Here is a 121,896-nt window from a genome sequence, read left to right as displayed (position 1 = left end):
CTTCTTGCGATCTAAGGAATTTCAATAAAAAACAAACAAAAAATACCTAAAAAGTATAAAACCAACGAAAAATAAAAAAAAAATAAACAAAATATAATTAACAAATTGCATTTATTTAATATTATAAATTTGCACGTGCGACAAACTCTGCGCTGGCCATTGGCCATTTACCGTTTACCGTTTGGTTACGCTGTTTGCGGTGTGCTTCCTCCTTTCCAATTGGAGTTTGTTTTTTTTTTTAGTCCAAACATCTGCTGATTATGACAGACACAACAAACGGCATCGGCCTATGATCCAACTGCAGCAGCTGCATCTTCAACTCCAGCTGGGACGACTCACTTTCGCCTGTTTCTACCAAGTCGGGTTTCACTCTCCGCTCCAACATTTAATTTGCTTGTTTATTGTATAATGTTCCGTATCATTCGAGACGGTCTTTGCACTAAGTGGCTCGAACCCGGCTGTGTTGTTAAATATAAATGTAAAATATGACAAATCCTTGGCAAGATTTATGCATTTCGATTAAATTGTTGCTTAAATCAACTGGCCAGTTGTGCCTTTTAGTATACAACTTATATAACGCTGATCGAAAAGTTATTTTGGCATAAATATTGCAAACAGTTTTCAAGCAAATTCAAATTTGCGCGCCACACAGCCAGAGCTTTGCCAGCTGCAACCAGACGAAGGCAAGCAGCTTGTGTCATGCAGCACTTGCGTTTTGGTATTTATTTTAGGCATTATTTTAAGCAACGCAACGGTCACCCTGTTTGCTCAATTTTTAGCGCTAAATGCGTCTAGCTCCAAGAAGTCTAAGCCCGAGCTTTTAGTGTCGAACGTGAATTCGTGACGAGCGTTGGGCAGAGATAACGAGTTTACGCCAGTTAATTTGCAACACACACACACACACACAAAACACTAAAAGACACACACATAAACACCAACAAAAAAAAAAGAGTGCACAGAGTGAAGTTAAGGCAATAAAGCAACAAAAAGTGCGAAACAAACAAAAGCAACTAGGCATCAAGTGCTGGGAAGTGCGTAAATTGTGAAACGAGTTGTATCCATTGAGAAAAGTGCGTAAAAATTAAGCTAAAGCATTCAAGTTTTCATTTGAACACACACATGCATACATATACACACTCGTAGAGTTACCTGACACACATACACACACACACACACCGCGCCTAACACTGACTGCCGCATTTTCATTTTACTCATACCACCCCGCTCCCACCCCCCTCGCTCACTACCACCCGCACACACGCGTACGTGTGTGCCTGTGTGTAAATTTTTGATGGAGCTGGCTTTTCTTTTCGGTGTTTTCATTTTGTAAAAGTCACCAAAGCCGTTTATGTGCGTGCAGTTTTGAAGGCAAGTTCCGTTTTCTATAGATCTTTACTAATATAACAGTTGCTTGTGCCTGCATTTTAGTTATACAATAGAAGTTTTGTTGGGCTCGATAGGCACAGAGCCAAAGCTGAAGCCGAAGCCACAGTAACGCACACACATACATAAACAAGAATTACTGCAAAACACACGTACACACGTACACACACACACACACACCCACGCGCACACACATGCATCTGTGTCGGTAACGTATCAAAACGTAACCTTCAAGGCTTGTGCAACGGTTTTGCTGTCCAATTCTGCTGCAGCAGCCGCCACCGCCGCTGCCGTCGCCGACGCAGCTGAAGCAGCATTGGAAAGAGAGAGCAAAACAACAAACTAACTGTAAGTGGACGCCGTTAAAGAACGCGGCTTAAGAATGGGATGGGAGAAATGTGCAGTTATTTTATGCTTAGCATTCGAATCTTTTCTGTTTTACGTGCAGCACAATGCAATAAAACGATAAAATTCTTTTAATATAGATAAGTGTGTGTACATACATATATGCATGTATGTGTGTGTGGGTGTGCTGAATTCGGAGCCAAGGCCTAGCTTCATATTCTAGTAGTCCAGGTGGTGTTTGACAGCCGCAAACATGCCCCACACTCTCCAAATATACCCCGCATGACCCACATATACCACCATAACTGATTAATTGTCAGCGTTGGAGAAGTCCCTGTCCTTAGCTCCCCCTGCCCATACCCTGTTATTTACCGTTTGCTCAATGCCATAAGCGAACACTAGACTCTGTGCACATGTACTTTGCACTTTGTTTATTCAATAACATATGCACCCTGTGCACCCCGTGCACCCTGTTGCTATTCCCCGGTTGAATGCGCTTTTGCAGTTCAATTAACAAATGCTTTTAAGGTGTCCACATGCAAGTGCTAGACCTGTCGGGCATATTGATTTCTATGTTTTATATCATTTTCTTGACTTGACCAACTTTTCTTCTCAGTAAAAACTTGCAACTGCTCTTTTGAGTACACTTTAAACAGTCGGTATACCCATTAGCTTTGTTTACAGGATATGCGAATAGTCCAATAAGCGCTCGGATATCAAAAAGCTGCTCATAACTTTATTACATTTATTATTTGTTAACATTAGGTATTGGCACAGTGGGCAAAAAATGCAATTTTCGTGTAATTTTCCTAACAAATAAATATTACTTTATTCAAGCAAAGTTCGCAATTCGTCTTCAAAAACAGCCTAGCTTCTGAATTGACTTATATATTTTTTTGCCGCACATTTGTCAAGTCTGGCCCACTGTGCGCGTTCAATACAAACGATTGTCATAACGATTATAATAATTATTAGTAAGCAGCTTAGCTAGGAAATACGAGAAATTGACGAGAAATACACGGAACCAACTCATTTTGATATCAATAATCGGATATGGCAAATGGGACCAGTTCGAGCCACACACGAATGCGTTTATGGCCTGGTCAAAATGTGAATATATTATTAAATAAATGCAGTCGTAAGTGCAACAAATTGCGCCAATTTAAAAGTGACATCATGATGATGATGATGATGATGAGGATTGATCTAGACCTTCAAAAAGAACTATACTTAGCTCTCAGATTGTTTTTCGACCGGACTGTGTTTAATGATTGAAAAGAGTCGAAAACCGAAACTGAAACGGAGACCAAGACCGAGCCTACAAAGCGCGACGAATGACGCATTCAAAACAAATATAAACAACGAAACAACGAAACAACAACAACAACAACTACAATAGTAGTAATAAGAGTGGCAAAAACAATAGCAACCACGTTTGACGTTAACGTTAAGCGTCGAAATTCGAAGATAAACAAATCGAACGCTCGCTGACTGGTACAAAAAGTTGGCATTGTCATTTGGTATGCCCATTCCCAAGCCCAAGCCCAAGCCCAATCCCAATCCCTGCCCATGCCCATTTCCATTTCCATTCCCCCCCCCAACTCGTAATATGGCGTTGCTTACGTTTCCTTTTGGGTTCTCTTTATGGACTTATTTTCGGCCAGAGATCAAAAAAGGCAGCAAAGGACACTGCCAACAGGCCGTATACGTAATATTTTGTTTCGTGCCAAGCGCAGTTACCGCATGCACACACAACACACATATATACCATATATACAATATATATATATATATATATATGGGCCTCGGGCAACCGGGCCAAGACCTGTTAGTAAAAGTCCTTGGCAGTCCTTGAGCATGTGGGCGACAAATTTCGCATTGATTATGCAACAGTTTGGCGGATTGAGCGTGTAGCGTAAACAAACTGCTGCAACGCGACCAAAATACAGCACAAAATGCGACAAAAATCATACGAAATATCAACTGGGGAACAGCTTCAACGAGCTGGAAGTATCTTGGGAGTCAACGGCACACTTAAGAGTTGGCTGAACTTGTAGGAAATGCAGACTGTGATCGACAGAACAGATGTTCTTCCTTTGCTTGTAAAAATTTAACATGCATGTTAATTTACTTTAAAGAAAAGCAAATTTTTGGCATTGTTTCACATTTAATTGTAGAAAAGGAAGACTATGATCCACAGAACAGATGCTCTGCCTCCAAATTGTAAATGAATATGCAAAGATTCGATTTGAACCTAACATGCATGTTAATTTACTCTAAAGAAAAGTAAATTTCTTGCATTATTTCATGTTTACTTGTTGAAAAAGAAGACTGTGATCGACAGAATAGATGCTCTGCCTCCAAATTGTAAATGAATATGCAAGTGCTCGATTTGAGCCTTAAAAAGTTAACATGCATGTTAATTTACTTTAAAGAAGAAGCAAATTTTTGGCATTGTTTCATATTTACCTCTACTTAACTAGACTCTTGTCAACTTGTGCCTTATTCAGCCTAAGAATAGTTTGCTTTATTTAAGCAAAAACTGTCTGAATCCAAAAAAAGGCTAACATTCATGTTAAATAATTTAACAGCGAAGCGCAAGTTCTACACGAGCTCGTATTTGCTTCTATAATGCAACCACTTATACAACAATTACCAATTACTGTCTGTTATTTATTAGATGTACTGCGCCGCGTCATGTGCATTTTCCAGTTTGTTTCCCGTTTCCCCCGTTTCCACTCGTAATTGCAGTGGAGCAAATACATTTCAAGTTGGGAACAGTTTGACATATAACCGACAAGAACAAGAAACAAACTGAAAAACATGGTACTGCGTTTCAGAATAATATAATCGACTGTAGCACGTCAACGTCAACAAGCCAAGGAGTAGACGCAACAACAACAACAACAACTAAAACAACAACAACGAAAACAACAACAACTTGAACAACAATCCCACATAGTCTTCCCATTAATTTTCGTCAAAAAGCAGTCGCTGGCTTATTGCTCGACTGAAACTGAGCCCAAAAGTGGGCGGTCCAAATGGTGGGCGTGCCATTCGGTTCATATTTAATGCCTTTTGCATTTTGACATTTGTCAGCGCTGCACGCGGCGTATACGTAATGTGCCTCAACTGGCCATTGGCTGCAGTTGGGCGGGCGACTGTCCAACTAAATCTCTGCAAACCCAGCAAAAAATGTAAATTATAAACTATTTGACGATGATGTGATCGTCTGGCGTACACACACACACACACACCTGCACACACACACACAGAGGCAGCGCGTTATGACCAACTTTTTCGTTGACGGCATTTATTTGCCTTACGTTTTAGACAGTCGAGCGCGGCGCTTATCAAGCATAGCCAAGCTGAGACGTAATTCATTCAAAAGTCAACACCCACACACACACACAAACACACACACCTGTGAGGGGGGGGCTGCAGGCCTGTTTGGTTCGGATATCCATTAGAATGGACTTGAACAACAGTTAAAACTAAAAGCGACAACACCTGCACATACAGCTGCCAGTATCCCTCTCTCTCTCACTCTCTCCCCCTCTCCCTCTCTAGCATGTAAATATTTGTCAATTTTGATTTGCCGCCCAGACCCGCTTGACTTGTATACAGGGTGTGTGCCATGGCATAGCTAAAACGTAAACAAATAAATCACATCATCAGCACATAATTAAGTCTTAAAATAGCCCGATAAATGGGCATACTATATGTGTATATAGTATAGCGTATTATGTGACTAGTAGCTGCATTCATATAGTATATTTAACAAATGGGCATATAGTATTATAGTATTATGTGACTAGTGCCTGCATATATTAAGTATATTTAACAAATGCATTGCTTTGCATTCCTCTCGTCTAGTTGATTTAGCTGTTTTATTAGCTTTTAGTCAGCTTTTTCACAAGAGCTGACTGTTAAGTTATCTTTCAGTTAATAAACATACAAATACATATATTATCTATATATATATATAATCTCTACCTAACAACAAAGCTTGATTTGCGCTTTAACTAGTTGCGAATTGTAAGCGAACTTTTGTTTATTTGCTGCCTCTCTGCCCTCTGCACAAGGCGCACAAATACCTTCTTAATAAAATAATCATCTAGCTATTATCAAAAAAAAAAATAGCTGACATTTGTGTATTCACGTCCGAGTCTGACGCAAATCTCCGGCTTCCGCGACTGTCAGCCCAGTTTGCAAGTGCAAATATTCTGGAACTCCGAATTGTGTTTGCCAAGTCATCCGAGTTAATAGTTCAGGCTAGACAAGCAAATCCGCTTAGACCTGGGAAAGTAGTTACTTTTATATTAATATTATTAATAAATCTCCAATTCACAAACTTCGGCAAAGAAAAAACTCGAAAAACCCCTCGCTTAATAAATATATTTAAATACAAAGCAATTTGCATCAACTTGGGTAATTCACAATGAATTACATAAAAGCTTCAATTTATAATTTGTATGCAACAGCGCTCAAAGCATTTTGGTCATAATTGGTTTATAACTTGAAACAATACAAATTCATTAATTGCGGACGCATTTGGACGTTTGCTAATGTTAGTTTAGGATAAACAATTCGAGGCACACATGTACTCCCTTTGCACAAGCTCTTCGAAAGGGGGTATTATAGGGTATTACTTTGGAATAATCTTGCAAACAGATGCTAGCTCCGTGTAAAGCCAAACATATAAAGTATTACTTTAGACTTTACTTTAGCTGCATAAAGTAAAGTCATTATTATGAAGAGCCAAGGCAAACAGATTCCTATTTTATGTAAAACCCACCATAACTAGTCTATCCAACAGCCTTTGGGATCTCAGCATTTGTTAGAGCTAGTTTGCTGAAACTTGGCATGTAAATTCTTCGATTTTAGTTATATTCCATTTAAAGTCTTGTGCTGTCTGTACAAAATATTCACATTAAGTTCTCAAAAACTCAAAGTTTTATAACAATAAAATGCGCACGAGGTATTTAAAGGCAAGCTTTGGATGCATATTTCTTGGTATTTCCCCGAAATGAGAACGCGATTTCTTCGCATTGCAACGCATCAGTTTGTCATTGCATATTAATTTGTTGTTGGTACAGTGATGACTCGCAAAAAGGGAATGCATGTGATTGCCTGGCATTCGAGAGAAAGCGTTCATTATTTTCATGTTGAAATTTGCAAGGTATTCACCCAGTCGTGTAGTCTCGCTCTCTCCCTCCTAATTGTGAATTGAAATGCAAACATTTACAGATGAATTTATCAATGTGCATATATAAAATAAAGCTATATAGTTTAGCTCTTATATAATGCTGGGGCTCGGGTGGAGGCAAGGGGAAGGGCTTTTGATGTGCTTTTGTTATCAGCCGCACTCGAAAATGGCACCTTGAGCCAGATTACCAAAACCGATTTAGGCCAGACTGCCAGAGCTATATATATGTATACACCAGATGCCATATACTATATACTATATATCATTTATGTATATACGATATAAACGCCTGCAGCTTTGCATAGCTGCTGTGCAAAAGTGCAAAGTTCAGCCGAGCCAGAAAGAGACAGACAGAGAGAGAGAGAGAGAGAGAGAGAGAGAGAGAGAGAGAGGGAGGGAGGGAGGGAGCTGTCAATGTTACCCACTGTGGCTGTGGCAATTAGAAAAGCCAGCGCGTTGCAGGCGCAGTTGTTGCACGTTGCACGTGGCAGGTGGCAAGCGGCAGGTGGCAGGTGGCAGGCTGCAAAAGGGCTTTGGGCGTTGCGCCTTTGTTTTAGCAAAATGTCATTCACAATGCGTCTGACGCACATGCCATAAATAGAGCTCGTTCCAGTGCGTGGGGCGAGGGGCAGGGCCGGGGCCCAGGTGCTGATGCTTTCCAGGCGCGAGATAGCTGAGACATACGCCCGAAAAAAATGCTTTGCCATTCTTTGTTGTATTCACGAAATGAAACGATTTGATTTTTCATTTGTTTCGCTTGTTGTTCAGCTTGTTTGTTTCTTCTAATGTTGTTTCTTTCTGTTAGTGGCAGTTAGAATGTCAACTAGTTAAACATTTGGCTAGAACAACACGAGTTCATTGACGCTCGACATGCTCCGATGCTGACTCACAGCGTCTGGTCTGGTTAAATTTAGATAAGCCGAGTGTATTCATAGAGTTTGAACCAGTTTGAACCGGCAACAGCTGACAGCCAACAGGCCGTTGGCTTGGCCCACAGTTTATCGAAGTCTTTGACATATTAATTGACAACTTCTGAACTCCGGTTCATTAACACAAAAGAAAGGCAGCTCACTTTGTATACCCTGTTGCCCGTTGGGCATATACAAAAAGGGAACAAATAGAAGGCTGTGTTAACGTACGTAACAGACAGGGGCAAGCCAGGCAATCAGAGTAGAGGTATTCCCATATTATTATGTCCCCATTGATCATAGATCTTTACCCTACATTCCTTCAAGATTTCTACAGATTTCGAACCTCTCAAATAGCTTGCGCCTTCTTTTTGACTCCTATATAACATTATAGACTATGAGATTGTCAATCTTTCTCGCTCTCTCTCTCTCTCTCTCTCTCTCTGAAATTTTCTCTTCTCTCTGTCTCTGTAAGTCTCTCCTTCCTCCCTCTCTTTCACTCCTTTGCCTTTTATACTTACACCCACTTAACATACACATTCACACACTAATTTTCCACGACTCTAATCGTCAAATAAACAACCTCCCTAATAATTCCCAACTCGTTATAGCGCAATGCGTCTCGACACTAACTCAAATGTGGACTTCAAAGCGTTCGACTCCAGTTCCAGTTCCAGCACCAGCCCATGTGTAAGTCTTCAAATAAGCCTCTATTATAGCAGAAATAATTATAAAGAAGAAAAACATATTCAATTAGCTCGTCAAATTGGATAACCTGGCCACCTGGGGTGGCTCACAGAAGACGGATACACGGCTGCCCCTAACGGACTATTCGACGCTCGGCGGACCGCGGCACAATTGCAGTCCCTTTCCCCTATCCAAAGATGTCAACAATCGCCTGGTGATTTGGTAAGTGCTTTAGCTCTCAACCTACTCGTAAACTAATCCCCTTTGCCTTTTCAGGGATGGCGACATGACCACACTGGAGGTGGATGCCATCACGAATAGCAGCGACGAAACCCTGACTGAAAGCAATAGCATATCGGAGCGCATTATCGCCGTTGCCGGCAATCAGCTCAAAGAGGAACTGAGCACAACTGTAAAGGGTAAGCCAGGAACTACATATACAGTCCTATACAGATCCTTTAACCTGATGACATTGTCTTCCTCTCTCTCTCTGTAGAGTGCCGTATTGGTGATGTACGCGTAACGCGTGGATACAATCTGCCAGCCAAGTATGTTCTGCACACTGTTGCACCCGCCTACAAGGAGAAGCTCAAGACGGCCGCCGAGAATGCGCTGCACTGTTGCTACAGGTGAGTCTCCCTATAGCGGACATTTCATATAAACTTTGCCAATGCATCTCTCTCTCTCTCTCTCGTTTGATCTGGCACAGAAACGTTCTCTGCAAGGCCAAGGAGCTGAATCTGCGCACCATCGCCGTGTGCAATGTGAGTGGCAATCAGAAGACCTTTCCAGCCGATGTCGCCGCGCACATTGCCCTGCGTGAGTAATGCCAGAAGTCTAGCGTCTAAACTGATCTGATCTGATTTGTTATGATTTGGCGTATAAATGACGTCTTCATTTGATATTTGTATAATCTTTGCCTATCTCTCGGTTAGTCATCTAGTCTTACGTTTGTCTAATCGCATGTGCTCCATTTGTACAATCTTCTAGCCACATGTATTCTATTAATTCTAATTTTAGAGATATTACTCAAGCATTATGAATGTCTAATTTATTTATTTTTCTCAAATTAGGAGCCCCTTCAAGCAGTTTCAGTTATAGAGGAACTTAAGCTAGAGTTTTTAGATGGGATATCAATTCATTTCTATTTTCTCAGCATATTTTGAAGCGAATTTTTTCACTGTGAACTAGCTAGCTATCCAATATCTAAATCAGTTTTGGATTGCAGTTTTCTAACCTTTCTTCTTAAGAATTCAAGCTTTAACTCAATCATTGGGCAAATACAATTATGCTATGCTATAATTCCCAATCAGTTTAGGCCATAAGTTACCCAACACTGCTTCTTAGTAGCCTGCCTCCTTTGTACTCTGTACCTAAATCAATCAAATCAGTATTGTTTATGTACTCAATATCAACATTTAACAATCACATTTAATCATGCCTTTCTATCTTCACAGGCACCATTCGACGCTTTCTGGACAAGTTTACACAGCAGGTTGTGATACTGTGCGTCAATAGCAGCGAGCGTGGCACCTATGAGGTGCTGGCGCCGCTCTACTTTCCACGCGATCAGCTGGAGGAGCGCAGTGCGCTGTGGCAGCTGCCCAAGGATACGGGCGGCGAGCTGGGCGAGCCACAGCATCCAGATCCGGATCGACAGATTCGCATCATACGCAATCCGCAGCACAGTCACAGTGTGCACATGCGTCATCGACATGGTAAGTATTAAAACGATGACGGGCTTGTCGGTTATCAGTTATCGTTAATCAGCTATCGGTTATCAGCTGTGCAGACTACACTGCATGTGTGTGTGTGTGTGTGTGCGTGAGTGTGTTCTTGATATCATTCACTGTAGAGCACCAGCCTTGGGCTCTTGCCTTTGTTTAGCCCCTCGACAGCTGCCGATAATGTCGATGTCGATAAGATTAGACTACACACACACACACATGTACACTCACACACACACACGTACACATGATATATGCTTGTGCGTTTGCCGAGTTCCATTCCCATTCCCAATCCGAATCCGAGTTCGTTCAAATTGCCTCCACACACATTGCTAAGGCTTCAGTTACGTTCCAAAGACACCTTCGCGTGGTCAGCCAAACGGCAAACGGCATTAATTGAACGCAATTTTCCAACAGGGTTCTTTGCTTTATTTTCCACAACTGATTAAACAAGTGCGTTTCGGCGGAAACGCGCAAAACAAAACAGTTCGCATTTGTAAGTGATCTAATTGACACGATAATCTTGAAAACTGTGACTAAAACTGGATATATGTACGATTTATAGATCTAGATGCATAAAGTGATGTGCCAAAAGCATTTAATAGCCTTTTATAAAATGCGCTAATCTGAAAGACACTTTAAAAGACAATTTTGAGCAATTCAAGCGAATGACGTCAGCAGCGCAGCTGCTCTGCAAGACATAAAAAAGTGTTGCATACTTTGGGGCGGAAGCAAAAAATTGAGACAAAATATCACAATTTATTCGAATAAATTTCATTTAAATGCAGTTTTAAACTGCACAACAGGCTAAGAGGGAAACTAGTTTTTATATTAATCGTGATGCCCATAATTGATAAAAAAAATATACATCTATATATATATCTATATATAAATATACATATATTCCTAAATCAAAGCTTCCTCGATGGATAGTGCGAACTTATGATTTTCTTAGTGAAGTTTTAGGTTTTGTCAGGTTTGGCTTTTTGGTTCGTGGTTTGGCTTCTAAATCAATTCAGCATCTAAATCTGGCAAGATTATTCTTGGGCGAAATTCATGAAAATATGGTACTCTCAAATATCGCATATAGACATAGGTCGAAATTTTCTAACCCCATAGCTCGGTCAAAACTCAAACGATTTTCATAAGGTTTTGCTTTTTATTCATGGTTTTACCTCTAGATCAATTGTGCATCTAAATCTGACAACATCATTTTTAATCCAAATTCATGTAAATATGGTACTCTCAAATATCGCATATAGACATAGGTCGAAATTTCCTAACCCCATAGCTCGGTCAAAACTCAAACGATTTTCATAAGGTTTTGCTTTTTATTCATGGTTTTACCTGTAGATCAATTGTGCATCTAAATCTGACAACATAATTTTTGGTCCAAATTCATGTAAATATGGTACTCTCAAATATCGCATATAGACATAGGTGGAAATTTCCCACCGCCATAACTCGGCCAAAACTCAACCGATTTTCATAAGGTTTTGCTTTTTATTCATGGTTTTACCTCTAGATCAATTGTGCATCTAAATCTGACAACATCATTTTTAATCCAAATTCATGTAAATATGGTACTCTCAAATATCGCATATAGACATAGGTCGAAATTTCCTAACCCCATAGCTCGGTCAAAACTCAAACGATTTTCATAAGGTTTTGCTTTTTATTCATGGTTTTACCTGTAGATCAATTGTGCATCTAAATCTGACAACATAATTTTTGGTCCAAATTCATGTAAATATGGTACTCTCAAATATCGCATATAGACATAGGTGGAAATTTCCCACCGCCATAACTCGGCCAAAACTCAACCGATTTTCATAAGGTTTTGCTTTTTATTCATGGTTTTACCTCTAGATCAATTGTGCATCTAAATCTGACAACATCATTTTTAATCCAAATTCATGTAAATATGGTACTCTCAAATATCGCATATAGACATAGGTCGAAATTTCCTAACCCCATAGCTCGGTCAAAACTCAAACGATTTTCATAAGGTTTTGCTTTTTATTCATGGTTTTACCTGTAGATCAATTGTGCATCTAAATCTGACAACATAATTTTTGGTCCAAATTCATGTAAAAATGGTACCCTCAAATATCGCATATAGACATAGGTCGAAATTTCCCACCGCCATAACTCGGCCAAAACTCAACCGATTTTCATAAGGTTTTGCTTTTTATTCATGGTTTTACCTGTAGATCAATTGTGCATCTAAATCTGACAACATAATTTTTGGTCCAAATTCATGTAAAAATGGTACCCTCAAATATCGCATATAGACATAGGTCGAAATTTCCCACCGCCATAACTCGGCCAAAACTCAACCGATTTTCATAAGGTTTTGCTTTTTATTCATGGTTTTACCTGTAGATCAATTGTGCATCTAAATCTGACAACATATTTTTTGGTCCAAATTCATGTAAAAATAGGACCCTCAAATATCGCATATAGACATAGGTCGAAATTTCCTAACCCCATAACTCGGTCAAAACTCAACCGATTTTCATAAGGTTTATGTTTTTGTTCATGGTTTGGCTTCTAGATCAATTGTGCATCTAAATCTGACAACATAATTTTTGGTCCAAATTCATGTAAAAATAGGACCCTCAAATATCGCATATAGACATAGGTCGAAATTTCCTAACCCCATAACTCGGTGAAAACTCAACCGATTTTCATAAGGTTTGTGTTTTTGTTCATGGTTTTACCTGTAGATCAATTGTGCATCTAAATCTGACAACATAATTTTTGGTCCAAATTCATGTAAAAATGGTACTCTTAAATATCGCATATAGACATAGGTGGAAATTTCCCACCGCCATAACTCGGCCAAAACTCAACCGATTTTCATAAGGATTTGCTTTTTATTCATGATTTTACCTCAAAATCAATTGTGCATCCAAATCTGACAACATCATTTTTGGTCCAAATTCATGTAAATATGGTACTCTCAAATATTGCATATAGACATAGGTCGAAATTTCCTAACCCCATAACTCGGTCAAAACTCAACCGATTTTCATAAGGTTTTGCTTTTTATTCATGGTTTTACCTCAAAATCAATTGTGCATCCAAATCTGACAACATCATTTTTGGTCCAAATTCATGTAAATATGGTACTCTCAAATATCGCATATAGACATAGGTCGAAATTTCCTAACCCCATAGCTCGGTCAAAACTCAACCGATTTTCATAATGTTTTGCTTTTTATTCATGGTTTTACCTCAAAATCAATTGTGCATCCAAATCTGACAACATCATTTTTGGTCCAAATTCATGTAAATATGGTACTCTCAAATATCGCATATAGACATAGGTCGAAATTTCCTAACCCCATAATTCGGTCAAAACTCAACCGATTTTCATAAGGTTTGTGTTTTTGTTCATGGTTTTACCTGTAGATCAATTGTGCATCTAAATCTGACAACATAATTTTGGTCCAAATTCATGTAAAAATGGTACCCTCAAATATGGTACCCTCAAATATCGCATATAGACATGGGTCGAAATTTCCTAACCCCATAACTCGGTCAAAACTCAACCGATTTTCATAAGGTTTGTGTTTTTGTTCATGGTTTTACCTGTAGATCAATTGTGCATCTAAATCTGACAACATCATTTTTGGTCCAAATTCATGTAAATATGCTACTCTCAAATATCGCATATAGACATAGGTCGAAATTTCGTAACCCCATAACTCGGTCAAAACTCAACCGATTTTCATAAGGTTTGTGTTTTTGTTCATGGTTTTACCTGTAGATCAATTGTGCATTTAAATCTGACAACATCATTTTTGGTCCAAATTCATGTAAATATGCTACTCTCAAATATCGCATATAGACATAGGTCGAAATTTCCTAACCCCATAACTCGGTCAAAACTCAACCGATTTTCATAAGGTTTATGTTTTTGTTCATGGTTTGGCTTCTAGATCAATTGTGCATCTAAATCTGACAACATAATTTTTGGTCCAAATTCATGTAAATATGCTACTCTCAAATATCGCATATAGACATAGGTCGAAATTTCCTAACCCCATAACTCGGTCAAAACTCAACCGATTTTCATAAGGTTTGTGTTTTTGTTCATGGTTTGGCCTCTATATCAATTGTGCATCTAAATCTGACAACATAATTTTTGGTCCAAATTCATGTAAAAATGGTACCCTCAAATATCGCATATAGACATAGGTCGAAATTTCCTAACCCCATAACTCGGTGAAAACTCAACCGATTTTCATAAGGTTTGTGTTTTTGTTCATGGTTTTACCTGTATATCAATTGTGCATCTAAATCTGACAACATAATTTTTGGTCCAAATTCATGTAAAAATGGTACCCTCAAATATCGCATATAGACATAGGTCGAAATTTCCTAACCCCATAACTCGGTGAAAACTCAACCGATTTTCATAAGGTTTGTGTTTTTGTTCATGGTTTTACCTGTAGATCAATTGTGCATCTAAATCTGACAACATAATTTTTGGTCCAAATTCATGTAAAAATGGTACTCTTAAATATCGCATATAGACATAGGTGGAAATTTCCCACCGCCATAACTCGGCCAAAACTCAACCGATTTTCATAAGGTTTTGCTTTTTATTCATGGTTTTACCTCAAAATCAATTGTGCATCCAAATCTGACAACATCATTTTTGGTCCAAATTCATGTAAATATGGTACTCTCAAATATCGCATATAGACATAGGTCGAAATTTCCTAACCCCATAATTCGGTCAAAACTCAACCGATTTTCATAAGGTTTGTGTTTTTGTTCATGGTTTGGCCTCTAGATCAATTGTGCATCTAAATCTGACAACATAATTTTTGGTCCAAATTCATGTAAAAATGGTACCCTCAAATATGGTACCCTCAAATATCGCATATAGACATGGGTCGAAATTTCCTAACCCCATAACTCGGTCAAAACTCAACCGATTTTCATAAGGTTTGTGTTTTTGTTCATGGTTTTACCTGTAGATCAATTGTGCATCTAAATCTGACAACATAATTTTTGGTCCAAATTCATGTAAAAATGGTACCCTCAAATATGGTACCCTCAAATATCGCATATAGACATGGGTCGAAATTTCCTAACCCCATAACTCGGTCAAAACTCAACCGATTTTCATAAGGTTTGTGTTTTTGTTCATGGTTTTACCTGTAGATCAATTGTGCATCTAAATCTGACAACATCATTTTTGGTCCAAATTCATGTAAATATGCTACTCTCAAATATCGCATATAGACATAGGTCGAACTTTCGTAACCCCATAACTCGGTCAAAACTCAACCGATTTTCATAAGGTTTGTGTTTTTGTTCATGGTTTTACCTGTAGATCAATTGTGCATTTTAATCTGACAACATAATTTTTGGTCCAAATTCATGTAAATATGCTACTCTCAAATATCGCATATAGACATAGGTCGAAATTTCCTAACCCCAAAACTCGGTCAAAACTCAACCGATTTTCATAAGGTTTGTGTTTTTGTTCATGGTCTGGCCTCTAGATCAATTGTGCATCTAAATCTGACAACATATTTTTTGGTCCAAATTCATGTAAAAATAGGACCCTCAAATATCGCATATAGACATAGGTCGAAATTTCCTAACCCCATAACTCGGTCAAAACTCAACCGATTTTCATAAGGTTTATGTTTTTGTTCATGGTTTGGCTTCTAGATCAATTGTGCATCTAAATCTGACAACATAATTTTTGGTCCAAATTCATGTAAATATGGTACTCTCAAATATCGCATATAGACATAGGTCGAAATTTCCTAACCCCATAACTCGGTCAAAACTCAACCGATTTTCATAAGGTTTGTGTTTTTGTTCATGGTTTGGCCTCTATATCAATTGTGCATCTAAATCTGACAACATAATTTTTGGTCCAAATTCATGTAAAAATGGTACCCTCAAATATCGCATATAGACATAGGTCGAAATTTCCTAACCCCATAACTCGGTGAAAACTCAACCGATTTTCATAAGGTTTGTGTTTTTGTTCATGGTTTTACCTGTAGATCAATTGTGCATCTAAATCTGACAACATAATTTTTGGTCCAAATGCATGTAAAAATGGTACTCTTAAATATCGCATATAGACATAGGTGGAAATTTCCCACCGCCATAACTCGGCCAAAACTCAACCGATTTTCATAAGGTTTTGCTTTTTATTCATGGTTTTACCTCAAAATCAATTGTGCATCCAAATCTGACAACATCATTTTTGGTCCAAATTCATGTAAATATGGTACTCTCAAATATTGCATATAGACATAGGTCGAAATTTCCTAACCCCATAACTCGGTCAAAACTCAACCGATTTTCATAAGGTTTTGCTTTTTATTCATGGTTTTACCTCAAAATCAATTGTGCATCCAAATCTGACAACATCATTTTTGGTCCAAATTCATGTAAATATGGTACTCTCAAATATTGCATATAGACATAGGTCGAAATTTCCTAACCCCATAATTCGGTCAAAACTCAACCGATTTTCATAAGGTTTGTGTTTTTGTTCATGGTTTGGCCTCTATATCAATTGTGCATCTAAATCTGACAACATAATTTTTGGTCCAAATTCATGTAAAAATGGTACCCTCAAATATGGTACCCTCAAATATCGCATATAGACATGGGTCGAAATTTCCTAACCCCATAACTCGGTCAAAACTCAACCGATTTTCATAAGGTTTGTGTTTTTGTTCATGGTTTGGCCTCTAGATCAATTGTGCATCTAAATCTGACAACATAATTTTTGGTCCAAATTCATGTAAAAATGGTACCCTCAAATATCGCATATAGACATGGGTCGAAATTTCCTAACCCCATAACTCGGTCAAAACTCAACCGATTTTCATAAGGTTTGTGTTTTTGTTCATGGTTTTACCTGTAGATCAATTGTGCATTTTAATCTGACAACATAATTTTTGGTCCAAATTCATGTAAAAATAGGACCCTCAAATATCGCATATAGACATAGGTCGAAATTTCCTAACCCCATAACTCGGTCAAAACTCAACCGATTTTCATAAGGTTTGTGTTTTTGTTCATGGTCTGGCCTCTAGATCAATTGTGCATCTAAATCTGACAACATATTTTTTGGTCCAAATTCATGTAAAAATAGGACCCTCAAATATCGCATATAGACTTAGGTCGAAATTTCCTAACCCCATAACTCGGTCAAAACTCAACCGATTTTCATAAGGTTTGTGTTTTTGTTCATGGTCTGGCCTCTAGATCAATTGTGCATCTAAATCTGACAACATAATTTTTGGTCCAAATTCATGTAAATATGCTACTCTCAAAGCGATTTTTATAGGGTTTGGCTTTTTGTTCCTGATCTGACCTCTTATTTAATTCAGCATCTAAATCTAGCAAGATTATTTTTAGTCAAAATTCCTGTGAAATTGATACTCTAAAGTATCCTTTGGATACTATATCCCATATCCTTAGATAAAGCTTGGTAGAAATGTCTAGTATTCATTTTAGGAATTTATTTTCGAAAAAAAAGCAAAAAAAACAGCTCAGGCAATACTTTAGGAAAGCATTTTGTTAGTTTGATAACACAAACTGATGACAACTAAATGTGAAGATAATATTTATTCTTAGAATTTTGGCAATCAAAAAAAGCACAGGTGGGAACAGCCAAAACTTTCTTTCTTAAATAAAAACTACATTTTAATTTGAAGGAATCTAGACTATAATCTTTAAACGAAAATCTTCATTTCATGTCAGTCGTTTGAGCTATAAGTTTAGTTATTGCAGAAGTAGAAGTTTTGCCAGATCAAAGGGTTCACGCTGGACTTCTCTCTGGTGTTTTGTCTGAACAGCAGCCACATTTGGCCAAACTGGGCAGGCTCTACTTCGTGCCGCTTGGCAGGCGCACGTAACACGCAAGTTTATCACAAGAATTCATAGTCAAACATTCAAATTAACTGTGCCGCTTATCGCGACAGTTAGTTAAGACGAGTGTCAGCCGTGTTTCTAGCGGATGCTTTTGTTGTAGTTCTTGCCAATTCTATTGTTCTTGTTGTTGTTGTTGTTGATGTGGCTGCTGTCGTCTTCGCAAATTTCGTTTTGGCCCAGTTAAATCATGTCAACGTTTAAAAAAAAACAACGCAACTCGCTTATCGCCAGATTTGACGCCCTCACTCTGCCAGCAGAGGGGGGGTAGGCGTCTCGCTGCCTCCTTTCAGCTGACTGCTCTTACGCTGCTCGCATCGCAGTCGCAGTCGACGTCGACGCCGACGCCGCCAACAAAAGCGGCGTCCCAAAGCTGTCGGCGCCGACGTCGCTTTCAGTTGATATCAAATTACGCAGCGCTGAAGTTGGGGCAGCACAACAAAAGCCGAACCAGGCATTGAGGCTGAGCTTTGATAACTGATAATAGATTCAGCTGATAATAGATCCAACTGATAATAGATCCAGCTGATAATAGATCCAAACAAAAACAAACATGATAAACAGCTCATTTGAGTTCTCATGTAAATGCATTGGCATATCATAATTATCAATATACCTTATACTAAACATCTCTCCCTCTCTCTCTCGCTCTCTCTCGCTCCATTAGCTGACGACGATTCCGACGTTAGTCCACACGATATGGAGGGCAACAGCTCGGATCTGGAGTATGGCGCCCGGGACATGAATGGCCTCAGCCTCAATTCCTATAGCAGCGGGCTGCAGGCACAGCTACAGGTGCGTAACGACTTTTCTCTCTCTCTCTCTCTCTTTCTCTTTTACTCATACTAAACAACTTTTTTCGCTCTTTCACACAAACAGCGCGATCTGGACAGGCAGCATTTGCTGAGCGATCGACCCAGAGCTGGCGTCTATGAGAGTGTCGTTGCTGAGGGCATTGAAGGCATGGAGCATCAAGAGAGGTGAGTGCTTACCAGAGAGAGAAGAGAGAGAGAGGGAGATAGTGAGAGAGAGAGAGAGAGAGCGAGGAAGTGAGGGAGTGAAAGAGAGAGAGTAAGATTGAGACAGAGGGAAAGAGAGAGAGTGAAAGAGAGAGTGAAAAATAGAGTAAAATGAGAGAGGCTAGGGAGAAAGAGAGAGATTGCCGAAGGAGACAGCTTCCAACTCAAGTAAAGCATTCTTATCAAGAGGAGAAAGCTGCTAATACTATCTAATCGACATCCATACACTTGTCAGAAGTTTGACCTAGAATCCTGGTATCCGTATCCTTATTTTCGAATAACTCAAACAGACAAATACAGAAATCTTAGTTAAATCGAAAATTCTCAACAAATATTACAACAAAAATGTCTGCTTTTACACAATTAGATTAACTATAAAATAAGCTCAAACATTTCGCCATAAATGCTCTCTAGACGAACGACTCGAGTATCAAATCTGTATCATATGATATTCCGAGCTAGGAGCCTCAAGAATACATCGTAATATGAGTTTTTACCATGTTGTTTATGTGTAATCCCCATGTTGTTATTATTATTGTTGCCTCTGTGCTCAATGTGTCAAAGGAATCAGGTAAACAGTCGGCTGTTTATATCAAGGCGACATCAGGTGTCCGCTTGCGTCATTAAATACGTTCAAATTAGGCCTTTCTTTCTAACTGGGCCCCGTCTGCAGTTCATTAAAGTGGCCGCCGTTCGGCCCTTAGTTGGCCACATAAACACCATTTCTTGTAATATCATTCGTAATACTCTTAAATAAATAGAGAATTCGCGTGAATTTAGCGTGCGCGTGCCGGAAATAACTTAAACGTCTGACAAATGACTTCTTTGACCGGGCTTTCCTTCGGACTGACTGCCTGCCTTTGGCTGAGCCCAACTCACCCCTCCCCCCTCCGCACTCTCTCCACGCGGCCACTGCCTGGCATTTGTGTGCCTATGCAAATTTTACAGGACATTGGCACGCGAACGAGTATCATAGAATTGTAGTCCATTTCCCCCCAATGCTCCGCCCCAAAAAAAAGAAAACCCCTTGCCGCAGCCGCACTTTCTTGGGCCACGTGACGTCATTGTCCTGCGGCTGTCGACGTCATCGTTTGCATGTCCCAAGCTCAAATACCAAATATCATTTATATTTATGTTCACACCTGCTAAATATAACTGCCCAATAGTTCCGCCTAAAAATAAATGCCAATCCATCCGACTGGGTATTGAAAGCCTTTGAATTCGGCTCAACTCCCAACTATATAGATAGCAAATCGTAATAACATAAATGGGTTTGAACTTTGCTATAAATAGCACAAGTTTCTCTTATCAATATATTATTACATTTTGTTCATCATATTCCAGTAAAAAAAAAGAAAACGTCTCAAACCGCCCTCGTAAAAGTTTGCGTTGACCTTAGCCTTAATCTTTATTGCGCCGCGATTTGCATTTCGCACCACATATTCCGAGCCCAAAACGAATCCAAGACCAATCCGGAGTATGCACAGCGAATATCTACAATGAAAAAAAAAACAAACAAAAAAACAAATGATGCGCATAAAATTAAATAACTTTTGGCATTTCAACTTGAAATTCAGCATTGCGACTTGTCACTGTCAAAATGCGTTCACATATTTTTTACCCCGTCAACTCAATTATGGGCCACCCAACAGAGTCCCTGCCCTCTGTAGAGTCCTACCCCCACTCCCCCTCCACCCCTCCTAATTAGCACTCGAAATGTTGCAGTTCGTTGAATGCAACCGCATTCGATTTGTTCAATTCGTATCGTGTGTCATCGCATTTGTTATCCATTTAAAAATATTTAGATCTTAAATTTTTGTTAATAAATTTATAATATATAAGTAACAGGCATATACATATATATTCATGTAAACAGGCCAGGCATTCGGGCAGAGCCGTCCGGTTCAATGCATTTCGGCGGGTTCACAGTGGTTCTCCTGTTTATACCCTGTAAATTGCAAAAAGGGCATGGGCATATTTAAGTATAGATCTGCTTAGACGCATACTCAGATACACGATGAATATTGCATTCTTGAAGTAGGAAAAATATTTATTTCAAATAATATTTTATTGTCTGATTTTTGACAAACAAAATTTCTCTCAAGTAATAATAATATAAGAGCGCATAAATGCTTTTAAGCTGCCAGCAGGGTATCTGCCAGTCGAGCACTCTCGCCCAAGACATGCTCTCTACTTTATGGCTCGCCTGTTTGTTATTTGCTTTGGTTTAATTGAAAATTGCGCATACGTCACGTTGGCGCTGTCCAAAAAAAAAAGTGGCACACACAGTGGAAAAAATAGAAATTTTGACTGTTTTTCAACTGTTTCAAAGCAGACACGACATTTGCATTATGCTATTGTCGTCTGTCAGGCTATCAGACAGGCAGTCAGTCGGCCAGTCAATCAGTCAGTCAGTCCATGGCGTGTCCTTGGATAGTTGCCTGTGCTCCCGCAACTGTTGTTATTGCTGTTGTTGTTGCTGTTGATGTCATTGTACAGCTGCAAAGGCGCAGTCGCCAGCTGCAGAGAGAGAGAGAGAGAGAGAGAGAGAGAGAGAGAAAGCTTACAACTGAGAGAGCACGTGAGAGTGTGGCAGCGAGAGCGAACGTGTGTGTGCACTTCCTGCTGTGTGCGTCTCTTGGGTGCACACGTCTGCGTACGTTTCGCTCACACTCAGCTGAGAGCTACAGAGAGAGAGAGAGAGAGAGGAGAGAGAGGAGAGAGAGGGAGAGCGCGCGGGCGGGCAGAGCGTGTTTTGGCTTTTGGTAAGCATTGAAGAGCTGTCGCCGTTCGTTCAGTCGAGAAACGCAGCTCGTTTCATATGGTCGTGTGTGCTCTGAATACGGTTCGAATAGTTTGGCCAACTGATTTATATAAACTCAATACAATATATATACACAGAAGCATAATATCCATCTATATATATGTATATATTATAAATTTTTTCGGTTCATAAGTCAAAAACAATTTCACGCGGCTTCCGTACGCAACGCAAAAGTCTGGCAAAAGTAGCTGCCACAATTCGAATAAATAAATATTGAGAATTCTATTAATAAAATAAAAAAAAACTCTGAAACGTAATTGAAAGACTCGAAACGTCTGCGCCATTTGCGTCAATTGATGAGTAAAATAGGCGAAATTCCATAAAGTTTCTTCGTCTTACGTTTCGCTCGATCGATAAACCTGTAAAAGGCGAGCACAACATTGTAATTGAACAACAACCAGCTACTACAGCAAACCAAAGCAGCTGTATAACAACAAATAACAACAACAACAACAACAACACCCAACCCACCCACCTAACCCGACCCGACGCGACCCGACCCACAATGACAATGCTCGAGGGCATGACGTCCATAGACTTGGGCTCCAGTCCCATGCAGGAGACCACTGGGGACATTATCGCAGCCGATGAGCTCATGGAGACGCCGGAGGAGAGGTAAAGAAATCAATTGAAACATTGTCAGTCGTCGATTGAAGCACTCTTCAACCCACGCCCAACCACAGGCCAGCGCAAAACTCTTTGCTCCGATGACGTTTGACATTTCTTTCTTTTCGTTTTTAATTGCGTGACGTCATTTCAACTTGAGCTCGAGCTCGACTCGACTATTTATATGGCGCCAATTAAGCATAACTGTCGATAGGATCCTTTAGACAGCTCATCAGTAGTCATGCATTATTGAAACCACGTTCACCCACGACCCTGGGAATGGGAATGAGAACTCGAATGGGAATGTTACGCCCGGTTCCACTTTACCTACATGCCTGTCAATTCAAACTGAACAATAGCATGCAATTTACGGGCGGGATTGAGGCGGGCTATTGGCCATGGATACAGTAGTAACTGGGCAAAGTGTCTGCAGCATCTGATCAACTATGAAAGTGGAACTAACTTTAAGTTCCCGCTCAGCTAACTTGCCATCATTTAGTTAGTGCTCAATTATGTCCAAGTGCCACTTAGGCAGCCTTCACTGTAGCTACTGCAAGTGCTACCAAATGCCCAGTTGCCTGTTTAAATAACTGAGCCACAAAACTGCATTTTAATTGAACTCATTTTCGAAATTAACTAAAAAGAATAATCACAAAAACAACAACAACAACAAAATGCGAGCAATTTTCACACGCTAATTGTTAGTACATAAATATACAGGGTATACTTAGTATAGTTATCAGAGAGTACAGTATAGTATATATATATATATATATTTGATGTGCATACAGATGTATCTTATTTGCACGCTGCGTCACAATGCGTCACATTCGTTTTATACGGGGGCAGGCTTTTATCTTAATCTGATTTGGGAACGCGTTGCAGATGCTGTCGCTGGGCTTATCAGGTTTACGGCTTATCACTCGCTCAGCTGCTACCGGAGTTGCGTTTACCTGCGTCACTTTGCACCAAGCCAAAACAGACACACACACACACACACACACACCTACAAAAAGTTGGTGAGGCGTGTGCCAGTAACCGATTCGAAACTGGTTAATTAACACCAATTGCCACCTGAATTTATATCGAAGTCAGCGATTTCATAAATGACTCAGTTAGGCGTTCTACACAGAGCTCAAGATCAACATTTTAGCTAAAAAACAATTAAACTGCATGGAAAATTTAAGGAATTTGTGTTTAAAAAACAATGCTTAAATTTCGAGATATATTTAGATCGCAAGTCTCAAACTTTCGCTTGTCTCTGTTAACTGCAGGAGTTTTCTGTAAAAAGTCAACAACAGTCGGCTGTTAACAGTGGTTAAAACTGTTCTCTGTGCACAGTTTGCCTGAACATTTGTTTGCCTGTGCACTGCTGAAGCTGTTCTAAGCTTCACATCACTGTTACTATGCTTAGTTGTTAAATGAGAACAGTTGCCCGCTGATAGTCCTAGCATCTGTTAATAAATAAAGCTGCTGTTAACAGTGCCTATTTAAATGTACATTTGTTGAAATGTTAAACAGTCTGTTTATTTGTTCTCAACAGCTGTAATTTGCCTCTATGCACATAAAGTTCCCTACTCTTTGATTGCACTTTGCCTAACAAAAAAAAAAAAAAAGAAGCAGATTTTTATATACATTCAACTTGACTTTTTAATTACGTTGCTCGCTTTTTATCGCCCAAATATTTGCGTTCATTTTAAAACAATACTAAAGCCAAAGCCCTAACTAACTCATATCCAGGCACATGTTGTGAATATGAATGTGTTGCGAATTTAAAGCGGACGGCAAGGTAAACACAATTACGAGTACTACAGCTACTCGTGCTCATGATTTGATTGCCGTCAGCTACCGAATCACTTGACTAACTGTTTAGTTAACCAAACAATAAACTTTAAAGCTGGCCAACACGTCGTATGCGCATTATTTAGCTTAGCCATAAGCCATTAGCACCTGAGTGGGATCAATAACAAGTTGAAGTGAATTGCAAATGAGAAATTCTATTTACACTTCTATTTACTCTACCCACAATTGAAATACTTTTCCCCTTTACGCCCCTTTACAGATATGAACGCCTGCTGCAGCGCGCACAAGTTGAGGATCTGAACGAGGTGTCTGGCATCGGTTGTCTATATCAGAGCGGTGTGGATCGTCTGGGACGACCCGTGATTGTGTTCTGCGGCAAATGGTTTCCAGCGCACAATCTGGATCTGGAGAAGGTAAAGATAACACTCGATTCGACTGTGAGAGTAACAAACAATACCTGAAATATTCCCTTTGCAGGCGCTGTTGTATCTGATAAAGCTACTCGATCCGATTGTCAAGGGCGACTATGTCATTGCCTACTTCCATACGCTCACATCCACAAACAACTATCCATCGCTGCACTGGCTGCGTGAGGTCTACAGTGTCTTGCCATATAAGTAAGTCGATCAGACAGAATAAACTCTCCCTCTCTCTCTCTCTCTCTCTGGTCGTGACTAAATCTTGAACTTATCCACAGATACAAGAAGAATCTGAAGGCCTTCTATATTGTGCATCCGACGTTCTGGACTAAAATGATGACCTGGTGGTTCACCACATTCATGGCGCCCGCCATTAAGGCCAAGGTGCACTCGCTGCCCGGCGTCGAGCACCTGTATTCGGCCATAACAAAGGATCAGCTGGAAATACCCGCCTATATAACCGAATACGATATGGCGGTGCGTACTCAATACCTCATTCATTACTCTCTAACTCACATTAATTCTTATTTTAATTTGTTTTTTTTTATAGACCAATGGCCTGCATTATTTTAATCCCGTGCCGACTGCCTCGTAGATGGCGGCCATTGTGGCTGTCTAGACAGCTCTAACCACCAGAAATATATAGTTATACAGGACATATATACACTAATACACACACACACACACACACACACACACAAACATATATATACAGAGAAAGGTATATTGAAATTTTTTATAAATTTTATAGAATTGTACTCTTGTTTTCCCATTTTAATTGTAAGTCGAAATTTGTGTTTTATTGTTGAAAAATAGATTTTGTGTAGGTTTAAAGTTAAAACTAACCAAAAATGGAACGCGAGCTGATCATGTGTAGAACTAGAAGATATATAGACGATATATATATATATATATACAAATATATACTGTAATCCGAAAAGGCAAGAACAAAGGAAACCCGCAACCTGATAGCTAAATTATAATGTAATCCTACAAAAAAAAAAACATGCAACAATATTCTTATAAATTGCATGAAATTCAAAAAAAAAAAGCTACCTAATTTTGTTAATTTGCTAAAAATTGAAAACCTAGCAAATGTTTCTGAGGAGCTAGCCGAACAAATTGAGAAATCGATTGGAGAAACTGTCGTTAATCAAAAAAGTGAAAACAAGAACTATATGCAATTGTATTACGGCCCGTGTACTTGTGCAGTTAGTACATATGCTAACTCTTAAACCCACTAAGAAAACAAATACGTACATACTATAAATTCAATTGTAATTATACAAAGGAAATCTAATTACCAGATTATATATATACATATATTAAATATACACACTAAAAACCAAAAAAAATGAAAATATATAATATATATATATAAATATTTGTTGCGATAAATAAAAGCAAACAAAATCCCAACAAAATGCATAATATATATTTGAAAATTGTTAAAAATGAAATCTTTTTGTAGATACACATACTTATAAAATTAACAAACTTAATGAAACTAACTAAACCTATTCGATTTGAGCAATTGAATACCAACAAAAACAAAAAATAACGATTTCAAAATGTTCAATGTTAAATGGTTTAAGCCAAAACACACACACACACACACATACACACACACCTTGTTAATCTTCCATGCACCTTTGCGCTCAAAAACCATCAAACTAACAAATTACTTAACGTTTTTTCTTGACTTAACTAAAGCACATGCCACCATTTTTGAGATTGGTAAAAAAAGCAAAGAAAACAAAAAATTAATATATATATATGTAAAGAATTCGTATCTTAATGTAGTTAATGAGTAAACTTTTTTCAATTAGAGCACACGCGCAATAAATCAGAAACCAAAATCAATTCTGGAATGCTGACAAATTAATTAATTAATAATTATTAATTAAACTAGCACAAACAATTACAAAACGAAACACCAAAAAACAAAAACCAAAAAACCCAAAAACCCAAAAACCTAGCAGCAATCAAGCAAGACGCAAACAAACTACAAATATGAAGCAAACAAATGCACTCAGGGATTGATTTAAAGCAACCAAAAAAAAAAACAAACAAACAAAAAAACAAAAACCAAACATATATAAAAATATTTAGATAAAAGAAGTACGCTTTTTGGAAGCACAGCAAAATATCGTAAACCTTTTGCATTGTTGCGCCCATTCGCCCAATCGGCTGCCTGGCTAGTACCTAAAATAATTAGAAATAATTTAAAGAGCGAGAGACAGACAGAGAGAGAGAGAGAGGGGGAGAGAGAGAGAGCTAGCATTTAAATGATATGAGAATTAGCAAATGTTTTTAGGCTCTTTTTATCAATTGAAATAAAACAAAATGAAAAATACACAAATTGTTAACACATCCTCATCCATCAACATAAACATCAAACAAATTTATGCCAAAAACAAAAAAAAAGCGAACTTAAGCTAATTAAATTGCATTCATATAGTTGGAATGTGCAGCAATTAAATTGCTTCTAATACAGAATATATATACATATATATATATTTATATTTTTGTCATCAACGCACACACACACACACGCCTAACTAGATCCCAATCATACAGGAGTATATATAGATATATAAAGAGAGTTATTATAGGAACGAAATATTCAACTAGCTGCAATCCTTTTAACTAATGCGACAACAGACTCTGAGCAAAAGCCCACAGAATATTATTTTTACTACAATTACAAAGATAATCATATACATCTAGAAGTACTTGAGATATTGTTGTTATAGAGCTCTCCGATTTCCCAATGCATTTTCCATAATCAGCCGCAGGAAAAGTGTCATTTGCCGTAACCAGAAATTGGTAGTCAGAATTCGTAAACCCCATTAATTTCCATATCCAGAACCCAACTATGCCAAGTGTTCCTTCTGAAATTGTATTTTAGAATTGCGTTATTTCTAGATATTTGTAGATAATTGATATAATTTAGTAACGAAGCCAACTACAATTAATTAGTAGAATTTCTATAGTTTATTTCATTTGATGTCGTTTCTCCCACACTTTTTCGTTAATCTAAATATCTTTTATGAACGGTGATTGGTTGCTAAAAAGAAATTAAATTAATTAATTGTACCTTACTCGAAAGTTCTGCGATTGAATTTAGTGTAGCATAATATTGTATTTTAAAATTCCTTATACATAGTTGTTAAACCAAAATTCTATATAGTATATACAAATGAGAAAAAGTTAATGAACTAAAACCCGAAATCGATTAAAGATTATGGCACAAAAGCAAAAGCAAAAGCAAAATTTAGTTAAGTTTTCCAATATGAAATTCGAAACCTCCTTTTCTTTTTTTTTTTTTTTTGTATATAATATTTATGTACGAAGCAACAAATTTAATTGGTAAATTAATAATAATAATATTAATAAAAAGAACATACGCTTTCGTTAAAATTAACCAACTAACCTTTTTTATTATTGTGCATAATATAACTTAACGCTAAACATAGATAAATGCTTATAACAAATTGTATTTAGATTAATCACTTAACATCACTTTTGCCCACCTAACAATTGTAACTTGTTTGTTATTCAGTTGATTTTCAGGCATTTGAAAAGTAGCGCCTTGAGCTTTAAGTGTGACCGAATTTGGCTGCATTGTAAATGCCAATGTGGCATTTTTGTGGGCGAGTTGGCAGCTCCGCGAAACAGTTATTCCGTGCGTTTAGTGTATTACAAGTTGTGTTTTTGTGGCGTTCGGCATATATTTATCTTTATACTGATCAAACATGCGCTCCAGGGCCTCCATCACCTTACCGTGCAGCTCATCAACATACGCCGGATCCGGCTGTGCGCTCTGCACCACATCAATTGGCGCGCCAACTAAAGCAATGAACCAGTTCGCATTAAAACCCAAGATCGAAAGTCTTTAAGCCAAGCTGAGCACTTACCAACTTGCACAATGGGTCGACGATAGGGCACAAAGCCAAAGGTATAGTTGAAGAAGCCACGGCCCACGGGGATCAGCGGCGATATGCCCGTCAGCTTCTTGACCATCGTCTGCAGCCGGCGCAGCAGCGAGTCCGGCGGATTGTCCACCTGATCGAAGATGTCGACTTCTCCAAAGGAAATGGTCGGCACAATCGAGGAGCTGCTCATGGGAAAGTGAATGCCGTGAATGTGCGTGCAGCTATCGCAATCAGCCGAACTCACCCCGTGCGTATGGCCATCTTCACGAAGCCCTTGCGATTCTTCAGCGTTAGAATATATTTGCCGGGATGCGAGTCGAGCGCCTCCTGTGCGCCGCCAACCAAAATGGCCACAGCATTCGATGTGAAGCCATCGCGATTGTCCGAATGCTGCGGGTCATTGGACTTTGTCAGATAATAGACCAAAGATTCCTTGGACACGGACACCAAACCCCACCAGCGCAGCAAATCCCGCAGAAAGGGTATCACGAAATGCTGATCGAGTGTCGCCACCTTGGGACGCACCTGGGGAAAGTGCTTCAGCCAAAGGCTAATGTCCAGGCCCATATTGATGCAAATGCCGGTGCTACGTGTGGGTAAGTTACCAATAACATATATACATATAGCTGATAAGTTATCTGCATGTAGTTACCCAAGAATGCCGTGCGGAAAGCTGGCCAATATATAGTTTCTATTGGGCGGCAGCTCCGCGGTCTTCACCAATTGCACGGGAAAATAATTACGATATATGCGGTACAGACAGTTCGTGCGGTTCAGCATCCAGCTAGAGAAATGCAAGCACATTAGCAGTGGGAGGATGTGAGTGGGGAGGGGGAGACGTACCCATTGCCGTCCATGGCGGAGTAGGTGCGTTTGTGCTCGATGTATATGTAGGCCGTATAGATTACCAGTAGAGTGCGTACGACAATGCCGCCAAAGTACTGCAAAAGTTCATTCATTTAGTAGACAGTGAAAACTCGCTGTTAACGGACAACTGCCTTGCTGTACAGTACTTACCAGGAGTAGGGCCATGATCAGGAATGATGTCAGTGGCAGCGTGAAGAAGAACAAGGTGAAGAGGCCCGTGACCAGAGTCTCCAAGCGACGCTTGGGCGGCACTTTGACGGGCGCCCATTCGATCTTCATGTTGTACGGCGGAGTAGAGCAGGGGGACTTGAGCTGAGGCAAGCGTCCGAGTTGATGACCCTCCGGCGACTGAACTGTTCCGGCAATGCCCAATGCGTTCTTATCCTTATCGCCAGCCGTCGAAAATCGCTGTTAACATTTTAAGAACAAATTTCAGTGATTAGTTAGCGATAAGTTTGCGTTAGATAAGGAAAGGCAAAGAAAGGCCCACCGCATGCCAGGCACAAAACTACTTTGCCTTCTAACCGTGCCGAAGACAACATTTTACATGGGTCTCGTATCGTTTTTCGATTAGCAAAGCCTTATCAATTGGCTGAGACCAGTCCCAGTCTGGCGAATGCCTAATTCAACAATTAACTATTCAATTAATTGAATTGGGCTGTAAATCAGCTTGCTTAAAGAACAATTATATAGAGTACAAAGTGTGCGTTGTGGCTGTCATATTCATGTTGCCATAGGCTTAAAAAAAAAACACATATGTATATGTATGCGTCACATGCATTGTGTGTATGTGTGTGCGTGTCAGTCGTGACCTTTAGAATGTTATACTCTGAGAACTATGAACATATATATGTGTATGTGTATTTCACTCTTTGCTCCGCTCGCAACAGTCTAGCTTCGCGTGAAATTGTGTTGTGTATGGTCAATGTGCTCGGATCTGATAAGAGGGACAGCGCATCGTCTGTCTGGGCTAATGTGCCGATCCTCGGCTCTTATCAGTATATCAGTACATATGTGAGTTGGCCTGGGTTGATCTGCTCGGTTTACGAGCCAATCCCATTATTTGCTTACTCATGTTCGCTTACTCTCAAGCTGAATCATTATGTAAGTAAATAATATATTACACATGTTCTTATTGTTGTTGTTGTTGTTGTTATTTGCACGCGATCGATTCTAGTTATCATTATCATACCGGCTGTACTTGATATATTTGTAATTAGTGATTCGAGCTCAATGGGAAATATATATGGAAACCGGTGCAAGTTATGCATTTGCATAGGCATTTGATTAGTCATACTGTTTATTTGAAGCGTTCACAAAATTAGATTTAGTAAAATACCAGTGGGAGGATTATTTTTAGCTTTATTGATTTAATAAACAACTGAAACACGCTTTCCCTAAATGTGTATACAGAAAATTCCAAAAGTCGTTTCTTGTTTCCCAATTCACAAAATTACACACCCGATCAATTGGTATCCGATTAGGCCCTCTTTCTATATTCTTGAAATATATTTGAATTCGTTGCGAGCGTTGAAGAATCAATTTTTGTTTTGAAAAAGTTGCCGTTTAGCCAGCTGGCCAGTGTGACCAAAAAGTGCGGCACTAAAAATGCCAAAGAAAAATTTGCAGCTGGTCATACTTTTGTTGATATGCGCTGTTGCGCCTTGTTGGTAAAAATAGCAGGCAATGTATACATGTTATACAGTGGTGGCAAACATAGAATACAGGTATACAGGTGTGTAAATATCGCTCATCTCAATTATATACACACACATTTGTTGCGCCTTGGGTGAAAATACAAACAAAAACCATGGCCACCGAGGAGCATCAACGCTTGGCCAACATTGTGAAAAGCTGCCACGATAGCTTGAGGCAACTCACCAAATTATACGGAGCAGAGCGCGCCTGGCAGGAGCATACCGGGCCGCACAATGCTAAAAAGCTGGCTGAATATGCGGATGCAATGCAGCAACTCGCTGGCATATGGGAATCAAATACCAACAAGACGGAGCTACAAGCGCGCAGTCGCATCAAGTGGGCCGTCGACTATATAACCAAGTATTTCTACACCGAGGGCATCTATCTGCAGAAGCGCCAGCGGGAGCAGCGTTTGCTGGCGTCTTACAACGAAATGGCAGATTCCGAGTGTGCATACATGGATGAGCCGCCGGACAGAGTACGTCTGCTGGATGTGGGCAGCTGCTTCAATCCGTTTGGCAATATACCGCACCTGGAGGTGACAGCCATTGATCTCTGCCCGGCACCGGGCGCTCATGTGCTGCAGGGCGACTTTCTGACTGTGGACTTAGATGCCACTCTAAAGGAACCGGAGATAAACAATCAGAGTGTGAAAAAGTTACCTGCTGGCTACTACCACTGCGTCATATTCAGTCTCCTACTGGAGTATATGCCCAGTGCCGAGCAGCGTCTGCTTTGCTGCCAGAAGGCCTACGAGCTGTTGGGTCCCGAGGGCATATTAGTCATCATCACGCCCGATTCACAGCATGTGGGCAAAAATGCCAGCATAATGAAGAACTGGCGCTTTGCTCTGGCCAAGCTGGGTCTGTTGCGCGTTCGCTTCGAGAAGCTGCCGCACATCACGTGCATGGTCTTCCGCCGGGCTATCAGTCAGCATCTGTCCCAGCACTGGGCCAGCGTGCACCGAGAGGAGGGCATTTGTGAGACAATCCGCATTCCACAGGATGAGCATTAGTTTAAATAATAGATGTCTTATATGCAAACTGTTATCTATGGATGTACTTGTATGAAGTATATTTATGAGTTCCTTCTTTCATCTATTTCTATGTCATAAATACTTATTAAATACTATTGCAGTTGTGATTCCTGCTTCGGGGCGTCCGCGGTGGGCTCAGCGGGTTGCGTGAATAGCGCTGGGCCGGCGCTGCTGGTCTGACGCTTCTTCATGGCCGTTGTTGCGCCCACCGCTTGCTGCATTATGTTGGGCGGCAGCGGCTTCTTGCGATCCGCCTCCCATTCGGCGCGATGCAAACGCTGCCGATGCTTGTACATGTTGGCATTTGAAAAGAACGTCTGTGGGCAATTGGGACAGGTGTACAACACCTCGCCCGTGTGCGTGGAAGTGTGTTCCTGTGAGCAAACAGTTGATTAGCATTGTTACTCTTATTTCTATGTTTAAAAGTCTTCACTTACTCTCAAATCCTGTGGCCGCTTGAAGGCCTTCTCGCACATGGTGCAGCGAAACTTTCTTTCGCACTGATGATTGTGATAGATATGGCGTTTGAGTGCGCGCGAGTTGGTTGACTTTTTGTCGCAGATGTGACAGCGATGCTCACCGCCCGGCGGTTCGTGCACTGTGCTCATGTGCTGCTTGAGACCGGACAAATGGCGCAGCCAAGTGCCGCATATCTCGCACTGCACCGGGTCGGGCTTGGGGCGTGGCTTATCGGAATGCTCCAGTTCGTGGTGTTTCTTAAGATTAGCCTGAGAGCGTAAGGTTTTGCCGCACTTATCGCAGATGATGGCAGTCTCTGGATCGTGCATATAGCGTAGATGTTCCTTTAGCTTGCGCTCTGTGGGCACCCTGTAAGAAAATAGGCATTCCGGATTAAGCACAGTTGGGAAAGCGTACAAAGTAATGCTAACTTCTTATTGCACTCGGGGCAGGTGTATTTGAAATCCGACTTGGGCACATGCTTGGACACATTGTGATACTCGACAGCAGCCTTTGTGGTGAAGCACTTGGGACACTTGTCACACTGATACATACGCTTATCCTTCGCATCCGCTTGAGGATTCGTGTGCGTTTGCTCGTGCGTCTCCAGCGTTTTCGAGTCCTGAAAGACGCGGCCGCATTGTGTGCACATAAAATGCTCTGGATTCTTGTGCACCAGCACATGCTCAGCCAGAGCCCGGCGTATGTGAAACTTGCGACCACAGCAGGCTATGAAGCCGCTCTCAATGTTGTGGGACATGCGCTGATGGCGACGCATGTCGCCGAAGTTGGGCACCAGCAGATTGCACATATGACATGGCAGCTTCTTGAAAAAGTCAAATATAATCTCATCGAATTCGTTTTGCTGTGCTTTGCGCTTTTCAATCTCCTCCCGGCTCATGCGCACAGGTGGCACCAACGGCTTGGGACGCTTGCGATACTTTTTGGGCTTGACAACAATACGTTTGGGTATTTCCGCATAGCGTTCTTCTGGCTCGATATCCGGCAAACTATTGCCAGAGTCACTGTCGCTGCTCTCGCTGGAACTGGCACTGTCCTCAGTGCCCAGCAATGCCTCGGCTGCCACAAACTCCCTGTCATCATTATCATGCTCTTCTTCCGATTCGAATTCCTTCTTCATGCAGGTCGGCGGTGATTCTGGCGGCGTTTTTGATCGGCGTCCACGTCGAGAGCTCCGGCGCAGCTGCCTTCCCTTGGCTGCACTTGGTTTATCGCTCGCTGCTGCTTGCTTTGCAGGTGCTTTTAGGTCCAGGAACTCAGCCAACGGTATGTCGCCATCCGAGTCACTGGCGAGCGTCAGCTGCTCGTTTTTGATGCGCCGCTTAGCACTGGCTGGATATTCAGCGCAGGTGCGCTTCGTTGCACTGCTCTTCTCTGCCAGCAGCGGCTCCTCAAGCATTTCAAGCTTGGGCAGCGGCTCCAATTCGTTCACCTCTACCTTGACATCGCCAGTTGCAAAGAAATCCTCGGCCAGGGCATCCAGTTCTCCCCCAAAGGCGAGAGGATTGGCTGCCTCCGATTCGTCGCAGAATTCGATGGGCACATTTTTGACATCGCAGCGTCGTTCCTGGTGGGCATTGTACACGCGTTGGTAGAACTCATTGAAGCTGCTGACGCACTCCCAGCACTGGCGGCAAATTTCCTCCTGCTCGCCCCCTGCGCTGCTCAGCTGCAAAAAGTTGAATCAAAGCAAAAGTGCAAATAGCAAATCGAAATCGCGCCCTTACCTCGAGCCAAAAGTGTTTGTTTATTGTTTTGCAAATATTGAGCCGCGAACCAACCTCGGAAAATATCTTATACGATTCGCCATACTTGCAGCACCCAAAACAGAGCACGCATGCTGCCATGGCCTAGTTTATTGCCTTGTGTTCGTTGCAATAGTCTATGCAGCCGCCATTTGCTAATAGCAAAAACAAATTTGTTTAAAAACAAAAATTTGTTTTTTATTTGTTGACAGTCGACAAACTTGTGGAGGTCGGATGATGCTCGAAAAAGTAAAGATGCTATCGATTTTTCTGCCAGTGTGTGCCCTGTCGTTAATCGGTAAAATTATCTTTAGCTACGACGGTCACACTGATGTTAATTCAAATGTCATTACGATAAACATCAGTCAGTACGTTTTCAACGGTCGTGTGGTGTGGTTGTAGAAGAAAGTCAGTGGACGCAACAAAAATTTAAAAATAGACTTTCTAGCACGGGATATAACGAACAAATGCCAAAGAACGCGCAGTCAAACATGTAAACAAAGAGATAACAACTAAAGCATTGTACAACAAGACGCAGACAACAACTACGACTATTAAAGTCAATTGAAATATTAAAAAAAAAAAAAACGACAAAAGCAGCATAATTTTGCAATTGCCTTGGCGTCTGAACAGTGCCAGGCAACTATTTTGAGTATATGTAATTGAATGATTCGTTTTTGCGTTTTTTGTTTATTGTCTGTCTGCAGAATTAACACTTTTTTTTCTCTCTCGTGTGTTTGGATGTTAAATTTGTCGTTCGGTTGGCCAATTGCCGATTTTCATTGCCTGGTTTTCAATGCGTTAATTGTTACAAAATACAAAACGCAGTCTCTAAACAAACTTCCTTCATTTGGCATGTGAAAATTGTGGAATTTCTTTTATGTTTGGCCAATTGTAGTTGTTACAGTTGACTTGAACTTGGGCCAATTCAATTGCATTTGTTGTTCAATAGCAGCTGGTTTGCAATGAAAACAAGCTGCATGACACATTTGCAGCTACAGTCAACTTCCTTTATTAGACCTTTTACTTTTGTTTATGAATGAATGCGCAACAGTTGCGTGCTGCACACAAATGCCTATTCACTGGATTGCCACCAACTAGTTGCAGTTGCATTCCGCATGGACTTGCCACTTGCAACGGGCTCGATGTGCGGGATCTATGCGGCAGCCGGTTCGCTACGCTTCGCATCGCTGAGCCTATGCCTGGGGTCTGGTCTGGTCTGGTCTGGTTTGGTTTGGAGTTTGTTTTGGATTTTCTTTTACGTAACGCCTAGCCAGGCACGAGCCAACCTAGTTAGCAATATTTGTATGTGTATGGGTGTGTGTGTGTGTGCGTGTGTTTCATTTTCACTCTTTATATTTTTGTTGCACTTGCCGAAGCAGTGAACGCAGCCAAAGTCCAGCATGACTCGAGCATAGAGCAGCACGTTTTTATTATCGCACATTTCTTCTACGGAATATTAATAGGTACATCGAGCAACAACAACAACATCAATAACAACAATAACAATTACAAGCAACAAAAGCAAAACAAAACTGGACCCAGCGCATCGCTTGGCGGAAACTAAATTCCAACTCCCGCGTTCATTGGCCAACTGACATCCAAATCGGAAGTTCCGCTGCGCATAACCAAGTGAATCGGCCATAAATTAAACATTCTATACAGAACAGACGCAGCATATTCAAATTGCCGGAGAAACTGTGCCAATCCTTAAGCCAATACGCGTTAATTATTTCGCTTACAAAATGAGCGAACGCATGTTGAGCACAATTTGGCGATTTTCGCTATTGTCGTCAGTTTTATTGTTGACATTCGTGGAGCAGGCGAATGCCTATGGATTTGGACGTTGCCCGAAGTATCCATCGATGCCAAAGTTCAATATGAGTCGAGTAAGTTCCACTGTGCATGCAATCCCCCAGTCCAAATGGACTACAACAATAAAACTTAATACATATATCAATTTTTGGCACTACTATAAACAACAAAAAGCTGTGAAATTTTCCATTAATTAGTACAAGGCGTCGGCCGGAGCATTGTTTTTTTTTTATTATTATTTTTTATAGATTGTGCATAAAGATGAACTTGAGCCAATTTGGGGTCTGCAACAATGTAAAAGTGCAAACCAGTTTAGAGCAAAGCAGATATAAAAAACTTAATAAACTTTTTAGGCACATACATATATCTATATCTATATTTGTTCGCCTCGTAGTCACCAATGGCAAACAATCCACTTCTTTAACATATTCAAGAAGCCATCAAGCGAACTACTTGAGACCATGTCCAAGCCGACGGCTTCATTGGCACGCCAAGGACAACAACAATGAGAGCAAAGATCAAAGAGATCTTCTCGTTGCTGCTGTTAATTTTTTTTTTTTAGCTGAACAAACTAGAAAATTGCCTTAATCAATTTAGCTGCCCAATTACATTAATCATAAGAGGGGAGGGGGACTTGCATATAAACGCATTCACTTGACCGCCTTGAAATCACTCGGAGTTCCATTCGCGCAAAATAAACAAATTACCATAGCCACAGCATAATAAGCGAGTGAGAGCTACGAACAAAGCGTAGCTCTTAGAGATGATCGCGTTTTAGACTGCGACTGAAGAATATTTAAGGTAGATAAAGCTGAAGCTGAACTAAAACGATTAGAGCTCTTTCGAAAAGTAAAGTCAAATAAAGTAAAGAATCTCTCGAAAGTTACTTTTAAGTCTACATGTTAAATTTACCTGCTTGTAACTGCTTGTAACTCCCTTCTGCTTGCCACATCAATCCCTTCTAGGTAGATCGTGCCTGCTTCGTGTCACATGTAAAGTAAATTAAAGAATCTCTTGAAACTCATTTTCAAATCTAAATGTTAAATTTACAAGCTTCATGTAACACCATGCTGCTTGCCACATCAAAGCCTTCGATTATAAAGTATAAAGTAGAGTAAAGAATCTTTCGAAAAGTTATTTTCAAATCGAAATGTTAAATTTACAACCTGCTTGCAACTCCCTTTTACTTGCCACATCAAAAACTTCGATTATCAAGTATAAAGAAGAGCAAAGAATCTTTCGAGAAAGTTATTTTCAAATCTAAATGTTAAATTTACAACCTGCTTGCAACTTCCTTCTACTTGCCACATCAATTCTTTCGAAGCAGATCGCGCGTGCTTCGTGTCACGTATCCAGCACCAGCTATGCTTGGAGACTGCAGCAGCTCTTATCTCGCTGCGGGCAGCTATTAATTGGATAAGTTGTCGCTTCCAATTGAGCTGCTGATAAGCGTGAATTCAGCTTGACATGGTTCGCTTAGGGGGGCAAAGACCTCGATCCCAAGAATAATTATCCACTGAGGGCTTTATGATAGCTACCAGCCACCAGCCGCAATCTACCAGCTGGCAGTTATCAGTGGAATCGGCTACTGGGCAATATTTAAGCGCTGCCAGCACTGAAACCAGTTTAACGATAAATAAAAACTCTTGAAATGTTTATGTTTTACGCAGGGAGTGGAGGCAGTTGTTGTTTTTTTATTTTCTGCTTCTCTTTTTTTGTATAATAGTAACCCAGTTAAGTGCTTACTCATCGCCCCAAAGAGAAACGCAGGCCGCAAATCTTATTGAACTTATTTCTAATGCCTGCATCCAATTTGGATTTAAACTATTTCAGGTGCTGGGCCATTGGTTCGAGGTGGAGCGCTCATTTTATTTGCCAGAAATTGCCTCGGGCTGCACCACCTTTGAGTTCCAGCCCTACAGCAAGGCGGAGCTGTCGAAGTTCAACAATTTTAAGCTGGAGGTGGCCATCAAAACAGTCAATCGCATGTAAGTCGAGAGATTCGCCTATTTTAGTTATTATTATATTATTTTATATGCATTTCCCTTAGCACTGGTAATCCAAATGTTAATCTGGGCTATGCCACGCCAGAGAACAGCAAATCCTCCATAATGGACTTTAAGGTATGTCTAGCGTTTTTCATTTCATTTCTCATTTGGGTGGGGGTTATATCATCATGGACATCATCTCGTCCTGGACAACATACTGACTATGTGAAATCTTAGTTCAACACGCGTTTCCCGGAGGTGATTGCCCGTCTATTACCCGGCTCTGGCAAATACCAGGTGCTCTATACGGACTACGATAACTATGCCATATTGTGGTCTTGCGGCAGCATCGGCTCCCTTGGCTATGCCGACCAGATCTGGATACTGGGACGCGAGACGGACTTTGTTGTGGAGATTCGCGAGAAAATCTACGATGTGCTAAAGCGACTGTCCCTCGACCCGGAGCGACTTGTGCTCAGCAAAAACACCAACTGCCCCAAACTGCACTGATTCAATGCCTTTCTTTATATTTATATATAACTATATAACTGATTGTTTAAGTATCATATATTGAGTCTATTGTATAGATTTTAGGCCTTAGGTTGCTGTGATATCGCAAAGTAGAGCTTTGTTTTGCTTTGCGAAACAAATATAAATATGCGAAATTTAATATTTGAGCACGATATGGGTGATTCCTGGCCAGCAGAGTTCACTCCCCGCCAATTATTATGAATACTCTAATTAATTTCGTATATGCACCTAGAACCTGCCCATCCACAAATTAAGAGAAATAATTTTAGTCGCAGTACGAGAACGAAACGCGTAGGAACAGTTATAAACATGTCGAAATTGTGGATATTGTTGCTGTTCGCATTGCTTCTCAATAGGCTGGAGATGGCGTTGGCGCGAGGAGGAGGAGGAGGAGGCGGTGGTGGCGGAGGACACGGCGGTGGAGGCGGAGGACACGGCGGTGGAGGTCGAGGCGGTGGCTTTGGCGGTGGGCGTGGCGGTGGCTTTGGTGGTGGGCGTAGCGGAGGAAGACCTGGCGGATTTGGAGGCGGTCGTCCTGGCGGCTTTGGAGGCGGTCGTCCTGGCGGTTTCGGAGGTGGACGGCCTGGCGGCTTTGGCGGACCACCAAGAGGTGGCTATGGGCGACCATACGGTGGTTATGGCCGTCCATACGGCGGCTATGGTTATGGAGGCTATCGATCCTATGGCTACGGTGGCTTGGGACTCGGCGTTCTGCCGCTGCCCGTTCCTGTGCCATATCCATGTCGCCGTCCATATTCGTATGACTACGACGGTTATTATTGCTGATAGAAAAATCAAAGAGAAGAGGGCTTTTGTTTTGTTTTTTTGATTATGAAAGGTATATATTATACAAATTACATCAACATTTCAGTTACAAAGATTATTATGTAAATGTCCTAAGAAATTGAGGCTGTAGACAGTTCTCTAAATATTTTATATATCATATTCCTTATTGTTTGATGGTCTTCGGTGTTTGTTGTGATTCGTTTCCAAGAATGGGTAGTACGGACCGCTCCCTAGTGATAAATACCGAGTATAGCACACCGGCTCCCCGGTGCACTTGAGCTTAAGTCTAATAAAAACCGATTGGCATTCAATCTCTATATATATATACGTATATATATATTATTAAACATATTTTGTCTACGGACTAGATATGAGTACGAGTACCAATAAAATGGCTGACTTGATGCATTCGTTGTAAAAAGTAATATCATTATGATAATAATCATAATATTATATCATAAATTATCATAGTAATTATAATATTTGCAAGTAGAGATACAAAGTGCCATTAAATAACTAGCAAAAGGATAACGTCAGACATGAAATCAGGAGAAAACAGCTTTGAAAATTACAAGCTACAAAAGTAAAGTCCTCAGGAATAGTTCCAAGGAATATAAAAACAAAACGAGAAATGACTAAGACTTATATGTGTGTGTAATTTGTGCGTCTGCTCCGGAAGACAGCTTGGAGAGCATTTGGATTACGGATACGGATTCGTTGAGAATGTCTGAAACAGTGACGGAATAATTTCGATTTATATTTGCTGGCCAGCAGAATCGTGGTGGGATGCAGCTTAGAGCATCGCCTTGCACTCGCTCTCAGCAATGCTGTGCTGGATGCAGTGATTGATTTCCGCGAAGCCAGGCCGTTCGCTGGGCTTGCTGTTCCAGCAGCGCCGCATCAGAGCGTAAACGGAGAGCGGTGTGTTGTCCGGGCAGCCGAGCACGTTGCCCTCCTTGATGTACTTGATGACCTCGGCGTGCGTGAGGCCAAAGTAGGGCTGCAGCGCAAAGGAAAAGATCTCCCACAGGCAGATACCAAAAGCCCACACGTCCGATTCCAGCGAGAACTTGTTGTACAGAATGCTCTCAATGGGCATCCAGCGTATGGGTATGACATCGTTCTCATCGCCCTTGTAGTAGTCCTGCAGATAGATCTTGTGCGAGAGTCCGAAGTCCGCTATCTTGACGGTCATGTGCTCATTGATGAGGCAGTTGCGCGTGGCCAAGTCGCGATGCACAAACTTGCGCTCGGCCAGGTACAGCATGCCGGAGGCGACATCCGAGGCCATATGAAGCAGCTGCAGCTCATCCAGCTGCTGCCGATTGCGTGTCTGCACCTGATGAGTCGCATACGGCGAGCAGGCGCGCAGGAATTCGCTCAAATCCCCTGGTGACATGTACTCGAACAGCAGACACATGGGTCGGCCCAGGGCACAGACTCCCAGCAGCTTTACAATGTTGGAATGATCGAACTCGGCCAGCAGGCAGGCCTCGCGCTCAAAGTCCGTTTGCATTTGTTCGCTGGCATCATCCTTCAGCATCTTGACGGCCACCAGCAAGTCTTCGTTGCCCGGAACCAGACCCGGCGCCTTGGCCTGAAAGACGCGCCCAAAGGCGCCCTGGCCCAGCGAGCGTACATAGACAATCTCGCCACGTGGATACTCCAGCTTCTCCAGGCGTGCATTTAGCTTTGTCTTGGGCTCCTGCACCGCTGCTGTGGTCGTCAGCATGACGCAATTGCTGTGTATGGTCGCAGTGCTGCGTATGGTGCCGCACTTGAGGCTAGTAGGAGCAAAGCCCGTCGAGCCGAGGGTCTCCCGACTGGCGGACAGATTGCAATCACCGCGCACGGAGGCGTTGCATTCCCCGTGCGCTGCCTGCGACGGCTGCGAATAATCCTTGTGCTTGGACAGTTTGTAAGCCAACAATATGATCAGATGCAATGCCACAATGCCAATGAAGCCGATGCCTGCCAGCAGGAATATCATCGAGGGCGTAAAAAACTCCTCCATCTTAATGGGTGTGTTCAGATCCTTGGCATTGGGATCCACATAGTCAGCTGCAAGTGAAAGGAATGCACTTAGATATAGCTATGGGTTGGATATGCAAAGTAAACCTACGGCAAAGGGGTATATCGCAGTGTTGCCAGCGCACAGATTCGTCCAGGGTGTAGCACCAAGGCGCCGGCTCCTCGCCGCCGGCATTGCGACAGTAGTTCTCGCCCTCGGTTAGCTGTGCAAAGACCAGCGGCGGTTGTATGTGCTTGTGCGGATGCTGTGTATCCCAGCGCTGGCAGGGTATGCCCGACTTGGTTACATTCATAGTGCCCAGATAGTAGCGCCCGTTGCCATTGCGACAGTCATCTGCAGGGACGCAAGATTAGTGCCTGTGATAAGCGAATCCATTGCTGTTTATACTCACAGCTGACCTCCGACTCCTTGATTTCGGCGAGGCCTATGTACGAGCAGCTGGAACGCCGCATGCTGGCATCATAATGCGGCAGCGCCGTGCAATTGGGTAGCCTGAAGTGAGCCCTACTCTTGAGGAACATGTTGCGCTCCCTCTTCTCCTCAATCAATACCCAGTCGTTGTAGCAGAACTGCAGATGCGTGGCCTGGCAATCCTCGAAGCAGAGCGGCGCCTTGATGGTGCGTCCGTTCTCGACATGGCAACGTGGAAACGCATAGGCACAAAGCATTTTCTGTAAGGCAAGAAAAGTTAGTTTCTTGAAGATGCGTGCGACATGTGATACTACCTCAGCTGCCTCACGGCACAGGCCCGTCAGGTCGACAATTAGCTCCTCCCAGAGCGCTGTGGTAATCTGCTCGTTGTGCCAGCCGCCAGTTGGATCCTCCAGACTGTACCACACGGGGCCGCTAATGAACTGCTTGCACACTTTGCCATTATACGGTGCACAGTAGCCCTTCTCCTCCCGCTCCCGCTCGCGGTCGCGCTCGTAGTCTGTGCTGTGGTGTCGCTGATGGTGGCGTCGCGCCGGCTCCTCCGTGTCGATGGCGTTCAGTGAGTTGGCATTCGCTTCGCATGTAAACAATAACACGCAAATAGCAACGGCAACAACAACAACAAGCACAGAGATAAGAGTTTGGCCACCTCTGACCCCAGCCCAGACAGCCCCCAACCCGGCCGCCATGGCTGCCTCCCCTTTAGGTATGTGTCTGTATATGTAAATACTTATGCAGGAAGCTTTCGTTTTGCGTTTTGTTTGCTTCACTTTGCCGAAACTTTAACGGTCGTTTTTTAGGCGCCCTTCAACAAGATTTCACGCATTTTTTAAGTTATCTATTTTCTGAGTAAAACTGAAGCACTTTTTTGCGATGCTGGCGGCACTTGATAATAAAAATATAGGCTTATCGAACTCTATACGCCGTACTGTGCGCTCGGCACTCGCCTCTGTCGACGCCTTTTTCAGAATACCACAAAAGTTGACAACCCAATTGGGGGAAGCGTCCCCACAGGGGTGGTTTTCCATACGAGCACAAGAACAGGGTTGTTTGTTGCGCGGCAAACCTCGAGTTTATTCTAGTTGTTTACAATCTAGCTTAAGTCACAAATCATTTGAAATAGTCAATTTTTTTTTTTTAACTACTCTTTGGTTTGTTTCTTCTTCTCATCTTTCTTATCCTCTTTTTCCTCCTTATTCTCTTCCTTCTTCTTATCTTCTTCTTCGTCCTCAATCTCTTCCAGGCCCTGTAAAGAAATGCGCTTAACAATCGGTAATAGACACTAGATTCTACGAAACTACCAAACGAGCGCGACCTGTAACAAACCCTAACTAGAAGATATAACTTCAATTTCGTACTGTAAATTTATTCACTTTTTGCACTTAAGCTTAACAGAATTTCAACTTAACAGAATTTCAACTACGTTACATTTTATTTTTTAGACTCATCTGGTATAGCATGGAGACCCTGTAAAATAATGAGACGAATTCTCAATTTTTGATAATTTGAAGAGAAGCTTATGAGGTTGGTTAGGAAATTCGTGCAACGTAAGGGTTAAATGGGGAAACATAGGCATGGACAATTTGTGAACTTGGCATAACGAAGTGAATAATGAATAATATAGGGATTATATGAAGAACGTGACATGTTACAAACAATGAAATGAAACTCGATCAACATAGTTAAACAAATGAAACAGGTCGATAATAGTTGGCATGCATAGGAAACTAAAATTAGAGATATCACTTACGTTCATAATGTAGGGATTGTTGGTCAGTCGGAAATCGCGCTGGTACATAACACGGTCGAATCGTTCATCCATATTGCGGCGATAGGCCTACATATAAATTACAAAATTAAGCAGAACAGTTGAAAGTGTGCAGCGGTTTTAGTAGAATTTAGATGCGTTTGGCAACTTTGGTGGCGCGTTTAAATCATGTTTAATAAATTATGTTTAGTGCCAAATCAACGGAGAATATTATATAAGAATTTTGTTTTGCTGCAACAGACACTTACATTGCCCAGAGTCAGCTTCTGCAGACCGTACATTGCGTATATGGGCACAGAGAGAGCCACGGTGATGATAGCCGCGCTGGGTATGATTTCAAACCACATTTTGACTGAGACACCAAAATTATTATGATATTTTGCCACAAAAAAATACGGCTAAGTGACGGAGGCAGACAGCTGTTATGGTTGGTCAGTTATCGATGTATCGATATACTCTAACAGAAATCGTAACAGCTATTGCATGAAATTAAAGTCAGTGTGTAACACATTTTATTGCTTTTAATATGTTGTCGTAAGATGTTGGTTATTATGTTAGTGTTTTTTCTTTTGTTACCAACCTGTTAATTCGCGGCATAAGTAAAGCAGTTACATTTCGATAATTCACTTGGCTGGCGTTGCTACACTGTTAACAGAGCAGCTGAAACATGTAAAGTGTGGCAACGCCACACCCCCTCAAATATACATACGTATGCAAAGGAGAAGACGAATTACCGCAAAATCATTTTATTAAAGGTGCATCGAAGCTAGAAAGCAGACAACAGTCGACATACCAAACACGTGATAGAAAGGATATCATTTTTGAAGTGCACATCGATCAAACCCAAAAGAAGGATATACAAAAAATTATTAAAAACGACAAGAACAGCGAACAAAAAATATTAGAAAATATGGCAAGCGATTTAAGCGGCATTGTCGAGTCATCGTTTCCCACGGGTGCATTGGTACGTATACATACATATAGGTATAGACTTTGCATAAAAAAAAGTATTTTCTCAATTTCGCCAGGTACCGAAAGCAGAAACGGGCGTGCTGAACTTTTTACAAAAGTATCCGGACTACGATGGCCGAGATGTAACAATAGCTATCTTCGATTCCGGGGTAGATCCACGTGCAACCGGACTTGAAGTAAGTTTCCGCCAGTCATGAGTTCTCTTATATCCTTTTCATTTATTTGCCACTTCTTTTGTAGACGCTTTGCGATGGCAAAACGCTGAAAGTCATTGAGCGCTTTGATTGCTCGGGCTGCGGCGATGTGGACATGAGCAAGAAGGTGACGCCGAGTGAGAAGGGCACCTTCAAGGGTCTGTCGGGTCGCTCACTAAAGCTCAGTGCGGAGCTGTTGGCCCTTAACACAGACAAGGAACGCGCTGTGCGCGTGGGCCTAAAGAGCTTCAATGATTTAGTGCCAGCAAAAGTACGCGACAATATCGTTGCTCAGGCAAAGCTGAAGAACTGGGACAAGCCACACAAGATGGCCACAGCTAATGCCAGTCGCAAGATAGTTGAATTTGAATCTCAGAATCCAGGTAAAGTTATAGGCAATTCCACTGATTCACGCTTAACGCCATTGTCTATTTCGTAGGAGAAACGCCCAAGCTGCCCTGGGACAAAAAGATAATTAAGGAGAACCTAGATTTTGAGTTGGAAATGCTAAACACTTATGAGAAGCTATACAACGAGGTCAAGACCTCCTATGACTGCGTGCTCTTTCCAACCGAAAATGGCTGGTTGACCATCATAGATACAACAGAACAGGGCGACTTGGAGAAGGCACTGCGGATTGGCGAATACACCAGAACACATGAGACCAAGAATGTCGACGATTTCCTCTCGATTTCGGTGAATGTCCATGACGATGGCAACGTGCTAGAAGTGGTGGGCATGTGCTGTAAGTACACAAATTTAATAGACAACTTGTTCCGTCAATAGCTACATGTCTTTATTTGTCTCCATGCAGCGCCGCATGGCACGCACGTAGCATCGATTGCCAGTGGCAATCACAAGTCCAGGGACATTGATGGTGTGGCGCCTAATGCCAAGATTGTGTCCATTACCATTGGTGACGGCCGTTTGGGCTCTATGGAGACGGGCACGGCGCTCGTGCGCGGCATTACGAAGGTCATGGAGCTGTGCCGCGAGGGCCGACGCATTGATGTGATCAACATGAGCTATGGCGAGCACTCAAACTGGTCGAACTCCGGGTAAGCACTAGCTACCATGTAGCAGATTCTAGCATTACAATTGTGATTTTAGCTTGTTTGAAGAGCTCAATTCGTCTGTCGATAAAAAGCGCAGAAGAATCAAGATTAGTGCTCCGAGGTAAATCGAATGACATACCCAATCCTGCATCCCAACAAACTACCCAATCCCACACGTATTGCATTACACAAATACGTCTCGATCCGAACTGTTGTCTGTGTTTACTTTCGTCTCGCTGCGAAATCTCTTACTCGATAAACAAGCTCCTATAAACACTCATATTTGTTTAGGTTGATAAAACAAAAGAGTCAGCGTTATAAGATATTTGGATTCTTGGCACTTTTCAACTGTTATACACTATGTCTTTGCAGCCGTATTGGTGAGCTGATGAACGAGATTGTCAATAAGTATGGCGTCGTCTGGGTTGCCTCGGCGGGAAATCATGGACCGGCGCTCAGCACCGTCGGCACTCCGCCGGACATCAGTCAACCCAGTCTGATAGGTGTGGGGGCCTATGTCTCGCCGCAGATGATGGAGGCAGAGTATGCGATGCGTGAGAAGCTGCCCGGCAACGTATACACATGGACATCACGCGATCCCTGCATCGATGGCGGTCAGGGCGTGACGGTGTGCGCACCCGGCGGAGCCATTACATCCGTGCCGCAGTTTACCATGAGCAAGTCGCAGCTAATGAATGGCACAAGCATGGCGGCACCACACGTTGCTGGTGCAGTGGCTTTGCTCATCTCTGGCCTGAAGCAGCAAAACATTGAGTATTCGCCCTATAGTATTAAGCGCGCCATTAGCGTGACGGCTACCAAACTGGGCTATGTGGATCCCTACGCACAAGGCCATGGACTGCTAAACGTGGAGAAGGCTTTCGAGCATTTGCTTGAGCATTGCCAGTCTAAGGACAACATGCTGCGGTGAGAAGTGTTATTTCTGGTCATTGGTATAATCTATAGTTTTTGCCTCCTCTCCTCGCCGCAGCTTCTCTGTACGCGTGGGCACCAATCAAGCTAAGGGCATTCATCTACGCGAAGGCGTGCAGCGCAAGTTCGTTGACTTCAACGTCAACATTGAGCCCGTCTTTTTCAACGACAAGGAAGTGGGTAAGTTGTAAATTGAAGTGATCTTTAAATTCATCTTCTAATAACTGAGCAATACCTGCAGATCCCAAGGAAAAGTTCAATTTCAATGTGCGTCTTAGCCTCTTGCCCTCGCAGCCATGGGTGCAGTGCGGCTCTTTCCTGGACCTCAGCTACGGCGTACGCTCTATTGTGGTCAGAATTGATCCGACTAGCTTGCAGCCAGGCGTGCACAGTGCCGTGTAAGTAGCTGCCGCTTGTGCTATCTAGAATTCCGTATTTTAACTGATAATATCTTCACAAATGCAGGGTTCGCGCCTACGACACGGACAACGTAAAGAAGGGTCCATTGTTTGAGATACCCGTTACTGTGGTGCAGCCCTATGTGCTGGAAGATAACCAAAACACTCCCATCTACGAGCCTGCCTCAAATAGGGCCGACAAGAGCGTTGAGTTTCAACCCAATACTATTCAAAGGGACTTTATTCAGGTGCCGGACAAGGCCACCTGGGCAGGTGTGTGCCCATGCAAAAACTATAATGAGTTGATAAACCTTTATATACGTTCTAGTGCTGCGCCTGCGCATAACTGATCCAAATCGGGGCAACGACATTGGAAAGTTCTTCTTGCACACAAATCAGCTGCTGCCGAATCAATCGTGCCGCAAACTGGAAACCATGAAGATAATTGGCGTCAATTCGGAATTTGAGGCCACGGCCACCTTCCGTGTTAAGGTAAGTTGAGCAGCAATTAAATAAACGAGCCAATTATTCAAATTCTCTCTTACTTGCAGGCCAACAGGATACTAGAGTTGTGCATAGCCAAATACTGGTCGAATCATGGGCAGAGCCATTTGAAGTACAGCCTCGAGTTTCACGGCGTGGCTGCCCTAAATCCCAACGCATGTAAATATGGTCCCAAAACGGAGTGTTTAATTTGCTCTTACATTATATGTTTTATGCTATTTTAGATGTCATGCACGCTGGTCGTGGCATACACAAGCTGGAGATTGGAGCGTTGGTGTCGGAGGAGATTCAACCACTGCTGCAGCTCAAGAATGCCGCAGTTGTGCTCAAGCCCACCGAGGCAAAGATTTCGCCATTGAGCGCGACACGCGATGTCATACCGGAGGGCAGGCAGGTCTATCAAAATATTCTCGTCTACAATCTGAATGTAGGGAAGGCAGCGGAAGTGGCGTTGTATGCGCCATTGTTTAACGATTTGCTGTATGAAGCCGAATTTGAGTCGCAGATGTGGATGCTTTTCGATGTGAACAAAACGCTGGTTGCCACCGGCGACGCGCATTCACACACGTTCTTTACGAAGCTGGAGAAGGGCGAGTACACGGTGCGACTGCAGGTGCGTCACGAGAAGCGCGAGTTGCTCGAGAAAATCTCGGAGGCCAATCTTATTGCAGCCTACAAATTGGCCAATATGCTCTCGTTCGACTTTTACGACAGCTACAATCAGTGTATTATCAGTGGCCGCAAAATTACATCTGCCAAGGTGCGTGAGACCACCAAAATGCTCTATATTGCACCCATTGCTCAAGAGAAGCTCACAAAGGCAAATTTGCCGGCGCAATGCGCCTGGCTGGCCGGCAACCTAATCTTTCCGAAAGATGAGGGCGGCCGTCGCATTGCCCTGCATCCCTTTACCTACATACTGAATCCGGCCGAAAAGAAATCACCCGCAAATGGCGCCGCCAATGGAGCTGCTGCTAATAATGCCAGCCCGGCGGCGGCCGCCGCTGTCACCGCCAATGGAGCCAAACCGAAAGCAGCAGCCACGCCCCAAGGAGCAACAAGCGCTGCAAATTCAGCTGGCGGTGATGGTGTAACCCTGCAGAGCGAAGTGCCCGCCAACGGGGGCGGTGGTGCGCCCAGTTCTCCCCAAAAGGGCAAGACCAGCGCTGACGACTATGCCGAGAGCCTGCGAGATTTCCAATGCTCTCACATTGCCAAGTGTGGTAAGTACAGGACTCCGATGGACACCAAGTGTGTACAGCTGTTCACTTTGCGTATAATTTTAGAACTGGAGAAGGCTGAAAAAATATACAACGAGGTTATTGCTGCACATCCCAAGCATCTTCCGGCACATCTGCAGATGATCCAAAACATCGAGTCGAGCGAGCTGAAGAGCCAACTGCCGTTCGCCTTCTTAGCTGCCCAGCAGAACTCAAACAATGAGGGTGACAACGCCAACGTGGATAAGCCAAAGGAGGATCAGCAGAAGCAGCACTCTGCCTTGGAGCGCATTATAAAGCTTGCAGATATTGTAATTAAAGAAACTGATGCCGATGCCCTGCTCTCCTACTATGGAATTAAGAACGACACACGTCCAGATGCGGCCAAAATCAAGACGTAAGTAGATGAAAGCGAATCCTGGGCTTCAATCCATATCAATATGACATTTTAGCAACATGGACAAACAGAAGAATAATCTCATCGAAGCCTTGAGCAAGAAGGGCATTGCACTCGCCAAGCTGTGTGTGCTCGAAGACAATCTCAAGGATCATTTGGCCGATCTGAACGAAGTGTACACGGATATCATTAAGTTTATTGATGCGACCGATACCAAGGCCATCCAATTCGCCATATGGCATGCCTATGCGCACAATCATTACGGACGTATGTACAAATATGTGACGAAGATGATTGAGGATAAACGCACACGGGAACTCTTCGAGGAGATGGCTGCCATCAACAGCGCTTTGGGATATGAGCATACCAAAGCTGTTATAGATCGTATGGCTGTCACTTACTTCCCAGGCGGCTTCCGTTTGTTTTAAGTGATCGTTGGCAGTTTTTATGCAATTAGCAAAATAACCTTTACAATTTCACATTTGAATCTTATCACTGTTTTATTTCTATTGCAAGCCATGAAGTAATCAATTATATATAATGTACATGAACTCAGTATGCTTCCAATTTAAAAACAAAACAGGTGTGTTTTTCTTATATATTTGCAAAAATAATTCGTTTATAATTGTTTTTTTTTCGTGCGCGTGCACACTTTGTTTTATTGCAAATAGTATATATATATATATATTTAATTAAGATCAGCTTTCAATTTAAAATTCAAGTGCTTTTTTATCTGAAATATTTGCAAAGTACATTTTTGTTTATAATTGGTTGTTTCTTGCGCGTGCACAGCTGTTTTTAGCTTAACAGCTGCCACCACAAAATATTTGTTTACATGTTAAACTCAAAATGGCACTGTGGATTAGCAGCAAAGTGTGACCTTACCAATGGTGCATTCTTGAGTTGGTATATTTCTATAAAATCAAAGTGGTGTTTTCAATCTAGACGCTTGAGCTCACACTGGTAAAGATGCAGTACTCCCAAACAATGCACACGCAAAAATAAAATGGGTAAGATTGAGTTAAAAAGTGCAAATATGTGTTAAAAAGTGTGCTAATAATGTAAACGAATCATAAGAAAAGCATAGGATAGTGAAAAGTGAATATGATCTTGGAAAATGCAAGTGTTTTCAATGCTGGAAAAACTGTGTCTGCTACGTAGTAATTGCTTCCGTTCACGTATGTGAGTGCGGTGTGTGTCAGTGTGTGTACGCGTGTGTATTGACCGATCGATTTTATTTTGCAAATTCAAGGACAACTGCAAATCCTGCGGGATAGCAATGACAATTTAATTACAGTGCAATCAATCCGTTGGTCCTTAAAACTATATTTACAACAAATAAATGCGTCACAGTTGGTGCAATTGCAATAACAAACAGTCAAGCGGATGTGGACAGTTTCCATGGAATTTATTATCTCAATGAATGTCGAATGCCGCGCTGATGACTCAAATTGCAAATCCAAAGGTTTTTAACAGACATTATCAGGCAATCTGTGTACACACGAAATACATACATATGCACAAATGTGTACATACATGTGTTGCAGTGTTTCCTTTACAAAGGCAAACAAAAACACGACACAATGACAAATGCTGCGGGTTGAGGCAGCGGCAATCAGAATTTTGTGTTAGTGCGTGTGTATGAGTGTGTGTGTATATGTGTGGACTGGATGAGGTGGGACTGAAAGATAAAGATATTGAAATGAAAGAATGGAAATGTTTTAAGGCTGCCACATGAGGGCGCCGCAACCAATGAATGTGTTGGCGTCTTTGCTAGTGGGTGTAGAAGAAATCCATACCACCCACACACATACGCACCACTCCATACCCATATACCACACACGCAAACAAACAGAGTCAATATTATGGAGTGCAGCTGTTGGTCGTTGGTCTGCTACACCACATGCATACTTAAGTTAAATAAGCATTTATATAGCCGTATTTATTTTTATATTTATATGTATCTTCCAGAGTGCCCACAAATTGATTTATATGAATTCCTTACCGAGTCCGAACTGCAGCAGTACTACAATGCCATCAAGTGAGTTGTGTGACCTAAATTGACCATAGTATGGCTGGTATGCTGATCACAATAAAATGCGAGCAGTCAGAAATTCCCCATATGCCAACAGGGCTTTTAAGTGAAGATGAACTAGTAACTAGTATTTTTTAATTGCCATAATTTAATACCGATATACACAGTATATGTGTCGATGAGCATATTGGCGCCATTGTGAAAAGTAGAAGTGAAAAAAAAAGCGAAAGAACAGTTAGGCTTTGTCGTAAATTGTGATCTGCATACTGAGCTCAGCCAACCACGTGACTCATTTTACATTTTTACAACCCCAATTTTCCGTCACGCAGAAACGAATTAAAAATAACAAATGCAGCTCAATTTAAATATGCAGCGGATGAGGACTTACGTTTCATTGGCCTGTCCCGGCCGGAAATTCGAAGACTGCGCAAGTTCTATGAAAAGCATTTCCCCCACAGTTACCTCAGCAAAATTAAGCGCCTGCTCCAAGCGCCCGCCACAATTGTGAAGCGTGAGGACGGCGCAACCGGGCAGACAACAAACGAGACCAGCGCCGCTGCAGCCACCGCCACAGCGACGAGAAATGGCAGCAGTTCACCGGGCGGCAAGGTGCCCAACAACAAGCACATCATACCAGCTGATTCGATTAGCGTTAATAAGCAACTGGGCATCGGGGAGTTCGGCATTGTGCAGCAGGGCGTCTGGACGAATGGCAGCGAGCGGGTGAGTCGGGCCTCCCACCCTTCTTAAGGGCTTCTTCCGGTTGAATTGTGTAATTAATGTTGAGTGCTGCACAGATTCAAGTGGCCATCAAGTGCCTGTGCCGCGAACGCATGCAATCGAATCCCATGGAATTTCTCAAGGAGGCAGCCATAATGCATTCGATCGAGCACGAGAACATTGTGCGCCTGTACGGCGTGGTTCTGGCAACCGATTCGCTGATGCTTGTTACGGAACTGGCGCACCTTCGTTCCTTACTCGAGTGCCTTAAGGATTCCGGGTTGCGTGTCAGCTTTCTCACAATACCCACGCTCTGTGAGTTCGCGCTGCAGATCTGCAACGGCATGCGCTATCTGGAGCAGAAGCGACTCATACACAGGGATTTGGCTGCACGGAATATTCTGGTATTTAGTAAGGATAAGGTGAAAATCTCGGACTTTGGACTGTCGCGTGCGCTGGGTGTGGGCAAGGACTACTACAAGACGAACTTCAATGTAAATCTAAAGCTGCCGATTGCCTGGTGTGCGCCCGAATGCATCAACTACTTGCGGTTTACCAACGCTTCCGATGTGTGGGCCTTTGGCGTTTGCCTCTGGGAGATGTTCTCCTATGGCTTTCAGCCCTGGGCGGCACTGACAGGTCTGCAGATACTGGAGGCCATCGATGCACCGAATTATCAGCGCCTCGAGCAGCCGGACTGCTGTCCCCGAGAGTATTACACGTTGATGATGAAGTGCTGGCAGGACGATGCGGCCAAGCGGCCCAAGTTTAGTGAAATCTATGAACAGCTGCCCGATATGAAGCCCGAGCAGCTCAAGGCCGTCGTCAACTGCGTGGAGCCGAAAAAAGATCATCTGCTGTATCGCCAGGGCGATATAATAAGCGTGCTTGATCGCAATACGGGCACGCCTTTCTGGAAAGGCGTTTTGGGTACTGGAAAGACTGGATACTTCAATCCCTCAAACACGGTCGCATTCCTGGAGGGCCTGCCCTGCTCTTCCAATCGTGATTCCTTCAGTCGCGTTGGCGACCATCGCATAAGCAAGCGCAAGCTGCGCACGGAAATGATTTCAAAGCCGCAGAATGACTTTAAGCATACCGGACACGTGGGCATCGATGGCGCCACCTTTGGTGATATCGCCTTCCTCGGCAGCTCCCAAAATGTAATCCAAACAGTCGCCCATCAGCGTCATTCGTAGATTAATATGTTTGCTTCTTCTTGCAGTACAATCATGTGCCCAAGCAGATTGTGACGCCCTACAAGCCGTCGGAGGATATAGAGCAGACGCCGCTGCTGCTGCCGCCGACGCCCACCAGTCCGGATTCGCTGCAAACAGCTAGCGGTTATTTTCCGGAAGGCGGTGGCACTTCAATGAATCCCACATTTATTCCCTCCACGGAGCACACGCCCAACTTGATACCCAGCAATGGGCACAGCTCATTTGACTTTACCGGCTCCACAAATCCCTTTGCCTCGCACAAACTAGACGAGGAGCAGCTCGCCTATGCGCTACAGAACAACAACTATGGCGCCGATGGCAAGAGCATCCACTCAGAACCCAACTGGCGCGCCAGTTCACGCAATACGACCGACGATCCGCACGAGTATCACGAGATATCCGACGATGAGATCGCTGGCGATAAGCTTGACTTCGGGCCCTCGCTGCTGGACGAAATTAACTCAATGTTTGGATCAATCAGCGGCGCCTCTGGTAGCCAGCCAAAGTCGCCCGATTTTGATCATGTGAACACAAAAAACGAATTCGTTGAGATGTCGGCGAAGTTTGGCCACAAAACTGGCGACAGCAATGGAAACAAGCATGGCCATGGACACGGACATGGACTGCTGTCCAAAAAGAAGACAGCGACGGGCACTGTTAAGCCCATTTCGGTCAAGGATGAGAAAATACTGAATCATGCCATCGAAATTGCCAACGAGATTAGCGCCAGGTGAGTGATGTCTCATCTTTATAGTGTAATATATAACTGAGTTGGTTTTTCTCTTGTGCAGATCCATGATTGATTTGGTATCTGATCATACGCCAGCCACGCACAGTCCCAAGCGCAAGTTCAGCTTTCGTTTTCCGCATTTGAGCAGCGGCGGCGGCGGCGGAGATAAGTCAAGTGGCGTTCTGGGTAGCGCTGCTGGCGGCTCTGCGCTAACACCTACGCATGGCAATGCCTCGCCCTTCTCCAAGAAGAAGAACTTTACGGAGGAGCTGCAAAGCATACCCGATATACAGGTGAGCATGGCCTCGATATAGTCAGATACTATGTTTTGTATTTAGTTAGATTAACGTAGAGCTAGGCTAGATGTTGCAGTTGTGGCCTGTTGCTAATCTGGAAGTCTCTTTTTTGTCTACACTCTGCTCTCTCTTTCTTCTTCATTCGTGTTGGCGCGCTCCGTTCATTCCCTTTGCTTTGTTTTGGTTGCCCATTCGTTCGTTTTTCTTTGCGTTTTCGTTCCGTTTCGTTTTCCCCTCACACACATTAAGCAGCGGTTTCGCTCTCTAAGCGAGATCAAGAACAGCTCCGAGCTGCGCATACCCATATTCGACAAGGAGAGCTCCGACTTTCTCTTTGAGAAGTCACGCGAGATACTCAGCCGTCCGCTGAACAGGGAGCTCCACAGCGAGGAGTCGAGAGAGCGAGAGCCAAAGAGCATAAATGATAATATAATGGACATTGAGAATACTCTGAAGGCGCTCAATCTGGACTTTATGCACACGTACACGGAGCTGGACAAGAGCGACTCGAACGACACCATTTTGAATGATCAGCTGCCGCAGCTGGTGGGCTCCTTGGACGATGGCATCAGCAGTGCCAACGGCAGCCTGAAGTCAGCTGTCTACAGCTACAGCAACGGGGTGCAGACCATGTTTGATTTCAATGCGGCAACAAGTCACCTGGACAAGCATCTGCAATATATGCACAACCAGGCGCAGCTGCACAGCCAACAGCCGGAGCAGAAGCTGCTCGAGGACAAGCGCAGCAGCACGCCAGACACGGGCTTTGCCTCGCGGGACACCAACATATCGCTGTCGCGTCGCAGCAGCCAGAAGAGCAGCTATAGCCCCCAGGAGAGCTACTTTCCCATGAAGACCGAGACGCTGTACAGTGCGCCGCCGGTGGTCATGAGCAGCGGCTACGAGCGCTTCGGCAATGGCCACACCAAGCAGCTGCTGGCCAGCGCCTCGCCCGTCAAGTCTTGTCTGAATGCCAGCAACAGCTCCGTTTATGCAGCGGCTGCCAAGAGCTATCGCCAGCGCTCCACCTCCTTTAATGAGAGCTTCCAGCCCATTTCACCGGTTCTGTCGGACGCCAAGCAGCGCCATTTTCGCCAGGAACCACTGCTCCAACAGCAGGTCCACCAGCAGCTGCAGCAGCAGCAGCAGGCGCCGCTACCCAGACGTTCCGCCTCCTACAAGCCGCGCTCAATCCGCGCGCGCACCTTGCGCCGGCTCAGCTACAATCCCATGACTCTCGACTCGAGCAGCTCGTCCAGCGGTGACGAGGAGCCCAGCAAGCCCAGCTTGGCGCGCTCCGAGTGTGATATACGCGCCCGCGTTGCTGCCAGCTCCAGCAACTCGCTGAGTCGTCGGCGTCGCGCGGGCCTTAGCCGACAGGTGCAGTCCGCCTGCCAAGATGAACGGGAGGTCGTCATATCGCCACGGCAACTGTATGGCTCAAACTCCAGCATCAAGTCGGCGCCGCACTACAACCTGGGCGGCAATAGGCGCAGCTTCCATCGACCGGGCACCGGCTACGAGCAGTTCCACTATGATGAGCGCATCTATGATTTTGGCGGACGCGGACCGGGCAACAATTACACGGCACAAATGGCCCAGCATACGCTGCTGGCAACCACGCAATCGCAGAAGCTTAGCTCCGGCTCGGGCTCCTCTTCGGCGGCCTCCTCCGCGGTGGCCACCTACCGCACTGCGACGGCTGCGGTGCCGCGTCCCATGAGCGGCGCCACGCTGCACGAGTTCGACATAAGTCGACTCACGGGCAAGAGTCCCACGTCGACTAACTTTGTGGGCAGCTCGCCGGACGAGCGACAGCTATCCAACAGCGCCCAGACGCAGCTGCCAGGAAAGCCGCAGCGACCTACAGAGTTCCACTGGCCCGAGAAGATACACGCCTCGGCGGTGCAGCAGCACGAAATGCACTGGCGCCAGCTCCAGCTTCAGCAGCAGCAGCAGCAACAACTGGCACAGCCTCAGCAGCTGCCCCTGGTGCCCCTCGTAACAGCTGCTCATGACTCAAGCGACAGCAGCTCCTCATCCAGCACGGAGAGCGGGGATGAGTTTCAGTTCCGACGTGAATTCGTTGCGCCGCGCATTCCGCCCAGCCCGGCTCCATAACTAAGGAAAATGCTGAAATATGTTCTCAATTTACTATTCGGTCATGTGCTCTCGGATTAGGGCAGTGCCTCGCCCCGCCCCCAAGTGGTGTGCGTGTGTGCGCGTGCGCGTGTGTGCGTGTGTGTGTGATGTAGTGTGGTGTGTGTCGCCAGGTGTGTCGAAGAGTAAATTGTAGAAATATTTACAGCCAATATTTATTAGTCTATACATATACCATATATATATATTTTGGATTTGAATATTTGGGAGAGTGCCTTATTCGGAAACACGGAAGACCTCTCAGAACGGATGATAATAATACGCGTAATGTGCACTTGCATAGCTAACAAAAGCAGTTACAGTTACAGTTACACAGAAACAGATACAGATACAGATACAGTTTACAGATGCAGATACATTTCAATTCAATTGAGATTAAAGATAAGCAATATCCAAAGCCAGTTCAGGGCCCTGCCGAAAGGGGGAACCCCATTAAACTAAACAGCTCAATAATCATTAAAGCAATATTAACTAGCTGCAATATATTCAAAAAAAAAAAAAAAAAAAAAAAAAAAAAAAAAAAAAAAAAAAGATAAAGACAAGCAAGCAGCAAGCTTCGGCTGTTCGAAGATTAAATACCCTAGCAGACAGATATTTAATATATTAATTAAAACTCGATTTCCATTCCTGTGGGAATTAGATGAAATAGTGGTCCGATTGAATTACCGAGAGATCAGTTCGTGTGGAGCACGCCGAATAAGATAGTTCAATCAGCTTGACAGATACCCTATAACTATATGCAAGCTGTCTTCCTCAGAGCATACAAGTAAAATGTAGTACAATTTAAATAGTCACTGCAAGGGTATAACGCATTGCAAAAAGACTCGAAAAACACTTAGCATAGAGCTCAACTCAGAAAGGCTTCCAAGACAAGGCTACGCACTCCAGAAACGACGCTGGCAACAACAAAAACAAAACAATTTCCTACAGATTCCTCAGACATCATCATATTATCATCCGCAAACAGAGCTTGGTTGTCAGGGTCGTGACAAGATGAAGAAAAGGTAGATAAGAAAAAGAATATCAGTATTAGCATTCCATTTAAAACACAGAGGACACTGACAACACCTCACCAAAATATGACAGGGTATAAAAAAAAATGAGAACAACAAGAACAACACACATAACAACAGTCATCACACGCACACACACACACACACGCACACCAACCGTTGACAATCCTTCACCGAAAACAACATCCCAAAAGAATTCCAACATAATATAAACCAAAAAGTTGAAGAAGAAAAAAAACTCGTACATATGCAAATGTGTATTATGTGCCATATCCTTACGCTTGCATTTTTACTATACTATATATAATTGATATACTAACTATATAAAACTGATTAAAGCTCTATTCGTATACCATGTGGAAATGTACGAAATGTATTGTGAGAGAAAGAGTATTTGCTGCTTCGAAGTAAACCGAGTTGTGCGCTTGTCCAAATTTCAAGCGTCTACATTTTTTTTATAGAGCTCCAATCGGGAACTAGATACTCGAATAATGTATTTGAATTGAACGATTTGTCAGTCGCATTCTGTGCATTTAATGATAAAGCTAACCGAAAACGAAGCAAACACAAAATTACTTATATACAAAGTTTATATACATACGAGATTAATCGTACTTTAATATAATTACAAATTCATATATATTCATATCTAAAAGAAAACTAAAATATTATACTACAAAAAATGATATTCTAAAGCATGCGTTCGAAGCGTTTCACAAACAACAACAAAAAAACCTAAACTTAAACTTAAACTAAAATTAAAAAACTAAAATTTAAAATCTAAATCTAAAAACAAATCTTTTTCCAAGTATTATATATACATATTTCAAGAAGAAAAAAAAAAAAAACAAAAACAAAAAGATAAAATATCTAAAAGTTTGCATTCTAAGAACCAAACAGGAAATCCAATTGGTAATCAAAAACGTTGTGTATATTTAAAGGGATTTAATAAAGCAAAAGAAAACAGAGAGGAATTGTATATTATTATATTTATATATAATATAGATTATATTCATTTATATTAATTGCAATAAGTTTATACTAACTTTTTAAGTGCTAACATTTTATCTTAATTGCAAAAGTTGTTTTCTATTAGGCGCGTATTTACTAATATTTATTCTATTATGTTAAGAACTTTCTGTTATTGTTTACATATTCATTTAGTTTTTATTTATTTACATATTTTTATTTTTTCCTCTATCCCTTTTCGTGACCCACAGTCCCTGATTGGCGAGGAGGGTCGCGAGGCCTACAACAGCCTGATCGAGCGCAAGGGCATGCTGAACATTGGCTCCAGTCCGGCTGCAACGCTGCTCCGCCACATGGACACGGACGAGTTTGAGCTGATGAACTCGAAGACGCTGCCACGTCGCCTGGGCAGTCAGCTGAGTCATCCGGGCACTGCCGCTGCCCTTGCCATGGAGCCAGCCGTTGCTGCTGCGGAATGCGCCCGTCCTTTGCAGCAGCTGCAGCCACCGCGACCCATGACATTGCCCACACGTGGCGCGGCTCTGCGTGTGCGCCGGGCCGAGCATGCGAACGAGGAGCGGCCAAATGATGAGAATCGCAACTCGCTGGGGCCTAACGAATCCTGCGAGAGTCCCAGCTACATGACACACGCCAGCTACAAGTTCCCAGAGCCGCAGGAGGCGAATCCGCTGCCACTGCCTTCACGCGAGGGCAAAAAACAGGTGAAGACCAGCGCCAAGCGGCACGTCCGCAAATATCCGCTCATTATCCCGGCCAACGGCGTGCAGCGCACTCTCAGCAAGCTGGCGGACTTTGGCGAGGAGGCGGCCAGCAAAGCTGGCGACGCATCGCCGCAACAGCAACAGCAGCAGCAGCAGGCGCGTTCCATTGAGGTGGTGGCGGCCGTGCGCTCCAGTAGCGTGCGTCGTCGGCCCGAGGCCAGAGAATATGAGAACATGCCTGCCCTGGCAGGCGGAGCATCGGCGCATACCTACCAGAACCTGGACAAACTGGCGCCTGCCGATGCAGCTGGGCTGACAGACAGCGCTTCGTTGCAGTTCGAGTCCATACTGGAGGCGGACATGAGCAAGGAGGGTGAGCTCCAATCGCCGGACGTGACCGATGGCTTCTACAACTTCTCCATACAGAAGGAACACTATAACAAGAGCAAGGATGTGGGCTTCGAACCTGCCCAAATCTCGGGGCTCTATGTCAACGACGATGAGTTGCGCAATCTGGACAAGCCGCTGGCCGCCAGCAGCAGCTCAACCACATTGGACTCCGCAGCAGTTCCTCAGGAGATGGCGCCAACGGCAGCCTCCGCGGTGGCAGCAGCAGCAGCGGCGGCGGTGGCTGCAGCAACCACTGCTGCAGAAGATGCGCCTCTGGAGAACATCAGCACGCGCCGCTTGGGCAGCGTGGACAATGAGTTGGCGGGCAATGCGCTCTTCAAAAAAGTGCGGGCTTCCGTCAACCAGGCCATGATCCGCAACTCCATTAATGGCAAAGATGCGAACAACACGACGGCATCTTTGGCCAATGTGCCCGCGTCCAAGTCACAAACGGAGGCAGAATATTTTGCAGCGACCGCGGCTCGCCTGGCCGACTCCAACTCTGTTAGTTGTGAGGATTTGCTCGAGTTTTCCGACAAGAAGCCGCGCGGCTGTGAACGCGGCGTCGACTCGGATGAAGTGCGCATCATGGTCAAAGTACTGGGCAAGGACGTGAGTCAAATCTTGAATTCCTTTCGTTAATTTAAACTAATGTATTTTCTTTATGATCCACACAGAGCACGCCGACACGTTGTCTGGGCGCCCTGGAGTTCATCAACTGGGATGTTCACAAGTCCATTAAACTGATTAAGCTGCAGAATATACTCGCCGAGGCGAATCTCAGCCTGTCCGCTGCATACGAGGCGCTTCAGCAGCAGGAATGGGATCTCCACACCACGGCTGTCAAACTGAAGGGAGTTAAGCTCTAAAAGATGCGCATATAGATAGAGCTATATATGCATACGTATACCTACCAACATCCTTTGGGCCTTATTATTTGTTTCTAATTGTGTCTTAAGCATTTAAAGTTCGCTGCGGATATTATATTATCCTTAATTATTTAATACTATAGTGAATAGGACATCTCTAACTCGAACTCAATCACTGCTCAAAATATGTTTCTAATGTAATTCATACTCCTCTCCTATTGTATGAATGAATCTCAGCATGTACTTATCTAATAATGCAATGTTTCTAGTTCTTAATTATACTATGTTATCCTTTATCGCCAGTTTCGCACGCAATCAAAAAGATCTGAAGGGTCGAGTACCATATAAACAATTAATACATCTTACAAAAGCATGTTTGGCTATGTTAGTCCTTGTGCGAAACTTGAGTTTTAATCGAATGATCTGTAAACTGAACAAACGATCCTTTAAAAATCTGCAAGCATATAGCCGAATTGTCTTTGTCTTAAAATAAGGATATTCATTTGTAAAAACAAACAAATGATGTCTGAACTACACATTGCTCGACGAACAAAAAATATAAACTGGTTCCCAGATGACCCATATATCCTTGATTATACCATACCATTGATATAGTCCTGGTGAAACTAAAGGACCAAATCCGACCGAAATTCGCTCGTAAATGGTCCACAAACATGTATGCTTTTTCTTTCAGCCATAGCTCTTTCTACGGTTCCTAGATGACCCATATATCCTTGGTTATACTATACCATTGATAGAGTCCTGGGGAACCAATAGTTCCAAATCCCAGCAAAATTCGCTTGAAAGCATTATCCACAATTAAATTAAGATTTAAAATTTAACGGTGACAAAATTCCACTTCACTGGGCCTTGGCCGTTGGCTCACATTTTGCAAATCAAAATTCAGCTGAAATACCAGGCGAACAGAAATGACCAGCAAGTAGATGCACAGAAATTTTTTTGCAAAATTGATGACTTGCAAGTTTTTTAACAGGCCGCTGTTAAGCAGGTGTTACTTAACAGTTCTTTGCTAAGTCACTGTTAGTTAACATACCACTGTTAACAGCCTCTGGACGGCGGACAACGGCGGAGATATGTCGTTTTGAGACGACATAACTCCGCCGTTGATCAGGGCGAGATTATGTCGTTCTCCATTTTTACTGTCGTTTTGAAACGTCATATCTCCGCGCGGTCGTATGACGCTTTTAGAGCGGCGGAGATTATGTCGTTTTGAAACGACATATCTCCAGGCGGACGTATGAAGTTTTTAGCGCGGCGGAGATTATGTCGTTTTGAAACGACATATCTCCCGCGGACGTGTGAAGATATTTTTTCGAAAACTTTAAATGGCCATATCTCGGCCAAATAAAGCCCGATTGCGGTCAAAAAGGGAGGGGTTTCTCGCGGAGGCCCATAGAATCGAATGCCATCCACCTTTTTCGAATTCGGAAAAATGGCATTTTTCGGAAAAACGTGATGGTTACACTGTATTTTTGGTCATTTTGGGTAATCTCTTAGAATATGGATTTTTGGGTAGCAATCGATGGTCGGGATCCGTACGAGTAGAAAGAGGTATATCATTCCTAAATCGGACTGTATTTAGCCGAGTTATTTCCATTTTAATATTCTATCAAATTTTGCTGCAATGTGTTTATTGTGAATTGTTATTTTTATGGGTTGCCCAAAAGTATGCTTTAGAAAAGCTACTCTAATAGGCTCAAGCTTATTGTGCGGCCAGCTCGAAAGTATGCAATGCTTTCCTTTATTTCTATGTCCACAACCACACGTAAGTTTCTCGAAAACATTAAATGGTCATATCTCGGCCAAACAAAGCCCGGGCATATTGGGCGCGTTGAACTCGTGGAGCACCGACGATCCTTAAATGACGATTTATATTTGAAATAAGTATATTTAAACATGACTACGTAATATACATAAAATTTACAAAAGGTCAAATGAACATGAAAAGCGCGCACAATGTTAAAATAGAACTTAATCGAATACAATACACAAAACAAAATTCTAAACACTGAGATGCGGATGGGGATAGGGGAAAGGGGTGGGTCCGGTGACAGCTATTTGCGTCGGGTGCGGGTTGCCACAGCTGCGGTTTCTGCTGTGCCCGCACGGGTGCGCGTTGTGGCACTCCTGGAACTGCTCGTGTTGACTGCGGCACGCTCGCCGGAGGTGGACTTGTTGCGCATTGCTTTGTCCTGCCGCACGCGCTTTGGTGTAGACATCTTTAGGTGCCCTTCGGTCATGCTTAGCTCCTGGGACATTCGTTTACGGGTCAAGCTCATGGCACTCATTCGCAGACTGCGCGCCGAATGGCGCGTTATTATTCTGGTCACGGGCGTGCTGCTGCTCATCTGTGATCCGGAGCGCCTGGTACTGTGGCGCTGTGGCGTTTTGTGATTGGACTTTGGAGTTGGCGCTGGTGGACGAACAGGTGCCGGTACCGTGTTCTCCTTGATGGACGAGCTGCTGCTGTCCGTGGGACTGGCTGTGCTCTTTGCCGCTGGCGCTGCCATTGTCTTTGGCACTGGCGAAGCGGCCACACTGCTTCGTCTTCTGGTCGTTCTGGCATCCAAACGCAGCTGCTTGCGTAGCGGCGAGACGCGCTTCGAGGATGTGGCCGAGTCGGAGGATTGCGAAGAGGTCGCCGGCGTTGCAGCCAGCGACTTGCGGAGCACGCGCTTGCGCCCATTGCGCAGAGGCGTTTGGATCTCGAGGTGTAAGACCTTGCGCTGCAGAAACATAAGAAAAACGAGGAAAATTAAAAATAAAAAAACACAACACAAAATGGAAATTAAAACGTAATCAAAAACCGGATTCGAACTAGTGCGAAATTAAAATCTAAGTATATCTTAAGAGTCTTTAAAATGTTCCATAAAACTTTGTACAAATAAACAAATATATATACATATAGCATGTATTGGTGGTCCTTGGGCAGAAAGAAAACAGCGTTTTGTTGTGGGATGTTGTTTGTTGTTGTTTTTTTCAAAAACGTGTTAATTTTAGATAGTTAATGCAAATTGTGAATCGTTTCTCATTTGCGCTTAAATTAAACAACTTTTCTTGTCATGTCAATCAATAATTAAAGGCTACGTTTTAAACTAAACTTAATTCGTGTTTGTCTCTCGTCGCCCCAGGGTACCTACTGCTGCATCTACTCCTACTGTTACTGCCTGGAACTGTCTGGTCTGCCGGCTTTGCTTAGAGCTGCAAGCGCAAGCGCGCGGTACTCACTTTGCTGCCCCCCGCTGGCGTATTGCGTGTCCCGGTTGCGTTGCGGTTGCGCATCGAGCGCAAACGTAGGCGACTTTCATTCTGTGCTGTGCTCGCAACTGGCGACGCGGCTGTGGGCGAGTCCACGATCACGTCCGAGTCGGAGTGCTGTGCAAGAAGGGAAAGAATTAGCGGATGTGATTAGCATGAAACCAAATTAAATAAATTAAACTTACCTGCTCTTCAGCGGGAGAAACGGCAATCTCGGGGACATCGGCGGCGACAGTAGCTTCCGCTTCTTTTTCCGCTTCATTTTCCGCATCCTCTTCCACTCCCACATCAACCTCAACATATGTTTCTTCTGCAGCTTCTGGCGCTTCAGGCTGCTTTTCGGGCGTCTTCGAGGCACGCGCAATTGCCTTTTCCAGACGCTGTTTGGTTTTGTCTCTGCACAGATTTCGCCGACTAATTTCCTTGATCTCTTCTTGTTGCTGTTGCTGCTTTTCGAGTGCCTCGGCATCTGGCGCTGGCGTTTGGGAGCTGCAATTGCTTTCCGCATCCGAGTGACTGATGGAATTGTGGAGCGAGCGTCGCAGGAAGCGTATGCCCACTTGATTGTTGGCACCAAAAGTGGTCAGCACGGGCTCCGTGGCTACTGCTACCGTCGAAGGCGACGTTCTTGTCGAGCTGCCTTCGGTTATTGCTGCTTCGGTTAATGTTGCAGCCTCCGTTATGGCCGTGGCTGCTGCAGGTGGTTCGCTTTCGGGCGCTGCAGGCACTTGCGTTGGACACTCCGATGTCGACGCTATGGTGGCCGTCACGCTCTCACACTCTTCCGCATCCGCTTCACTTTCGTTGCCATCAGGCTTGCGTGCGGGCGGATTGAAGCTGCCGTTGAGCACGTCCTTAAAGTCCACAATATTTTTTATCATGCGCGGCTCGAGTTCGCTCTACAAAAGGCATTTAATTAAACAAAAATCAACATATTTGTTGAGTCCACTTACACTGACAAGCTTGTCGGCCAGTTCGAGCATCTCATCCTTCATCTGGGAACTATTCAGCACATTCAGCTTAAGCGTGGTCAGCTCCTTGGCCAACAGGCGGCACATCTCCTTGCGCTCCGTGTAATAGTTGTGTATATAATGCAGAAAGCTGATCGCAATCCGATTGTGAAGGTTATTCTGTGGCTTACTCATCTCTTGAACTGTGAGATCAATGAAGAACTTGGTCACATGTTCGGGCAGGACATCGTTTAGCAGCGAATCGTAGCTGCAGTTCATCACGGACCAAACAATGGGCAGCAGGCAGGGCTCGAGCAGGTGCTGCAGCTTTTGCGCCACAATATTCTCAAAGAACATGCCCAGCACCTGGCTAATGATGGGCTCTGCACAAAACATACAAGGAATTTAGAACGAGTTGACAACAGCATTCAAATTATTTCCTGCTTACCTGTGTTTGGATTAAAGTAACGCTTGAGCAGCTTCTCCAGCACATCGGTGCGATTGTCCAGATGTCCGCGCAACACCAAGCGACACAGTCCGCGCACAATAGCCAGCAGAATGCCCTTGTCGACGACCTTTTCGACAAAGAAGCCCATCATGCTGATGATGTCCGTATTCTGATCGTTGCCTTGCGATTGACTTCTGTCCTCCTCGCCGTCAAAGTCCTGCATGGTGAACAGCAGGCGGCGTTTAGATTTGGGCGCCAGTCCCTGTCCCGCAACGGACTGATTTAGATCCATGAAGTAGTCCACGCCATAGTGATCCATCAGCTCGCACACGCATTGTGCAGATATTTCGCAGAGGCGCAAGTTGTTGTTCTTATAAAATTCGTCCACGAGCACATCGAAAACTTCCTTGGTGTAAGCCTCGTACAGAATGCTGAACGTGGTGCCGCACTTGATGGCCCACTCGAATATGTCCAATTCCGTCGAAGCCAAATGCCGGCAAATGAAGTCCTGCAGCGAAAATTAAATTCATTTTGATTTTGATTAATGGGAATATAATGTAGATTACCTTGTAGAGCTTGCAGATGCTGGGATTCAGAGTGTGCACATGCTCGGAGGCGACCATGTAGAAGGATATGTACAGGCCCTTGAGGACGCGCTCTTGCTTGGACAGCTTGGGGCGCGTCGGCAGCTCCAGCTCGCCATGTTTCTCGAGCAGCGGCTGTATCAAATCCCTGTACTCATCCGTGACGGTCATGCGCTCATCGTTGACGGCCTGCGCACGCATATACTCTTTTTGTCGCACAAAGTTCTCCTCCATTTCCTCGAGTTCCAGAATTTTCACCTTTAGCGATCGAATCTTCATAACCAGCGATGTTTCAACATTGTCGAGCAGCTTATCCGTTAGCTCACGATCGTGCACAAAATCATTTTGCTTGGCATTCAGTTCGCATATCTCATAGATGATCTCGATGAAGTACTGCATCCGCGTGGCCACATCACTCACCAGCTGTTCCGCGCAGCGCACCAGCACGGCCACAATCTTGTGATCCAGCAGGCATTCCCTCAGCAGATGCGTGATCAGCTCTTTCAGATTGGCACGACCAATCTCATCGCCCAGATCGTAGGTCTGTAGTATTTCCACCAGCGACAGCATCATGCTCTGGAATTCGATCTGTGCAAATTTGTCCATATCCGGCTTCTGGAACTGACAGAACCTGTGCCGAGACCAATTGGTTAAACTTTCTCCATGCGAATTAGCTGAACTTTCAAGCAACTTACTTTTTCACATAATCGCAAAAGACGCTCAACTCGGGCAGAACCTGCTCGAATTCGTCGGCCTGCGTCTGCTGCAGGTAGCCACTGAGGCACTGCCAGTATAGAACGAGCTCGACGGTGAGTGCCTCGTGCGGCACGCACCGATGCAGATCACAGTCCTCGGTCAGCGGCAGCTGGGCGAGCAGCTCACTGTTGGCGGTCTGCTCGAAGATCACGAACAACATTTGGCGGGCGACACGTCTGAAGCGCATGAGCTCCTCCTCGTTGGAGTCGAGCTTGAGCGCAGCCGTCAGCTGTATATAGTTCTGCTGGTAGGATTCGATCCAGGCCTTGAGCATATACTTGATGACATTCTTGCGCACATTCTCCGAACTGTCGTTGAGTCCACGCTCGAGCAGCGTCAGGCGCTGTGACACTTTGTAGGAGCGCACCGGATAGTTGCACATGTTGATGTACGTGTGGCGTCGCACCTTTTCGTCCACGTCCCAAAGGCGCTGCAGTATGTGTGGCACTGTTAGATAGTTGCGGCCCATGCACGAGATGATGCACTGCCGCACACTGGACGACGGATCCGAGCTTAAATGATATTGATAGGCGCACAACACCGGATCGTTGGGATGATCCGGCACCTGTAGTCGCTGCATGGCCAGCACCGCCTCCTTGCGCACGCTGGGAGACATGTCCTTCAGCCGATCCAGCATATAGTGGAGAATCTGGTCGCATTGCGAGTCATCTAAGGCCGCATACGGCCCGAGATGTTTCAGTATGAGATTCACGAAGAAACAAATGCGATAGCGTATGTGCGGGCTATTGGAAATTGTCTGCGAAACATAAAATGTAAACAAACTACACGATAAGAAAGTACAGTAAACACACACCGATAGTAGCCAGCAGAAGGTTTCCGCCAGTATGGGATGTGTTTTTTCCGACTCGAAGCTGGTGACGAACTTGGCGCAGAATGCAAGCGCCGTATTGCCATACTCGTTGCCCTCGTCCGCCTCCAGCACCGTCTTGAACATCTTGATGAACGTGAACATGAAGGCGTCGTGGTCCAGCTGCAAAAAACAGGCCAACAGCATGTCAGTTGTTAGTGGGTGGTACAAAGGGAACTGCAAACTTTGACTTCGATCTGCCCCCACCCGTCGCTAACATACCTTCGAGTACAGTTGCTTCAGCTCTTTGATGTAGCGCTTGTGGAAGGTCTCGTTAAGCTGTGCATTCGAGAGGATTGTGTACATTGGCCCTTGGCCCACGGTGCGACGCTCGCTGGCAAGGCTGCGGCTGCTGTTGCCGATGCTGCTGCTGCTGGTCGATGCGGCAGCGGCGGCAGCAATGGACGCCGCATCGACGCTGCGCTGTTCCTTGTCGTTTTCATTTTCCTTTTCTTTAGTTTTTTTGTTGCGCTTCGCATTGGGCCGTCCCTTCTTGACCATTGTATTTGTATTTTGTATTTGATTGTGCCGTACGGCTCTTCACTTTCACGTGTCTATCGATTATTGTGTTGCTTAACTTATTTCCTTGTTTTATTTCTATTTTTATTTTTGTTTTGCACGCTCAGTTCTTCAAATTGTACACAGCGCAGTTGAATTTCATTTTTTTTGTTAGATGCCAGCGAAAAAACACAAGCGTCGCGTTCTTCTGCATTCTGCATTCCACCCCATTCGTGCTGCCGTTAATATGATATTTTTTCATCTGGTGCTGCCAACTTGTCGCAAATGCTGCCGATGTTTGCGTCGATCGTTTCTGCTGTCGGGTAAATTTGAATTTAAAATTGAGGACATTCATTTTTGTATTTTATAATTTTATAAGTTGATATATATATATTAATATATTTATAATTCAGTTAAGCACGAGCTGGTAAGTCAGAAAATATTTTGTATGCGATAAATACAATTAATTGAAGCCATGCCGGGCAGCTTTTTTTTATAAGCAATTACTGCGTGACAAAAGCTCACTGCTACAACACGAATTTTAATTTCTTTCCGTTTAAATTGCAAATATGGTATATTTTACCCTTTCTTTCATCAGTTTAAGGATTATTATTCGGATTTGTATTGGATTTTCGATAATATTCTTTGTTCAAGTACATTTACTTAAATTTTGTGAGAATTTATCGAAACAATGCCTTTTCAGTCAGTTTATATTAATAGTAAATGTTTAGAGGAATCGAGATTATTGTTCAACTAAAATGGCGAGCGGAACAAAGCGCGTTTACGAAGCTCGCTCCAAATACCCGGATCGTACCAAAAACATTGAAAATTCTTTTGCGCCTTTGACGGTCGTAATAAAATCTCTGGAAACAGGCATATTGCTGCTTAACTCAAAGGAGGAGCCCGTATTACAAGTTGTACTCAGTCATTTGGCGGAGTTTGCTCGAAAACAGGATGAGAATATACTGGAACTGAAGAAACAGCAATTGTTGGAGTTGCTGATCGATAAGGGGATCTATATGTATGCGGAGAATGTAATTATCCGCCGATTCGCCTTGTTCCATATCACTCTGGTGCTGGATAACACGGAACTGGGCGAATACGATACGGAGAAGATCGCACAGCTGCTGGACGTGTGCTTTAGGTTCTATCTGAAGGAGAGCGATGAGTTCTGCATCGAGTATCTGACCTATATAGTCAATTTGTGTTTGCGTGATCCGAAAGTGGCTCAGAACGTACTGGAAAATATTGAATTTCTTGAGAAGTTCAAGAACATATTCATTAATTCGGATAATCCAGATACCGTGCTCAATTCTATTGAAGCGTTGCACAAAATTCTACAAGTTCAAAGCGCCGAGGAGATGCTCGAGTTCACCACCCTGCCGGGATTCCCTGTTGATCGCATTATCTGCGAGCTGACCAATGAGTTCCTGGAGATCCGTTTGGCCGCCATCAAGGTGCTCAAGACCCTGTTGGCCGATACCAGTGACGAGAGTGTTTTCGAGCCAGTGCATCGCTGCTTCTTTGTGCTGCAGCAGCTGGTCAAAGCGTTCTGCGCGAATCCCAGGGCGCCCGACGCCCTTGGCATTATCGAGGTGATGGCCACGGCTCTGCGCTCCGAGAAAATGACCAAGCTGTTCTTTGAGCAGAATCTCTTTGACCAGATGGTAGAGCATCTGAAGGAGGATATAGACTTACTGCCAGCTGAAGTCGTCTGCACCGTCATTTCCATATTCGCCGAAGCGGCCAAATACGAAAGGTACCTGCCACGCATCCACAATGCCAACATTACGCAAATGTTGCTGAAGTGCCTGCTGAGCAGCAAACCGGAACCAGCTCCATTTGTCATCATGGGTCTGAATCGCATGATTGCTCATCCGGAGGCACTGCGTACCATTGTCGCCGAGTACGAAAATGGGGCCCTCTCACGCTTGGTTAGCCTGGTGCGTTCACCGGACGTGTCCATTAAGACACGCGAGCAGGCCGCCGAGTTCATCGGGAGTTTGCTGGTCAGCTCATTCCGTAGCACATCCGAGAAGCTAATGGAAATAAACATATCTGAAGCGTTGGCAACCACCCTAAGGCAGGGTTTGCCGGAACTATCGATAGATCTGATATTGTCGCTGCTGGCGATTATCGAGAGCTTGGCCGCCAATGATGAGTATCGCACGACTATGGGCGAATATACGCCGCTCGCTGAACAAATTGCACAGCTACTTATGGTAAATAATATCGAACAATCGGTTTATCATGTATCGATCGTTATTTATCGATATTCGTCTATCGATTATCGTTTATCGGTTTATCGTTTCACATTTATAGTCTAAAAGTTCATTTAACAGCGCTCCTATGCTCACTCCATATTGGTCCACAACATATTCCGCTGCCTGTGCACAATTATCGACGAGGCGCCCGTTCGCGAGGTGCTGCTCAGTAATTATATCGTGTCCTCAATAAAGCGCGCTCTCAAATCTCTGTCCAATCTGGTCAAGACCGCTGTCACCAACTTTATACTACAGACCACACGATTCAATTGTTTCGTAGATGCCTACATTGATCGTGGCATTCTCGAGGTGTAAGTTGCTCCAATTCAAATGTGGTATTCAGCTGCAGTCAGTCGGCCAGTCTTCAGTCTGGTAAATCGTAATTAAATCCAATTAAACGCAGGTTTTCTTTTCAGACTGATGCTGTTCCAGAAGCATGCGTTCTGCGTTTCCACTTGGGGTCCGGCTATTGAAAGCATTCTGTCCAAGTGCCCCACCATGAAGTTCTGTATTCGCAACTGTTTGAGCTTTACGGATATAACCGCTGGCAAGGATTTTTACGTGTCCAAGCGTAAGTTTGAAGATTTCCGCTGCTTTCAGAATATATTGAGACATGACTGTTCGCCGCTGGACGCTGTGCTAGTGGTGAACTTTGACCGACCCTCTGTGGATGCGGATGATGTGATTTGTGTGCCATCTCATTGCCTGCACGATATCGATATTGCGGGCGACCAGAAGTGGGCTTATTGCAAGCGACCCGCTGATACCAAGCTGCCTGAATTCCTCGAAGCGCTTAATGAGACCTTGGCCGTGGGTATTATGAGCTTGGCAATTATTTCCGACCAGCATTAACCATTTACTGCCCTTCCAGTTGCACGGCCTTGTGGAGAATCCAGACAGAATCAGACGCAGCATTGACTTTGAGAATGTGGCCAAGCGCAGCAAGATTATAGCCGAGGCCGTCAACAGCGTCATGTCGGAGGACATCAAGATTCTCGATCTGAACACCACCGAGGAGTGCTCCCGCCACACTGTACGCTGTCATCTGGAGGCCCTGCGCCACATCTTTCACACCAACTTCATACCCTTGGGCGAGGTGCGCAGCGGCTGTCAATTCGAGCGTGCCATACTCTTCAAGTGCTTCGCCGATCAGATTGGTCTGCCCTGCACCCTGCAGCGCAGCGTGGACGGTCGCATGCTGTACAACGAAGTGCCGTTGCCTCTGGAAATGGAGAAGGACATACATTGCGACAAGAAGACCTTGAAATTTATGCCCTGGCGAATGCTGCGTCCCACACACATTGTTGACCTTATGTATAATATAGGCGAACTCTACCCCATGCAGTGCCGCCAGGCCCTACAGTATTTGCGCCTCTACTGAGGCTAGATTCAAAAGATTTTATTGTTGTTTTTATGCAAAATTTTGATGTTAGCCCCAATAAATATTCAGCAATATTATAGTGGGTCAAGCGGCTGAAATACCGTATCTTCTAGTTAAATTTCTTCTGGGTTTTGTTGGCATCGATTCAAAATTGAATTGAAAGAATATTCAGAATATTTGCTGATTCCCTCTATTTTGTAGCAAACCGTTTTTTATTATCTTATAATTGTTAAAATTCTCCCGAGTGTCATATTTTAATCATGGTTTTCTTAGAGCTTCCGTATAATTCTCAACTGGTTTATGCTGCCCGCCGCAAATACGCTTGGGTTTGTGTCTTTGCTAGCCAGAACTGCGCATGTCATTGTCGCCAGCTCTTTGTATTCTGACATTCGCTGTCAAACGACAACGTTTTATTCTTCCAAATAAACAAAAGTCTGCTCGCGGCTGCTCGGGTCTATAGAATAAGTTGTTTAACTGGCTGGAAAGGCGTTTATTGGCCCAGTTGGCGGCCAACACAGCATGTCCAGAGCTCTCCTCACACTCGCCTACTTTGTGCTCACCTCCTGCTCCATTGTGTTCACGGCCTGCGTTAATAATGGTAAGTGCGGCGACCTTCGAGCCCAGCTGGAAAAATCAATAAAGATGCGCATCTCATTGGACAGTGACTGGCACGGGCACCAGCTCGCCCGGATCGGGACCCAATTCGGTAGTCAGCCTGAGCACCTCGCTTACCAGCGGCGGGCATATTCATCGCACGGCGGCGGCCATCGAGCGGGTGAACAAGCTCTGGTGCTATGCCTGTGATACCATGGACGACGGTCCGGCCTGCGTAGATGTCCTTGAGCGCAACAGCACGGCGCTAATGAAGAAGTGTCAGGGCGAGGAGTTCATCTGCATGGTAAGAGCTGTTGCTTACCAGCAGGATTTCTCTAATCTCCTCCTTTTCAAATAGGTCAAGCGTTTCTCGTACACCACCAGCACAGAGAACTCCACGAGTTCGCCAAAGATGTGGTCGCTGGATCGACGATGCGCCGTCAACTGTGAGCCCGGCTGCATTGTTATAGGTGAGCGCACCAAGCTCTATGCCTGCACATCCTGCTGCGAGGAGTCCTTCTGCAATACGGGTCGTGGCGGCGCCGCGGGCATATTCCATCGCGAGGCAACGGGTATTGGCACACGAATCTTTTGGCTGGCAGCCCCGTTCCTGGTCAACATATCGCTAATGCTCTACAAGCGGCATGCCGGTCATGTGCTCATCCAGCTACAGTAGTCCCTCGCAATGCGGCGCCGAAACAAAAGGCGTGTGTACCTCATTGATTTAGCCAATTTAAGTAGCCAAACCAAACACTCAACTTGCCCAAAGCTATTAACTAAACTAGCTAACTGTACCAGTTCGTTTGCCCGCATTTTACCTACTCCTAGATTTAGATATACAACTATACTTTATACTAGCCTGCATAAGAGTACTTGTGTGTGTACTTGAGTATAGTTACCTAAGGGTCATGGTGTGATAATAAATGAATCCAAGTGTCAGTCAGCGCGAGTATTTATCAAGTTATCTTTCGTGGGCCGAAAAGTCAGAACCAGTTAAATGCATCTTAGCAAATTCTGCAGTCAGAACCAGTTGTGAATTTTAAATGCATCTTAGCAACTTCTGCAGTTGATATGTATTTAAAAGAAATCCTTTTTATGCTTAATCCTCGCTAAGAAATTTTAGATAATTGATTTGATTATTAGATAATTTACGACTGCTTAATTAGGCAAATAAAATTATCTTCAAGTGATGTTTTCAGCTCGTGAGCGTTTGTCTAACTTGCAGTTAATTCCCACTTTAGAGCAGATTATAAATACAATGAGACGGGTAAACAATTGCAATTAGGGTCTTAATTTCCAAATGGAATATGTTGAGCACAACTGATACAGTTTGGAGTCAATGCACATGGTCTGCATTAATTTACACCCATGCCATGACACATTTCCTATCCAGTTGGAAACATGTGTAGTCCTTGATCCGCTTAGCTCGGCTTCCAGGCTCCTTAAACCGTTCATTTGGTTTCGTGAATTGCATTACATATCCGTTTGTGTGGCCGTCTGTACGACTGATTCCGGCTTTGTCTCTCTCTCGCTCTCTCTCTCTCTCTCTTGCCCACTGCTCGCTGCTCGCTGCCTGCATTCGCATCCGACACCCGTGTTCCCACATCATTCAGAATCGTCCACATCCGTTGAGTGCGCCCGCCCACTTGGCCACTTGAGGCTCACTCTGGGCGGCATTTCCGGGCAGACAACTTACTTGCAGCATGAATTATTTATTGGACAAAGTATTCATAAGCAGACGATGTGGGTTAACAGCAGCAGGAGGTGCAGGAGCAGGCGAGAGGCTGTTGGAGAAGTTGTGTTCCTAATCAGCCTCCCACTCAGCCTTGCTTATTTGGCTAATAGGGCCTCCATTAAGAGCAGATATTTGGCTACGTATGTATCTATGCGTTGTGGGCGTGGCACTCCCACTTATTTGAGTAGCCTCGAGTGAAGAACTCGCACATAATTTGTTTTCATCAGAGCAAGTGAGGCGAGTGGACAACTTTCTCTTTGACTTCAACTTGGGCCATCCCCTGGGTCCAATTGCAATTATTTTGCTTGGGCTGCGTGTCAGTTATGGCCTGGGGTAGAGCCATATCTTGGCTAATAAACAGAAGACAAATCTGTGCATTTTGTTGCTTAATTTACATAAATGGCCAGCAGCAGCAAGAGCCTGTCCACTCGTAGGAGACTACAGCACGGCCTCGGCTCGATAGGGTTGACGTCTTGGTGCGCCCCAGCGCATTCATCATGTAGAGTTCGGAGATTTGGTGGAAGGGTAGCAGGAGCGGGTAGTTAGTGGAGGTTTGTCCCCTCTAGTCTATTGGCTTTTTGCTTTATGTGCTTTACTGTGTGTGTTTTCGGCGTTTATTTTGCGGCTTTCATGTCGTAAATCTTCATCAGACGGCAAATTACGTGGTTGCCAGCCGACGGCTCTAACCAACACCGCAAGCACCTCTCACTCTCACTCTCTCTCGCTCTCTCTCTCTCTCTCTCTCTCTCTCTCTCTCTCTCTCTCTCTCTCTCTCTCTGTGCAACTGAGCCTTGCCACTTTTTGCAGCGGCAACTGTGTTGGCCATATCCGGCAAACAATAAAGTGACCGCAATGCCAGGCATTCAGCCTGTGGGTGGTAAAAACAATAAAGCGGTGACAAAAACCAAACAACCAGCAAGCAACAGCAACAGCAATAACAGCAGAAGCAACAAAAGCAGCAACAACAACAACAATAACAACAAGAATCACCGCAGCAACATCCCATTGACAACAGTTTCATTTATGAAAAATAATAGCTGAAGCGGCAGCAATATGCGAAATTTATTATTATATTTGCGTTGTGCCGCAAAAAAGCAAACGTTGCCGACGCCTGTTGCCCCCTTTTATCCCCCCTGCTCCGACAGGCGCCCAATGCCGACCCCGACACCGACCCCAAGCCCGACCTCAATATAGTTGGCTGGCGCTGGTTGTCATTGCGCACGACGTCAATGGGCAGCTGCAACACGGCAGCAACAGCAGCAACAACAGCAACAGCAGCAACAACAGCAACAGCAACAGCAATAAAGGCCCACAGCAATTGTTGCTGTTGTTGTTGTTATTCGTTTTATTCATTCATTATTATTGCTACTTTGGCGTTGTTGTTGTTGTTGTTTTGCTGTGTGATTGCTGGCGACACGTTTATGTTGTTGTTGTCGCTGTTCTGCACTCTCGTTAGTCGCGTTGTTCTTGTTGCGGCAAGTTCACAAAGAAATTTCAATTAAAATGCAACAATGCCGCACTCCATCATCAGCGCGCCAAGCTGACAAACCGCGCACCAATGTGCCTCGCTCCCCCCGCCCAGTTCCGGCAATGTAGCTAACCGTGCCGAAAAAGCGGCCACCCACGAGCTGCTGCTCCCACACAAGCTGCAGCTGGAAACAGACCGCGTGGTGCGATTTTTAAGTGGGCTGCTTTAAAAGTTACAGACGCCAACCTAAATAGTTAGGGGAATTACTGAGATAAACATAACTATAGCTCCAATTCCTGCAAGTTATAATTGCCGAAGTAAACCCTACCCAGGATTTGCCTTTAAGCCTTGGTCTATTTGTTTTATCACTCAGCAACCCCCTGTCAACTTTTTGGGCAACCATCGATGTTGATTTGTTGCTGCTGTTGTGCCTGCGTCCTTTTGGTCTGTTCTAGGTGATAAATCTTTGTCGCCAGGCAAATGCGAAACACGGCAGCAGCTGCAGCAACAACAACAGCAACTGGTTGCAGCCAGCAGAAACGAAGCAACCAATTGCCGAGCTCAAACAGGCGTAACAGCCTGTCCAAGCCAAGTCAAGCCAAAAATGTTGCTGGTCTTGTTGCTGCGGGCAATCTCCCAGTTTCAGTTGCCGTTGCAGTCCCAATCTCCCAATTCCCCGATTCCCCGATTCCCGGTCTTGGCACATCGAACGTGTAATTAAAACTTTGAGCAACAGCCACGCAACTACAACTACAATTGACTGACTGCCAGTCTGTCTGCCTCAGGCGCCAGCTCCCCCTCTCTTTCCCTACTCCCCCTTTCTCCTTGGATGTTGCTGTCAGTTTTTGGCGCCTTGTTTTTGGGTGGCGTGTGAACAGTTTTGCTCCTTTTTAATAAAGCTTCGCCCGTGGATCGTTGATTGGATCAACTCCAAATCCAAACGCAGCTGACACTGATGGCGCCTGACCTAAGTCCCGGGCCGCAGCCTGAGTCCTGCTTCTGCTGCTGCTGTTCTGTTTTGTCGTGAGATTTGCGTAAATGATTTTGATAGATTTGATGGGATTTGTGCGCGGGTTTTTATGCACAGCAGCTCCTTAACCCCCATACCCCATTCTCCCATCCATTTAAAGCTGCCAAATGGGTTTTCGAGCAGCAGAGCTCTCAAGCTGATTACAAGCTCAAAGCTTTGCCACATTTCCTCTCTCTCTCTCTGTGTGTGTGTGTCGCACTGGTAAAGCTTCACTTTTCTTTGCTTTGGCCTTAATTCTCGCCATTTCCGGACATGGACACGAAAATGCACTACACACAAATTAGAGTGCAAGAAAAGGAAGAGGAGGAGAGGACGTCGAGACGCGTGTTGCAAATTGATTTTTTGTGTCTACTTCACCTCACCATTTGCCAGTTGCCAGTTTCCAGTTGCCGGTTTGCACTCCACCAGCTACTTTCTACACGCGCGTAATCTGTGCTTAAAGCGCTTCGCTCTCTTTCCCTCGCTCTATTTTCCTACCTTTCCCTCTCCCAGCATGCATTTGCATATTAATCTGGCCAGGAGCAGCCGCTCCAACGATCCCAAAATTACATGAAACTACACATTTTGGTTTGTCACCTCGGCGCGCAGCAAGTAATCAGCTCTCTATGTGTATGTGTGTGTGCTTTGTGTGTTCTGTTGTGTTGTGCTGTGCGCCGCTTTCGGCATTCGCATGGCCACCTCCACCCTCCCAACACCCACCTTCCCCGCACAGCGCCTAAATGTATGCAAATGAGGGCCAACGAGGACGGCGGCAGCTGCTCTCAAGGCAACTTAACGCCTGCTTAATGAACATAAATTAGTCACCAGGTGTCACGTTGCCTCACGCTGGGCGTGTCAGTGGGCGGCATGGCAGCATAGATGGCGGGACGCGGGAATAGGGGCTACACGCATTTATATATCAATTTGTAGAATATGCCTGTGCTCCATTGTGGTTGGCAAGGTCTTAAAGTCCCTTAGAGTAAATTATTCAGAGAAAATTGTAAGCATTTTGGCGATCTGGCAGCACCAAGCAACTACTTCAGTGTATTAAATTGAGCTTGAACCGACTATTGACAATACAAAAGCTTCTGATTAACATGTACTTCGCAGTTATGATCGTCAATTCATAGTCCATAGGAACACTTGCACTTACGTGCAACTTAAAACTTTCAGCGATCTGGCAGCACGGAATATGTAAATGCACTCATTAAGTTAGCTGCGCCTCACTTTGTTCAAGTTACACTCTATCTATTGAGGCATTATTGTATGCAATCAAGCTGAATTCATATGATTAACAACCAATTTGGCCGATTCGCGCTCTCCATTACGTTATTCCCAGTTGGATATGGTAGTTGGCCGTTGATTGGGTTTTGCTTCAGTGGCTGCCATAATATAATTTGTTGCACATCCGGTTGGAGTCCACTCGAATTTCCGCGCGCCGCATCGGGCGCCCGGCCGGTTCTTTGATGCAATTAGTTTGGCAGCATTTCGTATACACGTATGTAATATGACTCAACGGCAATTCAGAATTGATTGATGGGTATCCATGTATATGTCCGGTAGCCGAGCATGAGTATACTCATGAATACTGAATGAAAACATGTCAGTTATAATCGCATTTCGATTGGCCTCGCACTGCATTCGCTTTAATGGGGAGAATTAAGCAATCAAGAAGTGCCTTTTAATTGCCCGTTCCACACGTTCTCATTCATTTTCTAATGGAAGAGCTGCTTAAACACTCGAATGCGAACCGAGTCATTAAAGTTTTGACCCCATTCGCATTCCGGGCAGGACGCCAAGTGCACCTTTTGACCCAGTTTATTGACTCTTGTCTTCAATTACAGTTTGCTTATCATTGCCTTTGGCTCATTACAATTGTCAATCCCATTGAGTGCCCGCCCCCAGCCCTGTCATCGACAGTTACAATGGGATTAATGGGCTCCCCTTTAAGTTCAGAGCGAACGCAACTTGACCACAAAAAAATCAATTAGAAAGCACACACAGTGGAGGGTGTAAAAACCGCGGGCACATGGTGTCTCCGGATCGCTGTTCGCAGCAGCATTTAATACCACAGGGGCAGAGCGGCTGGTGAAGCTGCTTATGTGAAGTGCTGCACTGCGGCCGGCCAAATCCCACACAAAGCCCATGTTGGTCAGCCGAAACGCTCGCTCTCTCCTGGCCAGGCTCACAGGATAACAGGCTAACTGGGTAACAGGCAACAAGCAACAAAGGCAACATCCGCTGGCAACTTCCGTTTGTCTCTCTGCGGCTGACAGGAAGTAATCAATAGTGTAATGGCAGACAAAAGCATCCGCCATAGTTTGGCACTAGACTGACAGGACCTGCACAAATCGGATCGGGCAGGAGCAAATTTAGATTAGGCACCAAAAAAAAAAAAACAAAATGATGGGCAAAGAAATGCAAAAAGTGAACTAACATCAACTGACAGCTGTGCAATTTGTCAACCTTTGTCGAGGGCGAGTCGACCCCCTGCTGCTGATCCACGCCCCTCACCTGACCAGACTTAAGCCCCGTCGCGCATTAATATGTACCCCCCACCCCTCTTTCACCCCCCAACCCCCCTCCCCTTCTTTGGCTTTGTCGCAAATGTAAATAATGCGTTTTAATCAAAAGAACAACAGTGGAAAATCCATTAACGGCGTACGTGCCGCACCCCAGTTGCTCCGCTTGCCCCAAAAGGGGGACAGTTGTCGGGTTACCCACCCCCTCCTCGTCCTCTTCACTTTGCTTGGGCCTAGGCTTAACTTTTCGCATGCTGCGCGCGTCCTTTGCAGGTTGATTTACAAATTTCTTTAATGAGGCGACGACAACATTTTTAATTAGCACCTGTTCGGGTTGCACGAATCTCCCTCGTAATCTCCATAAAATACTCTAGTCTGGGCGTGCTCCATGGAAATTAATTTCCAACTTTGCGCTATCTATGCTCCTCCCCATCTCTGCCTCCTTTCCTTCGCTTCGCTGGCTCACGCACTTCTCCAAGTTTGTCCTCAAATGATGCCATTCGAATGCGTCGCGTAGCGTGGAGCTGGAGGTGGCTGCTGTGTCGCCTTCTAACCCATTCGCTTCATGAACTTGCTCGACATCTTCAACCGCAGCAGCCACTTACGCCCCACCTCCCCCCTTCCCTTTCCATCCAAAGTCTATGTGAGCTTACTTCTGATCCAATATCCTAATGCCTTTCTATGTTTGCTTCGCTTTGGCGCTGCACATGGCGTGTATCTGGTCTAGGAACCGGCTTCCACTCTGACCCCCGCAGTTAGCGGTTTCTCCTCCCCTCCTCCCACCGTACTCTTGCAATAATATTTTGCAAGTGTTTCTAAACAAGCACAAAGTCATGTTTCAACAGCTGTAGTCTGGCTTCTGCTCGCTGCTGTTTTTATTGTTATTTACCCCACTCTTCAGGCCTCTCCCCTTCTCTGTCCTCCACCTCGTCCCTTCCTCTTGTGCTGTAATTGTTGTAGTCCCCACAGCCGTTAGCTAAACTTTCGCTGCACATTAAAGCAATTTGGCCAACATTTATAGACTGATTTAATAGAATCAAAAGGGAGTGGTTGGAATGAGAGTAACCAGACAGGAGAGTGGAGTGAGGCCGAGGATTGGGGCAAAGGAGCCCCACACAAATGAGATATTTCCACACAAGTGAGCAGATCAGTGCCGACAACATTTCAGTGTGTGCACTTGGATATAATTGTTTGACTAAATGAGTGCGTCGCCCCGCTGCCGGCCCACGGCTTCCCTCCATTCACTTTGCTTAGTGCTTCACTTCGCTTAACGCTCACAAATACTCATACGAGTGTGTAATAGGAGAGTGGCTACTGACTATGATAAGAGAACAGCAATAATTATGGCAAACACCCCCTCCCAGAACTACCCCCGCTCTTCAGACAGAGGCATATGCTATTTGGGGCTCAACTTTTGTTGAAATTCATTTAACTCTCCATCGCCCCCTTGGAAAGTGAGTCCTATCAGTAGACAGCGGCAAATGGATACGACTCTTGGCATTGTGTAATATCCCAGACATCCAGATATTCCTGATATCTATGTGAATCCATGTGAGTGCCTTGAACGAGCCATGACTGTGGCTGCTCACCGGAAGCCCCCGTCAAATGGCTCGAAACGGTTGCCATAATGAGGACGAAATTGAAGTCTAAACAAACAGAAATCGTTTGGGCAAACAGAGTATGCCAGGACAAAGTAAGGAAGCAGCTGGAGGAATGTTAAGCAATATGCAGCAAATAAAAATCCAAAGGAGTCTCCATGGAAATTGAATATTTAATTATGCGTCGATGGAAATTGCGTTTGAAGATGGTGACGAAAATGGCCCAAGCAATCACGAGAATGGCGACAGAGCGGAGGAAAGATAGCGAGAGGAGATGGCACACTTTGTTGTCTACGAAAAATGTAAACGTTGACGCCGCTTGGGTCTGTGAAATGTTACAGCTAGAAAAACGAGAAAAGAAGCTGCTAAATAATTTATTCTAATTTGCGACAGATTTGCCAAGGCCAAGAAGTTAAAATGTCAGAGGGATTTCCACAGAACGGGAAGGGATGCCAGAGAGGGACAAATGTGAAAAAACTTTTGTAGGGTATCATAAAATTAATTTGGGGTTCGTACAGACAAGTCTCGATGTTTAACAGCTGCCTCTTAGGGCTTCATTTGTGGCTTTTAGTTAGTTTAAATTTAGTTTCCCAACTGGAAGAAAAGCAAACGGTCGCGTAAACAGAGTATAAGCTTTCCTTTCTGTGTTTGCCTGTTTGCCTGTTTGTCTGCGACTGTGAAGCTCCATCCGCTTATCTGAACAGACTCACACGCTTACCCCAAGCCCTCTTTCCTATCTTCTCACATATAAGAACGCGTATCTCCGTAATTCAACTCTGCTGGCAGTGGGTTTGTGGGTCGCAACACGTGGTACGTGAGCGCCAGGCAAAACTTGCCCCAACCCACAGAAAACCCTTGAAATAAGGAACAGGGCTGGCTGGCACCCTGGCGCGCGCATATTTATGAATGGCTCTTGTTTCGAGTTTAACGCACTTCGGGAGCTTTATCAGCTCGTAAATATAAATTAGAATTTAATTTTTATCGCCGTGGAAAGGTGGCTCGAGTTGGGCATTGGATATCATGGGAGCCTTGGGAGCAATCGTCTGGTCTGGTGAGTGCCGAAAATTGGCAACAGACTGGATCTGGTGGCCTAGGCAACCGACCGACCCATTGCAGGCTAAACTTCAACGGGATTCATTTTCATTTATGCCTGGCGCATGGCACGTGTCACAACATATCAAAGGCATTGGTTTACCTGAGGGCAGTTGCCTGCTGCAATCAACCCACAGGAGGAAAATCGTGCAGCCACAAAATCAGAGCGATTGGAACTCACCTGGGTTAGCTGGGAGGAGGCGTAGTAGGATATTCTCGAGGGACAGACGGATTCTGGCTTTGAGTAAATGGTTTCTCCACCCTGGTCTCTTATTGGCAGCAGGGCGGTGGCGTAGGGTGTAGGTGTGGGCGAGCTGCGGAACCCTGTAGGGAAATAAATAGTTTGGGGATCGATAAGTAAGCGATGGGACTAGGAAGAGGACGGATAACTTACGGTCGAATATGCTGCACGACTTTTTGCTCTCCGCTGGATATTTATTGAGGCTGGCAATGGTCGCGTAGGATCCGGTGGCACTCGGCGGTCGACCTAAAGGATCAAGGCGAATGAACACATTCTGATGACTGCCATAACCCGCTGTAGTGAAGCTGGTGGTAATGAAATGGGAAGGGAATGTAACAAATGAAAGGTTCACTGTAGGAAGCTAATTGAATTGATGGACCAATCAATAGGACTTACTGTAGCGAGTCCTGGCGCAGCTGCTTGCGAGCCCGCACATACATCATGCTGGCCACGAGGCCTACGGCTAAAACCAGGCCCAGAGCGCAGGCAGCGGCGCTCATCAGAGCCGGTCCCTGGGAAGGGGCGTGGGCTGGGGCCGGCGACTGCTTTGGTTCGGGTGAGATGCCTGCAATGGGAACGGGTACGGACAATTTGCGAATGACAGTCGGAGATCGGAAGGAATGGTTACGTACCCTTGGCACAGATCTTGTTGCGCTTGAAGTGGAGCCGAGTGTCGTTGAAGCGGGGAGGTCCCTGCACTACCATGTTGACATTGACCGGCAGTTGAAGGCTTGCGTTGCCAGTGCAGGGCAGGTAAACCAGGAAGGACTCGATCTCCTGCGGCACCAGACCCTTGTGTGGAATGCTCAGCGTGGGTGTACCCAGTGCGTCCTGGTCGTTGGCGTATTCGATGCTGATTGTGTAGCGCAGCTACCAGTGGAATAGCCAGTTAATGGAGTGCAAATCAAATTTGAAGTGAACTGGATGGAAGGGGGAAAGGGTCGGGTGGCTTACCGGATAAGCAATGAGACTCTGCCAGGAGAACTCCAGCTCGTGCACATCTGCCGGGACGGGAACGGTGAAGTGCATCGCGTATGTGTTAATGGCTCCCTCGTGCACGTAGAACAAATCCGCCTCCAGTCCTGCGAACGCGAATAGATGGAGGATGAGATTGGGTGGCGGATGCATTGCAGGCATAAAGACAAAGTTTATTTCACAATTTGCTTTGTTACACCTTCCCCTTGGTGTCCCTTCTTTGGAGTTTCTACTGCTGTGCAAACTTTGTGCATGCTGTGTTTATTTTCCCCGCAGTTGATGACTCTCCCCCTTTTTCCCCCTGCAACTGTATCTACCTTTGAGCTTCAACGGAAATTGATTTCCTCGACAACTCAACAACAGGGGGTGGCAGCGGGCTTGCAGCGGGTGAGCCAAGTTTGGTAAACAAAACCCAAGACACAATAATAATCGAAATCGAATCCGTCACCAGCAGGCGACAATGCACGGGGCGTCAATTGGTTCTCGCTCTCGGGTTGCCTCGAATGACGCCCGACAGGCGCCCGGGGGGAGCAGCGGGACTCGAAGGGGGTGAGACCAAATATTAAAAGGTGTCAAGTGTTGTCTAACTCGATTTGAGACGAGACAGCAGCAACATCATCATCATCCTTCGCTTTGTGTAACTTTAACTAGCTACGCGAACGTCCTAATCTCTGACCCCGACCCTGGGAGCTCTAAGCCTCTGCCCCCCACCACTCTGACAGTGAAAGACGAGCTGTTCAAGTTAAAAAGACGTGAAATTAAATTTCTTCATCCGCTTTCATTGTTGTCTCTGCCTGACTCTCCCTTCTGCCTTCTCCGCCTCTTACTGGGCTGCTTTATGTTGCATCATTTCCTCTTTGGGATCAGACTAAGACGCGTCCGCAAACGTCTTGGCCTTGCTTTGCATTGAAAGTCGCAAATGCTGTTTACTCTCCTCAACTCGCCTGCCAGTCCTCCCCTCCTCTCCACTCCACCCTCCCTGCCTTCAGCCTTTTCACTGTGCGTCTGTGCCGGATGTTGAGTGTTGCGTTTCCGGTGGAGGCAGAAGCGAGAAGCGCGTATGTGATTGTGCGTGCAGTTAGGATAGAAGAAAAGGCGCTTGCGCGATTCTTAAAACAATTTCAAATCCAATTACAGAACAAGAGAAAGCATTTTTCGTTTGCTTCCTTCTATTCATGGCTTGTCTAAGAACTTCCCCAATTCTTACGCCGTTTTCCTTTACAGTTTCACTTTGTTTTTGAATTCGAAATTATTATGCACCCCGCTGACTCTGCGGCTCCCACAGGCTACTTAAACTGTACTACTTTTCTTTTACGTTTCCCGCTTTCCGCTGACAAACTGCAGAGTTCTCTGCCGTGGGATGGCATGAGAGTAGAGGAGCTGCAGCTACCTCGTTATTCATCCATTTAGGGGAATGCGCGGCAGACTAAACAAAAAACACAAATATAACCTCAAAGTGACTCACATTAAATATGCACAAACACACGAAAAGGACAATGTCACTCAGCCCGAGTTCGTCGTAGGACAACAATGCCAAAGGGTGCCCCAAGAGGTAGAAGTGAGGACTTGTAACCGTAACGGGATTGGGAGAGGGAATGGGAGTGGGAGAGGGAATGCACTTGTGTCAGGCTTAATTAATTCAGTTCTGATTGAAAACGGATGTGATTCACTCTCAAAGAGACTTTCAACTTTTCGATTGGCCTCTTTGGCGAATTTAAGCCACAACCTGAAAGCATCTTTAATTTCCGTGAGTTCGTTTTCGTTCTGCATCTAAGCACGCTGTTTCTGGAGATAAGGAGGACACCCAACTTGGCTACGGTCCCAAGTCCTGCTCCGTCGAACTTTGGTCGTCTTTCATATCACGCGCCTTGCACAGCGCTTTGCAACTTTGCCGTCGCCTGGGAAAGTTTTGGCTCGTTCAGGAGTCTGCCTTGTCCCAGTAAGTTTCCTCGGGTCCCCCTGCTGCTTGCCTCTCTAGCATAATTATAATACCTGCGATTGTCTGAATGGCTTCGCCACACACACGTGACGCTGCAACCGCAGACGCTGCCAGAGCAGGAGGTGGAACCGGAGAGGAAGGCTTTGGTGGGCGAGACTGAGGGTGGGGGACCGAGTCTGGGTCGGCTTTGACAATGGCAGCACACAATTTGCATAAAAGATTAAGAGGATAATTAGTGTCATTAGCTGGCAGCCGCTTTGAAGGAGTGCAACGTGCATTTTCTGAAATTATCATCCTGACTGTCGACCTAGTCGCTAGCCTCTCTCCTCCTCTCCAAATGACACCTCGACAGGGCTTATCCCTTTGCTGTGAATCAGAGTCGAGTTCGGTATTTAATTGGCACAGTTTAAAATCTCTCACACCTTCCCTCTTCTCTTTATTTTTCCAACATTTTTCGCCTTACTCAGCAATAAAGCAAATCGACACCAAAACACCCTGTTAAAAACTAGAGGGAGGGGAGTAGAAGGTCGAGGGTTGCCTTATTAATGTGGCGATTTTCGGGCTGTTTTCTATTCATTAAAAATAATTTTCTTTTGCATTAACTTTTAATTTAAAGGGAAATTTCGGAGCATAAGGTGGGAGAAAGCTCTAGACCTAGAAAGGTCCTTTTTCTTGTGGGGTTCTGTTCGGGCTCAAGAAATGTGCACATCAAAGTGAAACTTGTTGAAATTGCATTTTTACGCGTCCTTGCACAGCGAGCACTAGAAATTGAGGGGCTGGGGGTGGACGTGGGGGTGGGGCAACCCTCCCCAACTGGTGGCTGACGCTGGTGTCGCTGGCAACTCTGGGACGAACATTGCTCGTTGCTGGGGAAACGCGACTCGCTGGAAGGCAGAGCGGAAAATCTTCAACAAAAGCGTAAAAAATATTTAATTTTAATGTTGTCGTCACTCCATCGAGGGAAAAGGTATCGAGATATATGTATATAAAAGTATAGTTAGAAGCAGCTAGAAAAGAAATCGTTTAACTCATGTTTACAGCTCGCTTTATGGAACAAACTTTCAGATTGTAACGGGAATCTAGGGTGCGAAGGCGAGGCGGGAAAGGGGAACTGTGTACTCGATTTTTATTGCCGGAATACATCATGTCAATCACAGGCAGCCAGCAATGAGAGGACTGCCAGAGAGCGAAGTTATTCGAGAAATGCGTGTGTTTGAAGAGGAGAAGGGAACTGAAACAGAGAGAGAGATGGGGCTTGGGTTCGGGTTTGGGTTTGGTATGGGGTCATGCAACTATGACGCGTCTTCCACATGAACAAACAGTCATAGAGACATATGCGGAGAAGGATGAGGGGACCTGAAAATAAATCATGCAACGGCATGTCGCGCTGTGGATGGGAAGGGGGAGTGGAGGGAGTTGGACGGGTCAGTTTGTTTGATTCCAAGCTGCTTGTTAATTTTGAAATGGAAACTGTGCCAGAGGGTGGCAAATATTATGAAGGAGGGGCTGTTAACTGGTCGTTAAAAACATAACGAGCTCTGTGGATGGGGTGGAAAAGAAGAAGGGGAACAGAAGGAGGGTATCTGTAGGAAGTGAGAGATGGAATCTCTGGAAATCGCGCATAGCACAGGAAATTACAAAGAGCAACAAACAAAGTGGAAGATTCTTTGAGTTGTCGCTAATGAAATCCGATTTGCATTGAAGGATGCCAGGGGTCAGAGGGAGCCAAGGGCCGCGCTTTGTGAAGTGTCAATTGCTCGGGCGAGCAGCTCATGGCTCAGCACACTCGAATGCAGTCTCAGCAAGAAGTGCAGAACGAAAGGGGAGTACTGAATACAGGCAAAGCAAGGAGAGGGAGGCAAGGAAGGGGAGGTGGAGTAGCTGACCTAGTAACATGGCGACAGTTGCAGTTCAAAGTTGTCTGCCCATTCATCAATCTGCGCCTCGAGCGGACCTTGTGTGGATTATTTTTATGCTGTTCAACTAATTGAAGTGCCGTGATTCGGCGATTAGGAGCAACCAGAAGAAGTGGCAGTGGGAACTAGGACTAGGATTGAGCCTGCATAATGAGATGGAAGCATTTTGCTCCAATTACACTTAAGTGCCGGAAAATGCTGTACACAGCTAGCACAGCGGAAGAATGATGGACTGGTGGGTAAAGGGAGTCGGAGGGCGAATTGGAACCGCCCCGACTCACATTTTGGAGCCATGAACCATTAATCAACATGAGGAAAAGAACGCAACGGGCAAGACGTCATTCCGCCTTGGCACGCCGAATGAATGCCTATTACTGTAACTATTTTCGAGGATACGGATTGGGTAGGGGCGAGGCCTGGCACAAGGTCGATCTGGAGGCACTTGAGTAGCTGGCGCCATCAATAACGAGGCCTCGCGTTGAGCAACAAACGGGAAAACAGCAAAACAAACAACAAAATGCGCCGCACCGGTCTGTGAAGTCGTTATCAGCAGGGGGAGAGGGAAAAAATGGGAGCGGGGGGAGGGATGGCTAAGCATGGCGGGCAGCCACTTGCAGCTGTCAACAGGGTGGTGAAGGCGAAGGTGAAGGTGCGAGGGTGGCTCCGGCTACAGCCGGAAATCGATTTGTGTGGATTTGTTTTGTCGTGTTTTCGCGTAACTTTTGTGGTCGTCCACCTCCTCCTCTTCTCGACGTCGTTGTCGTCGTCGTCGTCGTCGTCGTCATGGTCAACAATTATTTTGGAACTATTAATGACTGCGACGTGGTCTGTGCCTACGCCTTACCCCTCCTTGATTGGGCTTGTTTGTTTTCCCTGTTGAGGAGCAATGAATTTGTCCTGTCGCACTTTGCCATTCAACTATTAATCATATTTGTGGGGCGGGGTCGGAGGTGTGTCTCGAACTTCGAGCAACTGTCCCAACGATTACTTTCAAATCGAAACATACTTTCCCTCTCAGAAATAGGTCCCACATGTGGACTTACCCATCAGTTTCATCACCTCGTGGTGGCTGATAAAAATGTTTAGATATCCGCTGACCAAAGGTAGCTGCCAAGTGATCCAAGAGATCCAGAGCAGCTGCAGCAGGGAGCTGCGGCTGGCGGCCATACTTAGCATGAGGAGCACTTCCTCTTCTTCCTCTTCGGTTTCAACTGTTATGTGATGGGGATGCCTATTTGGGTGGCAGACGTGCAGTTAATAGCTTGTCAGTGCATGTGACGCCACAATTGGCGCTCATTCCAACGGATCTCCCACGTGGAGTGGGGTTCCCCTTTGGCTCTGTGACAGCCAATTTCAATGTGTTGCCATTGAAATTTCCGGAGGCACAGACGAGACTCTTCCGTTTGGGCCTGAGCTCGGTTTTGATATGGCGCGGCTCTGAGAAATGCGTTAAAATCAAATTCCGGCAACAGCAACTGCTGTTCACAGTTCCGGATGCGGCCACAAAGCGACGAGCAGCTCTACGTGGACTCTGTCTGGCAAATTTGGAACTTTTCCTCTGGCTGTCCCCTTCTACGGACTGCGTTCAACTTTTCCAGTTTTGTTTTTAATGCGGTTGCTTCTGTCGTTGTTGTTGTTGTTGCCGAGTTCGCCTGTCGACTGCAAGCGGCATCAGCATTTCGTTAGCTTTTTTATTGGCCACTTCTTCCCCCCTTGGCTACCTCCTTTCGCTCCGGCTGCTGGTGGTTCAGCTCGTCACGTTGGCAACATCTCGCCCGCTGGTCAGTGGCTAGCGCCAGTTGTTGGTGTCGAGCACGTGTCCTGGTTGTCCTCCTTGTGCTGGTGGCCTTTTTGTGCCGTCTGCTAGACTCGTCGTTCCAAGCAGAGTCCTGTTGAATAGAAAGTGATTTAGTTGACTTTCGGACAGAAGATGCAGAGTCTGTGACACTCTCTGGTGTGTGGTGCGAGAGTGTGTGTAAGAGGAGTGTGTGGTGCTGTGGTTGAGTGGCTTTGTTGGATGTTTGTTTCGAAAATAATTTGTGAATGTGCAGCTCAAAGAAAGTTTTCTGCCTGCAAAAGTAATTACAAAGTTGAAAAAAGATTAACAGCTTCGAGAATAGTCCAACACTTCTAGTGGGAAAGGCGAAAGGGAACAGCAGGAGTTCCTCTTTTGATTGAAGCTCACATGTGCTGCTTCAACTGATGTTTTAATAAATTCCTGTTAATATTTCGTGTGTTTCTCTGCTCTTAATAATTCAGTGGGCATTGGGAGGGCAAACGAGAAAAATGGGATAAACTTTTTGTTTGCAAAAATGTTTGTGTAGATTTTGTGGTTGAAGTGGTTGCGCCCCTGCCCTACTCGTGCTCACGCCTTCTGCTGCTTGCGTGCAGCTACGCGAATGGAATTCCAGGTGCAGTTAGAACCAGAGCCAAAGTCAAAACAGTTGGCCAGGTGGAAAGTCAAGAGTTGGCATGGAAATGGAAATGCAAATGCAAATGGAAGGGAAGAGAGGGAAATAGGAAGAGCGGCAGTCAAGTGCCTCCAAATGAAATTGTTGCCAAGAAACCGACCTCCAATTCCACCTGTCCTCCTCCCCCCTTCTTTTTCCTGCTACCCTCTCCAATCTCCATGGCTGCAGATTGGGAACTGTTTCTGGGTTTTTTGGCCGCAATAAAAATCGAAATCAGAAAACTTTGTTGCCGCTTCCACTTCTTTGGCTTTCGTTCACTCTTGTTCCACGGCTATGGAAAATTGCTTAAACTTTTGCAATGCGCGGTCAACGCAGCCGTGGGCGTGGCAAAAGTGCAGCCGTGGTATGTGGAATGTGGAATGCGAAGTGTGGCAGGGATTTAATTAAACTTATCTGAGATGAGAGCGGCCGCCGCAAGGATACGCCAGGCGACGACTCACTTGATTAAGAACCAGATCATCAGGACGTCAACTGCAGCTCAGATCCCTGCTAGGCAGCCACAGCCACAGCCCAAGCCCAAAAGCTGAAGCTGAAGCCAATGCCATTCAGCAAGTTCATTAATAATTCAAAAGACAAATAACAAAATGTAAGTGCACATGTGTGTGCGGCTATGTGTGTGGGGGTGTGTGTCCCTTGTGTGTATTTGTGTTGACATTGCGAGGAATGTAACTGATTTAAATGGAGCAGCAGACAAACAGCCTGCAGCCAGCAGCCAGCAGCCAGCAGCAGGAGACAAGCAGCTCCCCTCAGCTTCCTTTCAGTCCAAGTAGTCGCGAGCGCTTGGCAAACACTCGCTGGCACGTTGGGAGGCTGCCTTCCCTCCCGATGGAGGAGCGCTCGACGTCATCATCGATAACATATTAACGACGTCAACTCAATCATAATCAGAAGGAAGAATAAGGGAGCGAGGGGGGTATATCTCCCGACCGGGACAGGGACAGGGACTTGTCTGTTGGCTGTCGCAGGCAGCAGACGGAATCGTGAAACTGGGGAGCCAATGCTGAAAATTTTCTGCTTAGTCACACGCATCATCAGTCAGTGCCCCACGCCACGCCACGCCACGCCGCGCCACGCCTCCCTCGCCCGCCCGCCCACTCGCGCGAGTGACAAATTGAGCGACGGGCTTTGTCTTTAGCTTGAAGATGATGTTCGGGTTGCTTCAGGATGCTGATGATGACAACGTGAGTCCTGGCAGTGATGTCAAAAAACTTTTCAATTACATGATGTGGAGTCTAATGAATAATCATATCTCTCCCCCTTTCTCTCTCTCTCTCTGCCTCTTACTCCTCTGGCCAGAACCCTAACTAACTATTATCATTAGCTACATGGAATTCCCCTACTTTGTTAATTTTTGTTGCTCAGAATATTGATGTTCATTTCATTTCATCTTTAGCTTTAGGATGTCGGATGTGGGCGTCTACGCTTGGGGCGTGGCTTGGCAGGCAGGCTCGTTTCAATTATAAAATGGCTTTCATTTCTAATTGAATCCGTGTGTCGGAGAGTCAAGCTAAGTAAATGTTATTGCCCCCGTCAATTTCCATTAGCCCCCACCTCGGTGTTTCAGCACCTGGCGCCATGGCGACTTTAATTGTAAGGCAGACCACGTTGTCATTGCCGCCGGCTGGGATTGGCCGTCGGGTTGTTGTGCTTTCAATTATTTTAGCGATTAAAATGCGAGCAGGTAAGCCAGGAGGAATAAAATATTTAGAGGATATAATATATGTATTCCAACTTACGAGTGGCAAATGGAAACAAATTTAATATAATCTTCAATTTCCTTGGTTATTAAAGTGCTTGAAATCTTTTTATGAATCTATTTATTCGGCAAAAACAAAACAAAATGCGAAAAATGCGAATAATACGAAAATTCTACTTCGAAGCGGAGCAGACAACGGGGCGGATGGTTGATGGAATGCGATGCCAGTGGAATTTTAGCAGACCCAGCGGCTGTTTACTCATTTGGCGAATAGTTGTTAGCTCAGTTTCGAGCCAAAAAGTATCGAATTGCATTTCAACTTAGTTTTATAAGCTCTCATTGTTCCAGTTGCTTTTCCGGATATTGTTGTGCGTGGAATAGTCGCCGGTTCAGCGCTTGCCCATTAACTTTAATGTTCTCTACATATTCTCGACTATAAACAAGTGGGAAAATGCAATATGAGTGGACCGTATCGCAGCAGGGCTTGGGTACTGCGGGCGAACTTCATTAAACTCGCGTAAATGTTCAACACAAAATAACGCGCACAAAATTAAAATAAACACAAAATGCCAGGCACGAATATTGCGTTTTCGGTTCTATCCTGTGTAGCTATACTATATACACAGTCCAGAACTCGCCCCCTAAAATGGCAGACAAATTTAAAGCGATAAATTTTGATAACTGATTAAAAATAACGAGCAACATTCGAGCTTTTGTTTACCTGCCACGCGGCTGTGTTGCTGTGGATGTATAATGCCTAAAGTGCCCATGTGTAAGGGGTATATTGGTGCCGTGGCAAATCTGATATAGCCCATTTTATACCCATTCATAATGGGGCTATTGTTTCCGCTTCAAATACCCAATAGCTACGACTTCAAATCTCCAGGTAATGCCGAACACGTATCTTATTTTAATGAAGTTTCTACTTAAAATCCAAAAGTAAATCCCTTCTTTTTTGCTTATTGCGAACAGTATAGGGTATCTATTAGTCGATAACAATTGATAAGCACGCTAAATTGCGCATTATACGTTGGTCAACGCATTTGTAGCAACAATTTTTGCTGCGCCCAAATCGAAACATTTTTGTTTTCCCAGCTAATTTGTATGGGCAATTAATTTACATTAGGCATGGTCTTTGATGGGGAGGAGAGAAGAGAATTGTTTAAGTTGGAATAACCTGGCAGATAATGGCCACTAAAGCTGTCACATGTGTGTGTAGCCAGCAAAGTAATAACCAGGTAGAGCAATAAATGTTATAAAAATCAGTATACAAGAATGGGGCTAAAATATTTCAATGTATGGCAAATTAATAATACAATTAAAGCAAACCCATATTTAATCAATTGCGTTAAAAAGCAAAATCAATATAAATACAAAATATGCTTTCATATTTAATACAATAAATATAAATGCAAATTAGCATAATAATATTTAATATTAATTGCATTAAGAGACAAGCTGTTCAGCTGACGTGTGCGCGTGTGTGAGTGTGAGTAAATTTGCATATATATTAGTAAGCTTTAAGCTTAAAAGCTCTGCAGACGCCTTTAATCTTTTGGGGGATTTGAAAAACACAGCGTCTGTGAGATGTGTTGGTGTAAAAGCTCTTTTAAAGTACACAATATATCTTTGTTATTATGGCCCCAAAATTGATAGAATAAATCTTGATGGAATATTGAAATTTAAAACATATCCAATGACGCTCTGTCTGCCTGTCTGCATGTCTGCTGAGTTTTTGTTCGTGTCATCGTCATTGTTTTTCTGCCAGAGCTTATGGGATTTTGCAGAGCATAAATGTGATTATCATGCAGGGTACGTACCGAAAACCACCTGCCATTGGGATTGGGCCCCGAACGGAGCAACCATTTGGCATGAAATACAACCTCAATTACGTTTTATAACTCAACACTCGGTGGTGTAGAGCTGGGACCCTTGGCTGCGAATTTTCAATATTATGTGGCTGAATTTATTGTGCACAAAGCGACAAAGCGACAAAGTGACAGAATCGCCAGCTAAGCGACACCCCGCATCCCCACCTAGACTGCGACTGCGACTGGGACTTCGACTGCGTCTGAGACAGAAACTAGGGTCTGGGTCTGGCCAGTCTTTTTATCTACCAAGTGCTCCATAAAAATATCTCGGATTTCAGACCGGCAAACGAGTAGCAGCCACTTTAAAGCGGCAAACAACTTGAGCTAAAAGCAAGCCCCATCTGCCCCTGCCCCAGCCCCTGCCTCAGCTCTGTCCTGTACAATGGGCAATAATCATTGATTTATGGCTGTCATTTTGGTTATTAAACTGAAATTTCTTTTTTAAGCAAATCTGTGCTGGCAGCTACTGTCTGGCATTGGCACGAGATTCTCGCACAGAATCTAGGCTGAGGCGAACGAACTCTTGACAGCATTTGGAAATTGTGCTGCTCGACTTAGCCTACTTAGGCTCATGTCCTCTTGACCGGCTAAGACGTAAATTGAAATATTCGACTCGGTATGCCGTGTCCATGCTTAATCTATGCCCATTCTCCTGCCTAAGCTCACTCAATGGAACAGAGGCCACAACAAAAAACAAGCAAAGGGAGTTCGAGTGGAGTGTATGTGACGGAGAGATACCCTGTGTGCTCTACTGAAGCAGCCCAGAACTACTCGGCTATTAATTGACTTGGAAAATACTTGTATGGGCTTATAATTTATACTAAATTCATGTTGTGTTTGATAAGTAGAACTTACAGATCAATTTTTTGGGTCAAGTTCTAAAGATTTGCGATTATGGACTCGCTATTCTTTTTTGTTGGTCTCCCTTTCAATCTGCTTATGATTAATTTCGGCTCACAGATGCTGGCTTTTGTCTATTACTAGCTTGGGCATACCCTATAGACTGTTTACAGGGTGTGGCATAAAAATCAGCATAAGCTTCAAGCTTTCTGTTGCACTTGGGCTTCGCATAGTTGCCATTGTTGTTGCTGTTGTAGTTGTTTATGCGGTTTATGAGCCACATCGAAGAAGCCAAAGCACTTAGTGGCCATTCAATCAAGCCAAAGGGCCTCGTTTGAGAGGGGAGTGCGCATTGAAAAGTGTCCAAGCGCAGCGAGAAATTTGCATAATTTTCTTTTAAGGGCGGCCCACGTTTAGGGGCAGGGGCTGGATTATGAAAAGGGGGTGGTGATCAGTTGTTTGCTATTACTTAGGGCCATCGCTAATCTCTGGCATATTTCAATTAGTGTCAACATTTTTGATTTTTATACAAGAACTGTGAAAACACCCCCCGAAAAATACACACTGCCCACACAGTCTACATGCAGCCCACAAAATCGACGCTGCCTCCGCCCGCAAACAGCCCACAAAAGCAAAGTACAACCACATACATGAAAACTGGTCACGCAATGCTGCGGTTATTGGATGACAGCTCACAAACTAACACATACAAGAACATGCCACCGCACTCACACATCCAGCTCTACATACTAAGCAGGACATAGGATCCGATCGACTAAGAGATACCCTGTGGGCAGCAAGCAAAGCCAACTTGGGCTCAAAACTCGGCTGATAGTAAAAATAACTATCATTTTGTGCACATATCTATCCGATTCAGCCGAGTCGTGACTGACGAGTTGGAAATGCAGCCTAAGTAACTAAGGCTGAAGGGATTTTAACTTAAGATCTGATGATCGTGAGAGTAAAAGAAGAGAATGCCTTTCTTGCAAGAGAGTTAGTTTGTGATTCCATAAACATGTTTAGGGTATTGCAAATTTGTTTACGTGTCGTGTGAAGTGGTTCGGCAACGGTCTGTTTGCTAAACCGTTTGGGTGTGTTAGGCAAACACATACACACACACACATACACACACGCACGCACGCACACACTTACGCACATTAAAAGCGCACTTATCAGAACGCAATCAGCTCAAATGCTGTTTTTGCTGTTCCCATTGTCACCAGTTGGCTGACAAAAGGATGTGTCTGGGACGAGGGTCTGGGCAGGAGGCTATAATGGCTGTTGGTCCCATGTTCGAGCCACTCACAACTGGAATTTTCAAGTGTCCAAACGGCATTTCCGTTCAGCAGATTACATTTCGAGCATTAGTAAATAAAATAAATTAAATAACTCGCAAAGGTGTTCGTAATTTAGCCAGAAATGGGTTAGATTCTATGCTAGGCTTTGCGGTTAGGTAAGCCCGGCCATATTGTGGCTTTGAGTGACAAGCGGCATGGACCCAGAAAGGACTTTAATGCGTTTAAAGCAGACCGTTTATCGATTGTCGAGAGAGTTCCTAGTCCAGGCTCAGCTCCGGAGGCTAAATAGCAAAGTTGTCGCAGACACACCGCGAGGACCATCATCAGGCAGCCAACTGTCGAAGCTTGTTTACATAACAAACCCAAACGAACACCCGAAATCCAAAATTCCGAAACTGCTTTCGACGAATCGCTGCGTGGTCACATGCGCAGTCGCTGCCAACAAATGCCCCCCGCCTCGCACATCAAACTCTAGTTGCAACTGTTGCGCTTGGATTTTTCATTTTTTTTGTTTTTTTGCCTTTCTTGTTTGACGCCATGCAAATGGACTCTAATCCAATCTGCTGGCATCAACTCGAAACGCAGCGCATCTCGAATATATATTCGCAACTAATTGCCAGCACGAATTGCGTTCCAACAAAAGCCGGGCTTAAATTTGATTAGGCCCAAACATGCAGCCAGACAAATTGGACAACTCGTCCGAGGCAATTACCAGGCGACGACACGTCCATCACACGTCCGCTTCGGGTATCATCGTATCGGATTTCACGTTGATTTGATTTCGCTGTAGCACTAAATTCAATTAAAAATCGTTTCAATTCAGTTGAAGTTGAAGTTGGCGGAAAATCGCTGAAAACTCATCTCATTAGCAGAAAAGGCCGAAACTGCCAAAAGGCAGAAAACGGCAAATCCCAAAAATTCTCTTCTAAATTGTTGTGACAGTCTCAGTGGGGAACAGATTTTTAATTAAAAGAAAAACTCTCCGAGCACAATCAGAAAAATATAAAAATTTGATATCATAAGAAAAGCCTCAAAAAATAATTGAAAATATTCAAGCTTGCTAAAGAAAACCCTTTTCTCAATTTGTGACGTCATTTATGATGTTTACACGTGCAACTGTGAAATAAATTGAAGTTGGGCGATTGCGAAGTGGAGTCCTGCAGGAGCCACGTGCCTCGTGTGGCCATTAAGTGGCGACCAAGTAAATTGCAGGCGATAAAATTCTGATTTAAGACAGGGCACATCGACTCCCTGGTGAAGTGCTTTAGAGCGACGGCAACTGATAACAGATAAGCTTATAGGCAGGCAGAACCACAGGAGAACCACAAAGCCACCAGACGTGCACTTATCAGCGGAGGCAACAAGCAGCAACCCAGGGACACGCCCACTTTTCTGTAATGAGTCGAGCTCATAGCCAAAACACACACAAAAACCAGTCAAGGCAGAGGTGTGGGGAGGGGGTTCAAATGAAAGGTTAAGCGAGCCACCACCCTGTGCAACAAATGTGTATAAAAAGCTGCAAAGAGGGATAACAATAAGCAACACGAGCTGCAACAACAACAATTGACAGACGCTTAAATAGTTGCAGGAACTGAAAAAAGCTGCAGCAAAGTGGCAAAGTTCACACCAACCCCAGCAGAGAGGGTGCCGGGGGAGTAGAAGGGGAGAGGAAAGAGCAATCCGAGTAAAACCCAAAGCACACTGCAAAGCGGGATAAGGATAAGGAAAAGGATAATAATGCGAATGCGAATGCGAGAACAAAAACAAATAGTATGTGAGACTTGATCTGTGGCTGCGACTGAATCTAGTTTGTGTGTATGTGTGTGTAGGTGAGTTGGTGGCGTGTGTGTGAATGTCTGTGTGCTGTGTGTGGACAGAAGGGGTGTGTGTGCATGTGGCAGGCGCACGCGAGGCAGAGGACAACAACAAACAAAAACAGAAAACAGAAAATAGAATCAAATCGCAATAAAACGAAACGGAATCCTCTTAATGCGCCATGTAAACAAAATGGGCACGTGATCCGCAGGAGAGCGCCTCCCCTCGACACCCCCTTGAAACTCCTTTTCCTTTTCCAGCCAAAACTTGTGTCCTGCTGGCGCCGGACAAATTGCCTCGTGGAGTAATCCTGCCAGGCAGCAGATGCAGCTGCAGAGGCGTCTCGTGGCGCCTTCATGAGACGTACACAGTCTCCAAGAGGGGAAGGGGGGAATAATTCACAGTTGACCGAACACTGTGAATGCACTTTCCAGTCGCTCATCCCATTTATCCTGGCGCACAGTTATCAGAGTCCTTGAATGGCTGTCAAGTTGCGGCCGCTTTACAAATCGTTGCAAATTCTCAGATCAAATATTTTAGAAGGAAGCAGAAGTTGAAGGGAAAAGGAAGGGAAAGAAGAAGACGTGTGCAACAATATAAAAGATGTATCTGATGTGTCCGCCGAGAGTCCGTTGCAATCCTTTGCCGGAGTCCGCAACAAAAGCAACACAAACAACTCGGACACTTGCTTCAGTCCTGCCCCACTGCCTGTTGCTGCCACATTTTGGGGCATTTCCTTTATTGCTTCAACGCTTTGCAATCGTATTGTCAGCTGTTGAGAGCGGAAGAGGGGAGAGGCAGGTGATGGGCTGCTGCCACTTGCAGTTAAATGCCTTTAAATTTGAGATCTCAAGTTTCTGGTTCAGGCTATTTCCCTTGGCCTGTTGCCAATTGCCAACTGCCAGCTGCCAGGTTTCTATTGCCTCACGTATTCCGTATTCCCGACTCGTTGGTTAATTACCTCGATAAATGGGTAATTGCGGCACTCACATACCATATGGGGCCAATAACCCTCAGAGTTGGCCCCAACTAAGATGCCAACTTCACTTCACTTCATTTTATTTTATGCGTCACAATTTGCTTTTAGTGACTCCCTTCCTTGTGGCAGATCCTGGAATGGAATCTGCGGAACTATCGAGATTTTTACGAGTCAAGTTATGAAGTCCGAAAGATAATAATGGGCCAACACTTTACACTTGGCACTAGTTCAAAATCCGCCAACAAGTTTGAGAAGCGCCTCCGGCCAAGGCCAAGTTCTGCCATAAACAGAACTACACTGAGAGAAATTTAAGGGGAAATCAAGCGAATCACTTGCTACGATATTGTTTTTATTATTATTCCGAGGGAAACTATAAGCAAAACTATAACCAAAAGTCAGGCGAGTAAATTGTTTGATGCTTTGGGCCACAAACTCAGTCGCATCCGCCCTGGCACAGTGGGTAGCTTAGAAGGGGGAGGGGGATGGGAAGCTGGTCGGAAGCGACGGAAAACTTTGCTTGCCAGCAGCAGCAGCAGCCGCAGTAGCCATCAACTGTCGGAGTCCACTTGGATGTCAGCAGTCGGCAATGGGCCAAAAGGATAAGCAGCGTCGCAATATGAAAGATCCGCTCGTTCACAGAATCAATGGATACAGGGACAGGGAGACGGGATAGTGGACTAAGAAGTAAGAAGATTTTCTTTGCCCAACATTTTTATTGCTTCTTGCTGTCTGGAAAGAGGCTGCTGCAAGTAGCGCCAAATTTGTTTGATTGCACAAACTACAGAGCCAAGCAAGAGTCTAGGCAGGATGGGATAAGGGTGGGAGGATGGGGATGTAACTGTGGGGAGCACGCCGGGTAAATGAAGTGTGACGCTTTGTTTTCCTTTGATTTAGTTTTATGGGTCTACATCGGATGTAATTGAATTATGAAACTTGGCGCCAATGCCCGGCGGCAGCAACAGACAACAGACAACAGACGACATTATTAGCATCGGATCGTAAAAGCGAGTCGAGTCTATCGAAAGAAGGGGATGATGACATCCATATCCATGATGACGATGCGAATGATGATAGAGAGCATGCGACTATTGCATAAAACAGGCAGGATATGGATGCGAGCTGGGACAGGAACATGGCTACGCTTTTTAGCGCTGATATTTGAATTTTAGATGCCTCGTTCCGTTCATGAACAACACGCAGGGAAATGAATTGGAAAATATGTCTGCGGTTGCCCGCCAGTCAGAGACGGAGAACGGGCAGAGCAACAGAGCCGTCGACATCCTGTGATATTCTGCAATATCCTGCAAACCCAATGAACGCAAATTTCCATAACTCAATAAAGCGCCGCATTAACTGATAAGCAGCCGTTGTCGGAGCTCCCACTCTAGCCACTGGACTAGCTGGGTGATGAGTGATAGGAACATAACTCAGCATGATATGGAGTCGATGGAATCAGCAAATGCCAATGATATGGCAATTGGAGCTGCTCATGCTCAGCCAGGGACAGAGAACAAAGCGATGCGCAGCCTAATTGACTTGAATTGATGCTCTGTTGCCCTCCGAAGTTGCCTCTGATCCAAAGATGAAACGAAACTGAAACAGAACCCGTTTCGGGGGCCAAGCAACACGCGTTTGCTTTCAGGTCGAATGCCCCCTGGGAGAATAGGAAAACTTGACTCAATGGAAACGGGTTCTGTTTCAATTTAATGCATCAGAGTCTGAGACCTGCGCATAATTAATATGCGAGTTGCCATAGAGCAATCTGTCATATCACAAAAGAAGTGCAAGCAAAAGTCACCCTCCGACAGCCCATGTGACGTATGACAGGAGAACAGGTTCAGATACAGATTCAGACAGCCCGCTTTAGCGGCTTCCAATTACAGTTTCATGTCCTGTCAGAGCATTTCCACCTCCACTTCAATCGACGTGAGTTTAAAATCGAAACCATGGAACCAATTGAAATCAAAGACATCAAACTGGACGCCTCCTCTGGCTGTCCCACCTCCACTCTGACTGCAATTGGAGTCCCGATGCAGCGCAATGTAAACGGTTGGGGGATTGCGTCCAATTGAGAGCTCTGGCATTTGTGCTCTGCCTGTTTGATTGTTGTGTTTGTGTCGTGTTGGACAAGGACTAAGCTCTGTAAATGACGTCTGCAGCAGAGGCAGCAGCTCACGCCATGACACGGGGGCTTACAGGGCTCGACGGATGTCGTAATTCCAATCAATACGATTGAACTCGAGGATTGCCCAGCTCACACAACAAGTTAAGGAACACGCTCTAGGTCATGGATTGGTGCAGTCGTCAAGTGAGGAACAATGCAGTTTAGTGGAGCTCCACTCGAAGGGTTCCTAGCTTAAACTTCTTTACCTAAGTTGACCGAAAATGCTCACGTCCGGGGCACGTGACCAAAATGTTTTTCCATAAATAAGGAAAATATGAAAATGAAGAGACCTCGTTTTTTGCAAATAGAAGAAGAAACTCGTTTATCCCCAAGTTTTCAAAGTCTTTCACCGACTTCATATGTTTCGCCGAGAACAAACTTTGCACGAAACCTTTGAAAAATTCATCAATGAGTCGTAAGTCGCAGCTGAAAGGCCTCGACCCGCCCACTCTGGCAACTCTTCCAGCCACAAGACATTAACCCCAATTGGCTAAATGTCTGTCTCTTTGTCTGTCCGTGGCTCATCCGTGAGGTAAGCAGCAGAAGTCACTCGGCTGCCATTCAGAGAAGTTTTCCGCATTCAACCAGTCGGTCGTTGGGGCTTTTCCATTTCTATTCCCATTCATTCTCTGGGAATGAGAACGGAAACAAAACGCAACCGAGTTGCACTGCTGCGTGGTCAGTTATAATTAGGGGGCGCTTTTAGGGTTTTATGGGCTAAGCGATTATCGCCAAGAGCCAACCGAGGAGCTAAGCGGAAAGTGAACGCGACTCGTAAACACTTTCGCGTTGACCTACTCGAAGAGATTCCATTGTACCAGCGGAGGTTTCCTTGCCGCTCGTCCATTCTGAATTCAATATTGTTAATTGGCGACATGGCTCCGCATGGTTCGAGAAACCCAAGCGACCCATAAACCCATCGGGTACAGCTGTAGCCCAATTCGAAGCAGCTCCAAGTTATGCTGGCATTGCTCGTCTAGAAGGGGGATTGGGGATGGAATAAATATGGGTGCGGCCGTGGATATCCATAAGTCAATGAAAATATGTTTCTGCGTCTGGGACCGATTATGGGTTCGGGTCTGGGTCTGTTGTAGAGTTGATTAATTGGCCATAAACCAAACGATTATCATACTAATTTTGAGAACAGGAGGCTTAGACTGTGCGAAGCTCTCAAATGTTGATTTTATAAGGGATGGCTTCGAGTCAATTGAAAAAATAAAGTTCCGTATGTGGATCTGGACCTGGAAAGGACATTAATGCCTTTTGGAGTTGTTCGGTTTCCCTTTGCCTAGGCAACGTTTACCGTTATGATTGTGGGGTGCAACTTCCGCATACTCCCCTTCTCGTTTCGAAGTTTCACATGAGTTTCACGGAGCTGCCCCATAATCAAGGGGATGTGCACGCGGTCACACTGTAGACTGAGCTGCCCAGGGGTAGGGGGTAGGACGCAGGGCAGTAATTGCTTAATTTGATTACGTGCCGCCGTAAAAAGCAGAACAGGAAATTTGCACACACACACACTCTGCAACACACACACTCTCCGACACTCTGTACTCGGTAATGAAGTTGATTCGCTGAACGGATGAATGGATGGATGGATGGATACATGGATAGATGGCTAGGCAGCTAGCAGGCACTCGCACTCGGGCGGTTCGCGCAATTCTCCCCAATTCTCTCAATTCCCCCACAATCCCCAGTCGCCGTCCCTGGGTAACTCCCATGCCTTTAAACTGTTTTCCAGATCCCAAACAACTTAATTTATGTTTTGGGCTGAAGCTGAAACCCTTTGCCCGAATGTCGCCAACGCATTTGCCGTAAACAACAGTGCGGACAACAACAACAACAACAATAACAACAACAACAACAATAACAACAACAACAACAACTAAAACAAGGAGAACTTAGTACACAAGTGCAAATTCAGAAGCAACAATGGAGCGTTGAGCGTCAAAGGCACGAAATAGAAAACCATTTGGTTCGGTTCGTGCGATAATTAGAAGCGACCTCTGCACGCTCAATTAGAAGCTTGTAAGCATTACACCAGAGGGGAAAGGGGAGCGGGGAGCGGGGCAGAGAATTGGAACAAACACGTCCCTTGTATATATATATAAACACTCTCTAAACTCAGTTGCAACAGCAGAAGCAAGCAACATGGTCGCAGTGTTGAAGGGAAACACGCGACCAACTGCAGCTGGACAAGGAGTGGGTCGAGTCGGGTGGAGTGAGTGCAAGGATTAGGCCGTAACATGACGCGAAAGAGGCAACGGGTCGAAGAGGACAGCGGGACGAATGGCGGCTGGTTGAATGTCTTAATTAACTGTTAGCTGCACTCAGCGAAAGCAGCAGGAGGGATCGGGGGTGCAGTTCCAAGAGGGAGTGGAGTTTCTGCTCCTGCCTGTAGCCTGTTGTTGCCACTAAATAATGGCGAGGACAACGTGGCGGACGCCGTGCCTCAACTTATTTATGATTTGCAATTATTTTAGAGAGAGGTTCGCTTCGCTATTGGATGGAACTGTGACCAGGGGGAGGTACGAGTTAGGTTCGCTTATCTGATTTAGGGGTACACGAAGTGTGCATAAACCTGAACACGTCCCCATCATCATCAACACACAGAACGCACACACACACACACACACATACATGTGAGTTGGTTGTGGCTGTTGTTTCATTTCTTTTTTTTGGCCGCGGCGCCAGACGAAAGTGTTCGCTAGACAAATGCCATGGTAAGCGAGTGGGAAAGGAGGTAGTAGGGAGTCAAGGGGTTGCTGGCGGAGAGAGAGCGAGAGAGCGAGAGAGCGAGAGAGACTGGGCTGACATGTCACTTGGCCATAAAAAAAGTTTATGTCTGACATGAGCCAAAAACAATTTGCATATTTTTCCACTGGATAACAACTTAATTTAGGATACATTCGAGCAACTGTGACAGCGACTACGACTACGACTGCGACTATTGCGTAGGGTTAGGAATAACATTTTAGGGCAGAGATTGGGACAGGGATTGGGTCAGCTGTTCGCCTGGCTGTCATGGCAATTAAAATGAACTTACAACAACTAGTTAGGTTGCACGAGCTCCTTTGGCAACTTGTGCATTCAAGAGATAACTGCTGAGCTTTGACGTTAGCTTTTTATGACATTCTTTGCCATTCACTTTATTGGCTCATTGTCATCTTTTTATTCGTTTTTCCTTTCTTATTTCCTGGCTTCAGGAATAGCTCACATTCATCATTGTTTGCCATTGTGCAGGTGTAGGACGAATTCTTTCTCAAGGCTTCAATGTCGTGATGCTTTATTAGTTTCATTCAAAGAAAGGGAAAAGGTTTTTTTTTGCGTTTTTTCAATTTTTTTTCACTCGCATTTTACACCTTGCGCTAGCATACGCAGCGGGTGGTTCAAGTCCATTAAAATTGCTTTTCACTCTTTTCTTTGTCTGAGCTGCTTTTCCAGCTCTCCTTTCACCTTTGGCCCGCCTTAAGGTTGCACGAGATGGGGGTAAGTGAAGGGGTGTGAAGGGGGGCTGGTTGGCTGCATTGCAGCCGAATGCAATTTATTTGCTGTCGCGCGCATTAAACGCGCTGCGCTGACTTTTGACTGACGCCATATTTTCCGGCACATTTGCGCCGCAGCGCGGCTTCCGCTGCTTTATGACTTTGCTCTCGCCGGCTGACACGCCCACTCGGCAACTCGCCCATGCGCCCATTCATTTTTCAAAACTGTCAGCTGTGCGCACAATTCACAGTCGCCTGTTTGGTGGCCCCCAGCCCCAAAAACCCAATTCTCCATGCCCAAACCTCTGTGCTCCCTTTTCCACCCTACACCCTTCCCAGATTGTTGTGTGGGAACGCGGGGCTGGGAGGATTTTCTTTTGTGCAAGTGTCGCACTTTATGCTTAGCCATCGAAGTGTGGAGTTAATGGCCAGGAGCTGTGGGCTGCGAGTACAGCATGCGCATTGCTTTCACTTCTTCCAGGCCTTAATTACGGGCAAAGGCAGCAACCAACACCTAAGTGGTTAACTCTAGGGGGTCAGGGGTAGAGGTGTGTGTGTGTGTGCTATGGGTGGAAGGGGGGCTTGAATTATGCAGCATTTTTCATTAAAGTGGCAAACGGCATTTCTTGTGTAGCCCGCGGCGGAAGAGGAAGTGCGCGACGCTTGTGCGAAACGGATGTAGCCAAAGCCAAAAGACGTCCCATGGATGGATTTGTGCGGCTGACAGGTCCTTCGGCTGTTCCCTTTACCCCAGCTCCTGCTGCAGCTGCTGTTGAACATTGCTGAAACATGTTCACTCGAAATTTGTGTTCGGAGTCGACTTGGAAATTAGCATAATCAACATGAAAAGGCGGCACACACAGAGACTCATAGACATGGGCATGGCCATAGGTTTTGCACAGGACTAAGCAACTCACTCGTGTCCTTTGCGATTGCCTTGGGCCTGGCTGGCTGGCTGGCTGGCTGAATGGTTGACTGTGTCTCAGCTGTGGTCGAGCTTTTTGGAGCGCCTTTAATTACACAGCACTGCACAAATGATGAGCTGGCAAATTCTTGTGCAGTGGGCGTGTCCTTCTGTGACGTGGATGACTAAGAGATTGCGCAAAAAGGGCCCGCAGCAAGAAACACCCATAGACTAGACCAGAACCAGAGACCAGAGCAGACCAGAGCAGACCCAGGCCAAGTCAAAGCAGGGTAGACAAAGCGATTAGTAATCGTATTTTATGGAGCGGAGAAAAAGTGAAGAGGGGCAGTGGGGGAGTGGGGCGTTTGGTCAGGGGAGCTGCCTCAAATTGAGATAAACTTGAAATAAAGTAGATGAAAATGAATCGCATAATAAAAAGCTGCCCGCCGGATGAGATGAATAAGTGTAATAAATACGCGGCAAATAAATATATTCGCCCTCTAAAGGCATCACTATAAGGTTTCAATTGTTCCTAGAAAGCCACAGCACATTTGGCCTTTGTCCTGCAGGACAAGTGCTCGAACAATGGAAGCGTCAATTGTGGGTCTAGGTTAAAAGCACTTGAAATGTGAACAAAGATTGATTTCAGACAACATGAACTCTGTGCGACTGAAACCCCCATTGAAGGGCAGCTCCTAACTCAAGAGTCCTACACATAACTCTGTACATATGTGTGGTTAGGGATTAGAGATCCTACACGAGGATGTTTTGTTTGCTTGGGAAAGCAAACGAAATTAATTTCATGGCTCGAAGAACTCAAATTGAAAATAATTTTTGTTGAAACAGCCAACAACAACAAGCAAGGAAAAGCCACAGAAATGTTGATGAAAAGCTGCGAAAAAGAAAAGCCGCAAAAGGTGTGAATGAAAGCACATAATCAAGTTCATTGTGTGCTTTTCGTTAACGTTAACACCCCATCTAAGCACGCTGACATGTGTGTGGAAAAGAAGAAACGAAAGCCTCTTTTTAAGGAGATTACATTTATATAGTTACAGGATATACTTGTAAGTGTCCACACATATGTCAGGAATACTAGAGTAATAAAGAACTGTGATGGGCATTGCCTTAGGAGTTCTGCTTTGGGAAATTTGAGTGAAAAGCCCAGACTAGTTAGTTCTATCGTCATGCACTTAACTAAACCAAAGCTTGAATATAATTTTCCTCCAGTTCTGCGTTTATTCCAAAGGGCAAACCATACATATTATGTCCCGCCCATATCACTTAAAGTTTGCCAAATTATTTGATTGGTCAATTGTCGGCACTTCGAGCAATACTGCAATTAATGTTTGTGGTTTTAGCACTCGATGTGGGAGCCCAATCCAATCTCGGCCGGAAAGCAGTTCGCTTCAAGTGTGTTCGCATGAAAAGTGCACTTCAAAGTGCAGCTCTCGATACTTGTAATTGTGGGAAAAGTTCCGACTGGGAGAGCTCCCAGCTCGACTTTCGTCTCACCAAATGTATGTTTGTCCCTGAATGCACAGCACAGCGAGAAGAACAAGGAGCAAGATGGGGGGGAACAAGCTAGTTGGCATACAATGCAGAACAAACTATTCAAGGAAAGTCAAGGCGAAACAAGACGAAGACCGCAGCTCGACTTGGTTGGGTAAGCGAACACAACCAAGGCGAGAAGGGGTAGTATGTGCCACGAAAGGGTGGTTGAGAGGTGCGAGGGCCGGGCGAGTCGTTCAGCTGCATTGGTAATGTAAATACATGTGCGAAAGCGAGCACCTGAGATATCAAGTGCAATTGTCTGAGCCAACAAGCGGAGCGTGGGCGGAGCAACAATAAAAATGATACAAAATGCGGAAACACGGAGCAGCTTATTGTGGCCAGAATTGCGGGGGAGTTGGTTATGGAAAGGGGGACTTGCTCTTTCGCCATTACGCGTTGTGGCATGGATCTAAAATTGAATGTAAATTGCGGCTGTGCGGCATGCGGCATGCGGCATGCGGCGGGCAAAGCGCAGCTCAAATGAATCAAACTGAATCAGAATGAATCGAACCTGGGCTGATACACGTGGGAAACGTGCAGCCGGCTGCCAACTTGGCAAACAAACAGGAGGCAGCAGAAGGAGTGGCAGGAGTGGCAGCAGTGGCTGCTAGCCGAGTCGGCAGACTTCTGCTAAATCATTCAGCGGCCATTAAACTGGCAACTGGCGACTGGCGACTGGCAACTGGCTACGGGCAAGTTGTAGCCAAGTCATGTGGGTGGCTGCTTGGCAATACACTTGGCCAAGTGTCATTGACTTTGTCGGAACTTAAAGCTGTGCCTAGGAGCAGCTGCAGCGACGAACTGCACTGTCTACTGGTCAGCCAGGCGTTGGCCTCGCTCGTAATTCCTGTAGATAACTATGAAGGCCGGGCCATAAAAAGCCATTACATCTTATCTCGGCCAATTGCTTTCGGTCAGCTTACGGTTTCGGTCGGGCCGGGTCGGGTCGGGTTGGGCTGCGTTGGGTCTCCATTCCCGGAATTTATGCGCTGGCCAGGCCAAAAGCCAAACATGCGAATAATTTAAATCAGCTGCAGCGCAACACCTGTGAAAATGCCTTCCTATCAACACTTGGGCGGGAACAGGAAGCAGGAACACCCCCCGCAGCGAACGGCTGCCACGTTTATCGAGGCCAAATGTTTGCCAAACGGAATTTCAGGCATTCGCTTAAAGCAACAGCAACTGGCCACGTTAGCCAGACCTCTAGTCAGCCAGCCAGTCTCTGTGCCCCATCCGCGCTGTGAGCTTGCCCCGACTCCAGCCCTGACTTCCTCCAGCCCGTACATCATGCATATTTGGCTGCTTTATGCTCTTTGCAGCCCTTCCCCGTTTCCAGCCATCTTCCGTTTTATGACTTTATATTGTGTGTGGCAACTTCATTGAGTTGTTGTCGACGCCTCACACAGATTTTACGACCATGATGGCGCATTAAATTTTACAACTTATCAAAGAGACTCCCCCAGTCAGGGAGCGGGCGCCGACGAGCAGGGAAGTCCGCATTCAGCGCCGCTTTCCGCCAAAGTCATTCAAATGTTGGTTAACTGTAAATAGGCTGTGGGCTCCGTGTGCGCTGCGCGTTAATTGAATTTTGCGTCAAACAAAAGGCTTCGCGCCACAAATGTGCCTTGTCACATGATTCAGAGGAACATGAACGGAAACTCGATCACTCACCGGAAAGATACGCGTGCATAGATGTTTCCCATTTAAGGTTAAATTAAATCAGCCTCCGACGACAACGACGTGTGAGGAAATTGCCTTCATTGAAGTCATTTAAGCGTGTGTCCCCCTCCAGTTTTGACACGGTGAACTAGTTCCAAATGGTTGCTGCATAACTAAAAAGGACGTTTCGAAACGAATTGAATTATACATTTACGATTATCTCTGTATATAAAACTGCTTGTCCTGACTGACTGACTGGCAAGGGAGCTAAAATTTTCACTGCAGAGTTTCAGGATGTATGAATCTTTTCTGTTTAACTTCCTTAAGGTAGCTGAGAGAATTTATTTTAAAAGTGCCACGGGCAACGCCGGAAAATACGCGCTATTATCCTATATAGACATAGGTCGAAATTTCCTAATCCCATAACTCGGCCAAAACTCAACCGATTTTCAAAAGGTTTGTGTTTTTGTTCATGGTTTGGCCTCTAGTTTAATTGTGCATCTAAACCTGACAACATAATTTTTGGTCCAAATTCATGTAAATATGGTACTCTCAAATATCGCATATAGACATAGGTCGAAATTTCCTAACCCCATAACTCGGCCAAAACTCAACCGATTTTCATAAGGTTTGTGTTTTTGTTCATGGTTTGGCCTCTAGTTTAATTGTGCATCTAAACCTGACAACATAATTTTTGGTCCAAATTCATGTAAATATGGTACCCTCAAATATCGCCTATAGACATAGGTCGAAATTTCCTAACCCCATAACTCCGTCAAAACTCAACCGATTTTCATAAGGTTTTGCTTTTTATTTATGGTTTGGCCTCTAGATCAATTGTGCATCTAAATCTGACAACATAATTTTTGGTCCAAATTCATGTAAATATGGTAGTCTCAAATATCGCATATAGACATAGGTCGAAATTTCCTAACCCCATAACTCGGTCAAAACTCAACCGATTTTCATAAGGTTTGTGTTTTTGTTCATGGTTTGGCCTCTAGTTTAATTGTGCATCTAAATCTGACAACGTAATTGTTGGTCCAAATTCATGTTAATATGGTACCTCAAATATCGCATATAGACGTAGGTCGAAATTTCGTAACCCCATAACTCGGTCAAAACTCGACCGATTTTCATAAGGTTTTGCTTTTTATTTATGGTTTGGCCTCTAGATCAATTGTGGATCTAAATCTGACAACATAATTTTTGGTCCAAATTCATGTAAATATGGTAGTCTCAAATATCGCATATAGACATAGGTCGAAATTTCCTAACCCCATAACTCGGTCAAAACTCAACCGATTTTCATAAGGTTTGTGTTTTTGTTCATGGTTTGGCCTCTAGTTTAATTGTGCATCTAAATCTGACAACATAATTTTTGGTCCAAATTCATGTTAATATGGCACCTCAAATATCGCATATAGACATAGGTCGAAATTTCCTAACCCCATAACTCGGTCAAAACTCAACCGATTTTCATAAGGTTTGTGTTTTTGTCCGTGGTTTGGCCTCTAGATCTATTGTGCATCTAAATCTGACAACATAATTTTTGGTCCAAATTCATGTAAATATGGTACTCTCAAATATCGCATATAGACATAGGTCGAAATTTCCTAACCCCATAACTCGGTCAAAACTCAACCGATTTTCATAAGGTTTTGCTTTTTATTTATGGTTTGGCCTCTAGATCAATTGTGCATCTAAATCTGACAACATAATTTTTGGTCCAAATTCATGTAAATATGGTAGTCTCAAATATCGCATATAGACATAGGTCGAAATTTCCTAACCCCATAACTCGGTCAAAACTCAACCGATTTTCATAAGGTTTGTGTTTTTGTTCATGGTTTGGCCTCTAGTTTAATTGTGCATCTAAATCTGACAACGTAATTTTTGGTCCAAATTCATGTTAATATGGTACCTCAAATATCGCATATAGACGTAGGTCGAAATTTCGTAACCCCATAACTCGGTCAAAACTCGACCGATTTTCATAAGGTTTTGCTTTTTATTTATGGTTTGGCCTCTAGATCAAATGTGCATCTAAATCTGACAACATAATTTTTGGTCCAAATTCATGTAAATATGGTAGTCTCAAATATCGCATATAGACATAGGTCGAAATTTCCTAACCCCATAACTCGGTCAAAACTCAACCGATTTTCATAAGGTTTGTGTTTTTGTTCATGGTTTGGCCTCTAGTTTAATTGTGCATCTAAATCTGACAACGTAATTTTTGGTCCAAATTCATGTAAATATGGTACCCTCAAATATCGCCTATAGACATAGGTCGAAATTTCCTAACCCCATAACTTGGTCAAAACTCAACCGATTTTCATAAGGTTTGTGTTTTTGTTCATGGTTTGGCCTCTAGTTTAATTGTGCATCTAAATCTGACAACGTAATTTTTGGTCCAAATTCATGTAAATATGGTAGTCTCAAATATCGCATATAGACATAGGTCGAAATTTCCTAACCCCATAACTCGGTCAAAACTCAACCGATTTTCATAAGGTTTGTGTTTTTGTTCATGGTTTGGCCTCTAGTTTAATTGTGCATCTAAATCTGACAACGTAATTTTTGGTCCAAATTCATGTAAATATGGTACCCTCAAATATCGCCTATAGACATAGGTCGAAATTTCCTAACCCCATAACTTGGTCAAAACTCAACCGATTTTCATAAGGTTTGTGTTTTTGTTCATGGTTTGGCCTCTAGTTTAATTGTGCATCTAAATCTGACAACGTAATTTTTGGTCCAAATTCATGTAAATATGGTAATCTCAAATATCGCATATAGACATAGGTCGTAATTTCCTAACCCCATAACTCGGTCAAAACTCAACCGATTTTCATAAGGTTTGTGTTTTTGTTCATGGTTTGGCCTCTAGTTTAATTGTGCATCTAAATCTGACAACGTAATTTTTGGTCCAAATTCATGTTAATTGGTACCTCAAATATCGCATATAGACATAGGTCGAAATTTCCTAACCCCATAACTCGGTCAAAACTCAACCGATTTTCATATGGTTTTGCTTTTTATTTATGGTTTGGCCTCTAGATCAATTGTGCATCTAAATCTGACAACATAATTTTTGGTCCAAATTCATGTAAATATGGTAGTCTCAAATATCGCATATAGACATAGGTCGAAATTTCCTAACCCCATAACTCGGTCAAAACTCAACCGATTTTCATAAGGTTTTGCTTTTTATTTATGGTTTGGCCTCTAGATCAATTGTGCATCTAAATCTGACAACATAATTTTTGGTCCAAATTCATGTAAATATGGTAGTCTCAAATATCGCATATAGACATAGGTCGAAATTTCCTAACCCCATAACTCGGTCAAAACTCAACCGATTTTCATAAGGTTTGTGTTTTTGTTCATGGTTTGGCCTCTAGTTTAATTGTGCATCTAAATCTGACAACGTAATTTTTGGTCCAAATTCATGTTAATATGGTACCTCAAATATCGTATATAGACGTAGGTCGAAATTTTGTAACCCCATAACTCGGTCAAAACTCGACCGATTTTCATAAGGTTTTGCTTTTTATTTATGGTTTGGCCTCTAGATCAATTGTGCATCTAAATCTGACAACATAGTTTTTGGTCCAAATTCATGTAAATATGGTAGTCTCAAATATCGCATATAGACATAGGTCGAAATTTCCTAACCCCATAACTCGGTCAAAACTCAACCGATTTTCATAAGGTTTGTGTTTTTGTTCATGGTTTGGCCTCTAGTTTAATTGTGCATCTAAATCTGACAACATAATTTTTGGTCCAAATTCATGTTAATATGGTACCTCAAATATCGCATATAGACGAAGGTCGAAATTTCGTAACCCCATAACTCGGTCAAAACTCAACCGATTTTCATATGGTTTGTGTTTTTGTTCATGGTTTGGCCTCTAGATCAATTGTGCATCTAAATCTGACAACATAATTTTTGGTCCAAATTCATGTAATTCTCAAATATCGCATATAGACATAGGTCGTAATTTCCTAACCCCATAACTCGGTCAAAACTCAACCGATTTTCATAAGGTTTTGCTTTTTATTTATGGTTTGGCCTCTAAATCAATTGTGCATCTAAATCTGACAACATAATTTTTGGTCCAAATTCATGTAATTCTCAAATATCGCATATAGTCATAGGTCGTAATTTCCTAACCCCATAACCTGGTCAAAACTCAACCGATTTTCATAAGGTTTGTGTTTTTGTTCATGGTTTGGCCTCTAGATCAATTGTGCGTCTAAATCTGACAACATAATTTTTGGTCCAAATTCATGTAAATATGGTAGTCTCAAATATCGCATATGGACGAAGTTCGAAGTTCCTAACCCCATAACTCGGTCAAAACTCAACCGATTTTCACAAGGTTTGTGTTTTTGTTCATGGTTTGGCCTCCAGATCAATTGTGCATCTAAATCTGACAACATAATTTTCGGTCAAAATTCATGTAAATATGGTACCCTCAAATATCGCATATAGACATAGGTCGGAATTTCCTAACCCCATAACTCGGTCAAAACTCAACCGATTTTCATAAGGTTTGTGTTTTTGTTCATGGTTTGGCCTCTAGATCAATTGTGCATCTAAATCTGAGAACATAATTTTTGGTCCAAATTCATGTAAATATGGTACCCTCAAATATCGCATATAGGTCGAAATTTCCTAACCCCATAGCTCGGTCAAAACTCAACCGATTTTCATAAGGTTTTGCTTTTTATTTATGGTTTGGCCTCTAAATCAATTGTGCATCTAAATCTGACAACATAATTTTTGGTCCAAATTCATGTAAATATGGTAGTCTCAAATATCGCATATAGACATAGGTCGAAATTTCCTAACCCTCGGTCAAAACTCAACCGATTTTCATAAGGTTTGTGTTTTTGTTCATGGTTTGGCCTCTAGGTCAATTGTGCATCTAAATCTGACAACATAATTTTTGGTCCAAATTCATGTAATTCTCAAATATCGCATATAGACATAGGTCGAAATTTCCTAACCCCATAATTCGGACAAAACTCAACCGATTTTCATAAGGTTTGTGTTTTTGTTCATGGTTTGGCCTCTAGATCAATTGTGCATCTAAACCTGACAACATAATTTTTGGTCCAAATTTATGTAAATATGGTACCCTCAAATATCGCATATAGACGTAGGACGAAATTTCCTAACCCCATAACTCGGTCAAAACTCAACCGATTTTCATAAGGTTTGTGTTTTTGTTCATGGTTTGGCCTCTAGATCAATTGTGCATCTAAATCTGACAACATAATTTTTGGTCCAAATTCATGTAAATATGGTACCCTCAAATATCGCATATAGACATAGGTCGAAATTTCCTAACCCCATAATTCGGTCAAAACTCAACCGATTTTCATAAGGTTTGTGTTTTAGTTCATGGTTTGGCCCTCAAATCAATTTGGCATCTAAATCTGAGAACATAATTTTTGGTCCAAATTCATGTAAAAATGGTACCCTCAAATATCGCATATAGACATAGGTCGAAATTTCCTAACCCCATAACTCGGTCAAAACTCAACCGATTTTCATAAGGTTTGTGTTTTTGTTCATGGTTTGGCCTCTAGATCAATTGTGCATCTAAACCTGACAACATAATTTTTGGTCCAAATTTATGTAAATATGGTACCCTCAAATATCGCATATAGACGTAGGACGAAATTTCCTAACCCCATAACTCTGTCAAAACTCAACCGATTTTCATAAGGTTTGTGTTTTTGTTCATGGTTTGGCCTCTAGATCAATTGTGCATCTAAATCTGACAACATAATTTTTGGTCCAAATTCATGTAAATATGGTACCCTCAAATATCGCATATAGACATAGGTCGAAATTTCCTAACCCCATAACTCGGTCAAAACTCAACCGATTTTCATAAGGTTTGTGTTTTTGTTCATGGTTTGGCCTCTAGATCAATTGTGCATCTAAACCTGACAACATAATTTTTGGTCCAAATTTATGTAAATATGGTACCCTCAAATATCGCATATAGACGTAGGACGAAATTTCCTAACCCCATAACTCGGTCAAAACTCAACCGATTTTCATAAGGTTTGTGTTTTTGTTCATGGTTTGGCCTCTAGATCAATTGTGCATCTAAACCTGACAACATAATTTTTGGTCCAAATTTATGTAAATATGGTACCCTCAAATATCGCATATAGACATAGGTCGAAATTTCCTAACCCCATAACTCGGTCAAAACTCAACCGATTTTCATAAGGTTTGTGTTTTTGTTCATGGTTTGGCCTCTAGATCAATTGTGCATCTAAATCTGACAACATAATTTTTGGTCCAAATTCATGTAAAAATGGTACCCTCAAATATCGCATATAGACATAGGTCGAAATTTCCTAACCCCATAACTCGGTCAAAACTCAACCGATTTTCATAAGGTTTTGCTTTTTATTTATGGTTTGGCCTCTAGATCAATTGTGCATCTAAACCTGACAACATAATTTTTGGTCCAAATTCATGTAAATATGGTACCCTCAAATATCGCATATAGACGTAGGACGAAATTTCCTAACCCCATAACTCGGTCAAAACTCAACCGATTTTCATAAGATTTGTGTTTTTGTTCATGGTTTGGCTTCTAGTTTAATTGTGCATCTAAATCTGCCAACATAATTTTTGGTCCAAATTCATGTAAAAATGGTACCCTCAAATATCGCATATAGACATAGGTCGAAATTTCCTAACCCCATAACTCGGTCAAAACTCAACCGATTTTTATAAGGTTTGTGTTTTTGTTCATGGTTCGGTCTCTATAATAATTATGCATCTAAATCTGACAACGTAATTTTTGGTCCAAATTCATGTAAATATGGTACTCTCAAATATCGCATATAGACATAGGTCGAAATTTCCGAACGCCATAACTCGGTCAAAACTCAACCGATTTTTATAAGGTTTGTGTTTTTGTTCATGGTTTGGCCTCTAGATCAATTGTGCATCTAAATCTGAGAACATAATTTTTGGTCCAAATTCATGTAAAAATGGTACCCTCAAATATCGCATATAGACATAGGTCGAAATTTCCTAACCCCATAACTCGGTCAAAACTCAAGCGATTTTCATAAGGTTTGTGTTTTTGTTCATGGTTTGGCCTCTAGATCAATTGTGCATCTAAATCTGACAACATAATTTTTGGTCCAAATTCATGTTAATATGGTACCCTCAAATATCGCATATAGACATAGGTCGAAATTTCCTAACCCCATAATTCGGTCAAAACTCAACCGATTTTCATAAGGTTTGTGTTTTTGTTCATGGTTTGGCCCTCAAATCAATTTGGCATCTAAGTCTGAAAACATTATTCTTGTTTTAAATATAAAATGTTAGATCTTAATCAGTTAAGAAATAGTTCCGTTTTCTTTGTATAATGCTGCAGTTTTTTTGTTTTAAATAATATAGTCAATATATTAGTTCTCTTTAGTTCATAACTAAGCGAAGCGTCAAGTTATCAATGGAAATTGTGTGTCCAGGCTGGCTTCAGCAGAACCCAACAAAAATGGTTTCTTGCCGCGTGTTCACCTTCCTTCCCACCCGTGGAATGGTAATTGTTTTAACAGTGCGAGACAGATAGAGTGCGCGAGTGAGGGACAGGGACAGCAGGAGAATGATAGCGAGCGGAGCGAGAATTATGCAAGCATTTTTGATTGAGGCCATAAATTGGTTTCAATATTTTGAGGGGTGTGTGAGAGAGTGTGTGTGGGTTGTGTGTGCAGCAATAAATATTTATTGTATGGGGCATGCATAAATGCGTGTCGGGGGGTTATTAAATGCAATTGTTATTTTGCAATCAATGCCAATTAAAATCGCCATCAAATTGGTTATGGTAAATGCATTTTTGTTGCGTCTGATCTCTATGACACACACACACACATACACACACCATACACACACCATACACACACCACACACACACACGCCACAAAGCCGCAAGTCAAACAAATGCATGTTGCAAACATTAACAAGAACAACAGCAACAAATCTGTACAGCAATTGATTTAAATTAAAATTTAAATGGAAATCGATTAATTGGACCGAGTGCAGTATTTAATTGAAATTTTCATTTCGTGGCTCAAAATTGAAGCTCAAAACTGAAATTGAAATGGAAACCGAAACTGCATTAACTTAAGTTGTTGCTGTTGTACACAATTATTGTCAATTCCGAATGTGCGACAACAACTGCAGCCGCAGCAAATGTTGTTGCACATTTTCTGTGGCATGCAGCATCCAAACGAGGGGGGAGGGGGGCATTTGGGGTTGTTGGCTGTGGCACATGTGGAGCTCAAAATTGGCTTTGGCTACAAATTAACAATTTCATTTGATAAATCAAAGGGTCAGTTGCGACATGGCACACAAACAACAACAAATGGCAAACCAATCGCAAGGCACTCACATTCGCATATTCAGGCACACTCATTCGCATTCGCAATACGCATTCACATTCACATTCAGCTGAGATTCAGCTGCACGCATCACTGGACAATGGCTGCTGTGTGTGCGTGTCTTTGTGTGTGTGTGTGTGTGTGTGTGTGTGTGTGTGTGTGTGTGTGTGTGTGTGTGTGTGTGTGTGTGTGTTTGTGTGTGCACATATTTAACATGACACGAACATATCGAACACCCACGCATCGTAGAGCATTCATTATGCAATGTTGCTTTCACACACACACATTCACACACACACTCACACATTTGCATAATTGTGTCTGTCATTGGCATTGCTTTTCTGGCAACAATTGCATTCGATTTGCCCTCTCCCTCTCCCTTCCTCCCTCGCCACCTCTCCTGCTCGGTTATAAACTGAACCATTTTACTTTGTGTTCAACTTGTTTAACAAGCAAAATTTTCCATTACACTGCACAATGCTAAAGGATGTTCCGAATTGTGATTTCGTTTTAAAATTTGAACATGGAGATGATGTTGCACTTAAATGTTTTCAATTAAAATGTTGTCTTTGCATATTGCTATTCTCTATGGCATGTTCATGCCAGTTAACATGAAGTTAACATGTACAGTACTGTCATGTCAAATAAAGTTTTGAAACTCTGGCTATATGCACTCACTTGTAAATCATGCGAGACATCAGCATCTTTGAATAATATTTAAAGTGTTGCACAATTTAAATTTCCATTGTTATTATAATGTAATTGCTTCGCATGTTACACATGGAAAATATATTTTCCATTTTGCTCAAAAATACTTTTGATGAATGATTCTATCCACCTTTCAGCTAATATTGTAGCATAACACATAGCGCAACATAATATATTCATCAATCAAACTTCCAGCCAGATGCTAAGTAAATGCAAATGTTAACGGTACTTGCCAGTGTTGTGTAATTTGAACAAATTTTGTACCTTGAATGATTGATGGTTGCACTCGTAACTGCATTTGGGTTAGTTTAAATTCAAAAGCGTATATATAAAATATTTGTATGTATATATGTATGTATATATTGATATTTGTTTTCGCACTCTGCAGACTCTTGACATGGGCAAATAAAATATGCTGACAGGGTCAGGAGCTATGGATAGCATATAGCAGCAGAGCAGAGCGGAGCGGGAGCAGGCACTGACTAGAAATTTTAAAATCAGAACAGGTAAATATTGGCTCGACAAAGGTAAATTTGAGCAGACATTGCCGCCGAATGCAGATGATTTCACATTTTTAATTAAAAGGCTTTGTGCAGCCAGAAAATTGTTGTTAAATCCAGGCACACACATGCCAAAGGAGTGAGGAGGAGCTGGGGGCAGGAGCAGGAGCAGCTGGACTATACGCCACATGGTCAAACATTCATGTTGTTCACTTCGGATGGGGGTGGGGCGGGGGCAGAGTCAATTGTTCTTTGGGGGGTTGCTTATCAAATTTAAAACGAATCAATAAACAGAGCTAAAATTCCTTTAAAGGCTACAGATATGCACTTTGTGCACATTAACAGCTGAGTCATTTATTTTATGAGGCATTTCTCCAAATGTTCGTCAGTTACACCATACACACACACACACACACACACACACACACACACACACATAGTTTTTACTGCTGCTGCTGTGTGTGTGTGTGTGTGTGTGCACTTCATTTATTTTATGCGTTTTATCCCTCTTAAATGTGCATGTACTTGGTTAGTCACTCTAGGCCCCGCCCACTATGCCTTCCACCCGCGCCAGCTGCATTGCTGCTGCATGAAATTTATTTCGTTTTTATTATCATTTCATGCATGCCACACAGCCCCCCTAGCCCCCCTCTACTCATACACCTCGCCCTGCAATCCACCGGAAGCCATTGCCACCCACACATATGCAACATCGAAAAAAATTCTGAGAAACGCCTGCAATTGACCTGCCCGCCTCCACGCCCTTTTGCCCCCCATGTCGCCCCCGCACCCTGCTCACAAGAGGCTATAAAATGTTTTTCAAGGGACAGCGAAGCCAAACAAATGCAAAAAAAATATGTATAGAAGAGGGCGAGCGGGGTGGGTGGGGGAGGGCAGAAAATGAAGTGGCAAAAAAGTAGTTGCGCCCTCTTTTGTAAATAAATGTAAACTTGCAGCAAAGGACGCTTCAATTTGTTGTTGTTGTTGTTGCAGCTTGAAAAACGTAAAAAAAAATAACAACAATGGCAACACCGGCAACCGGGCGTGGGGGCAACTCTGGAATTGCTGTCTATTTTAGTTGTTGTCGTCATTTTTTCCCATTTGCCCCTCCCTCCCCGCTCCCCGCTCGCTCGTTCGCTTTTCTTTATGTTTTGCGTTCAAATAATGTCATTTCGTAAATTGCTTCAGTTGCCGCGCGTACACACAATACACACACACACACACACACACACTAGCTATAGCCGCCCGACCCTCCCCTCGTTGGCATATTTTTTTAGTGCTTCCTTCACATTTGCTGCTTTTATTGTGTCGCCGCCAACGCCGCCGCCCGCCAACAATTGGCCTTTTTGGTTGTGCAGTCGTTTGCGTCCTTTTGGTCCTGCATAGCTGTCTCGCTTTTGTTTCGTCCGCATGTGCTGCTCCCTCTGCCCCGCTGTCCCCTCGGCGCTTCAAACTTTGCCTTTGTTTGGCGCGAAAATCAATTAACGCGCTCAATGAGCTTCAAAAACTTTACGGCACACACGCACACACACACACATACACACCAACACATCGAAAACAAAGCCAATTTACAGTTAACCAAAATGTAAATGGCGTCAAGGGAGCCACCGCTTGTCCTGAACCCGAAACCTGTGCCTGTCGCTGTCGCTGTCAATGTGGTTGCCCAAAGCCGAAACTGAAACTGAAACTGGAGCTGAAACAAGGTGGGAGGGGGAGGAGCAGGAGAAGGAGCAGCAGCAGCTGTAGGTGTAACAGGGACAAAAGTTGGCGCTGTGCAAGTGTCAACTGTTTTGATAAGCTGTTAAATTAAATGAGCGGCAATGTCATAAAAATCTGTGGCACGGCCGCAAGGACAACGCGCATATGAAGACATTAAAAGCCCCGGCTGTGGGCGAATTGTGGGTGGTTGCCTTTGATGTTTAAATCTTGCGGCTTGTAAGGTACATTGGCAAAGGACTTTTCTATAAATATATATACATATAAATATGAGAAGAGGAGAGACTAGACAGGATCTGCATGCGCAGGGCTTAAGCCGCGGCTTGTGGCAAGCGGCGAGTGGCAGCTGTGGCCTTACCCACGTGCAACCCGGCAGCAGCAGCTGCCACACGCAATTCCATATTCAATTTTAGATCAATATATAACAACAGGATACAATCGATGCGACGGCAACAGTTTTTATTGTTACCTTGCGGCGGCGCTAAAGCGATTTGGTAATAAGCCAAAACACAACCAGCCGCCAGGTTCCCAACCCCCCAAGCCCCGCGACCCGCACGGCAGACGCCCTCGTGGCGTGCTGATTTCTCAGGTGGTCGCTTTCGCACATGTATTTACATTGCCAATGGCGGCGCACTTTGACTCTAGTCTGAATCCTTGCCAAGTGCTTGCTTCGACTTGCCCTGCCTGGCAGACGTTTCACTTAGTCATGTCGCCAGTTGCCAGTTGCCAGTTGCAAGTTGGCAGTTGCGTGTCCACATGAGCACACATTGCTGGAGAATCTTTGACAAGTCCAAGTCGTGGCCAGTCGAGACTTTGCCAACAATTAAGAGTACCAATGTTGCAGTTTGAAGAAGCGCTCCTTATGCGAGAACCCTGTGTGCCATCAACTCAAGTGCTGGGGCAGACTTTTGGCCCGAACGAGAGATGACCGCAAACTTTAATTGCATGTCCGGCTCAAAGTGTGAACAAACTGTGCACAATTGGCCCAATCAAACGAGTTGCTAACTTTGACAATTGTTTCTGATTTCATGGGCTACACTTGTATACCCTGTAACCCGCAAGAGCGCTCGCATAGGGGTATCTACAACAAGCTCTGGCTTATTCAATTAAGTATACTCCAAAGGCTACACCGCAGCGACCTATCTACGAGGCGAATCATTTCCATCTATGTAAATATCATATGAGCAACACTCTTGTAACTAAACCTTTTTCCCTTAACATTCCATTGGTAGAGATCAGAAGGCACTGATCGATGCCCTGATCCATCATCTAGTTCAATATGAATAACAAGTTGCATATAGGGTATTCTCTAGTCGAGCATTTGCTCTTGTCAAAGTTGCGTGTTTGTGAGTGTTGCGGTCAGTGTTCGATTCGAATGGATCCTGCTGCCATCCACGACAATGGACAAGTGGACATTTATTGCCCCGGCCAAGGCAAACTTGAAGATTTATTTTTGGCTTTTTCTCGCTCTCAATTCTCACATGTCTTTTTGTTGTGTTGGTTTATCCGAAATTCTTTCACTTCTTTTGTATTGTATGGTATGTTTGCAGCCGTTTTCTAATTGTTTACGATTTGTGTTTTTTGAGCCATGAAATTAATTTCATTGCCTTTGTTGAACTCTGTTAAAGCCACTTACTGGAAACTAACGTGGCCAAAAAACTTTTATTAAGTGCCAAATGCCTTTTCGTTCCTTATCTGAGTGCCACAACAAATGCGTAAAGTTGAAAAGAATGTGGAGTGAAGTGCGTATTACAGTGTATTACAGAGGGTCCTGGCATTATTAAAGTTAACAAGCGCTCGAATTTTCTATGAGAAGTGCTTTTAATAAGTCAATTTATTGACAGAAAACCATTGACGCTTAAACCTAAGATATTTTCGGCTCTTTGCTCATAATGAAGTTAGTACAAGTACATAATGCAATCCAGATATTCCAGGTTATAATCAGAATAGTAATTGGTTCGCATTTAACCCACTTTTTGTTGCAGTGCATAGCGGCAAAAGCTGTGAATAATGTTGAATTATGCTGAACCGTAAATATAACATTATAAATTTGCGAACGGAATCAACGTTGCGTGATTTATCGCCACATTTCGGGCCCCACACTCGGGCAGCAGACCCCGAACCCACCTGGCCGTACCCATGCCAACAGGGTCCGGTGCCATTCATTTGCAATAGAAGTGCGTCGAGCCGTGGATTGTCTGCATGCATGAATGCATCTTGACTCTCAGCTCTCAGCTCTGTGCTCTCGATATGCCAATTGCAAATTGCCAAAGTGTTTGCCCCCGCACTCCCCTTGCCACAGCTTGTCACACCCCCCTCCCCCACTAACTGGCTGTCAGCGCGTGTTGCCGGGGCAACATTAAGAGGCAACCGGCAGCAAACGCATTTCCAATCGCAATCAACAGCAGGCAGAGCTTGTTAACGGCTTCAAACTGTTTTTGGCCCGTCGTGAAACGTGAATTCGAGTGGACTCTATCAGAGAGCTCTAACATTGAGCATTTACTCGTAAGTGACTTCTCATCAACCGCTTATTCACAGAGAGACCAGCAACTGGCATGGGATTAAAAATGCTCTCTATGTGTGCTCGGCGAGTGGATATATGGATATGGAAATGGAAATGGATGTGCAGCTGGCAACAGAAATGGACTCTGGCAAATTAGCCTAAAAGGCAGCGCCAGAAAATGAAGAAAAAGAAGCTGGCAAATTAATTTCAATGTCGTCGCTTTCTTTTTTTCTACTCTGGAGCCAGGGCAAAGTTTTGCAAGTCGTGGAACTGCGCGGCAAATTTGGTTTGACAGTGAATAAAATTGCACGCGTTGCGTCTGTGAACTGAAATTCATTTTGGCGCCCAATGTGCGCCATTTTGGCGCCCAACTATGAAAAAAACAAACACACACCCAACAAGTCAGGGCCAATGCCG

General features: G+C 44.1%; 13 protein-coding genes across 20 annotated transcripts; 7 read left to right on the top strand and 6 right to left on the bottom strand.

Annotated features, from left to right (window-relative positions):
* Positions 1–840: 840 nt before the first annotated feature.
* Positions 841–26,017, top strand: LOC115760705 (protein GDAP2 homolog). 3 transcript variants are annotated; one of them, XM_030702170.1, is made up of 13 exons: positions 841–1,070; positions 8,457–8,535; positions 8,603–8,754; positions 8,809–8,951; positions 9,029–9,161; positions 9,242–9,351; positions 9,990–10,250; positions 18,853–18,980; positions 19,065–19,165; positions 24,697–24,850; positions 24,915–25,054; positions 25,135–25,333; positions 25,407–26,017. In XM_030702170.1, the coding sequence occupies exons 2-13, from the start codon at positions 8,461–8,463 to the stop codon at positions 25,449–25,451; spliced, it is 1,641 nt and encodes a 546-aa protein (XP_030558030.1). In that variant the 5' UTR covers positions 841–1,070; positions 8,457–8,460; the 3' UTR covers positions 25,452–26,017. The 3 variants fall into 3 exon arrangements, with proteins under 3 accessions (XP_030558030.1, XP_030558031.1, XP_030558033.1); XM_030702171.1 differs by lacking the exons at positions 841–1,070; positions 8,457–8,535; positions 8,603–8,754; ... (2 more) ...; positions 9,242–9,351; positions 9,990–10,250 and adding an exon at positions 18,614–18,766; XM_030702173.1 differs by lacking the exons at positions 841–1,070; positions 8,457–8,535; positions 8,603–8,754; ... (4 more) ...; positions 18,853–18,980; positions 19,065–19,165 and adding an exon at positions 22,023–22,643.
* A 2,259-nt stretch (positions 26,018–28,276) lies between these two features.
* LOC115760518 (diacylglycerol O-acyltransferase 2-like) lies at positions 28,277–31,211 on the bottom strand. Its single transcript, XM_030701886.1, has 7 exons — positions 31,123–31,211; positions 29,812–30,069; positions 29,638–29,735; positions 29,447–29,578; positions 29,039–29,380; positions 28,777–28,976; positions 28,277–28,708 (listed from the first exon to the last, which is right to left on the bottom strand). Exons 2-7 carry the CDS (start codon positions 29,938–29,940, stop codon positions 28,551–28,553), a joined length of 1,059 nt encoding a protein of 352 aa, XP_030557746.1. The 5' UTR covers positions 29,941–30,069; positions 31,123–31,211; the 3' UTR covers positions 28,277–28,550.
* A 112-nt stretch (positions 31,212–31,323) lies between these two features.
* LOC115760519 (S-adenosylmethionine sensor upstream of mTORC1) lies at positions 31,324–32,458 on the top strand. The gene has a single exon (XM_030701887.1). It carries the CDS (start codon positions 31,472–31,474, stop codon positions 32,372–32,374), a length of 903 nt encoding a protein of 300 aa, XP_030557747.1. The 5' UTR covers positions 31,324–31,471; the 3' UTR covers positions 32,375–32,458.
* On the bottom strand, positions 32,412–34,842 carry LOC115760517 (transcription factor grauzone). Its single transcript, XM_030701884.1, has 4 exons — positions 34,603–34,842; positions 33,286–34,544; positions 32,833–33,223; positions 32,412–32,769 (listed from the first exon to the last, which is right to left on the bottom strand). Exons 1-4 carry the CDS (start codon positions 34,720–34,722, stop codon positions 32,488–32,490), a joined length of 2,052 nt encoding a protein of 683 aa, XP_030557744.1. The 5' UTR covers positions 34,723–34,842; the 3' UTR covers positions 32,412–32,487.
* A 160-nt stretch (positions 34,843–35,002) lies between these two features.
* On the top strand, positions 35,003–39,088 carry LOC115760520 (apolipoprotein D). Of its 3 annotated transcripts, none has more exons than XM_030701890.1 (5): positions 35,003–35,113; positions 36,087–36,509; positions 38,269–38,423; positions 38,486–38,558; positions 38,661–39,088. In XM_030701890.1, exons 2-5 carry the CDS (start codon positions 36,366–36,368, stop codon positions 38,931–38,933), a joined length of 645 nt encoding a protein of 214 aa, XP_030557750.1. In that variant the 5' UTR covers positions 35,003–35,113; positions 36,087–36,365; the 3' UTR covers positions 38,934–39,088. The 3 variants fall into 3 exon arrangements, with proteins under 3 accessions (XP_030557750.1, XP_030557749.1, XP_030557748.1); XM_030701889.1 differs by having other exon boundaries at positions 36,003–36,509; XM_030701888.1 differs by lacking the exon at positions 35,003–35,113 and adding an exon at positions 35,204–35,278.
* A 1,363-nt stretch (positions 39,089–40,451) lies between these two features.
* On the bottom strand, positions 40,452–43,199 carry LOC115761112 (tyrosine-protein kinase transmembrane receptor Ror2). Its single transcript, XM_030702742.1, has 4 exons — positions 42,498–43,199; positions 42,164–42,443; positions 41,863–42,105; positions 40,452–41,801 (listed from the first exon to the last, which is right to left on the bottom strand). The coding sequence occupies exons 1-4, from the start codon at positions 42,891–42,893 to the stop codon at positions 40,534–40,536; spliced, it is 2,187 nt and encodes a 728-aa protein (XP_030558602.1). The 5' UTR covers positions 42,894–43,199; the 3' UTR covers positions 40,452–40,533.
* Positions 43,200–43,253: 54 nt separating this feature from the next.
* Positions 43,254–44,401, bottom strand: LOC115761113. Of its 2 annotated transcripts, none has more exons than XM_030702743.1 (3): positions 44,221–44,401; positions 43,955–44,041; positions 43,254–43,450 (listed from the first exon to the last, which is right to left on the bottom strand). In XM_030702743.1, exons 1-3 carry the CDS (start codon positions 44,317–44,319, stop codon positions 43,346–43,348), a joined length of 291 nt encoding a protein of 96 aa, XP_030558603.1. In that variant the 5' UTR covers positions 44,320–44,401; the 3' UTR covers positions 43,254–43,345. The 2 variants fall into 2 exon arrangements, with proteins under 2 accessions (XP_030558603.1, XP_030558604.1); XM_030702744.1 differs by lacking the exon at positions 43,254–43,450 and adding an exon at positions 43,634–43,671 and having other exon boundaries at positions 44,221–44,392.
* A 118-nt stretch (positions 44,402–44,519) lies between these two features.
* Positions 44,520–50,256, top strand: LOC115761110 (tripeptidyl-peptidase 2). Its single transcript, XM_030702738.1, has 14 exons — positions 44,520–44,936; positions 45,001–45,120; positions 45,185–45,521; positions 45,578–45,883; positions 45,953–46,196; positions 46,566–47,120; positions 47,185–47,306; positions 47,368–47,524; positions 47,592–47,797; positions 47,853–48,016; positions 48,076–48,187; positions 48,253–49,251; positions 49,315–49,645; positions 49,701–50,256. Exons 1-14 carry the CDS (start codon positions 44,883–44,885, stop codon positions 50,071–50,073), a joined length of 4,080 nt encoding a protein of 1,359 aa, XP_030558598.1. The 5' UTR covers positions 44,520–44,882; the 3' UTR covers positions 50,074–50,256.
* A 150-nt stretch (positions 50,257–50,406) lies between these two features.
* Positions 50,407–61,336, top strand: LOC115761107 (activated Cdc42 kinase-like). 2 transcript variants are annotated; one of them, XM_030702736.1, is made up of 8 exons: positions 50,407–50,655; positions 51,617–51,686; positions 52,010–52,403; positions 52,478–53,563; positions 53,626–54,350; positions 54,412–54,643; positions 59,040–60,512; positions 60,578–61,336. In XM_030702736.1, the coding sequence occupies exons 1-8, from the start codon at positions 50,652–50,654 to the stop codon at positions 60,767–60,769; spliced, it is 4,176 nt and encodes a 1,391-aa protein (XP_030558596.1). In that variant the 5' UTR covers positions 50,407–50,651; the 3' UTR covers positions 60,770–61,336. The 2 variants fall into 2 exon arrangements, with proteins under 2 accessions (XP_030558596.1, XP_030558595.1); XM_030702735.1 differs by lacking the exons at positions 59,040–60,512; positions 60,578–61,336 and adding an exon at positions 54,899–58,406.
* A 1,343-nt stretch (positions 61,337–62,679) lies between these two features.
* On the bottom strand, positions 62,680–68,460 carry LOC115761109 (condensin complex subunit 3). The gene is made up of 9 exons (XM_030702737.1): positions 67,877–68,460; positions 67,601–67,777; positions 66,726–67,543; positions 66,013–66,661; positions 65,447–65,954; positions 65,002–65,381; positions 64,234–64,947; positions 64,019–64,165; positions 62,680–63,516 (listed from the first exon to the last, which is right to left on the bottom strand). Exons 1-9 carry the CDS (start codon positions 68,153–68,155, stop codon positions 62,845–62,847), a joined length of 4,344 nt encoding a protein of 1,447 aa, XP_030558597.1. The 5' UTR covers positions 68,156–68,460; the 3' UTR covers positions 62,680–62,844.
* A 396-nt stretch (positions 68,461–68,856) lies between these two features.
* Positions 68,857–71,889, top strand: LOC115761111. 2 transcript variants are annotated; one of them, XM_030702741.1, is made up of 5 exons: positions 68,857–70,374; positions 70,495–70,727; positions 70,833–70,987; positions 71,060–71,226; positions 71,288–71,889. In XM_030702741.1, exons 1-5 carry the CDS (start codon positions 68,911–68,913, stop codon positions 71,795–71,797), a joined length of 2,529 nt encoding a protein of 842 aa, XP_030558601.1. In that variant the 5' UTR covers positions 68,857–68,910; the 3' UTR covers positions 71,798–71,889. The 2 variants fall into 2 exon arrangements, with proteins under 2 accessions (XP_030558601.1, XP_030558600.1); XM_030702740.1 differs by having other exon boundaries at positions 68,858–70,374; positions 70,833–71,226.
* Positions 71,890–72,069: 180 nt separating this feature from the next.
* Positions 72,070–73,536, top strand: LOC115760802. Its single transcript, XM_030702301.1, has 3 exons — positions 72,070–72,395; positions 72,460–72,695; positions 72,750–73,536. The coding sequence occupies exons 1-3, from the start codon at positions 72,317–72,319 to the stop codon at positions 73,065–73,067; spliced, it is 633 nt and encodes a 210-aa protein (XP_030558161.1). The 5' UTR covers positions 72,070–72,316; the 3' UTR covers positions 73,068–73,536.
* Positions 73,537–81,848: 8,312 nt separating this feature from the next.
* Positions 81,849–88,053, bottom strand: LOC115760733 (tyrosine-protein kinase RYK-like). The gene is made up of 7 exons (XM_030702208.1): positions 87,930–88,053; positions 83,011–83,138; positions 82,689–82,926; positions 82,453–82,621; positions 82,210–82,367; positions 81,997–82,139; positions 81,849–81,918 (listed from the first exon to the last, which is right to left on the bottom strand). The coding sequence occupies exons 1-7, from the start codon at positions 88,051–88,053 to the stop codon at positions 81,901–81,903; spliced, it is 978 nt and encodes a 325-aa protein (XP_030558068.1). The 3' UTR covers positions 81,849–81,900.
* Positions 88,054–121,896: the final 33,843 nt, after the last annotated feature.

The sequence above is a fragment of the Drosophila novamexicana genome, unplaced genomic scaffold, assembly GCF_003285875.2.
Source record: "Drosophila novamexicana strain 15010-1031.04,08,12 unplaced genomic scaffold, DnovRS2.1 tig00000462-arrow-pilon, whole genome shotgun sequence".
NCBI classification, from domain to species: domain Eukaryota; kingdom Metazoa; phylum Arthropoda; class Insecta; order Diptera; family Drosophilidae; genus Drosophila; species Drosophila novamexicana.
This window is presented reverse-complemented; position numbering and strand designations above follow the sequence as displayed.

Bases quoted from the DNA above. Each gene is read 5' to 3' on its own strand.
- LOC115760519 (XM_030701887.1), top strand. From the start codon at position 31,472: ATGGCCACCGAGGAGCATCAACGCTTGGCCAACATTGTGAAAAGCTGC.
- LOC115760733 (XM_030702208.1), bottom strand. From the start codon at position 88,053: ATGGCCGCCAGCCGCAGCTCCCTGCTGCAGCTGCTCTGGATCTCTTGG. The intron at 82,927-83,010 runs GTAAGCCACCCG...TTCCACTGGTAG, and splicing joins AGAGTCTCATTGCTTATCCG to CTGCGCTACACAATCAGCAT. The intron at 82,140-82,209 runs GTAAGTTATCCG...ATTTCCCTACAG, and splicing joins GTCGTGCAGCATATTCGACC to GGTTCCGCAGCTCGCCCACA.
- LOC115760520 (XM_030701890.1), top strand. From the start codon at position 36,366: ATGAGCGAACGCATGTTGAGCACAATTTGGCGATTTTCGCTATTGTCG. The intron at 38,424-38,485 runs GTAAGTCGAGAG...CATTTCCCTTAG, and splicing joins ATCAAAACAGTCAATCGCAT to CACTGGTAATCCAAATGTTA. The intron at 38,559-38,660 runs GTATGTCTAGCG...GTGAAATCTTAG, and splicing joins CCTCCATAATGGACTTTAAG to TTCAACACGCGTTTCCCGGA.
- LOC115761109 (XM_030702737.1), bottom strand. From the start codon at position 68,155: ATGGTCAAGAAGGGACGGCCCAATGCGAAGCGCAACAAAAAAACTAAA. The intron at 66,662-66,725 runs GTAAGTTGCTTG...GTCTCGGCACAG, and splicing joins TTTTGCGATTATGTGAAAAA to GTTCTGTCAGTTCCAGAAGC. The intron at 65,382-65,446 runs GTAAGCAGGAAA...TGTTTTGTGCAG, and splicing joins TTACTTTAATCCAAACACAG to AGCCCATCATTAGCCAGGTG.
- LOC115761111 (XM_030702740.1), top strand. From the start codon at position 68,911: ATGGCGAGCGGAACAAAGCGCGTTTACGAAGCTCGCTCCAAATACCCG. The intron at 70,728-70,832 runs GTAAGTTGCTCC...TTTTCTTTTCAG, and splicing joins GATCGTGGCATTCTCGAGGT to ACTGATGCTGTTCCAGAAGC. The intron at 71,227-71,287 runs GTGGGTATTATG...CTGCCCTTCCAG, and splicing joins CGCTTAATGAGACCTTGGCC to TTGCACGGCCTTGTGGAGAA.
- LOC115761113 (XM_030702743.1), bottom strand. From the start codon at position 44,319: ATGTGGTTTGAAATCATACCCAGCGCGGCTATCATCACCGTGGCTCTC. The intron at 44,042-44,220 runs GTAAGTGTCTGT...ATTTATATGTAG, and splicing joins AGAAGCTGACTCTGGGCAAT to GCCTATCGCCGCAATATGGA. The intron at 43,451-43,954 runs GTAAGTGATATC...ATTTCTTTACAG, and splicing joins ACAATCCCTACATTATGAAC to GGCCTGGAAGAGATTGAGGA.
- LOC115760518 (XM_030701886.1), bottom strand. From the start codon at position 29,940: ATGAAGATCGAATGGGCGCCCGTCAAAGTGCCGCCCAAGCGTCGCTTG. The intron at 29,736-29,811 runs GTAAGTACTGTA...GAACTTTTGCAG, and splicing joins TGATCATGGCCCTACTCCTG to TACTTTGGCGGCATTGTCGT. The intron at 29,381-29,446 runs GTAACTACATGC...ACCCACACGTAG, and splicing joins TTTCCGCACGGCATTCTTGG to CACCGGCATTTGCATCAATA.
- LOC115760517 (XM_030701884.1), bottom strand. From the start codon at position 34,722: ATGGCAGCATGCGTGCTCTGTTTTGGGTGCTGCAAGTATGGCGAATCG. The intron at 34,545-34,602 runs GTAAGGGCGCGA...AACTTTTTGCAG, and splicing joins ACAAACACTTTTGGCTCGAG to CTGAGCAGCGCAGGGGGCGA. The intron at 33,224-33,285 runs GTTAGCATTACT...ATTTTCTTACAG, and splicing joins TGCCCCGAGTGCAATAAGAA to GGTGCCCACAGAGCGCAAGC.
- LOC115761110 (XM_030702738.1), top strand. From the start codon at position 44,883: ATGGCAAGCGATTTAAGCGGCATTGTCGAGTCATCGTTTCCCACGGGT. The intron at 45,884-45,952 runs GTAAGTACACAA...GTCTCCATGCAG, and splicing joins AGAAGTGGTGGGCATGTGCT to CGCCGCATGGCACGCACGTA. The intron at 49,252-49,314 runs GTAAGTACAGGA...GTATAATTTTAG, and splicing joins CTCTCACATTGCCAAGTGTG to AACTGGAGAAGGCTGAAAAA.
- LOC115760802 (XM_030702301.1), top strand. From the start codon at position 72,317: ATGTCCAGAGCTCTCCTCACACTCGCCTACTTTGTGCTCACCTCCTGC. The intron at 72,396-72,459 runs GTAAGTGCGGCG...CTCATTGGACAG, and splicing joins CACGGCCTGCGTTAATAATG to TGACTGGCACGGGCACCAGC. The intron at 72,696-72,749 runs GTAAGAGCTGTT...CTTTTCAAATAG, and splicing joins GCGAGGAGTTCATCTGCATG to GTCAAGCGTTTCTCGTACAC.
- LOC115761107 (XM_030702735.1), top strand. The intron at 52,404-52,477 runs GTGAGTCGGGCC...AGTGCTGCACAG, and splicing joins GGACGAATGGCAGCGAGCGG to ATTCAAGTGGCCATCAAGTG. The intron at 54,644-54,898 runs GTGAGCATGGCC...CACATTAAGCAG, and splicing joins AAAGCATACCCGATATACAG to CGGTTTCGCTCTCTAAGCGA.
- LOC115760705 (XM_030702170.1), top strand. From the start codon at position 8,461: ATGCGTCTCGACACTAACTCAAATGTGGACTTCAAAGCGTTCGACTCC. The intron at 8,536-8,602 runs GTAAGTCTTCAA...ATATTCAATTAG, and splicing joins GTTCCAGCACCAGCCCATGT to CTCGTCAAATTGGATAACCT. The intron at 8,952-9,028 runs GTAAGCCAGGAA...CTCTCTCTGTAG, and splicing joins ACTGAGCACAACTGTAAAGG to AGTGCCGTATTGGTGATGTA.
- LOC115761112 (XM_030702742.1), bottom strand. From the start codon at position 42,893: ATGGCGGCCGGGTTGGGGGCTGTCTGGGCTGGGGTCAGAGGTGGCCAA. The intron at 42,444-42,497 runs GTAGTATCACAT...CTTGCCTTACAG, and splicing joins TGTGCCGTGAGGCAGCTGAG to AAAATGCTTTGTGCCTATGC. The intron at 41,802-41,862 runs GTAGGTTTACTT...TTTCACTTGCAG, and splicing joins CTGCGATATACCCCTTTGCC to CTGACTATGTGGATCCCAAT.